The following is a 144,179-nucleotide window of genomic DNA, read 5'->3' as shown; positions in this document are numbered from 1 at the left end:
CACTGTGCAATTTTGAGCAATGAAAGTTTAACTCACAGACGTACATGTATGCAATTTTACGTCTGGGAGTTAATGATAGCCATACACATTAAGGCCAGATTCACACTTACCTGATCCGCAGCGGATTTCATGATACAAATTTGCAGCCAAATCTGCTGCAGATCCCTTGCCTGTTAGTTTCTATGAGAATCCATACTCAGAGCATTAACAGATGCTGCTGCCCTAGGTGCTAAACCTGAAGACGCCCCAATCCTGGGGAGCATGGTTTGGGCCATATGCATGTCTCTACATGTAGAAACATTTTCTGAATTGTGTTTTTCATGGTTTTTAACGGCTTAAAACAGTTTCCACATTAAATTTCCACATTGAATCAATAATTACAGCCATCGGCATATTGTCAGAAGGCATTCTCACCACAGGATTGGTAGATTGGTAGGTAATAGCTCCAAGCGTCGCATTTACCACCGTCACACCAGACCTGACCAATACTGCCAAACTGTGACTGGATAACAACACCAGACCTGAACAATTCCACAATACCCCCCCCCCCCCCCCCCCCCCCCTTCGAAAAGACACCAGATTTACTGGCAAGTCTGAGACTAAAAAAGGTGGGAGACTAAAAAAATAAAAACAAAAAAAAGGTTGTTTCCTTCCCCCTGCTCCCTGGTGCTGCCTCCCTGCAAGGTGCTGCCTTAGGCATCGGACCATGAGTGCCTAGTGGTAAATACGGCCCTGTCCATCCTGCATCGACTATGTATGTGACAGCTCCCTAAGGGTGCGTTCACATGTACAGGATCTGCAGCAGATTTGATGGCGCAGATTTGAAGTTGCAGATTCAATGCAAAGTAACTCTGGGCCATAAAATCTGCTGCAGATCCTGTACGTGTGAACGCACCCTTAACCCCCTGCTGGCTGGAGCATATGTTACCTGCTTCACGCTACGGCTTGCTTCAGGCCTCTCGGCCTCTAGACATCCTGCTCATCCAATCAGTATCTGCGGCGGGGCTGTTAAGGGGGCTGTCACTTACATACTCACAGCGGGATGACAATCCTGCTGCAAGAATGAATTCTTATAGAAACTAACAGGCAAGGGATCAACAAGTCGCCACGAATTCGCAGCATGAAATCCGTTGCGGATCCGGTACATGTGAATCTGGTCTAAATCAAACTTGCCAGATTTTCCAGCATAGGTGATACGTACCTCATTGAAGGGTAAATACTACTTCTTTTCTTTTACTTTTTTGTCTGCTCAATTATTTTTTAGATTACGAGTTGAAGAATACTGTTCCTCTATTAATGATGGTTGCACTGGATAAGGGAAAGCCTGTAAATGTGACAATATCTATATTCCTGCCAGAGTACCTGGAGAATCCACCAAAGCCTTTAAAGTCAACCATTTTCCTTCAGAAGTTTCCAGAAGTATCAATTTATGTGAGGTAAGTATCTAACCAAGACTTCTATACTGAAGGTTGTGTTGTAGCCAATAGGTTCGGCTTTGGATGTACTGTAGGAAATAATTGATATCTGCTGACTGGGCTTCTTTTCAGTAGTTTCATAGGTCTCTACAGGTTGATGATGACTAGTGATAATTTTACCTGATATAAATGATTTGTTCCAGGGTATGTGGATATGTTTATCTTAATATGCCCATATGCAGATAACTGTTTATAATTGGGTTGGGAAAAATTCTTTATCTCCATTACTTCTACTGGACACCAGTTCATTGATCTCATGTACATTGTCTGTTTTGTATAGAACTTTACTAGGACTCCCATTTAAAGGGGCTCAGGAACGCCTCTTTGACTCTTTTTTACTATATAGTAAAATCATTTTTTCTATATTCTGGAGGCACAGATGCATATACGAATGGTATCAGGTATCTTCCTGATCTAACACCTATCTAACAGTTTCAGCAGTTTGCCCGTTACAAAACTTCTCCAGCTCCTTCAAGTTAGATGGTTTGCACTGGTGAACAGCAATCAGAAGTCCGACCACAGATTCTTTATTGGATTAAGGTCTGGGCTTTGACTAGGTCATTCCAATACATTCACATGTTTCCCCTTAAACCACTGGAGTGTAGCTTTAGCAGTATGCTTTGGTTCATTGTCCTGTCAGAAGGTGATCCTCCATCCCAGTTTCAAATCAATGACAGACCCAAGCAGGTTTTACTCAAGAATATCCCTGTATTTAGCACCATCTTCCCCTCGACCTGGATCAGTTTGGTGTTCTTGGGGTGTTAAGATTTGTTGATTTTGCGCCAGACTTAGCATTTACTATACATTGGAGTATAAACAGAGTGCACACATCCACTATGGGGATCGTGATCAATTGCACCCAAACTATTTAAACTAGCATAAATCACAGGAGGGGGTGCACACAAAAATATAAAACCTAACTTTTGAGCCGTTATTTTTTGCGCCACTAATTTTACTTTGCAATGACTGGCTGAATTTGTTCATAAAGCACAGTGCAAAAGCAGGAAAAAATTTAATTGGTGGAATTTAAAAAAAATGCATTTTTTTTATTTGGAGGGTTTTTGTTTTTACGTTGTTCGCCCTGGGGTAAAACTACTGTCTTGTTATATATGTTCCTCAAGTCCTTAAGATTACAACGATATGTAACATGTATAACTTTTATATTATGTGATGGCTTGTAAAAAATTCAAACCATTGTTAACAAATATATGTTCCTTAAAATCACTCCATTCCCAGGCTTATAGCGCTTTTATCCTTTGGTCTGAGTGAGGTGTAATTTTTTGCGCCATGATGTGTTCTTTCTATCGGTACCTTGATTGCACATATGCGACTTTTTGATCGTTTTTTATTACAAATTTTCTGGCTTTGATGCGTCCAAAAATGGACAATTTAGCAATTTGGGATTTTTTTGCGCTAAGCCGTTTACTGTGCGAGATCAGGAATGTGATAAATTAATATTTTGGGCTATTACGCACGCGGCAATACCAAACATGTTAGTTCATTTATTTATTTTTATTTATAACATGGGAAAAGGGGGGTGATTCAAACTTTTATTAGGGGAGGGGGCTTTTTATTAATAAAAACACTTTTTTTTAACACTTATACTAGAAGCCCCCCTGGGGGACTTCTAGTATAAGTACACTGATCTCTCATTGATCTATGCTGTATAGTTATACTGCATAGATCAATGAGATCGGCACTCAATTGCTTTCAGCTTGAAAACAACCATTTGCCGAGTCGGGATCAGCGCCATTACGGCACAGACCCGGGTGAGGACACAGGGATCTCCCAGCTTTTCCTGCACCCGGGGCAAACTTTCTGTTTGGTGGCCCCTCGCCCCATTCTCTTAGATCTGAAAGACACTGTCTCCCTTGTGAAATCCTGCCATTGGCACCTCAATGAGTCGCTCCTTAAGACCCCTCATTTGAGAGAATCCCTTTCTTCCTCACTGATAGCCTATTTTACGGAGAATGTGGACTCTGTTGAATCCCCAGTGATTTTTGTGGGAAGCCCATAAGGCGGTTATGAGGGGGCATTGTATCTCCAAAAGCTCCAAGTTAAAGAAAGACAGGAACCATATGATGGAGAAATTGACTGCTCAGTTGCGAAAGCGAGAAGCTGATTTACTGGCCACCTCCTCACTGCCCTTACTTCGGAAGGTTATAGGCCTTCCGGCGCAAGTGAAGAGCCTGGTCTTACACAAGGTTGAGAAGTTACTTCTCTACACTAGACAAAAATATTATGAGAGAGGCAATATGTTGCCCATACGTTGTTAGCTAAGCAACTCAGGGATCGTACTGAGCAGCAAACTCCTCATGCCCTTAGAGACATGGACACTACTCTGCTTCATGACCCCTCAGACATAGCTGAGAAGTTCCAGGATTACTTTGCCCATCTTTACCATTTGCCTTCCACACTACCTGGCGACTCCGCTGAGCACACAAAGCTCTTTGATGAGTTTCTTGCAGACTGTCACCTTCCCAAATTGCCACAGGAAGCCAAAGAGGAATTGGGAGACATACTCAAACATTTGCCCATACTTGTTCCGAATCTACTTAACCTCTTTAATGTGTTAATGTCGGGGGCCCCCCTCCCTACGTCACTGACACATCCCTACATATCGTTAATCCCCAAACCTGGTAAGGACCCTGCCGACTGTGGTAGTTATCGCCCTATTACCCTCTTGAATGAAGACCTTAAGTTGTTCACCAAGGTTCTTGCCACATGCCTGTCGACATGGCTGCCACAGCTTATTGATAAGGACTAGGTTGCCTTCGTTCCATGTCGACAGGGGGGTGACAACACCAGGAGAGTAATTAATTTGATAGATGCAGTCAATAGGGAGGATGGGTTTGCCCTGTTGCTGGGCCTTGACGTGGAGAAGGCCTTCGACCGCCTGAGTTGGCCATTCATGGTACGGGTTTTTGAAACGTTTGGTGCACAAGGAGCCTTTCTAAGAGAGGTGGGAGGCCTGTACTCCTCTCCCACGGCCTCAATAAAATTCTCTCATGCTATGTTTATACATAATGGCACCAGTCAGGGGTGTCCACTCTCACCATTAATCTTTGTAATGTGCATTGAGCCCCTGGCAGCTGCCATTAGAAATCATCTGGATATCCATGGGGTACAAATTCGCGGGAGGAACAATAAGTTGTCCCTCTTTGTGGACAATGTCTTACTTACATTGACTTCAAATATCACTGGAGAGACACCTCACTTAAATACCTCGGGGTTCTAATTACAAATTCCTATTCCTCCCTCTATACTCATAATTTCCCGAAATTATTTGCGGAAATCCAATCCCTACTGGATAAATGGAATGTATTACCCATTTCTCTACTAGGGAGGGTGGCGGCGGTTAAGATGACTGTCTTACCTAAAATTCTCTATTATTTTGAGACTTTCCCGGTTCAGGTACCTATGAGTACCTTAAAAGCGATCCAAGCTTCCATCCTACGTTTTGTGTGGGCACATAGGCGTCACAAAATCGGTAAAAATATTCTGCAGGCCCCCAAGTCCCTAGGAGGACTAGCTGTTCCTTACTTGGTATTTTATTATTGGGTGGCACATCTCCGTCACATCCCAGTCTGGTCGGCGCCTCTGGCCTACACAAAATGGATGCTGATGGAGAAACTATGGATAGCACCTGTACACTTTAATTCCCTCTTATGGTCCACCTCTGCTACATCTCTCTAGGGACCGGCTTTAGGCCCTATGATCCATCTGAGGCAAATTTGTCGAACTTGCATCAAAAAATTCCCTTTAGTCTTTAACTCAGGGGTGGGGAACCTTTTTCCTGTCGGGGGCCATTTGGAAATTTACTAAATAGTTCGAGGGCCGTACAAAATAACGCTATAAAAAATGAAAATAAACACCGTTAATGTGATGGCTGGAAATGCTTTTCCTTGGCGATGCGTTTTACGTGGGCTGGTACTGATTACAGTCAGGGGTACCGCATGTGGCAGCATTACAGTCATGAGTATGGCATGTGGCAGCATTATATTCAAGGGCAGAGCATGTGGCAGCATTATATACAAGGGCACAGCATGTGGCAGCATTATATTCAAGGGTATGGCATGTGGCAGAATTATATTCAAGGGCACGGCATGTGGCAGCATTATATTCAAGGGCACGGCATGTGGCAGCACTATTTTCAAGGGCACGGCATGTGGCAGCATTATATACAAGGGCATGGCATGTGGCAGCATGATATACAGGGGGCACATGTGGCAGCATTAGCCAGGGCACGGCATGTGGCAGCATGATATACAGGGGGCACATGTGGCAGCATTAGTTAGGGGCACGGCATGTGGCAGCATGATATACAGGGGGCACATGTGGCAGCATTAGTAAGGGGCACGGCATGTGGCAGCATTATATACAGGGGACACATGTGGCAGCATTAGTCAGGGGCACGGCATGTGGCAACATGATATACAGGGGGCACATGTGGCAGCATTAGTCAGGGGCACGGCATGTGGCAGCATGATATACAGGGGGCACATGTGGCAGCATTAGTCAGGGGTACGGCATGTGGCAGCATGATATACAGGGGGCACATGTGGCAGCATTACAGCCAGGGGCACAGAGTAATGCTGCCACATGTGCCTCCTGTATATCATGCTGCCACAGCTGTGCCTTCTGTGATTCCCCCGCACTCCCGCTCCTGATTCTCCCGCTCCTGAGTCCCCCGCACTCCCGCTCCTGATTCTCCCGCTCCTGAGTCCCCCGCACTCCCGCTCCCGATTCTCCCACTCCTGATTCTCTCGCTCCTGAGTCCCATGCTGCTGCACTCCTGTTCCTGAGTCCCCCGCATTCCCGCACCTGATTCCCCCCTAGCTCTCCCCCGGAACCTCCACCTGTCAGACACAGCATGTGGCAGAGGATGGCGGAAGGCCGCTGCGGCATATGCAACCAATAAGTGGGAGTGACAGGGGATGCGGCCTATCGCACGGCGGCCTTGTGCCCGCCCACCTCCACCTCCACCTATCCCTGCTGACTTCTCCACCGCGCTCCTAAGCAGTCAGGGAGCGCGGTGAAGAAGTCAGCAGGGATATTTTACTATTAGCCAGGGGGCCGGAATGATGGACCCCGCGGGCCGGACATTCCCCACCCTGGCTCTAAATGTTCCCCAATGACCTCCTTTCTTTTTTACCCGAGTCTGCCAGATAGTCTTGGCACGCCAATAAGCTGTTTTGATTTGCAGAGATTGTTGATCCTAGAGACCGGACCCTCCTGCCTTATTCTACTCTTGCCACTGACTATGACCTACCTCCCACAGCGCAGTATCAGTACCTCCAGATAAAGCACTTTATGCTTACTCTTTTCTCTATTACTACGGTTTCCCTTCCCACGGACTTTGAGAGGCTGTGTAAAGCGGGGGTCTCTATTAAAGGCCTTATTTCTGACATATACCGCATTTAGAAGAGCCTCCATCCTGACAAAGACGTGAGATACTCTTATATGTCACGTTGGGAGACACTCTTTGGCAGACAACTCCCCCAGTGTGTGTTGTGTGTGATATGGGACAGAGCCGCAAAGACCTCTATATGGACAACCTATAAAGAAAATCAATATAAACTATTGCTGTTCTGGTATCACACACCTGAATTTCTACACGCTATGAATCCGACACTGCCTAATGTCTGCTGGAGATGTCAGGGAGGAGTGGGCTCTCTTCAGCAAATTTACTGGTCTTGCCCCCTAATTACACACTATTGGCTGATGGTGAGGGGCTTGATCAGAAAAGTCGTTGGCATTGAGATCGCATTGGATCCTGTTTTCTACCTTTTTAATGTGCCATCCGTGAAATTGGGGCGCAAGACTATGAAACTGCTGCTTCATATTCTCACGGCAGCACACTGTCTTGATGCTAGGTTCTGGAGGAGGACGGATTCCCCTACACGGGACGACCTCTATGCGCGCATACTAGATGTACGGAATATGGAACAATTGACGGCCATGCTTAATAATAGATAAGATCACTTTAAACAGGTCTGGAATCTGTGGGATGTGTTTTGGGCTGAAAAGAAATCCTCTACCATCAGGACCCCTCGTACTGATCGACCCTTACTGCGCGTGCACCCTTTCTGTAGCTTTTCCTCCTGTGTCTTCGGTCTTGTCTCCCCCCCCCCCCCCTTTTGGTTTGTTTATTTTCTATGTGTTTATTTTTTGCCCACATTATGTCAGGAGTGTACTGGACCGCGTTCTCATTCATTATTGATCCTGACTATTGCCTTTGATTTTACTTATGTAAGATTTTGAACGAGCTTTTATATAGTAAATTTTTTGATGAACGGTTTGTTTTTTCATTCTGTCTGATGTGTAAAATGGCAACATTTTCAATAAAAATACAATAACAAAGAAGCACAAGAGGTTTTTGGGGGTCAGATTATGGGTACAGAGTCGCTTTAAATAATAATGTGGGTTTTTATCCTTCACAGACTATAGCGTATAAGACACAATGCAAAGTGATGCTCAGGTCCCACAACAGTGATGAGGAGATGCTTGCACTGCACGCATGTGAGGTTGTAATGGTGGCTGTCAGCCCTATGAGGGGATTACATGCAGAGTGAGCTCCAGCCTCTGGTCAGTGCAGGATCAGGTTTCTTGTCAATAGACAGAGCGGGGGGGATTTATGAAGGCCAGAGTACAAGTACGCCAGTCTTATATAAGGCCCTGCCCCCTTTTCCCTGGCAGGATTCACTAAGAGGCGCAGGCGTAAGGCGCAGGCGTAAATCATGATAAATGAGTGGCGGGAGGTGGCCATGCCTCCTCCCCGCATCGTCACCCCCCTTCCCAAACTCCCCCAGCCCACCCATTGGGCAAGCGGGGCATACGGCAGGCGTACACCAGGGAGAAAGGGCGAATCTGCACCTTCTCCCTGGCGCACGCATCGGGTGGACCGTTCATAAATGTCCCCCAGCGACTGCAGCCCAATGAAATAGCAGAAAGAATCACTGTGTAAACCTCTCACAGAGCTGCCTCCCGCTATTACACACATATCAGCAGCCTGTATACCTGCTCTCATACACTCTGCCTGGTTTCTGGGCTTTCACAATGGTTAAACAAGAAAGTCCAGTAAGGGAAAAGAGAAGTGAGTGGACTGATCGTGTAGCTGAAGAATCCTCAGCTGAAGAAGCAACCAGGAATAGAACAGAGCGTATGAAGGACAGAGAAGGTGGAGAGAACACTGACCTGACAGCACTGACCGGGCTCCACCTTTGGGGTCCTAATGCTGAATACCGTCAGGACCCTGTGTGGACTGTGGCTGCCTGCAGCACCCAGTAACCTGTGTTGGGGGCTACACAGCAGGGAACACGGGAAGTCATAAGAATCAACAGGTGTCCTCAGTGCCTCCTCACACTGAAAGGCAGAGTTGATATGCTGGGAGCTGGAGGCTCCTTAAAGGTGTTATCCAGCGCTACAAAAACATGGCCACTTTGCTCCAGAGACAGCCCCACTCTTGTCTCCAGCTTGGGTGGGGTTTTGCTGCTCAGTTCCATTGAAGTGAATGGATCTTAATTGCAAACCGCACCTGAACTGGAGACAAGAGTCGTGTTGTCTCTGAAAGGAAGGGACCATGTTTTTGTAGCACCGGTTAACCCCTTTAAACCATGACCTTCTGCACACACAGTGCCTCTCTTTCAGCAGCTTTTAAGGTGATAGGGGGCTGTGTGTGTGCAGACTCTATTCACACAGAACTCTGTCACTTGCCGTTTACAGAAGAACTGTGTATGGAAGGACATTGGCGCTCCCTCCAGCCTTGTGCCCGGGGCAGCTGCCCCCCCTGCCCCCCCCCTTCCTAAAGGAGCAAACCGGTAGAATTGGTACCCCCACCTCCACCATAGGTTTAAGGCTGTGGAAATGCATTTTCACAGCCTTAAAGCTTGTTGAAAGGCTGCTGAGGCTTTCAACAAACTTTTTTTTTTTTTTTTTTTTAAACGAGCACCGAGCACTCTCGAGTAGCCCAATGCTCACTCAAGCACCATGCTTGCCCAAGACTAGATAATCATATCTCGAACATTACAATGGTCTATCTCTTTCTTCCAGGCACCCACAGTGACCACATGGACAAGCCCTTTTAAAAGTCAATAGAGTTTAGATGTTATAGTTGAAAATTAATCATGATGCTGTTTTCAGTATGAAGAAGAAACTAAAATGTTACATATTTAGTATTTACCTTATCTAGGAAATCCTAATGTAACAAGTCTATTATTATTTTCAGATCTTTCGGTGGGTTTGCTTCCCAAGAGGACTACGCTACACACATTAATGCCTTGGCAGCAGAGCTGACAACATTAGGTCTTCCTTTTGATTTTTCCTTCTATGGCTATAACGTCTATGATCCTCCGGACAAACATAGTGACCGTCATAATGAAGTATGGTTCCTTGCAGTCCAGAAGTAACAAGCATTTAGAGAGGGAGATGGAAATCAGGAACTGCGCTGCCAAAACATCACCTACCTTTACTACCAAACTGTGGTTTTGGCCATAGGACAGGTACAGGTGGAGCATGTACAGTAGGCTATACTTCCTGCATGGCCAAAATCTGCAATGCAAAACTGCATCAATTCATGATAAACCATGTAGTTCCTTCTTCACTTCCTGAATAATATGTCTCCCACCTTTACAGGTGTCAATGTAACAAAATAAATTAAATTTGTCATTTCATCTTTTTTTTATTTATTTTTTATTTAAATCCTGTGGAATGATCCAGGAAGAACAGTGGGCAAAAATTGGAATATTAACGTGGTATCAGTATTGGGTAACGATTGTATAATCCAATTTAAGGCTATGTTCACACATCGTAAGACACACGGAACGCCTGGTCTCTGAAAAGATCATCCTGGCCAGTACTGCAGTACCACCTGCATGATCTTTATGGCTGCAGAGTTCTGATGCGGGCGCATTCGTTCGCGCCCGCATCAGAACTCCCCACTGCACACTATGGAGCAAGTGGCCAGAGCCGCTTGATCCAGTGTGCACTGACATGGTTTTCTATGAATATAAGTATTCTAAGAATATAATGGAGAGGACTACATAGATCCCTTCATTTGTGGCTTTCTTTTTCTTTTGTGTTGTGATTACCGTCACCCAATGGCAAGGGTAAAGGAATTATCCAGCAAAAATCTATTTTTTTTCCAAATCAACTGGTTTCAGAACGTTATATAGATTTCTAATTTACTTCAGTTTAAAAAATCTCAATTCTTCCTATACTTATGAGCTTCTGTATGTCGTGCAGGAAAGGTTGTTTTGTATTTAGTCTGACACAGTGCTCTCTGCTGTCTGAGACAGGAACTGAGACAGAACAGGAAAAAAGATTTTTGCTGGATAAACCCCTTTAAGGGATCAGGGTGGTATGGAGGGAAGGGATAAGCATAATGTATAATAATGGTGAAATTTTTGTAAAAGTTTGTGTAGCTTTCTTGAAAAATAAAAATGAAGATTTACTTAAAGGAAATAGATGATTTTTTTTTGTAACTTGCAATTTTGTAACTTGTAATTGCTTGCCCATCAGGCGAGCGGGGGATACAGCAGGCATATACCTGGGAGAAGGGATGAATCTACTGGACAAGAAATAGATGACATTTCACTAGTGATTTTTTGTTGTTGCTGTTGTTGTTGTTTTTTTAGTCTTGAAACCACAATTTATACTATTTATAAAGTAGATTTAAAGGGTTTTGCACAAAAACGAAAAAACAAAGACAAAAATATGGGATACTATAGTTAAGTAATGGAGATCTCAACTGTCTGGCAATATTTAGGGATACATATTAGCCACCATGACCCCCTATCAACACCACTGAACTATGGACCATGATCATTTGTTGATGCAGCTCAGGGCCACCTCTATGACCCTTCAAGTTGCAAAAATAAGGAGGATTTTAAATGTTTAAATCTCCTGTCTATCTAGCAGTGCAGTGGTATGTTCCAGCAGAGGTGTCCACAGCAGCACTAAAAGGAGGAAAATAAAAATAACTAGATTTGCATTTCCAGGGAAATACATAGTGCTTGAAAAGAGCACCCCTTTACCAGTGACTTCCAGAGCGCCCCTTTACCAGTGACTTCCTTTTAAGAGAAACTTTAATCCTGGGTGCCGTCTCTTTAAGAGCGACTTGGGTCGCATCCCTTTAAGAGCAACTTGGCTCCCGTCCCTTTAAGAGCAACATGGGTCCCTTTAGGAGCGACCGGGGTCAATTAAGAGCGACCTGGGTCCCTTCGCTATTAAAGGGACCCAGGTCGCTCATAAAGGGACCAAGGTTGCTCTTAAAGGGACCCATGTTGCTCTTAAAGGGACCAAGGTCGCTCTTAAAGGGACCCAGGTCGCTCTTAAAGGGACCCAGGTCGCTCTTAAAGGGACCCAGGTCGCTCTTAAAGGGACCCAAGTCGCTCTTAAAGAGACCGATTTTGCTCTTAAAGGGACCAATTTAGCTCTTAAAGGGACCCATTTTGCTCTTAAAGGGAGCCAGGTCGCTCTTAAAAGGAACCAGGTCACTCTTAAAGGGACCAAGGTCGCTCTTAAAGGGACCCAGGTCGCTCTTAAAGGGACCAAGGTCGCTCTTAAAGGGACCAAGGTCGCTCTAAAAAGGGACCCAGGTTGCTCTTAAAGGGACCCAGGTCGCTCTTAAAGGGACCCATTTCGCTCTTAAAGGGACCCATTTTGCTCTTAAAGGGAGCCAGGTTGCTCTTAAAGGGAACCAGGTCACTCTTACAGGGACCCAGGTCGCTCTTAAAGGGACCAATTTCACGCTTAACCCCTAGACGACCCTGGACGTAGGGTTACGTCATGGAAGTCTGTCCCCAGACGACCCATGACGTAACCTTACGTCACGGGTGTTATTCCCGCTATGAAGCGCGCTCCGGAGCGGAGCGCGCTTCATAGGAGGTGGGGGCCGGCTGCAGTGAGCAGCCGGGACCTCACCGGCAATGACACGCTGCAGCGATCGCGCTGCCGCGTGTCATTAACCCCTTAAACGCCGCGATCACGGCGCGACCGCGGCGTTTAAGTGTAAGTGACAGGGGGAGTCCCCTGTCACTTACCGATCGGGACCCACGCAGTGTGACTGCGGGGGTCCCGATCGGTATAACGGACTGCTGGAGGTCTCTTACCTGTCTCCATGCGGTCCGATCGGCGCTCTGCTACTCTAAGCCTGCACAGGCAGGCTCAATGAGCAGAGCGCCGATAACACTGATCAATGCTGTGCCTATGGCATAGCATTCATCAGTGTAAAAATCAAACTAATCTATGTACAAGTCCCCCAAAGGGACTTCAAATGTGTAAAAAAAAAAAAGTTAAAAACACTAATACACTACCCCAAAACCCCTCCCCCAATAAAAGTTGAAATCACCCCCCTTTCCCATTATATAAATAAAACATATAAAAATAAATAAATAGATAAACATATAATATACCGTAGTGTGCGTAATTGTCCGATCTATTAAAATATAACAAGTGTCATTGTGACCGGTAAACGGCGTACACGAAAAGAGGGGAAAAAGTGCGCAGATGACCGATTTTATGTTACATTATATATATAAAAAAATTAATAAAAAGTGATCAAAACGTCCGATCTTCACAAATATGGTATTAATAAAAACTAGAGATCATGGCGGAAAAAATGACACCCCATACAGCCCCGTAGGTGAAAAAATAAAACCGTTATAAGCGTCACAATAGTCCCATTTTATTTATAATTAATTGCCAAAAAAAAGGATTTCATTTAAAAAAAATATATAACATTAGAGAATCTGTGTAAACCTGCATATGGTTGTGTTCGGACTGACCTATAGAATAATAGTGTCATGTCGCTGTTACCATATAGTGCATAACGTAGACACAGGAACCCCCCAAACGTTACCATATTGCATTCTTTTTTGCGATTTCATCAATTTATATCTTCATAAATAATATATTTGGAATTCCATCATACATGTTATGGTAAAATGAATGACGCCATTACAAAGTACAACTATTCCTGTAACAAATAAGCCCTTACATGGCCTGTAGATAAAAAACTGAGAGTGCTAGAGCTCTTAGGAGGGGAGGAGGGAAAAACGGAAACACTAAGATCAAAATTTGCGCGGTCCACTGGGTCATTTTGGGCCTGGTCCTCAAAGGGTTAAAGGGACCCATTTCGCTCTTAAAGGGACCCAGGTCGCTCTTAAAGGGACCCAGGTCGCTCTTAAAAGGACCCATTTTGCTCTTAAAGGGACCCAGGTCACTCTTAAATGACCCAGGTCGCTCTTAAAGGGACATATTTCACTCTTAAAGGGACCCAGGTCGCTCTTAAAGGGACCCAGGACGCTCTTAAAGGGACATATTTCGCTCTTAAAGGGACCCAGGTCGCTCTTAAAGGTACCCAGGTCGCTCTTAAAGGGACCCAGGTCGCTCTTAAAGGGACCCAGGTCGCTCTTAAAGGGACCCATTTTGCTCTTAAAGGGACATATTTAGCTCTTAAAGGGACCCAGGTCGCTCTTAAAAGGACCCATTTTGCTCTTAAAGGGACCCATTTTGCTCTTAAAAGGGATATATTTCGTTCTTAAGGGGACCCAGTTCATTCTTAAAGGGACCCATTTGGCTCTTAAAGGGACATATTTCGCTCTTAAAGGGACCCAGGTCGCTCTTAAAGGGACCCATTTCGCTCTCAAAGGGACCCATTTCGCTCTTAAAGGGACCCAGGTCGCTCTTAAAGGGACCCATTTCGCTCTTAAAGGGACCCAGGTCGCTCTTAAAGGGACTCATTTTTGCTCTTAAAGGGACCCAGGTCGCTCTTAAAGGGACCCAGGTTGCTCTTAAAGGGACCAATTTCACGCTTTAAGGGACCCATTTTGCTCTTAAAGGGACCCAGGTCGCTCTTAAAGGGACCCAGGTAGCTCTTAAAAGGACCCATTTTGCTCTTAAAGGGACCCAGGTCGCTCTTAAAGGGACCCAGGTCGCTCTTAAAGGGACCAGGTCACTCTTAAAGGGACCAATTTCACTCTTAAAGGGACCCATTTCGCTCTTAAAGGGACCCAGGTCGCTCTTAAAGGGACCCAGGTCGCTCTTAAAAGGACCATGGGCGCTCTTAAAGGGACCCAGGTCGCTCTTAAGGGGACCCAGGTAGCTCTTAAAGGGACCCAGGGCGCTCTTAAAGAGACCCATTTTGCTCTTAAAGGGACCCAGGTCGCTCTTTAAGGGACCCAGGTCGCTCTTAAGGGGACCCAGGAAGCTCTTAAAGGGACCCAGGGCGCTCTTAAAGGGACCCAGGTCGCTCTTAAAGGGACCCAGGTCGCTCTTAAAGGGACCCAGGTCGCTTTTAAAAGGACCCATTTTTGCTCTTAAAGGGACATATTTCGCTCTTAAAGGGACTTATTTCGCTTTTAAAGGGACATATTTTGCTCTTAAAGAGACCCAGGTCGCTCTTAAAGGGACCCAGGTCGCTCTTAAAGGGACCATGGGCGCTCTTAAAGGGACCCAGGTCGCTCTTAAGGGGACCCAGGTAGCTCTTAAAGGGACCCAGGGCGCTCTTAAAGGGACCCATTTCGCTCTTAAAGGGACCCATTTCGCTCTTTAAGGGACCCAGATCGCACTTAAAAGGACCCAGTTCACTCTTAAAGGGACCCAGATCGCTGTTAAAGGGACCCAGGTCGCTCTTAAAGGGACCAATTTCGCTCTTAAAGGGACCCATTTTGGTCCTAAAGGGACATATTTCGCTCTTAAGGGACCCAGGTCGCTCTTAAAGGGACCCAGGTCACTCTTAAAGGGACCCAGTTCGCTCTTAAAGGGACCCATTTCGCTCTTAAAGGCACCCATTTCGCTCTTAAAGGGACCCAGATCGCACTTAAAGGGACCCATTTTGCTCTTAAAGGGACATATTTCGCTCTTAAGGGGACATATTTTGCTCTTAAAGGGACCCAGGTCGCTCTTAAAGGGACCCATTTTGCTCTTAAAGGGACATATTTCGCTCTTAAAGGGACATATTCTGCTCTTAAAGGGACATATTTTGCTGTTAAAGGGACCCAGGACGCTCTTAAGGGGACCCAGGTAGCTCTTAATGGGACCCAGGTTGCTCTTAATGGGAACCATTTCGCTCTTAAAGGGACCCAGATCACACTTAAAGGGACCCAGTTTGCTCTTAAAGGGAACCAGGTCACTCTTAAAGGGACCCAGGTCGCTCTTAAAGGGACTAATTTCACTCTTAACCTCTTAAGGACCCATGACGTACCGGCACGTCATGGATCACTGTCACTTAAGGACCCATGACGTGCCGGTACGTCAGCCCTTTAAACGGGCGCCGCGGCCGGCCGGGTCCCGATCGGGGGAGATAGCCTGCTATAATACATAGCAGGCCATCTCTCCCTGTCGGCATGGAGGGTTGTTAACCCCCCCCATGCCGACGATCGCCGCTATTGGCTGATAAGCCCATAGCGGCGATCGGAACCTTTCCGGGCCATCGGTGGCCCGATGACCCGGAAAAAAATGGCGGTCGGTGCTGTCCGAGGACGGCACCGACCGCCATTACTGTAAAAAGTAATGGTGGTCACGGTACCACCGTCCCGATCGCCGTGAACGGCCGGCCAGCCGGCCGGCCGTTCACGGCGATCAGAGTCCCCACAAGTAATAAATACCTGCTCCGGACCCCTCAGCTAGGTAGCTGAGGGGTCCGGAGCAGGTATTTGTACATTACTCACCTGTCCCGGGGTCCTGATCGGCGTCTTCCGGGTTCCCGGCGTCCTCTTCATCTTGTCGGGACTTCGGCTTCTTCCGTGAGTCCCGATCGTCTGTTTCCGGCTCCAGCGTCGTCTTTTTTCGTATTTTTCCGGCTCCAGCGTCGTCTATTTTCGGATCTTGCTCTCTGCTGCCCCCTAGCGGCTGATAAGTGTAATACACGTATCAGCCACTACAGGGATGTTCAGAATGTAGTAAAAAAAATTTTTTTTTTCCCAATTTTTTTTTTTTCTATTTTCCGCACCCTATCGCCGCTGAGTGTTGATCAGCATCGCACGAAAGTGCGCTGCTAATCAGCAACTCCTCCTTTTTGGCGTAGGGTGTTTTTTTTTATATCCTACTGCCACGGTCTGCTGATAAGTGCCGAACATAAGTGCGGCATTCATCAGCAACACCATTTTTGGCGTAGGTTTTTTTTGTATACTTACTGTAAAAAACACGTAAAAAAACACTACATTACACCACACTACATTGAATAAAGTTTTACACTACACCACTACATACCCCATATACTAGTCCCCGTATAAAGATGGCCCCTAGGGTATTTTCGGTGTCGGACGCATACGTTATTGCCTCCGACACCAAAACAGCCAGTGAGGATGAATGGGGGGATCCTTCTTTCCTCCATTCATCCTCATCATCCAGTGACGTGTCTGGGAGTAGCGTAGCGTACACTGCCCCCCAGACACGTCTTTTCCGCCAGTACCGTCCCAATAAGAGATGACGGCATGGTGTGAAATTCTACAAACTCTGTGAGAGTACCTCAGGGTACACTTACAGATTTAGGGTACGTGCACACTGCGGAATGGCGAAGGATAACCCTTCGTGCATTCCGCAGCTGGCACCCGCCGGCGGACTGATGCAGGGGCGCGTCTCCGCCCGTGTCATAGACTCTATCCTATGCACGGGCGGATTCCATCATCCGTCATTCCATCAACACGTTGGACGCAGAGCGGAATCCGCCCGTGCATAGAATGGAGTCTACGACACGGACGGAGACGTGTGCCTGCATCAGTCCGCCGGCGGGTGCCAGCTGCGGAATGCACAAAGGGTTATCCTTCGCGATTCCGCAGTGTGCACGTACCCTTAGAGTGTATGTAGGAAGGGACACCCGAATCCAGCCCCCAGATGCCCCCTCCCCCCCCATCCTCGGAGTTAGTGGGGACATCGTCCGGGAACTGATCTTCCCACTGCTGGATAAAGGTTATCACCTGTACAGGGATAACTTTTATACCAGCACCCCCTCTTCCGGTCCCTCGCTGCCCGAGCTACTGTAGCTTGCGGCACGATCTGAACATATCAGAAGTAGTAATAGCGCCCTAATATTTAGCAGCCATGGAGCGGACCCAGCGCTTCTGGATATGAAGGACCCCGTATCGCACCAGGACAACATTTTCCAGGTGACGTCCCCCACACTGGAGAAAGGGAGACCCCAGAAGAAGTGCAGAGTGTGGGGTAACAGGGGGATCAGGAAGGACACCATTTTCCAGTGTGACACCTGTCCTGATCACCCCGGCCTCTGCATACAGGATCGCTCCAAGGCGCACCACACGTCACTGGGGTTCTACATTATCTAAATTCTGTCCCTTATTCCTATTTCAGGGGTCACGTTGATCCAGGGATTATTCTGATCGCCATTATGGAGTCAGGAAGGAATTTTTCCCCTGTGATGAGGCTACTGTCGTCTGCCTCACGAGGGGTTTTTGCCTTCCTCTGGATCAACACAGGTTGAATTTGATGGACACCTGTCATTTTCAACCTTATAAACTAATAATTGGCCTAATACCCCCAAATAAATTAGAATTGTCCCTTTTCCCCAGCTAAGTAGGTATGGCCGCCATTCCCATTAGAGGATGCCATGATGCAATTACAAAACCTCTGTGCGGCCAGGACAGTAGAAACCCCCCACAAGTGACCCCATTCTGGAAACTACACCCCATAAGGAATCTAACAAGTGGGGCAGCGGGTATATGGCCCCCTGGTGACGGCCACATTTGGGACGTGAAAATGAAAAAAATGGTATTTTTTATTTTCACGGCACATGTTCTACACATGTGCCCATCACTAGTGGGGTCCATATGCTCACTGCACCCCTTGTTAGATTCCTTATGGGGTGTAGTTTCCAGAATTGGGTCACTTGTCGGGGGTTTCTACTGTTCTGGCAGCACAGGAGCTTTGCAATTGTGACATGGCCTCCATCCCCCATTCCAGCCTCTAAATGGCGCTCTGTCCCTTTGGTGGCTTGCCCTGTGCCCATATGGCAAATTATGTCCACATGTGGGGTATTTTCGTACTCAGGGGAAACTACCCTACACGTTTTGTGTTCATTTTCTTTTTTAACCCCTTGTGGAAATGGAAAAAAATCAAGGCTAGACCAACATTTAGTGTAATTTTTTTTTAATTTTTACTCTAAATCATTGATCTTGTCTTGATTTTTTCATTTTCACAAGGGGTTAAAAGATAAAAAAAAACACAATGTGTAGAGCAATTTCCCCTGAGTACGGAAATACCGCACATGTGGACATAAAGCGCCATGCGGGTGCAGGGTAAGCCTCCAAAGGGAAGGTGCGCCATTTGAAGGCTGGATTTGGATGGAATGGATTTCGAGGGGCCATGTTGCATTCAAAAGGCCCCTGTGTTGCCAAGACAGTTAAACCCCCCACAAGTGACCCTATTATGGAAACTACACCCCTCAAGGAATGTAACAAGGGGTGTAGTCAGCATATGGACCCCACTGGTGACGGGCACAAATGTGGAACAATGTGGCGTGAAAATGAAATATTAAATTTTTTACACTATAATGTTGGTCTAGCCTTGAATTTATCATTTTCACAAGGGGTTAAAAGAGAAAAAAACACACAAAATGTGTAGAGCAATTTCCCCCGAGTCCGTAAATACCCCACATCTGGACATAAAGCGCCATGTGGGCGCAGGGCAAGCCTCCGAAGGGAAGGAGAGCCATTTGGATTTTAGAGGTTGGATTTGGCTAGAATGGATGATGAACGCCATGTCGCATTTACAGAGCCCTTGTGCTGCCAAAACACTGGAAACCCCCCACAAGTGACCCCATTCTGGAAACTACACCCATCAAGGAATCTAACAAGGGGTGCAGTGAGGATATGGACCCCTGGATGACGGGCACATTTGTGCCATGAAAGTGAAAAAATGAAAATTTTCACTTTCACGTCACATTTTTCCACATTTGTGCCCGTCACCAGTGGGGTCCATATGCTCACTGCACCCCTTGTTAGATTCCTTGAGGGGTGTAGTTTCCAGAATGGGGTCACTTGTGGGGGGTTTCCAGTGTCTTGGCAGCACGAGGGCTCTGTAAATGCGACATGGCCCTTGAAATCCATTCCAGTGAAATCCAGCTTCCAAAAGCCAATTGGCGCTCCTTCCCTTTGGAGGCTCGTCCTGCGCCCGCTTGGCACTTTATGTCCACATGTGGGGTATTTCCGTACTCGGGAGAAACTGTGCTACATGTTTTGTGTTTTTTTTTTCCTTTTATCCCTTTGTGAAAATGAAAAATTGAAGGCTAGAACAACATTTTAGTGTAAAAAATACTTTAGTCTTTTTTCAAGCCATATTGTTTGGAAAATCTGTGAAGCACCTGTGGGGTCCAGATCCTCACCGCACCCCTTGTTACATTCCTTGAGGGGTGTAGTTTTCTAAATGGTGTCCCTTTAGGGGTGTTTTTTAGGTTTTGGCACCCCAGAGCCTCTGCCAACCTGAAGTGGTACAGTCAAAAATGACCAAAAATAACGGAGCCATTGAAATTCACTAGGCGCTCCCTTATATCTGAGGCTTGTGGTTGCGTCAAATAGCGCAATAGGGCCACATATGGGGTATTTCTATAAACTGCAGAAACGGGGCAATCAATATTGGGGTGCATTTCTCTGGTAATAGGTTTATAATTATGAAAAATATTGGATTACAATAAAATCTCTGCACAGAAAATTAAAATTTTCAAATTTCTTACACACTTAGCTTTTATTTCTGTGACTCCCCTAAAGGGTTAAAAAACTTTCTGGATGTGCTTTTGCAGAGTTTGGGGGGTGCAGTTTCTGAAATGGGGTGCTTTGTGAGGCTTTCTAACACACAGTCCCCTCAAATACACTTTAAACCTGAACAGTTCCCTAAAAATATCTGATTTTGAAATTTGACTGAAAATTTGGAAATTTGCTGCTAATGTTTTAAGCTTCCTATTGTCTAAAAATAATGAAATATAGTTTAATAAATGCCGCCAACATAAAGTAGACATGTTGCTAATGCTATTTAATATATAATTTATGTGGTATAACCATTTTCTGTATAAGCAGAAAAGTTTTAAAGTTGGAAAAATGCATTTTTTCACAATTTTTCACGCTATTTTGGGTTTTTTCATAAAGATTCGTTATAAGTATCGACTCCAATTTACAAGAAATGTGAAGTACAATATGTCACGAGAAAACAATCTCAGAATCAGCCGGATAGGTAAAAGCATCCCGAAGTAATTAATGAATAAAGTGACACTGGTCAAATTCATAAAATTTGCTCCGGTCCTTAAGGCCATTTCAGGCCCGGTCCTTAAGGGGTTAAAGGGACCAATTTCACGCTTAAAGGGACCCAGGTCGCTCTTAAAGGGACCCATTTTGCTCTTAAAGGGACATATTTCGCTCTTAAAGGGACCCAGGTCGCTCTTAAAAGGACCCATTTTTGCTCTTAAAGGGGCCCATTTTGCTCTTAAAAGGGATATATTTCGTTCTTAAAGGGACCCAGGTCGCTCTTAAAGGGACCCATTTTGCTCTTAAAGGGACATATTTTGCTCTTAAAGGGACCCAGGTCGCTCTTAAAGGGTCCCATTTCGCTCTTAAAGGGACCCATTTCGCTCTTAAAGGGACCCAGGTCGCTCTTAAAGGGACCCAGGTCGCTCTTAAAGGGACCAATTTCACGCTTAAAGGGACCCATTTCGCTCTTAAAGGGACCCTGGTCGCTCTTAAAGGGACCCAGGTCGCTCTTAAAAGGACCCATTTTGCTCTTAAAGGGACCCAGGTCACTCTTAAATGATCAGGTCGCTCTTAAAGGGACCAATTTCACTCTTAAAAGGACCCATTTCGCTCTTAAAGGGACCCAGGTCGCTCTTAAAAGGACCCATTTTTGCTCTTAAAGGGACATATTTCGCTCTTAAAGGGACCCAGGTCGCTCTTAAAGGGACCCAGGTAACTCTTAAAGGGACCCAGGTCGCTCTTAAAGGGACCCAAGTCGCTCTTAAAGGGACCCATTTTGCTCTTAAAGGGACATATTTCGCTCTTAAAGGGACATATTTTGTTCTTAAAGGGACCCAGGTCGCTTTTAAAGGGACCCAGGTCGCTCTTAAGGGGACCCACGTAGCTCTTAAAGGGACCCAGAGCGCTCTTAAAGGGACCCATTTCGCTCTTTAAGGGACCCAGATCGCACTTAAAGGGACCCAGTTCACTCTTAAAGGGACTTAGATCGCTCTTAAAGGGACCCTGGTCGCTCTAAAAGGGACCAATTTCGCTCTAAAAGGGACCCAGGTCGCTCTTAAGGGGACCAATTTCGCTCTTAAAGGGACCCATTTTGGTCTTAAAGGGACATATTTCGCTCTTAAAGGGACCCAGGTCGCTCTTAAAGGGACCCAGGTCGCTCTTAAAGGGACCCATTTCGCTCTTAAAGGGACCCAGGTCGACCTTAAAGGGACCCAGATCGCACTTAAAGGGACCCATTTTGCTCTTAAAGGGACATATTTTGCTCTTAAAGGGACATATTTTGCTCTTAAAGGGACCCAGGTTGCTCTTAAAGGGACCCATTTTGCTCTTAAAGGGACATATTTTGCTCTTAAAGGGACATATTACGCTCTTAAAGGGACCCAGGTCGCTCTTAAAGGGACATATTTTGCTCTTAAAGGGACCCAGGATGCTCTTAAGGGGACCCAGGTAGCTCTTAATGGGACCCAGGTTGCTCTTAAAGGGACCCATTTTGCTCTTATAGGGACCCAGATGGCACTTAAAGGGACCCAGTTTGCTCTTAAAGGGAACCAGGTCACTCTTAAAGGGACCCATTTTGCTCTTAAAGGGACATATTTCGCTCTTAAAGGGACATATTTTGTTCTTTCTGCCATCAGAAACGCAGACTCCGATGTACTGCACATGAGCTGGATATTCCTGTTGTGCCACATCACCCAAACTCATCAGCGCATGCACAAAAACATCAGAGTGGTAACGGATGCCATCTTGGATCAGGGCATGTCACGGAACTACTAAATAGATATGGGTAAGTAGAAAGGTGTTCCCGATCCAATCAAAGGACACTGATTTCAAATAAGTCGTCTATCGGACTACTCATATTAACTAGACTGGTGTCAATTATCACAAACAGGATCTAGGCGAAGGCACTAAGCCCACATGGACCATAGCTCATCATCTATAGTAAGGTGATAAGGTTAACCCCTTCAGCTGTAAGCTGACTACCCCTACCAGAAGGTTCAACTGAAATCATCCTTGCGGACAATCATGCCAGGAACGGCCGGGTTCAGGACAATCACCCACAAATGTCATGATGGCATAAAATGCACCTAAGTGCATTAATTCAGCATTAACCTTAAAGCAACTCTGTATCCACCACCCCACCCCACCAAACTGCTAGTACCATCTGTTTGATGAGAGTAAATTCTTACTGGTCATGTCTTTTAGAATCCGTCCGATGACTTGGTTAGAGCAAACAAATTTTTTAACCTGTAGCAGTTTAGTCAAACTAGTGTGGCCTAGAGTGTCTGTGCCCAAGGTCTGCGATGCCTCTGCTTTCTTCCTCCCCACGCTCATCATCAGGAATGCCCCTAAGAAGGATTTCTATTCATCACTCATCTAAACTGCACCTGTGTCTACAATCCTCACTCTACAATTAAAGGAGAAGTCCGTCCAAATACTTTTTTTTTTTTAAAGGCAGGGGCAGGCAGGGAGGGGGGGGGGTGCAATGGAAAAAAACTCCCCTCTTCCCTTGCCTCTTTAACACCAGATTGCTGCTATTAGATGCCCACTGGGCTTGGGGAACTCAACCAGAGCCAACTAACTAACTAACTGAAGCAGGGATAACAGCCTTTCGTTTCTGTGTCTATGTATATCTGAATGGATGTTATAAGAGGCCCCACATCAGTCTTGACTAGGATTTCTCTTAAATTGTCTAGGAGGACACCATTGTATATTTTTATGTCAGGATTTCATTTAAATGCTAGCAAACATCTCCTACTCTCTACTCAAGAGCACTGTTCCCCAATTCCAGCCCTCAAGGATCACCACCAAGTCAGGATTGGAGAATATCCCAAAGAACCCCTATGATGATACCTGATGCACCAACTATAATTATGTCACCTGCAAAATACTAAGGAAATCCTCAAAACATGACTTTGTGGTCCTTCAGGACTAGAGTTAGGGAACAATTTTTCAGATGACTGAATCACTAAATCAATAATGTACTTTTTAATATCAAATACATTTATAAGTCCAATTAAAATGGTGCTCAATGGTTGGAATACCCTTTTTAGTCACCTTTGCATTGCATGCTAATTAACTCCCAATGTCTACACAATGCTGTTAATATTAGAAGGTCAACTCAATTACAAGATCATTTAACCACTCATTTTTATTTTTTAACGTACCGTTAAGTAAGAAAAATTTACCTTTTCCAAATAGTATATATAATAATTATACAGCATTTTCTATATAGAAAATCACATAAAAATACTATTAAAATCCTTTGTGAGATTTTAATTCATATCTTTCATTAATAACATTACTAGAAAAGAAATAGATATTTCACTTGCGATTTGCTTAGTTTTTTTTTTTTTCATTTTCTAATCCAATTGAATCCTATTTACTGCATACTATTTATTCTGTACATTTAAAGAGGACCTGTCACCCCCCGTGCCGGGGTGACAGGCACCCTATACTCACCTGATCCCGCCGGGTCCCGCTTCTGGAGATGGTCGGCTGACGGAGATATGAGCGCCCCAAGCCTGGCGCACGCGCTCCTCAGATGAGTCCAACACCCATAGAGAATGACAGGGAAGTCCGACGCTCCGTCATTCTCTATGAGCTTTGGACTCATCTGAGGAGCGCGCGCCGGGCTTCGGGCGCTCATATCTCCGTCAGCCGACCATCTCCAGAAGCGGGACCCGGCAGGATCAGGTGAGTATAGGGTGCTCTAACGGGGGTCGGGAGCCTGTCACCCCGGCATGGGGGGTGACAGGTTCCCTTTAAAGGGATTCTCACAAAGGGGCTTCATAAAAGAAAAAACAAGCGATACTGTAGCTGGATAAAACAGATCTAAACAGTCTGGCTATATTTGAGGTAAAATATTAATTAGGGATGGGTTCATATGAACCTGAACTATCGGCTTCTGACTACCGCTGTCTGCCCGCTCCGTGGAGCGGGTGGATACAACCTTGAGGACCGCCTGGAAAACTGGGATACAGCCATAGGCGTCCTTTTCCCACTGGAATAGACACACTAGCTCACCACATTATTGCACCAGGAGGCACCCCTCTCTCCTTTTGTTTCCTCAGGTGTAAAAATAGAAGAGATAAGAAGATACTTATACTCACGGATGCCTATTCTGGCTCTGAACTGCCTTATGCCCCCTAGTTATGCCCCGTAGTGATCGGTTATCTGGGTGTAGCAGACTTCCAAGGTTTCCCTGCACTGCACAGTAGGATAGGTAGACCTTTTCATGGTAACTTTGTCCTACTGGGGTCAGCAGAGAGCCCTGGTCTGAGTATCAGAGTATGGAAACTGTTTTCCAGAGAAGCCAAACCAAGGATTGATAACAGTGTTTACAGCAGAGAGCCCTGGTCTGAGTATCAGAGTATGGAAACTGTTCTCCAGAGAAGCCTAACCAAGGAGTGATATCAGTGTTCCGGGCGACAGGGTGGAGTAGGTCCATCTCCCCTCCGAGAAGTGAGTAGAATTCTACGCAATATTCCATGCTTTAGAGTCGGTATTAAGAAAAAGAGATCACTCCCTATTTTTCTGACTTTTTATTGCTTTTTTCTCTACCTTTAAAGGGAATGTGTCCTCTGAAAAGTACCTACTGTTTAAAACAAGTTTTATGTTAAATATATTTTTTAAACAATTTTTGGTGATTTTCTTCTAATTTACCATTTTATTATCTGTATTTTAAAATAATCCTGAAATCTTGCAGTTTCCATTCCTTAAAGTCTAAAGACCCTACACAGGGCCTAACGATTAGCTGACAAACAAGCACAGTGCCTTGTGAAGGGTCTGTAAACAAGCACCAATCACAGAGATTGGTGCCTATTTACAGATAGGCTGTCCAATACAAACTTAATACTAAGCTGAGGCTTCCTGTCTTGTCCTTGATGATAAGGAGGAGGCTGCCATAAAGTCATCTGTACAGCATTAGGCTGGGTTCACACTATGTATATTTGAGGCTGTATTTGTGAGGCTGTATAGCAACCAAAACCAGGAGTGGATTGAAAACACAGAAAGGCTCTGTTCACATAATGTTGTAATTGAGTGGATGGCCGTCATTTAATGGCAAATTTTTGCTGTTATTTTAAAACAACGGCTGTTATATTGAAATAATGGCAGTTATTTACCGTTATATGACGGCCATCCACTCAATTTCAACATTGTGTGAACAGAGCCTTTCTGTGTTTTCAATCCACTCCTGGTTTTGGTTGCTATGAGGACCTGACTTGAGGACCAAATACAGCCTGAAATATACGTAGTGTGAACCCAGCCTTAGGGTATGTTCACACTGAGTAAATAAGGCAGAATTCTGCAGGGGGGGACATGTCAATTTTTGATTGGTGAGTGGCGGAGAGCAGAGGCGCATGAGGCATCACATTGACACACTAGGGCTCCGACGCGGAATTCCACCTGATTTACTCAGTGTGAACATACCCTTACAGTGAAAGGTGACACCAGTAGACAGAGAAGACAAATGTTCACAGCTCAGCCTCACCCTCCCTTAAGGTCACATAGTATTCACATAGTCAATGGAACAGCTTCTGTCTTTTGTTGCCTATGTCAATAGAGCTGCTGTAAAGTATCTTTCTAAATGCTGTTAATAACAGCTCAGGCAAGATGGCTGCCCCCATAAAAACTACTGACAGCTGCACTACAAGTCCTAGCCAGCTGCCAAGAGTAGCAAAAAAAGTTTTAAGCCCTTAGAAGGACTTTTGGGTTCTTCGTGGCGGATTCCTGCTTAACCGAACACTAATTCCCTGCCTAACACTCTCCCTGATAGACAGCAGCTCAACCAGCCTGCTATGGACATGTAGCGTTCCCACGTGATGCTACGAGCTCCAAAAGACTCTCCTGCATGATGATTTGCTGAAAAAAAAAGCCACCAAACATGCAGGAAGAGGAAGATGCCATTGTCTCGAGTATCGCGAGATACTCGTCCGAGTACTGAGCACCTTCGAATACCCAAATACCAAAGTAACAAGCTCGTACGAGCATGCTCGCTCATCTCTAATAATAAACAAAAATTATATAAATGTTTTCTAGAACCCAGATGTTAGATGTTCAGTCCGGATGTTTTTAAAAATGAACACCAGATGGCGTACATGTACTATTCTACCATAGTGATAAATGGGTCTCTAAACCATAAGCTGCTCTAGGTATAAATGTGCAACATACTGAGCCGTAGGTCTAACAAAGATGAAGTGACACAGGACACATTTTGGAGACATGTTTGTACTCATGATGAAAGTATAGGAGTGTCAGAAGAAAAATTTTTTAATACTCCTCATGTATGGATAATTATATTTCTGTAATGTCAGATTTTTGTGTATGTGTTCACTGAATTGTAAAGTGCTGCGGAATCTGTTGGTGCTATATAAATAACAACAACAATTATTATTATTATTATTATTATTATTATTATTATTATTATTATTATTATTATTATTATTATATCATTATCATAACTCTTGTATTGTCACTTACTGTGCATGTATGTGGTGTGAAGGGGGCCTTTCCTGCATTCTGATACACATGTATATGACTGTGCTCTCAGGGGCTACAAAAGCTGTAACAAATTCTTGAAATTTAGAATTATCGTTAATTTAAAACATAAATCCCAGTTAAAAACACATGTACACTAAGGACAAGGTGAATAAAAATGTATATATTGAACTCTTGAAAAAAGAAGGACTAAGCATGTTAGAAGGTGAGGTGCAAAGGCATGGAGGAAGTTCATACATCCATATACATCCATTTTTATGCATTGACTTCAAAGACAATTTGTTCAGCTGCTTTGAAGAGGCAATAATTCCTCGGTTGTGTGGTTGATGATGAATACAGAATGTTACACGTCACTGTATGCATATGACTATGCTTGCACTTTACTAATTGAGTGGATTTATGATATGTAGTCATGAGCGAATATGTTCGTAAATGTTCGTGTGTACGTACGAACATGACGCTAATTGTTCGTGTTTGCCGATCACCAACAATTTGTTCAATGATCAGAATGGTTATAACGATCATTTTTGAACATATTCGAACTTGCAAACGTTCACAACTACGTAATTTACGCTTTGCAACTGATATTCTGCACGCATGTGTGTACCTCTAGACAGAAACGTACGCAATCTGTACACAAATGAATGCAAATGAAATGCACCCCATAATCTGTACGCATGGTTTTAGACAGAAACGTATGCTTCTACTGTATGTTCGTTAATTGTTTGTGAATGTGCGTCGAACACGAACCGATCACAATCATTTTTTTTTTATGTTCGTGTTCAGGATCTGAACCGAAAATCGGGATGTTCGCTCATCACTAATGATATGTACTGGCACTTTGTATTTGCTGACTTGCCATTTATTATTGGACCCCATTTCTGTTATACATGTATTTTTGGCCTCAGGGATTTATGTTTATCTATATATTAAATAAAGTATAATTTCCTATTTCAAAGTATGTGCATGATGCTATTATTGCTGACCAGGGGTCTGTAAGTACATTGTAGTTGTTTCTCCTGGGACATAGTATTTTGGTTGCAAGTAGTGATTATTGAATAGTGAGATATTCGAATATTAGATATTCGTACGAATATCCCGTGAATATTCGACAAATATTCGATAAGCGTTCAAATCCCCCAGCTTCCCGTTTCACCCTCCAAATGGTCAAATAGATGTTTTTCACTAATCGAATACTTGTTCCCATAAACTTTAATGGGATCGAATATTCGAATATTCATGGGATCTTCGTACAAATATCGAATATTCGAATATCTCACTATTCACTCATCACTAGTTGCAAGTTAGGATCCATTTACACAGAAAGATTATCTGACAGATAATCTGCCAAAGATTTGAAGCCAAAGCTAGGAATGGATTTGAAAAGAGGAGAAATCTCAGGCTTTCCTTTATGACCTGATCTCTGTTTATAGTCTGCTTCTGGCTTTGGCTCAAATTTTTGGCAGATAATCTGTCAGATAATCTTTCTGTGTAAATGGACCCTTAGTTTTTTATATTGGTTTATACTAGTGATTGCCCTAGTGTATATACTTGTTCTATTAGTATATGTTTATGTCTTCCTTTCCTTGCCATTATCATAGCATTGTAGTATGCATGTTTATTCAGGTATGTGATTTATATATTACACTCTACATTCCAAACATTATAAAGCAGAGATATCTGGGGATATATGTCACTTCTGTTAAACATCCCCTGGATGACTTTCCATTCCTTATTCAAACTTTCCATGTAACATCCTTCGAGCTCTCTGGCTTCCATTCCATGTCCTGCAGTCTATTAATAGGGACATGGCTTTTTAGATAATCACTTCATAAACTCCCAGGGGACATGAAAACAACTTTAGAACTTGCTTTTCTAAAAGTTGAAGTCAACAGAACTGCAGTCTATGACAAAGCTTGGGAATCTCATAGCAGAATGAACTGACATTATAATATAAGAGGACTTGCTGTATAACTAAAAGGGTTTCAGACACTTAAAGAAACGTTATCATACATTCCAATGTACATGTATTAGTTTCTTAAAGGGGTTATCCAGCACTGTAAAAAACATGGCCACTTTCTGTCAGAGACAGCCCCACTCTTGTCTCCAGTTTGGGTGCAAGTTTTGCAACTTAGTTCTATTGAAGTGAATGTAGCTTAATTGCAAACCGCACCCAAACTGGAGACAAGAGTGGTGCTGTCTCTGAAAGAAAGTAGCCATGTTTTTATAGCGCTGGATAACCCCTTTAACAGAGCATGGTAACACAGTACATCCAAAGGCAAAGGCTCAAAACCTGTGTGGATCTGATACTAGTCAATGATGAGTGTACTATTTTTTGTATCTAGAAAAGAAACAAGTAGTTAAATACAACGGTACCCCATATGTGGGCATAAACCACTTTATGGCCACACAGGAGGGGTCAGAAGGAAGGGAGAGCCAATTAGCATTTTGAGTTCAGATTTTGCTGAAGTAGTTTCTGAGCGCCAGGTGTGTTTGCAGAGCCCCTGTAGTGTCCGCAGAAGAGAACCCCCCCCCCAAAAGTCACCCCATTTTGGAAAGTACACCCCTCAAAGAATTCATCTTGGGGTGTGGTGACCATTTTGACCCCACAGGTATTAGAGGAAAGTATTCAAAATAAGACAGTAAAATTGAAAAACTAGAATTTTTCCAATAATATGTTCGTTTAGTTTGAAATTTCATAATTTCACTAGGAACAGGGGAGAAGCTGCATGCCAAAATCTGTAACGCAGGTTCTCCTGAGTAGAATGGTACTGCATATGTGGGCATAAACCACTGTATGGGCACCCAGCCGGGCTCAGAAGGGAAGGAGCGCCAATTAGCATTATCCGTGCAGATTTTTCCGAAGAAGTTTCTGAGCGCCAGGTGCGTTTGCAGCGCCCCTGTAGTGTCAGCAGAATAGAACCCCCCCAAAAGTCACCCCATTTAGGAAAGTACACCCCTCAAAGAACTCATCTTGGGGTGCAGTGAGCGGTTTGACCCCACAGGTATTAGAGGAAAGTATTCAAAATAAGACAGTAAAAATGAAAAACTCAAATTTTTCCAATAATATGTTCGTTTAGTTTAAAATGTCTTAATTTCACGAGGAATGGGAGAAAAAACTTACCCCAAAATCTGTAACGCAGGTTCCTCTGAGTAAAACGGTACCCCATATGTGGGCATAAACCACTGTATGGGCACACAGCAGGGCTCAGAAGGAAGGGAGCGCCAATTTGCTGGAGCAAAACCGCAGCTAGTAATAGTTATTAGAATAGCAGAAGAGCAGTTACTAAAATACAATAAAAAATGAGAAAACAGGTAATGTGGGGTGGTTACGGACAGTCTGGGGTGGTCACGGGCAACCTGGTGAGGTTATGGGCAACCTGGGGTGGTTATGGGCAATCTGCGGTGGTTACAGACAGGTTACAGATTGCGGTGGTTACAGACAATCTGGGGTGGTTACGGGCAACGTGGGGTCGTAACGGGCAACTTGGGGTGGTAACGGGCAACGTGGGGTGGTAACGGGCAACATGGGGTGGTTACGGATAAACTGAAGTGCTTATAGATAATCTGGGATGGGTACCTGTAATTTGGGGTCGTTACAGGCAATCTGGCGTGGTTACGGGCAATCTGGAGAGGGTCACTGCCAATTTGTGGTTGTCGGAAGCAACGTGCGGTGGCCGGAGGCAACGTGCGGTGGCCGGAGGCAACATGCGGTGGTCGGAGGCAACCTGCTGTGGTCGGAGGCAACCTGCTGTGGTCGGAGGCAACGTGCGGTGGTCAGAGGCAATCTGGGGGGAATTACGTGTGATTAGGGGCAACATGGGGTGGTTACAGACAATCTGCGGTGGTTACGGGCAACATGGGGTGGTTACAGACAATCTGGGGTGGTTACGGATAAACTGAAGTTCTTTTGAGTGGTTACGGCAATCTGGTGTGGTTACGGGCAATCTGGAGGGGGTCACTGGCAACGTGTGTGAGTTAGAGGCAACGTGCGGTGGTTAGAGGCAACGTGCGGTGGTTAGAGGCAACGTGCGGTGGTCAGAGGCAACGTGCGGTGGTCAGAGGCAACGTGCAGTGGTTACGTGCAATCTGGGGAGTTAAGGGCAATCGGGGCTGATTACGGACCATCTGGAGGGGGTCACTGGCAATTCTGGGTGGTTACGGTCAACATGTGGTGGTTACAGGCAACGTGCGGTGGTTATGGGCAACGTGCGGTGGTTATGGGTAATATGTGGTGGTTATGGGCAATGTGTGGTGGTTATCGGCAACTTGCGGTTGTTATGGGCAACGTGCGGTGGTTATAGGCAACGTGCGGTGGTTATAGGCAACGTGCGGTGGTTATGGGCAATGTGTGGTGGTTATGGGCAACTTGAGGTGGTTATGGGCAACGTGCGGTGGTTAGAGGCAACATGCGGTGGTTATGGGCAACGTGCGGTGGTTATGGGCAACGTGCTGTGGTTATGGGCAATGTGCGGTGGTTATGGGCAACGTGCGGTGGTTATGGGCAACGTGCGGTGGTTATGGGCAACGTGCGGTGATTACGTGCAATCTGGCGTGATGACGGGCAACCTGGGGCAGAGACGGGCAACCTGCGGTGGTTACGGGCAACCTGCGGTGGTTACGGGTAATCTGGGGGGGTTAGGGGTAATTTGGGAGTAAACTGCAATTATTACTATAATAAAAAGTGTGTGTTATTTTTTTGTATGTTTGTCACTTTTTGTACTTTACACATTCATTTTCACTATATCACTATGATTACTGTTATATTTTCTATCACAGTAATCATAGTTCAGTGACAGAGACCAAATTGGTCTCTGTCACTTTAAATTTTCAGAGTTGGCTGGTTGTGGAGCGCATGCGAACTTCACAACCAGCCAGGACGTCGAGGAGGAAGGAGCTCCAGGATCAGGTAACGTATATGGGGAAGGGGGGGTGACTGGGGGACGGGGGTGACTGGGGGGGTGGGGGGCGACTTGGGGGCGACACTACCACTTTTTGTCCCTTGTCACCAATGATTAATGGTGACAGGGGATAAAAAGTGCTTCTTTGCACTAGGAACAGGCGATCAGCGGTATATAGTATATACCGCGCGATCGCCTGCTCCGGGACCACACGGGGGGGTCCCCGATCACTGCCCCATGCTCTCCGCTACCTCCGGTGGCGGAGAGCATGGGGCTTTGATCATTTATTCATTTCCATCCCTGCGAACAAACATCGTTTGTTCACAGGGATGGGGGCGGCCATCTTGGATGTGATGGCCGCCCGGGGGGAGGGAGCGGGATAGTGATCGCCCACTAGGGGGGCTGATCCGGGGTCTGATTTATACAGCTGTCGGCAGCGCCGGTAATGCCCGGTACCGGCGGATCGCCGCTGTAACGGTAATAGCGGCGATCCGCCGGTATCGGGGGACTGGGGAAGGGGGCCGGGGGACATAATAGAAGTGGCGGCAGGAGGAGGCAACGTTCTGCAGCCTCCTCCCGCCGCCCGATAGCCGGGAGGATACTGAATCTCCCCATAGACACTGCGGTCGCATTGCGCTGCGGTCGCATGGGGTTAACTGCCCGCGGGGAGCGCGGCTCCCCTCCGGGCAGAGGCAGCGGGAGGATGCTGTGTGACTTAGCCTCCTCCCGCTGCCCGATCACCGTTAGGGACAGCGGGGGGAGGCAGGGAAGCCATGATGTTTGGGGAACGTCATGTTGCGGGAACTACTTGTTTTACATGACGTTCCCCAAACGTCATTTTGCAGCAAGGGGTTAAAGACCTATTAGTGGTATACCCTACCCCCAACACCTTAGAAGAAACAATGACTTTGGCGATTAGGGTTGACAGGCGACTCAGAGACAGACATAGGGAGAAAGGAACTTCTGAGTCTTCTAGTTCTCTTCCTGTTATTGACTCTGTTTCTCAGCCTCCTCCTTCTGTTCCTCTGTCACAAGAAGAACCCATGCAGCTTGGAGCCTCAGATGCCAAGACCCGACGAGCCTTCCGTCTGCAACACGACCTCTGCCTATACTGTGGTAAACTCGGTCATCGTGTGAGGTCCTGTCCTGCTAGACCTGACCAGCCGGCTGAAAGACTCCAGCGCCTGAGTGACCATCGAGGGGGTCATTCAGGCGCACAGGTATCCCTTGAACATAAAAACAAATTATTGGTACCTCTCTCACTTTGTTTGGGGCACAATTTGGTCTCGGGTTTTGCTCATGTGGATTCTAGGGCCTCCGCCAATTTCATTAGCTCCGATTTTCGGTCACGTTTAGAGGCATGTCTGCTTTTGCTCAATAATCCGTTAACCATCACTGGTGCAGATTCTACCCCTTTGGCCCGGGGTAGAATCGGCTATGTCACTCCGTATATGAAGGTGCAGGTTGGGTCAATTCTCCAAGAAATGCTTGACTTTTTAGTCATGGACAATTTATCTACTGATGTTGTTCTGGGTTTACCTTGGTTGAGTAAACATAATCCTGTTTTTGATTGGTCCACTCGTGAATTGGTAAAATGGGGATCTGAGTGCTCTCCTCATTGTATTTCGCTGAATGCCGCAGATGTCTTCCCCAAGGAGGGGGAGATCCCGGAGTTTATTTCCGATTTCTCAGATGTATTTGATGAGAAGGCTGTTGATGTGTTGCCACCAGTAGTGGATTATAAGGGGGGCGTTTCGGGCGGCAGCCCGGGGCCCTGAGCTCCTGGGGGGCCCATGACCACCCAAAAAGACTTATACTTTCAGTGGTGTACTGTCTCCTGGCTACACTTCCGCCATGATTTGCAAAAAATCACAGTTTTTTTATGGCAATTTTGCACAAATCAGGACATCATGACATTATCTGTCAGGCTAGTGCTGCCATAGTTACAGTGGGGTGGGGGGGGGGCAGGCTTGGTGAACAGCCTGGGGACTATGGTAAAGTTAATCCGCCCCTGGTTGCCACCTCATTGGCCATATGATTGCTCCATTGATTTGATCCCTGGTACTAAATACCCTAAAGGTAGAATTTTTAATTTGTCTAGGCCTGAGAGGGAGGCTATGCGAGAGTACATTCAGGAAAGTCTCCGCAAAGGTCACATTCGTCCCTCCAGCTCTCCCATGGGTGCAGGGTTCTTTTTTGTTGGTAAAAAGGATGGTGGTCTTAGACCGTGTATTGATTACCGAGAGCTAAATAAGATCACTATCAAAAACCAGCATCCCCTTCCCCTTATTCCAGATCTCTTAAATCAGATTGTGGGTGTTCAGTGGTTCTCCAAGATAGATCTATCAGAATAAGGGAGGTGGATGAGTGGAAGACCGCCTTCAATACCCCTGAGGGACATTTTGAGTATCTGGTGATGCCATTTGGTCTGAGTAATGCCCCTGCAGTATTCCAGCATTTTGTGAATGACATATTCAGGGAACATCTGGGGAAATTCTTGGTGGTGAATTTGGATGATATCCTAATTTTTTCTCCGGATTGGTCTTCCCACGTAAACCATGTTCGCACTGTTATCCATTTGCTTAGAAATAATAACTTGTTTGCCAAACTGTCCAAATGCCAATTCGGAATCCAGAAGGTCTCTTTTCTGGGGTACATAATTTCTCCCAACTCGTTTAGTATGGATCCTGTCAAAAGTGGCAGCCATTGAGAAATGGGAACGTCCCACTAACCTCAAGGCCTTGCAAAGATTCTTGGGATTTGCCAACTATTATAGAAAATTTATTAAGGGATTTTCCATAACTGCTAAACCCCTTACTGACCTGACCAGAAAAGGGTCTGACCTAGATAACTGGACTCCCGAGGCAATAGTCATTTGGACAGTTAAAAAGATGTTTCTCCAAGGCACCAGTGCTCATCCAGCTAGATCTGGAGCAGCCTTTTGTTATTGAAGTTGATGCTTCAGAGGTGGGAGTTGGTGTGGTTCTTTCTCAGGGCTCTGAGAGTCTCACCAACCTCCGACCAATAGCTTACTTCTCCAGGAAATTTTCCCCAGTAGAAGGAAATTATGATATTGGTAACAGGGAATTGCTTGCCATCAAGTGGGCATTTGACGAATTGAGGAATTTCCTTGAAGGAGCTAAACACAAGGTCAGGGTACTAACTGACCACAAAAACTTATTGTACCTTGACAAGGCCAAGCGCCTAACCCCTCGACCGGCGAGGTGGGCGTTGTTCTTTACTCGTTTTGACTTTGTCCAGGTTCTGAAAGTGTCAAAGCTGATGCCCTATCGCAGAGTTTTGATGCCAGTAATGTCCCCAAAGGTGAACTAGAAAATAAACTTGCGCCCAGGGTGGTCCTTGCCATTCTCCAACCTAATCTTGCCACTCAGGTGGTATAGTCTCAGTCCCTTGCGCCTGAAAATACTCTGAAGGGAAAACTCTTTGTACCTACCAATCTCCGGCTTAGAGTCTTGGAGGAAACCCATTGTTCTGTTCTGGCTGGTCACCCGGGAATTGCTGGTACCAAGTATCTCAAGGCAATATTGGTGGCCATCTTGGTCCCAAGATGTAAAATTATTTGTTGAGGCTTGTGAATTCTGTGCTAGGTCCAAGGTCCCTCGTAGGTTACCAGAGGGCCTCCTCCACCCTCTTCCTATACCTAGGAGACCTTGGACCCACCTCGCTATGGACTTCATCACAGATTTGCCATTGTCCAAAGGGAAAACAGTGATCTGGGTGGTGGTGGACAGATTCTCCAAAATGTGCCACCTTATTCCGTTGAAAAAAAATCCCCAATGCTTGTACCTTGGCTACGCTGTTCATAAACCATATCCTAAGGTTACATGGGGTTCCTGAAAATATTGTCTCTGACAGGGGAGTTCAATTTGTAGAGAACTATGTGGTCGTTTGGGGATTTCGTTGTCCTTTTCGTCTGCCTTTCACCCCCCAGTCTAATGGGCAGATGGAGAGGGTAAACCAATCCTTAGAACAATTTCTTAGATGTTTTGTATCGTGTTCTCAGGATAAATGGAAAGAATATTTGCCTCTAGCAGAGTTCGCGCTTAATAATAGAGAGTCAGTCTACCAAAATGTCGCCTTTCTTTTGCAATTATGGGTATAATCCCAAGTATTTGTCGGCTCACTCTCCAGAGTCTGTAAATCCTTTAGCTGAAGTTATCTATCAAAGACTGTGCACAGTCTGGGCCCAGGCTCTTGCGAGCCTGACTAAGGCCCAGAGGTTGTCTAGCATACAAGCTAATAAAAGACGTATATCTGGCCATGAATATCAGGTAGGGGACAAGGTGTGGCTCTCCACGAGAAATCTTAAGCTCAGAGTCCTTTCTGGGAAATTAGCACCCAAATACATTGGTCCTTATCTAATTACAGAAATCATTAATCCTGTGTCATTCCGCCTACAGTTACCCAATAATATGAGGATTCACAATGTCTTTCATAAATCATTGTTAAAAAAAATATATAGTTCCTGTGCTTCCAGCAGTCCTCCCTGCTCCTCTGGTCATCCAAGGTGAGCTGGAGTTTGAAGTGGACCAGATTTTGGACTCTCGCCAAGTTCCAAATTCAGTCCAATATCTTGTCCAGTGGAAAGGATTCGGTCCGGAGGAAAATACTTGGGTTGCCAGAAAGTACATACATGCCTCACGCCTTATCCGGCATTTTTATGCCCGTAACCCCTCTAAGCCTGGTCCTTTCAGTGAGGGTCCAGTGGCCCCTCATAGGAGGGGGGTACTGTTAGGAATATGACTGTGCACTCCTCGGTCCGTGCTGGGCGGTCGAGAAAGCACTGAGTTTTTCTGTGTTTTTTTTTACTCTGTCTGAATTGTGTTGTATTTGCCAGCCACACCTGCTTTTCCTGGCAGACTCCTGGCAGTGCAGGGGTTACTGCTCTGCTTGATCTTCTCAGCTGAACTTGCTGCTGGGATCAGGGCTGGTCCAATCATCTGCTGGACCCATTCTCTGATCCTAGATAAAAAGCCGCAAGTTTCTCCCTTCCCTGCTGACTATTAGAGCTCTCTCGCCTGCTCAGCTCCCTGTTTAGTTACTCTGATCTCTGTATTCCGGACCTTCTGCATCTGACCTCGACTATTCTCCCATTTGCTGTTTTTGTACTTCGCTGCTCGACCGTTGCTGACCTGGTTTGTCTGACACCTCTTGTGTTTTGTTCGTCTGTCCGTGCTTTGTGTGTCGCAACTATTCAGTGTAGGGACCGACTCCGTGATTGTCCGGGCCCTTTAGGGCTGTCCGTGGCAAGTAGGCAGAGTCAGTGGGTGGGGTCTGCTCAGGGCTCACTGTCGGTGTCTTGTCAGACTGCCTTTGCCATAGTGACAATAACAGGAACCTTTCATCTATCTTATGTTGCCGCCACTGAAGGCAACATTTAAAAGTGCTGTCCCCAGAGCAGATAATAATTTCCAGGCATTTCTGCCTGAACACTGCAGAAACAGGTGCCAATCATTAATGGGTGTATGGGGTACATAATATTGGACTCCTCTATTGTGGTGTGGGGCTATATATTGGGCAGAAGTGCTTGGGAACAATAGCCTGCTCTCAGTGGGGGAAACACAATTGCCATAACAGTAAGGCACAACCACATGGGACAGAAAGTGGGGACAAACACAGGTATAAAAGGGCAGAGCAACAAAATACCATGCAGGGGAAAGTGAAGGTTACTCCCAGTTGCCAGTCTTATTATGACATCACATAGGGGTGTAAATGATAGGTCGTCGGCCTGTTAAAGGGAACCTGTCATCAAAAGTATACCTAAACCACAAGTCATTGTGGTGGTCACCATTGGCGTCTGTCCCGCTGCTCTTGGTTGATAGATTTGTCCCTGTACCCAGAGAGGAATTGTAGGGACTTCTCTGAGGACTCATAGTTCAGGCAGAATGAAAGTAATGACAGGTTCCCTTTAAAAAAGGACTGAAAAGGGAAGCATGAATATAGTTAGTTCTGCTTTCCCCACAAGCCTATTTTTGTTTAGTATGTGAGATTGAAGGAAGAAAGACAGTAATACCCAGTGGGACAGAGCTGTTAGAACTAGTGCAAAGGAGAAAATGGAACTGGATTGGTTATTCTGGAAAACTACTCCATATTTACGATGCAACATCTTTATGATAAATTCCCCAATACACTTTAATGACTTCAGAAATAGAACATATGGAAACTGGCAAATATATTTTATTGCAACATTTATTTTTAATTTATTGTTAACTTTTTGACCTGTTGAACCAATATGAACCCACAATTGTGCTACGGCAGCAAAATAACATATTTTAGCATATCGTACAAATAAAAAATGTTAATTTCTTTATTAAAGCCTAAAATGAGTTGAGGCATGTTTCTCTAACATAATATTAGGAGGTTAGATAGAAAAACATGACCCCTTCTACCCTAACCCCATCTCATCCTTTCCCAACCAGTAAGAGAATTTGGTCTCTTATTTGGGCTCTAGTTCTATATTGTAAGATTTGTAAAATCTACATTTAATGGGAACCTATGGGTAGTCACTCTCAGTATGAAAGTCCTGACATTATGGTTTGCTGTTTTCTTTTGGTAGTTTTGCTTGTTTCCTCCTAGAGTTATAGGCATTATTCTGTTTGGTTAAAACGGCCATTTTGAAAATACAATACAATGACAATAGGAAGTGCAGCCATATTGGTTGTGATTTTTGGACTAGCTTCTCAAAAATTCCTACTAATTTATAGCCATTTTACATTTTTTGTGTGTCCTCTTTAACACTTGCTAGCTAAATGGTACTTAAAAGCATCCTGAAATTTAAAGGGAATTAGCAGTATTTTTAAAACACGAGAAGCAATGGTTTATACTTCATTAAAAAAGCATTTTCAATGTAAAACATGAATAAGTCCTGAGTGACAAAGGCCACAGTGACTGATGGTGCATGAGGTTTTATTTTATTAATACTAGTTAATAGTTTTGTCATGTAGTTCTTTGTTCATTAGTTATGCTGTACTGTGTGTCTGGTAGAAGGTTGAATATTGTTGCTACTAGCCAGGGACAGACATAGAAGAGAAATGAATCCCATCACACACATTAAACGTAACCATAATCACCTCCCTGTATTGAGAGAAACTAAGGGCCCTGATACATGGCTCAATGTACGGTTTAAACAAGCACCAGTATCAACGATCACATGGAGACGGCCACACAAATGATCACAGGATCATTCTTGCTGCCCACTACTTCCATCATTTGTCAGCCTCACATCCTCTATTACAAGTTGAGCTGTGCGGTGGACAAGCAGTGTTTTTTTTAGCAGGTACCGATCACTGGCTCTACTACACAGGGTGACGTAGGCCCTTAAAAAGAGTCCCGTTGGTCATTGTTGGGCTGGTATATGTATTCCTTTTTTTAATACACAGACTGCTGTACTACCATGCTGTACTGTGATTTTTTGTAACTGGGGAGACTATGAGTGACACATTCTATTGTATGGTTATGCAGAGACATATAGCACAATGAGAAATCTTCCCGGTGTATACTTCTAAAGCCCCTATTACACGGGGCGACAGAGAAGCAAAGGAGCACTGTCAGCGCCTGTTTGCTCCTCGTTTTCAAGATCGGGTGAGTACAGGGGGGGAGGCGTTGAGAGCTGCGGGGGGGGGGGGGGGGGGCTGTCCGGTTGATCGCAAGATCGTCCAGGCAGCCCATAGAGGATAGCGGTGGTCTCCTGCCGACGCTCCTATTCCATGAAGCGACGGCAGCAGATCGCTGCTATCATTGTCAGTTGTCTTTCGACATGTTCATGTTGGCTAATCGTTGCCTTCTATTACACGGGACGATTATTGGCCAAATACGGCCAATAATCGTTCCATGTAATAGGGCCTTAACATATACTGCAGACACAGTGTAAACTGACCCTAAAATAGGTCACTGATAGATAGGATGCACTGGCTCAATGATATCTCAAGTGTGACTGGTGATAACTGTACTTCAGAATAGATTAAGCAGCTGTGATAAGATAGGGTCGTTCACCGTTACAAAAACATGCCTGCCACACCTGTCCATGGGATGTTGCTGCCATTGTAGATCACTTCCATTGAAGTGAAAGGAGCTGCAATACCAAACGCAACCTGTGTACCAGTGTGGCGCTGTTTTAAAAGCATGCAGCTATGTATATTTTACACCCTGCACAGCTCCGATAACAGTCATAACTGACGTCTTCTTATTTCATGAAACACAAACATGATTTCGGCACATCACATTTATCTAACTGAATGAGAGCTTTGTAACTGGTCCTTTATTATGACGATATTCATCCGTATTGCTTAAAAGGAGATTTAATTCATATCCCTATTGCGTCCAATGTTAACAGATATAAGGTGGCTATTTGGCAGCCTCTTCTGCCTTGTACTTGTGGTAGGTTTCCAGTATTTCTGTAATGATGCTTGGATCCTCCAGTGTGGTTATGTCTCCAAGATCTTCTGTGTTGCCGCCGGCAATTTTTCTTAGCACGCGCCTCATGATTTTTCCTGAACGTGTTTTTGGAAGTCGCTTTACTATCTGGTTAGAGTAAGAGCGCATGTTACAATGGATCACTATACACCATTTTATCATAGAGACTGGAAATATTCCATATTTTTAAGAAAATATAAAATTGCTCTGTATTGTTCTTATTTAAAGTAGTAATAGCATTATCTAGTCTCTCCTTATGGAGATGTAGGAGTGCTGCAGTGGCATAAATAGCCTGTAGACCAGCATAATACGATTTCTAAGATAACTTGAATGTTTTTCTAATCTTGTAAGATTCATTCAGCATAAAAATAGCACTTACCAAGATATGGTCAGGTATGGCGTACTTTGCAATCTTTGTGGCTACTATTGTCTTAAGATCCTCTTTTATTGCCTGTTCAGTGGCCGCAATATCTTCCTTTAATACAACGAAAGCAAATGCAGCTGAAAGAGGCAAAGACAATAGATATTTAAAGGCTCAGGTATGGCCAACATTTGCATGATATTATACATATACTGTATATATATATATATATATATATATATATATATATATATATATATATACAGTAGAATAATATATTCGGTTTGTGTGTGTTTGTGATTTTAATATATCAGATCACCAGTAGTCTCTTTATTAGATAATAGATGTATAGTCAGTAGTCTGCAGCTACATGTGACTTCTTTGACCCACATGGGCCATATGTATTTCTGAACAGACTATGGTGACTGAGTGATTTTATGAGCACTTACTTACTCTTTATTTAAAAGCCAGTAAAAATTAGTTAGTTAATAGAGAGCAGATCAGTGTGTGTTTTGGGCTTTTGGCCCTTAGTCTTTTGCAGAGCTGTTTCTAGGGCCGGGCGAGCCGGGCCACCACACCCCCCGCATCTTCAGGGCTGGCCGGGGATCTGGATTCTAAGTTCCAGATCCCCTGACCAGAGCAACCTTTAGCTGTGCGTAGGCCTTTAAGACGCACGCACAGCTAAAGGAAACAGCGACAGCAAGCCAGGGCAGAGGGGCTTCCTGAGCAGGCAGCTTCTGCATGTAAGGCTGGCTGCCTGAACGGGAAGACAGAAGAAGACGGACTCACCCAGCCAGGGGAGGAGCTGTGAAGAGCAGGGTAAGTAGCTGATGGGGGATAGTGAGGAGAGGTTGGGGGGAATCCCGCACAGAGGGAGCCCCGGACATTTCCTGATAATCCCGCCCCTGTGATAAGCCCCGCCCCCCACAATGATAGGCCCCGATGCTAAAGTTTACAGGTCACCCAGCTTTCCCAGCATCCTGTATGTCAGTGTAATGCAGGTCACCCAGCTCTCCCAGCATCCTGTATGTCAGTTTAATGGAGGTCACCCAGCTCTCCCAGCATCCTGTATGTCAGTGTAATGGAGGTCACCCAGCTCTCCCAGCATCCTGTATTTCAGTGTAATGGAGGTCACCCAGCTCTCCCAGCGTCCTGTATGTCAGTGTAATGGAGGTCACCCAGCTCTCCCAGCATCCTGTATGTCAGTGTAATGGAGGTCTCCCAGTTTTCCCAGCATCCTGTATGTCAGTGTAATTTAGGTCACACAGCTCTCCCAGCATCCTGTATGTCAGTGTAATGGAGGTCTCCCAGCTTTCCCAGCATCCTGTATGTCAGTGTAAAATTGGAGGTCACACAGCTTTCCCAGCATCCTGTATGTCAGTGTAATGGAGGTCACACAGCTCTCCTAGCATACTGTATGTAAGTGTAATGAAGGTCTCCCAGCTTTTCCAGCATCCTGTATGTCAGTGTATAATGGAGGTCACACAGCTTTCACAGCATCCTGTATGTCAGTGTATTGGAGGTTACACAGCTTTCCCAGCATCCTGTATGTCAGTGTTATGGAGGTCACACAGCTTCCAACTGATGTTACAGCACCAAGCAGAATTACTACAGTTTGGGACCTTATAGGTGGGAAAAAGGGAAGAAAGGGAAGGAAGGAAGTTTCTGAAAGTGCGGAGCCTGATATGTTTGTCTGGCAGGTCCTAAAGAGATGAATTGTAGCTGCAAGAAACCATCATGGGGGCTGGGGCTGGATGGAGAGGAAAAGGAAAAATGACATCTCAGGTCAAAGTAGACGTCACCTGTGAGTTACTGAATGATGTTTTTGTATTCAGGAAAACATTATTTGTCAGGGTGCAACACTGCTCTATGCTGTAATACACACAATGCTTCTTATTAGTAACCCCAATATTGATAAAAGCCGGCCTTCCCTCCCCTCCCCTGGGCTGAACTGAGTGAGGGGTGGGGGTGGGGGGCGCTTTTATCAAGATTCGCCCTGTTGCCAAAATGCCCTAGAAACTGCCCTGATCTTTTGGTCTAGTGGTTGTATCCACCTAGTTGTGTTTCTCCTGGCACATCTTTTTTTTGTTTGTATCAAGACTGGAAAGAATGCACCACTTCCTGCAGGACATATATTAGCTGATAGGTATTGGATGGCTGGGCTTTGTTAATAGTAGTAAAATAGTAGTTTTTAATGTTTAAAACATTTTTTTCTTCGGGGTACCCCTTTAAAGCATTGGTATCATACAGCTGTGTGGTTCACTCCCTGGCTTAATGCTGGGTCCAATTTGTAGCATGAGAAGGTCTTCATAGACGTACAATGAAGTCTGTCTCCTGCAATGAGACAGATAAAGCAGTGAGCCAGGCTAAACTCAGTGATCCATGGGGGTCTCAACACCAAGACTGGAACTTCTTGCGGGATGATGCGCCACCAGGAACCAGGAAGCACCAATGATTTTGACAGCTGCAGGTGAGTATATTTTTACATCACCACATCCAAATATTTAATTTTTTTAAATTTCCCAAGCAGCTCCTGGATTGCAGCCCTTGCAGGGCAGTTAGTATTTCTAAAGTCGATTAGGTGACATGGCTTGTCCATGGCTTCCTCCATAGAAGAATTATTTGTAGGGAGAATATCTTGTTATACAGCCTCTGTGCCGCTATGCATGAGCTCTTACATGCCACTCAGCACTGTTTACTTCACCTGTCATTCAATAGTTAAAATTGGAAAGTTGCTTCATAAAAAGTCCCCATGAGCCCCGGCCTAGGTGTCCTGTGTGATCCCAGTTTACTGCCACAATCAGTCATGGTTGACTTTCTAATCACACAATTAAAAGGTGATTGTGAGGCGCTGACTGCCAAGTTCAGCGGAGGCTCGGCAACTGTGATTACTATGTGGCCGGTCTCCAAGACACGGATTAAGGCAGGATGAGGAAACGTAATCAAACTGGAGCTGGAAGATGATCAATCTAATAACCGTTTTATTGATAATGCGCGCCCATTCTTATTAAAATGAATAACCTGTAAAAGACTTTGGTCAGCGCCAGCGCTTATCCTCTGATCTCACTTTACTATATCACTTATTTACTCAGAAAACGGTTAACTTCATTGTTCAGGAGAACTGGATATGGTTATTGAGTATAAAGACTATAGGTCATAGACAAATGGGAAGGCTGCCAATCCTCCACACGAAGGCATTTATTGTATCACTCTCGAAAAGGTTTCCATTTGTATGTAAGAATGGCAATATTAACCCTTGCCTTGACACCTGCTTAAACTCCTTGCTTCACCTCCCAGCACGAACTATAGATAAGAGAGGAGCAAACTTTTCAAAAGTTTAGTTCGGCAGGTTCGCCAAACTTTGAGGCAAAGTTCGAATTCACTTTAAACAAACCACACTAAAACAGCTAGATAAATACTGGTGTTTAGCTGTTTTAGTGCTGTTCTCTACTTACCTGTTTGTGCTCCCCTGGTTTCCTCCTTCTCCTATCTCCAATGTCCCCCACAGCCGCCTTCAGCCTGCTCGGCCAATCACTGACTGAGATAGGACAGTGCTGTGGCCAGTGATTGACTGAGCGAGCTGTCACTTTTGTCTCAAGAGTGACGGTCCACTTAGCCAACCACTGGCCACAGTGCTGTCCCATCTCAGTTAGTCAGTGATTGGCTGAGCAGACTGTCACTCTTATCTCGGGAGTGACAGCCTGACAAGCCAATCACTGACTGACTGGGTCAGGACAATGCATCAGCCTGCAATTGGCTAAGGGGGCTGTCTCTCTTGTCTATAGAGTGACAGCCCACTTGGCCAAGCAATGGCTGCAGCACTGTCCTATCTCAGCCAGTGATTGGTTGAGCGGGCTGGAGGCAGCTAGAGACACAGGAGACCTGTAGGAGGACACCGGGGAAGTGCGAAGAGGTGGTATTTTATTGTGCGGCTGCCATCTTTAAACACTTAGGGCTCTTAAGATTTGTGGGAATCTGTAAATCTCGGAATCTGTGTATCTCGGTTCATAAGATTCTGTTCTCTCGTCTATAGATCTTTAGTACTGTTCCCGATTCGTATTCTGGTGCTGACTGTTTGTACACGGCTGACACTGATTTTGGGATGCCAGGATCCCTAGTTCTTGCCTACACCATAAACCCCTCCAGGGTCTTGACATAAATTGTTATACCATGTTCATGCTAATAAGAGGAAGGGGCAGACAGCATCAGCACACTTATGGCGGACACACTCCAGGCTTGTAAAGGCATCTATACTCAGATACAATGTGGCATACTGCTCATAGCTGAGTAAATTATCCTACACGAGAAACTACCTTCTCACTTTGAAAAACTTTGTTTTTTGGCATGCACACTCAGGCCGGGTTCTCACTACGTATAACACTGGCCATTCTGTGACCTGCATCTGTGTGCGCCTGCATCCCAATTCACCGCTGCACACAATGGAGCGTGCGGCCGGAGCTGCACGCTCCATTGTGTGAACTAACAGGTTTTCTTTTTCGTGCGGCTGGATAAAATGACGGCCAGAGTGTATACGCTCCGGCCGAGATTCCATTCATTGAAATGCAACCTATGTTTTGTATAAATCAAGGCTGTTGTTTCAAATTGCAACAATGGCCGTGATTTATACAAAACATACAAAGTGTGAACATAGCTACATGGGGCGTGGGGCTAAACCGCAATATGAGACACATTCCATGGGCATTGAGATGCTGTATCTGAAATATAAAACAATTTTTCTAATCCTTGATGACCCTTTCATGGTCTGTAAAGTTATAAATAAGAGAGCCCTACACTTTAGAGAAAAGTCGGCCTACTTTGTTCAACTGGTTCAACTGTCTATCTAAAGCTTATGGCGCCCTGCGCATGTAGGGCGCCGGGCATGTAGGGTTTCAACTACCCAACCCTATTGTTATCAGAAAGATAAGTTACCACTAGAGCTGTCTGACTTTCCCCTCCTCTCTTCATTGATAACACATGAACGTTCATCTGGGCCAAGTTTGAGGAGACTGGGAGAGATACTTTCCATGAAGAAAAGCCTCCAGATAAGTAGATGTGATAATTATTTATGACTGCCATTCTTCGGAAGTGGCTTAGCTTATATAACATAGGTACAGTACTTTTATGAGGGTTACTTATTAGCTTAGATAGCCTTCAATGTGGAGTTTCCATGTGTTAGTACCCTGAATGACTTCTTGTATCATGTATCTTGAGTCATGAGAAACTCAATGAACTGTCCTTGAGCTGATTTCAGAGGACGGCGTCGAGCATGTCGCTCTGTACATGTTTTGACTGACGGGATATGACAGATTGATAAGCGGAGTGTTAATCTGACTAGAACATTGAGAAGCTTATGTTTGTCTTCAAGCTTGTCTTTAAAGCTAAGCAATACTTTCTTATAATATAAAAGAATATGAAATTGCCATTGTAGCCAATTGTTTGTTCTACTATATGCAAAAAGAGAATGTTTATTACTATATTGATAATATGAAATTGTCATTTCTTTTTCTTTTTTTTTTTCATTTAAAAAAAAGTAGGAATGTTTTATATGGAGGCCACTAAGATCTTGTGACTTCTTAAAGGGGTTTTCTGAGACTTTTTCTTTATTGGCCTATTCTCAGGATTGGCTTTCAATATGTATTTGGTGGTTTTTTTTTTTTCTAGAGCCGCAGCAGCCACAGAGAAGAACGCAGAGGGCTCCTTAGATTGCGTATAGGCTGTGCTGGGTTACTTAAGATCAACTCTCATTCACTTCAGTGAGAGCTGAGCTGAAGTAACCCAGTACAGCCACTGCAAACGTCACAGCTCTGGCAAACAGCTGATCTTCTCAGCAAAGGGGTTGGTCATCCACTAGATATTAAAGGAGAACTCCGGGCAAAATCTATTTTTTTATGTTATTACATAAGCAAAGTTAGGCAAATTTCTAATATACACTAATTATGGAATTATGGGACAAGCACATATAGTGCTATTTCCCTCAGTTTAGTAGATCAGGCAGCTTCAATTACTCTAAAAAAAAAACATGACGTCACAACCCGGTCTATATACCTGAAGGGTCCAGCAGGGGGCCTGTATACTGTAGGTAGAAATTACATGTAAGGCTGGGTTCACACTACGTTTTTCCTATACGTTCAACGTTTCCATTTTAAATAGTTACTTTTAACAGACAGAAAAACGTAGTCAACACTATTTTTGTGTACATTACAAAAAAGGCATCAATTTTGATCCTTTTTTTTTTATAATGGAAGTCAGTAGAAAAGTGGATGGCACTTTTTTTCATAAAATGTATTTGTTAAACAGATAGGAAAAAAACATGTACTTGCCATGATGGCCAGTTTGCTATGGGGCCCAGCCATTTCTAGTTACGCCCCTGAGTAGACCGTTATGACAGCTACATTTCAATATACTCTCATATATTCACATCCTATTATGCCTTTTTGCACATTAAAACATGCATTCAGCCTTCCCATTCTTTCAAGTGCAATTGACAATCTGCAAAAAATGGAGGCTAAAGTGTTACTCCAATATTGTCTATAGATTGCTTTATCCAATAAAACAAAATGATATTTCATTAGCAAGTGCAAGAGGCACCGCGTTCTGCCTGGGGTTGCTAATCCATTAGATCAGACACAGGGTACATTGTCGGATTTGCCTACTTGTCTTTAGAAGAGGATTCACAGCAGAAATCTAAGGCTGAAACTTAAATTTCTTCAGTGGATGTTTTGGCAAATCTGCATGAGGATTAGCCCCATTCAATGGGACTAATCTGTGTGTAGCTAATCCACATCTCTCCAGTGCTAGATACACAGAAATAGCCTCTCAATATTTCTGTGGTTAGTGTTTATTCTGCAATGTGGACAAATGTTAGCAGGTGAGACGACGAGGATTCAAAAAATACAAAACAGGTTACAGGTTAGTAGCAAATAACAATGACTTACAACCATAGCTTACTGTAAAGGGTTGTCTTATAAATTAACATATAAAAAGTAGAACAATCATGATATTGCACCTTCTCCTTTGATGTCATGGGGAAAACCAATGACAGCCGTTTCTGGAACATCCGGATGTTCATCCTATTAAGTGAACCAGATTAAAAAGATTTATTATCATATCATATAAAACTTTGTTTTGTACTAAAATTGTAGTGAAGAAGTGTTAGGTTATCAGAACTATTACTATCTAACCAGTTCCTGACCATTCTCAATCCCCTGCTCTGCTCAATAGTTGTCACACAGCACTGTACAGAGCAGGGTCTCACCCCTCCTGCGTACTGCATATATATATATATATATATATATATATATATATATATATATACACTACTGTTCAAAAGTTTGGGGTCACCCAAACAATTTTGTGTTTTCCATGAAAAGTCACACTTCTTCACCACCATACGTAGTGCAATGAATAGAAAATAGAGTCAAGACATTGACAAGGTTAGAAATAATGATTTGTATTTGAAATAACATTGTTTTTACATCAAACTTTGCTTTCGTCAAAGAATCCTCCTTTTGCAGCAATTACAGCATTGCACACCTTTGGCATTCTAGCTATTAATCTGTTGAGGTAAATTGCACCCCAAGCTTCTAGAAGCAGCTCCCACAAGTTGGATTGGTTGGATGGGCACTTCTGGCGTACTATACGGTCAAGCTGCTCCCACAACAGCTCAATGGGGTTCAGATCTGGTGACTGCGCTGGCCACTCCATTACCTATGATAGAATACCAGCTGCTGCTTCTGCTGTAAATAGTTCTTGCACAATTTGGAGGTGTGTTTAGGGTCATTGTCCTGTTGTAGGATGAAATTGGCTCCAATCAAGCGCTGTCCACTGGGTATGGCATGACGTTGCAAAATTGAGTGTTAGCCTTCCTTATTCAGAATCTCTTTTACCCTGTCCAAATCTCCCACCTTTACCAGCACCAACCCCAGACCATCACATTACCTCCACCATGCTTAACAGATGGCGTCAGGCATTCTTCCAGCATCTTTTCATTTGTTCTGCGTCTCACAAACGTTCTTCTTTGTGATCCAAACACCTCAAACTTGGATTCATCCGTCCACAACACTTTTTTCTAGTCTTCCTCTGTCCAATGTCTGTGTTCTCTTGCCCATCTTAATCTCTTGCCAGTCTCAGATATGGCTTTTTCTTTGCCACTCTGCCCTGAAGCCCAAAATCCGGCAGCCGCCTCTTCACTGTAGATGTTGACACTGGTGTTTTGCGGGTACTATTTAATGAAGATGCCAGTTGGGGACCTGTGAGGCGTCTGTTTCTCAGACTAGAGACTCTAATGTGCTTATCTTCTTGCTTAGTTGTGCAACACGGCCTCCCACTTCTTTTTCTACTCTGGTTAGAGCCTGTTTGTGCTGTCCCCTGAAGGGAGTAGTACACACCGTTGTAGGAAATCTTCAATTTCTTAGCAATTTCTCGCATGGAATAGCCTTCATTTCTAAGAACAAGAATAGACTGTCGAGTTTCAGATGAAAGTTCTCTTTTCTGGCCATTTTGAGCGTTTAATTGACCCCACAAATGTGATGCTCCAGAAACACAATCTGCTCAAAGGAAGGTCAGTTTTGTAGATTTTGTAACGAGCTAAAGTGTTTTCAGATGTGTGAACACGAGGGTTTTATAATCATCAATTAGCCTTTTGAGCCAATGAGCAAACACATTGTACCATTAGAACACTGGAGTGATAGTTGCTGGAAATGAGCCTCTATACACCTATGTAGATATTGCACCAAAAACCAGACATTTGCAGCTAGAATAGTCATTTACCACATTAGCAATGTATATAGTGTATTTGTTTAACGTTAGGACTAGTTTAAAGTTATCTTCATTGAAAAGTACAGTGCTTTTCCTTCAAAAATAAGGACATTTCAATGTGACCCCAAACTTTTGAACGGTAGTGTATATGTATATATATATATATATATATATATAGTACTCAGGGGCGAGGCTGCCCGTCAAGTTTGCTGTATGCAGCAGCAATCACCGCTTGCTGTACAGTGGCTGATGCACACAGCAATGGTGTCAGGCAGCCTTCCCCTCGGCTACTGTACATAAGAATATACAGTACACAGAGGGAATGGGACACTTCTCTGTATAGCGCTGTGCCCTGCACAAATTTACAGATTTTGGGAGTAGTATTGGGGCCTGTGTCACACCTTACCGCTACCAGTCAATAGAAGTGCATATGTAAAAAACAAAAACTAAACATTTATTTTCATAAAGGAATATTACAAAGTAATTAAACCAATGTATTAGCAAAAAAAATTTAAACATTTTCTACAGGGTACTCCTTTAAAGTGACTGTACCACCAGGCCCAGGCTGAAACACTGAAGGCGGGCCAACCCACCCTTAGTGGGAAGAAACTCCAGCCCTTCCATAACCTGACTCCATTACAATCAATAAAATCCTATCATAGAGGGGCTAGGGTTTCCTCCCACTAAGGGTGGATCGGCCCGCCTCCAGTCCTTCAGCCTGGGCCTCATGGTACAGTCACTTTAAAGGAGTTAGGGCCCTATTCCACCGGACGATTATCGTTCGCATAATCGTTAACGATTAACGATCTCAAACGACCGATATTGCGAAAGATCTGAAAACATTCACTCATTTCCATGTAACGATAATCGTTACTTATGATCGTATTTGCGATCGTTTTATCTTCTCTACTTCTTTGCTATTGCGTTCGTATCTACTGCGAATGACCGAACGATGTCTTATTCAATGCGAATGATTTGCGAACGTTTTGCGAACGTGCAATGATAAAAAGAGGTCCAGGTCTTATAAAGCGATCAACGATTTCTCGTTCGGTCGTTAATCGTTAATTGCATTTCAACCGAACGATTAACGTTTAGATTCGAACGATTTAACGATAATCTGAACGATAATCGTCCGGTGGAATAGGGCCCTTACTCTGTGTTAGAAAAGCATAGCCACTTTCTTCCAGAGACAACCTGACTCTTGTCTCCAGTTTAGGTGCAGTTTGCAATTAAGCTCCATTCACCTCAATGGAACTGAATAGCAAAACCCCGTCCAAGCTAGAGACAAGAGTTGTCCTGTTTCTGAAAGAAAGTGGCCATGTTTTTCTTAGGATATGTTCACACAACGTATGTTTTGTATATATCACTGCTGTTGTTGCAAATTGCAACAACGGCCTGATTTATACAAAACATACGTTGTATTGGAATGAATGGAATCCGGGCCGGAGTGTATACACATAGTATATGCTCCAGCAGGGATTCCATCTGGCCACACGAAAAACTGACATGTCAGTTTTCTGCGGCCACTATTCACTGAATAGCGGCCGTACAAGGCATGTCAGTTAACACAATTGTGTTAACACTCCATTGAGAGCAGTGGTGAATTGGGATGCGAGCTCACACGGGAATCACTTTGAATCATGTTGAATTATTTCCCCACTTTGTCCCCAGACATCTGCCATCATGGGGAGGGTGCCCTACGCATATTAGATGGTCAGCCAATCCTACGGACATTGATCAGCTTGGCTGACCTTAGTGTGTATGGCCTACATTACAAGTTACAGTCATAAAATGTTCTTTTCATAAGATGCTCATTTTTATAATCTGCAAATATCAGTAATCTGCAAGTACCAATTATGTCAGACAATAAGCATGTGATATGTGTGAAACGCGTCCTTGCTACCTTGCATTGGTGAGTGCCCTTGAAATTCTTCTTTTTCATATGGAATTGTGTCAGACAAGTCTGTTGCTATAGAAGACAGACGGTGGTGGTGATGTTTTACTATGTTACATTTCCACCATGATGTCTATTTTAACCCGTATGCCCTAATAACTTCCTACATAACTTCTTTGTATCTTCTTTGCATATCTCCATATATAAAACTTTCCCGCTATCGCTGACCACTGACCTGCTACCACTGACCAAACCACTTGAGTCTCCTATTTTTGGTCTTTTTTTTCTATTTTATCTACAAAAACTATTCACTTATTAATTATAACTTTTATTTATTATAGAATATACATACCAATGCATCTTCAATCTCTGCAGTGCCAAGTCGATGCCCACTGATGTTTATGACGTCATCCATACGACCTGTTATCTGGTAGTGCCCTTCATTTGACCTATGGGCTCCATCACCAGTAAAATAATAGCCTGGAACAGATAGGTAAAATATTATATAATGTGCATGAAGATAATGAATGATACAAGAAAAATATTTATCCTATAAATCCCAGTATGTATGAGGCACTGTAGGTACAGAACTTATATGGGGTAATAATTAACCATCAACATTTCTTATCACTATGGGCCAGTTCAGACAGAGTAAAACTGACGGAATTCTCACGCGCCTCCCCTCTCCTCTTTGACTTTAGAGCGGAGAGGCGCACGTCTCCGCACGAGAATTCCGCCAGTTTTACTCTGTCTGAACTGGCCCCAATATGGATTGTGTCACAACTTTATCGAGCAAAAGCACTATAAACTATTGAGTGGTTATGTACCTAGTTGTTCTCTTTGCTTTTTTGAAGATAATTATGTTGCAAGAAATCAGAATATACTAATCATCATGTTAAAAGCTATAATGATGGGGCACATGGCTGGGTCCTATCTACTGCGCATGCCGGTAAACTGAAAGAATATCTGACAAGTCTTGAAATGTTATAAAACACAAACATTTTTTCCAGGGTGGAGGCTGTATTTCATGAATGACTGTCTGCAGCTTTATCAGTCATTTCTGCCTTACATTCTTATCAATGATGACTGTGCAATTCTCATAAATAACAGAAAAGTGAAATGTAAAGTAGGATACAAGCTCAATGTATTGATCTTCGATAGTAGAGTACGGCTATTACCTGGATATGCCTTGAAATAAGCATCAATAAATCTCTGATGGTCTCCATATATAGTTCTGGCCATACCGGGCCAAGGTTCAGCAATACAGAGTGCACCTGAGACATCACCACCCTCGATAACCTTGCCCTGGTAACAGAAATACATGTTATAACAAGAGTCCCTTATTATGAGTGGCATTAATTTATGACTAGAGATGAGCGAACTGGGTTTGGGTTCGAGTTGATCAATGACTATATCCATGTTTTCCACATAGCCTTAGGGCTTTATCCAACTTCAGCAGCCACCGCTAATCAAATGCCGAAAGTTCGGGTTTGGATGGACTCCAGCATGCTCGAGGTTCGCTCATCTCTATTAATGACCGATCGAGCTCCATGGTTGTATAACTCAAATTCTTTAGCTGTGATGCTAAAGTAGCAAAATGGTTTAATCATATGTAGTATATTGTAGAAATCTACATTTGGACAAGCATCTTTTTTCATCTAGAGACCAACATAGCTGCTGAGAAAACCATCAATTATGATGGAGCCTAGTCCCCAGCGTCCCACACCTTCTTCTAATGCCCAGGATGGCCATGGTTGAGAATGGCTCCTTGACATCTGCTTATGATGTCTGCAGTATTAAGGGAAAGGACCAGGAAATAGAGGGGCAAATAAAAGAACATGTCAGGTATATATGTTATAAAGGGAATTTAGGAATTTGGGGTGATTTTTTTTTCTAATTTTTCATTTTATTATGTGTATTTTGAAATAATCCAGAAATTTTTCTGAAGTTTTCATTCTGTCCACTAAGCCTAAGACAAGGTTCACACACAGTAAAATAAAAGCTAAATATGACTGTAATATTATAAGTGTAATCCAAACCATGCAGACACGATATATGGGTCTCTGCTAACCACCAGATAGAATAGCCCTATAGTCACTAGAATTAATTAAAGCCTGACAAGAGTATTGACTAAATAAGGCTTAAAACATAACTTTTAATAGCTCGCTAAAATCATATCACTAATTATATCCAAAAAGTCATAAGAAAAATTATTCTGACAAACAACTGTGACAACTTACTCCCACGTAAAAACAGAGTATGGTGGATAAAGGGACCTAAAATCAGATGAAACCAAGATGGGGGCGGGAAAAGTGCATTCTGCACTAAGAGGAGATACTCTATCCCTGCCTTTTGGGGTAGTCACCTCCTTAGCAGGGTGGTCCCAACCACGATGGCGGTCCCTACTCTCAAATAAGTGCGCGGGAGAAAACAATAAACACCATGTGTCCCTACAAATATCCCCCCCCCCCCAAAAAAAATGAAATAAACCGTGTACACACCGTGAATTATGTACAATATTGATCAACAGATCCAGTTAAAATGTAAACATTCCTACGCGTTTCCCCCGTCTGTTTGCTACGGGTTCATCAGGGAATCAACAAACAATGATCATTTCTTGCTTAAGGGATGTAAACAGATATTCAATAATGCACCACTACGGGATGAAAAACACAATGGCACCTGCTACACAATAACATGTAGTGTGATTGTCTCTCATATGTAGTTATGATAGTAGAAACACACAGTCAATACCACAATCACATAAGTGGAGACCACAGCAGTATATTTCCTCAAACAGTATAGTTCAAACCACAATGTTTTCTGGATAGGGAAAACAATAAAATGTATATTAGAACCTAAACAAGGGTATATACTAGAACACGGGCCAAAGCATAACAGATATAGAATAACGATATACTCATCTAGATAGAGGCCATTACAGGGTCCAAGGATGAACGTGCCCTGTATACATGTGGAGATGAATCACCACATGGGGTGCCAGATGGACACCCAAACACTGTTCCCGATGTAGGGTATGTTGAGGAAATAAAATCATGTGTGAAAAGATTTAAAGGGAATCAATCAGCCTAATTGGGCTGATATGGTTCCCTGAAGAACTGTATAAAGCTCCTGAGCAGCCAGCGGCACGCACCGGCCATGGTTGAGGCAGGAGCTTTATACCAGAAAAAAAAGAAGTTTTATTACCGGGGGAGCACAGCAGGCAGAGGTGGGGAGGTAGTCATCTGGGCGGCTCCACGCCTGTGTCTAGTCACTGCTCTCAGCCTGTCAGCGCGCTCGGTGGGATGATTGACAGGGAGAGAGGCCAGTAACAGGCCTCTCTTCCTGTCAATCATACCCTCTGGGCCAATTGGGCTGATTGGTTTCCTTTAAAAAAAAAAAAGCCATATTTTGCAAAGCAGGTGGTAAATAATGAGCATGTTTATTATTTGAATGGTTGTTATCATTTACGGCCATTATTCTATATGGTATGTGGACTGACATCCAGTTTCCCATTGACATCAGTGGAGTGTTTTATTATAATAAAAATGCAGCCATTTTTTTTACTTTTACTTTTGGTATTATTTTCCAGTGTGTGAACATAACCTTAATCTAAGCGGAGACTTCCTGTTCTTTCTGTGATGATAAGAAGGAGGCTGCTGGAAAGGGATCTGTACAGCATTACAGAAAAAGATAGCTCCAGTAGATAGAAAATACAACAAAAGAAGCTCACAGCTCGGCCTCCCTCAATCTGTGAGATGACTTCTGGAAAAGTCACAGAGAATGCCAAGCAACCCTTCCCATTCATGTCAATGGGGCAGCTTCTTTTTTTTTTATTGCAGATGTTAATATGACTCACTGTAAAGCATATCTCTTAATGATGTTAAAAACTGTTTAGGCAAGCATTACAGCATTACAGAAAAAGATAGCTCCAGTAGATAGAAAATACAACAAAAGAAGCTCACAGCTCGGCCTCCCTCAATCTGTGAGATGACTTCTGGAAAAGTCACAGAGAATGCCAAGCAACCCTTCCCATTCATGTCAATGGGGCAGCTTCTTTTTTTTTTATTGCAGATGTTAATATGACTCACTGTAAAGCATATCTCTTAATGATGTTAAAAACTGTTTAGGCAAGATGGCTGCCCCAATAATACTACAAAATATACAATGAACAAAAAATCTAATAAAAACAATAAAAAATAATATGTTCCAGTATCTAGTGCTAATCCATAAAAAAAAGTCTATGTGGCACATTCCCCTTAAGGCCCACCACTTACATTTTCATTTAAGAGTGTGGGTCTTATCCCAAAGAAAGGTCTCATAGCCATTGCTGGGATGATCTCAGCATCATGCTCTGAAGGACGAGGGGCAATGCAGATTCCTCCAGTTTCTGTAAAACAGGTTGAACCCATTAGTATTGTAATCTGGAGATGTGGTACATATTGTACAATAAATTATATGTAGAGGACAGTGAGATCCAAAGAGCAACATTGTAGCACAATACACCAACTCTGAGGTCGGTAATTTTCCTGTAACCTTGATTTTTGAGATTTGCTCATAGTTACTTCTAATACTTTGGTTAATTTCCATATGTATTTATGTTACCATACAACTCAAGTATATAATACATGTACTTGAAAGTGGTGCTTGAAAGTTTGTGAACCCTTCAAAATTTCTATATTTAAATATATAGAAATTTTTATATTATTTTTTATATATTTATATAATTTTACTCCTAACCACAGTGGTCTCACAAGTTACAATATTATTTTTTTCTAGGATGACCTTTGTATGTTAAATATATTGTATCTTGAGACCAAATATCTATGGGAAAAACTGGTAAGTGGTTCTGGAGCCCCCAAAATATCAACCCAAAATAAGAAAAAAATAGATTTAAAAAAATCTAAGTCGATAACATGGATAAGTCCTTATATACAACAGTCAGAAAGAACTACTGGAAACTCTAAATGACTTTCTTTGAAGAGGAATGGAGTGTTTTTAGGGTCATGTACAGATCACACAGGGTCCCAGAGAAATCAAATAAAGCAGCGTCACCTGGTGCCCGAAGGAGCAACTCATCCTGGCACAGGTTAAGAGCAGTACAGGACATGTAGTATCACACTGTACTGTAGAGAGGAGATACTAGACACACAGCAGTACAGGACATGTAGTATGACACTATACTGTAGAGAGGAGATACTAGACACACACAGCAGTACAGGACATGTAGTATCACACTATACTGTAAGGAGGAGATACTAGACACACAGCAGTACAGGACATGTAGTATCACATTGTACTGTAGGGAGGAGATACTAGACACACACACGCAGTACAGGAGTACAGGACATGTAGTATCACACTGTACTGTAAAGAGGAGATACTAGACACACACAGCAGTACAGGACATGTAGTATCACACTATACTGTAGGGAGGAGATACTAGACACACACAGGAGTACAGGACATGTAGTATCACACTTTACTGTAGAGAGGAGATACAGGACACACACAGCAGTACAGGGGTACAGGACATGTAGTATCACACTATACTATAGGGAGGAGATACTAGACACACACAGGAGTACAGGACATGTAGTATCACACTTTACTGTAGAGAGGAGATACTAGACACACACAGCAGTACAGGACATGTAGTATCACACTTTACTGTAGAGAGGAGATACTAGACACACACAGCAGTACAGGGGTACAGGACATGTAGTATCACACTATACTATAGGGAGGAGATACTAGACACACACAGGAGTACAGGACATGTAGTATCACACTTTACTGTAGAGAGGAGATACTAGACACACAGCAGTACAGGATATGTACTGGGGGGGGGGATGAAAATCTCTAGTGTGGAAAAAAATCCCTAGACCATACGCAAACATCGGCATACTAAGGTGATGCTAAGCCCTTCTTAAAGATGCTCTATTATAGTCTCTATATGCTCTATATATCCATTTCAAGGGTTGTAAGATCCCATAAGACAGCCATGTGCCTGAGGCTATTGATATAGAATCATCAATGAGAACAAATATGATGTGTGTGTTGAAAATCTTACAGATTGCTAAACATCTTCTGCGGTTCAAGGCTTTGAGTGATACATTCAGGGCTTTGTCTTAGTCACAAATGAAACCACAAATCTCTGAGCCCTTTCATTAAGACAAAAGTAAAAAAAAAAGCCCTGTTACATAGTAAGCAGCCATTTTTAACAATTAACTAAGCCTCGGCAAAGTGAACTCATTTATCCAGAGGAAGAATTATCCTCCGCCTTATCAGTAAAGAAGTAAAGTGAATATATAAAGAGCTTAAGGGCACCAAATTACTTTTATTACTCAGTATTAGGCTATGCTGCCCATTATCTGCGTCCTGAGATTACGCTGTCGGACCACCACAAATCTTAATCATTCTGGATCGAGCTGAATTAGATACATTCAGAGATTTCCGTCTAACTTAATTGGACCCTTAAGAATTTACATTTGGCCAAATAGCCAATATAACTAGAAAGAATATCAAAATGCTATAGAGGTTATAGGTAGGGATGTGATGTTTACAAACAGAATTCATCTGGGATTCACAAGGACCACTTAACAAATTAAAAAGATATTACACAAATCTCTGCAAATTAATTTGACTAAGTACATGCAAATGAGACCCCACTAATTACCGTAACTTAATCGCTTCAAATCTCCTTAAATGAAGCTCAACTGTAATTGGTACAGTAGGTCCCTTGGAAGGCAGCGATGCTTAATACCCACAATGCTTATCCCTCTGCAATGACAATTAACCCCTTCTGGATAAATAGGGTGACATTGCATTATGGGAGGTAAAAGATATCATTAACAAAAAGTAGAGTAATTTCACTGGCAGCATTAGACAATTGCCATAGGTTGCTTTATTACTTGTTTGTTTTGTTTACTGTTTTTAATAAATTAATTCAGATTTAAAACATTTTTGTTATTCTATTGTTTACAATATTATTATATAACAAGTGTAAACAGAAATATTTATTCAGGTTGTGATAACTGTCAGCTATGTAACAATGATCTGGAACTGCTATGGGGTCTTTTAGGTAATATGACCCAACTCCTGTGCAGGAAATGGCATGTATCTGTAGAAAGGAGGGAGCTGGAAGTGAAGTTGTTACAGGGTGCGCACAAGTTACTGGCCATTTATAGCACATTAGTCCTTCTTCAAATACCAGGGCATAGTTGAAATTGCAACCCCTTACATTTTTTTTCATATATCTGAATGCGGCTGGCTTATGGATCCCTGCAATCTCCATTCAGTTGTATGTAACAATTGCATACTTTTTTTTAAACAATCTGCCATTTTTTTTTTAATAAAGACTATGGAGACCCCTTTAAAAAAGCATTTTTTATGCTTGCTTTGTACGTATCATATATGTTTAAAATGACCGTAGGTATTTATTCATGATTTTTCTTACTTTTAAATATACAGCCTTTATAGTTTGTTATATGTGCTCTCCCCTACATATTGCCTTATATATTCTCTCTCTTTCTCTCAGTCTCTTCTGCAGGCGTTGTAGATGTCAGGCAGAGACGTGCACTTTCCATCAGGCAGTCTGGTTCTTTCCTAGGGTCTCCCCATTTTGGTCCATTGTCCTATTTTTTATGAATTAACATTTTGTTTTCCCTTAAATCATCTCTCAATAGGTCTGCTTATTGGGAGTGATAGGTACGTTGGTGTTCAATTATTCTGAGCATCTATGATTAAGGAACAGCCATGTCAAGCTGCCTGGGAATGAAGAGGTTGGGTGATAGCTCTTAGCTGGGCATCACTTTCTATAGAGACCCATAATAACTTGTTACATCCCCAGAGTAAAAAAAATATTAAGAGGCCAGCAAGAGTAAAATGTATAGAAAATACATGTTTCATTTTTATTTGCATTTAAGTATCACAATGTACAATAATCTGCATAGAACTAACTGCACCTCGTGAACCCTGTTCTCAATGCTGAGCCATAATGATATCAAGCTATTATGCACATGGGAAAGTCCATACATTACACCGTATATAACGTGCATACAGTTCAAAGTCATATAACATATCTGGTTATCAGCTATGGTCTCTCCAGTTAGAGCAGACATTGTATTCATGGTTGCTTCTTCATGCATATAGAGAATGTAGAAAACTGTAATATTCCTGACTTATTACAGTGATTCTGTTATTTTAATGGGAGGCAGTGGCGGAACATCTATTAACTATTATTATAACACCACCTCCACTAGAAAACTAAATAGAAGACTAGCTTACCAAGAGACAAGTGGGTCTGCATGTTAGGTCTGGACTGTATCCACCTTAACCACACTGTGAAGCTAAGCCTTAAAGGAATATAAAGTGTTACATTATAATCTCAGCTTTATGGAATCAGTACTCTCTAATGGAAAATTCCAGCCAATATTTGCACAGGCGTGTGAACTTTACAGACAAGTGATAAAGCAACAATTATTATACATGAGGCTTGTGTATGTTAAATATTATCTACATTGTAGTGTTATAGCTTTAGACCAAGGGCAGACACTGAGCGCTAAGTGCCCTGAAGTTGAGGAAAGTATAGGTTCCCCTTAATGTCCAGTGTGCAGAGGTTATCCTAGAATCCTTCCTTTATTTCTTTGTAGTTTAACAGCATTAAGCGATATGCTTTACAACAAGTCCCATGGACATAAACACATAGGGGGAGATTTATCAAAGGGTGTAAAATTTAGATTGCTGCAAACTGCCCACAGGAACCAATCACTGCTCCTCTTTCATTTCACCACAGCTAAAAAGCTGAGCTGTGATTGGTTGCTGTGGGCGGTTTGCACCAGTCTGAATTTTACACTCTTTGATAAATCTGGGCCAAGGTGTATAAGCATGCTCTGTGAACTCTGTGACCTACTGGTGTCACTTTTCACTGTAAGGCTATGTTCACATAGCTGTTCCGTGACCCGGCTGGTCTCTGAAAAGATCATCCTGTTCTGATGTAGGCAGATCCGTGCGTGCCCGCATCAGAACTTTCCACTGCACGCTATGGAGCAAGCGGCGGGATCCGCTCGCTCCATAGTGTGCACTGACATGGGTTTCTGCGGCCGCTATTCAATGAATAGTGGCCGCAGAAAACTGACATGTCAGTTGTTTGCGGCACCGCGAGGGATCCCAGCCGGAGAGTATACTATGTGTATACGCTCCGGCCGGGATCCCATAGACGGCTATGTAATATATATTTCTGTAACAATCACGGCCGTTGTAGAACGGCTGTGATTTCACGAAAATATATAGTGTGTGAACATAGCCTAATGCTGTAGAGATCACTTTCTACTCACCCCTTCCTTATCACTGCATACAGAGCAAGTATCAGCTTAGTTTTACACCTAGTGGTCAGACTGAAAACTGAAGATTTCTGGATTATTTTACGTGGGTCAAAGGGGTAGTGACTCTCCTTGAGGAGAGCCGTCATAAAGACGTGTGGAGACTTACAGACCATTGCTGCTCCACTGACAATTCAGGGAAGAAAGGATATATTTTGCATTTCCTTTCTTCCCTGGATTATTTAGCAAAATAGATAGTAAATTGGAAGAAACACCCACAGATTACAGCTGTAGGCCATGCTTGCGCACCGCATTTGGGTCTCTTTGACAGTTTCAGCCTTCGAACCCCCAGCAATCTCTTTAAGGGAACCTATCAGCCCCCGTGCCAGGGGGAAAGCCCGGCCGACCCCCAGCTATAGACCTTTATACTTACCCCGGGGAACGAAGTCCTGCTCCTGGAGATATCGCCTTCGAAAGCCTGGTGCGCGCGCATCAGAGATGAGTCTGATGCCCATAGAGAATTAATGGAGCCGTCATTCTCTATGAGCGTCGGACTCATCTGTGATGCGCGCGCACCGGGCTTATGACTGCGATATTTTGGCAGCGGGATCGGCCCCAGGAGCGGGACTTCGTTCTCCGGGGTAAGTATAAAGGTCTCTAGCTGGGGGTCGGCCGGACTCTGCCCCGGCAGGGGGGGTGACAGGTTCCCTTTAAGGCCCTATTACATGAAGCAATTAATGGCCGTATTCAGCCGATACTGACCGTTACAGCCGGTAATCATTTTGTGTAATAGAAGACAAAGATCAGCTGACATGCACAATGCTGTTGGATCATTGTCTTTAAACATGAAACAACAACGATGAGGATAGCAGCAATATGCTGGCGTTGCTCTGTGTAATAGGAGTGGCAGCAGACCACCGCTATCCTCTATGGGCTGCCCGATCACACAGGCAGCCCATTCGCAGCTCCCCCCCCCCCACCGTCTCTCTACCAACACATGTAATAGCGCCGGCAGCGAGCAGGGAACGAGAACCAGGCAAGCGATGACCTGACAGGTCGGCGATTGCTTGATCCCTCTCGTTGCCCCGTGTAATATGGGCTTTATTTATGCCCTGTCCTTTGTATACTCTGGATAGGGCATAACTGCCCCAGATGGGAGAACCCATTTAACCCTTTAATGACGGGGCCAATTTTCGTGTTTGCGTTTTCGGTTTTCCCTCCTTGTGTTTAAAAGGCCATAGCACTTGCATTTTTCCACCTAGAAACCCACATGACCCCTTATTTTTTGCGTCACTAATTGTACTTTGCAATGACAGGCTGAATTTTTGCATAAAGTACACTGCAAAACCAGAAAAAAATTCAAAGTGTGGTGAAATTGAAAAAAAAAAAAACAGCATTTCTTTTATTTGGGGGGGATGGTGTATTTACGCCTTTCGCCCTGCGGTAAAACTGACTTGTTGTGCATGTTGCTCAAGTCGTTACTATTAAAACGATATGTAACATGTATAACTTTTATTGTATCTGATGCCCTGTAAAAAATTCAAACCATTGTTAACAAATATATGTCCCTTAAAATCGCTCCCTTCCCATGCTTATACCGCTTTTATCCTTTGGTCTATGGGGCTGTGTCAGGTGTCATTTTTTGCGCCATGATGTGTTCTTTCTATCGGTACCTTGATTGTGCATATATGACTTTTTGATCGCTTTTAATTACATTTTTTCAGGATTTGATGCGACCAAAAATGCGCAATTTTGCACTTTGGGATATTTTTGCGCTGACGGCGTTCACCGTGCGAGATCAGGAATGTGATTAATTAATAGTTCGGGCAATTACGCACGCGGCGATAGCAAACATGTTTATTTATTTATTTACTTTTATTTAAAACCTGGGAAAAGGGGGGTGATTCAAACTTTTATTAGGGGAGGGGGCTTTTTACTAATAACAATAATTTTTTTTTTTTACACATATACTAGAAGCCCCCCTAGGGGACTTCTAGTATATACACTTTGATCTCTCATTGAGATCTTTGCTGTATAGTTATACAGCAAAGATCAATGAGATCGGCACTCGTTTGCTTTCAGCTGCTGCAGCCGAAAACAAACGAGTGCCGAGCCGAGGACGGCGCCATCTTGGACGCGTCCCCGGCCGGCAGCAGACACGGAGATCGCTCCTCCTGGACAACGTCCCGGAGGAGCGATCTCACCCACTAGACACCAGGAAAGTGCTGCATCCGGTAATCGGATGCAGCTGTCATGTTTGACAGCTGCATCTGATTACTGTATTAGCGGGCACGGCGATCGGACCATGCCCGTTAATACCCGTGGTCCCGGGCTACAAGCGGCACTCGGGACCGCCGCGGCCCCGCTCTGAACACCTCTTACGGGCGCATGACGTATGGGTACGTCATGCGTCCTTAAGAGGTTAAAGGGGTGCTCCAGCGTAGGGGCACTTTTTGGGGGGAACCATCCACTTACCTCCCCGGTTCCAGCGGCGGGTCCCGCATCACGGCGCTCCGGTCCCCGGCCGCTTCCGGGTGTCTGACGCCACCCGAGACGCTATGTCTCAGGGCCGCTCAGCCACTCAGTAAAGGAGGCGGGATCCGAGCGGACTTCAAACGGATCCCGCCTCCTTCACTAAGTGGCTGAGCGGACCTGAGACGTCACGTCTCGGGCCCGCGTCAGACACCCGGAAGTGGCCGGGTACCGGGCACCGGAGCGCAGTGATGCGGGACCCGCCGCTAAAACCGGGGAGGTAAGTGGACATCTTTTCTTTCAGCCACCTCCTCCCCGGTCCCCCCAAAAAAGTGCCCCCACGCTGGAGCACCCCTTTAAGGGGTAAATAAAATATTTTATCTTATCATAAAATATGATCATGGGGAGGTGAAGGTTCGAAGGTGGTTTCTCTATGGCCTTGGGCCTGTTAATAGGAAAATGGCATGCGTGCTGTGAGTAAGCTATCTACAATAGTCTGCTTCCCAGAATATGTCTTCTGTAGTATGTAACTGTAAGATATATAATTGGTAGAATGGTTAGAGGTAAAGATTGGATTAAAGGGAGCGTACGATGATCAGTAATACAGCAGTAAATAGGTATTTTATGTGTGTATTCACAGTCTTCATTGTACTTATCACAGTGATTTACCTGTTTGCCACCATGTATCCACAAGGTCGCACCTTCCTTCTCCGACCACATGATAAAACCATTCCCAAGCTTCATGGTTTATTGGTTCGCCCACTAAAAGGACAGAAGGAGATTAGTAAAGTCACTGCTACTTGTTACACACTCTGGGTTAAGAGCAGTGACCTAGCGGAGCAGAACAAGGAGAAACAAGTTCAGAGAGGGCAACTTTTTCCAAAGCATGTGACAACATCACACGGCTCTACTAGGTCCACAGTTATGTTTCTTTAGTGTTTTAAGAATGACAAAAGGAATGTCTGTCCCTTGTTAAGTGTGATATATAACACTACAAACTGTTAGACTCCATTAACCTGCATGGAACTTTCTGATATTTTACTGTCTCGTGAATGGGACAGTATGTAACCAACAGATTTATTCTGTTTCTTTTTCTCTAAAAAAAAAAATTTATACAGTGTGATTTAAGACCTACAGAATATAATATTAACCCCTTCAGGACCGAGGCCATTGGTGCCAGGATGTCTGGGTCAAATTAATACAATGTTCCTCCTCGCCTTCAAAGACACATAGTGCTTTTATTTTTCCACCTACAGGGCTGGTTGCGGTGTCATTTTTTTGCGCCATGACCTCAAGTTTTTTATTAATATTGGTGAAAATTTTTTTTTTTCTGTTATATATTGTTTTTTTTTGTTTACACCGTTCACCTGAGAAGCAAGCAGGAGCGCAGCCAGGTAATGCATTAGCTGGCCAGGCACGGCTTAAATGGAATGGGGCTTTACATACAGTACTCGCATACGGAAATCGTAGCATGAAATCTGCTGCAATCCAGTACATGTGAAGGTACCCTTAGGTTATGTTCACACAACTTAAAATTTCATTAAACATTGGCAGTTTTGCAACCACGCCCGTTATTTTATGAAATTGGTGATCACATTCATCTCATTGGAATCACGGACGGAGTGTATACACTCTGTGTACACTCTGGCCGGGATTCCTTGCAGCCGCCGAAAAAAAATGACGAAATAAGACTGACAGAGCAAACAATGTAAAGTGTGGCTCCGGCCGGACTTTACATTGTCAGCTATGGTGAATTGGGATGCAGGAACACTGGCATGTTCCCGCATCCCAATTCTAGAGAAAGGAGGTTCATGCGGTCTGTACTGCAGAGCTGGTCGGGATGAACTTCACTGACAACAGCCATTCTGTGACACTGCCGTGTCACAGAATGGCTGGTGTCATACTGTGTGTGAAGCAAAAAAAATCAGCTACGCCTGCCAAGTGCAGGCATAGATTTGTAGACCTCAGAGAGCTAAAATCAGAGCACGAAGAAGCATGTGACCAAGCCCCGCCCCCAGTGTCCACCACTGAGCCTGTATATGCCCATGGAGGACACTGAGTGCAGGGCATGGTCACATGCTTCTCCATGTTGGCCATCTTATGGAAAGAATCACCACAGAGCAGGACAGCACAGCCTGGAGGAGGGGAGTCTGATTTTAGCTCTGTGAGGTACACAGGGAACTGCTGTTAGTAAGTTCAGTCAGTACACTGACTAATACTGTGCACTGAACTATTTTATTATAAAATAGCCAACCCCTTTAATAAACATCTCAAGCTTCAATGTCTTCCTGTTGTAAATATCTGAGGACTGTTGTAGGAACATTGTAGTAAGGACCACTGAGTAATAAAGGTGAATGTTCATCCAATGTAAGCAACAATAGTAACAGAATATTTTGGTCATAATTAAACTTTTTTTCCTTTTCATATTAATTTCATTCTACAAAAAGACATCAAATAAAAAGTTTACAGCAGATGGTCCTGGAATAAAGAATCTAACAACATATACAAATGTAGGTTTTAGATTGATCTTCTTCACCTACCTGAGCCCAACATTTTTAAAGATGACCTGTCATATTTCTTTACCCATTCATCTCCATATTTGAGCAGCAGGCGTATTGCAGTTGGCGCACCATAAAACTGATTGATCCGTAACCTTTCAACCGTCTCCCAATAGCGACCTAAGCATCAACAAACTTCTTTATAGAAAATGTCATTAAAATTCTCCACGTTGTATCGTACATCATAACATTTCAGCTCTCTCATAAATAGTATTCTTGTATCTCAGAGCACAATAGTAATAAAAGTCATGTGCACTTTTGGCGGAATGTCACCTATATGTTTACAAAACATAGTAAACTGTGTAACCAATAACCACCTGGAATCCCAAGAACTTTCTTTAAAATGTAATCATTCACCTACTGTACACTACTAAAATGGCAACCATCCAATCTCATGAATTTTGCAAAGTTAATATGCTAAGAAAAAAAAAAAGGCTCCTTGAGCATTATTTTTGTGGATCGATCTGACCTCAACCCCATTAAACACCTTTGGAACCATCTGAAATACTAAAGCCGCTATTACACGGGGCAATTACTCCTCGTTCCCCGCTTGCTGCCGGCCCTGTTACATGCTCTGACAGCGAGCAGGTAGGAGTAAGGGGGCCATGGGGGGCGATTGTTAAATCATCTGGGCAGCCCATAGAAGATAGCGGCGGTCTGCTGTTGCCGCTCCTGTTGCATGGAGAGACGGCAGTAGATCGTTGGCAGGCTGATCGTTTGTGTTTCAGCCTGTTGACAGCCGAATGCGGCAGATCGCTTCATGTAATAGGGCCTTAAGAACCAGATTATTTTTATCCAACCTTCTCCAACCTTTCTTAAGATTGGTGTTTGTCCTACCTTCTTTTTTTGTCCAACCTTCTCTTCCAATAACCATTCGGGGAGCAGAAAATGTATCACCTGTTCAGCCCCCCCTCCCCCAATGCTCCACTTCCACCCTTGGCACATCTTGGTAGTATACCTTCTGAGACTAGAGGGACATGTAACAAATTGCGATTATTGCATGTGGGCATGGTTTCATCCATTACCTGCCCCCTCCTGCCCTGGAAGGCATACTGTACTTCTGAGATGTGCCGAGGACAGACGTAGAGCTGGGGAAAGAACTTTGGTGTACAAGCTCCTGCCATTCATTCATTTACTGTAGATTTAAATTATGTGTAGTACAGTTTTCTTAGGGCTAATACACACGTCTGCAGAAACCTGCCTATGTTGTGTCACTAGCACAAACTTTCAACCTGTATCGGAGCTCCCGACTTCATAATGTCCACTCTGCAGGACACCGTCCATGCACGGACAGGATTTTGGGGACATGTGCGCTAGCCCTTAAAACAACCTGTAATTCCTATCAACAGTGGAAAGTATAGTTAGTATATCACAACATTATAATTAGCTGCATCTAATGACAAATCCAGAGCTATTGCATCAGACTAACTAAACTCTGCTTCATCTGACAGCTGTTCATGTTTTTTTTACCTTGGAGCCCTGCCACATACACATTTTAGATATTCTATCTCCCCTGATTCGGTAACATTAACACTCACATCAGTCAGGCATCTTTCACAGGACAAAGTAATAGTTATATTACAATCCAACATGCTTGATGTTTCTTGTGTAGAAAAGGTTTTCCACAGCTCCTTTAGATAGTGCAAAATTCTTTATTGGTACATATAAGGTGAAATTAAAAACTGGTTAAAATCGCGCCGACGCGTTGCGGAGGCAGCCCTCCTTAATCATGGCAATGTAACCGCTATACACATAAGCCTTATATAATGTGTGGGATGTACCATGTACCACTAACTCCTCCCCCACGAACTCCCCCCTACCCAAAACTCACAAGGGGGTATTCCCCCCACCCCTTCGCCCCATAGTCTCGGGCATTGGCTCCCTACTGGAACCCCTATGCACCTGGCTTGATACTTTGTTACAGCCTTTGGCCACACGTAGCATAGGGTTTATTCGTGACAGTAAGAGCCTTCTTTCTGCCCTGGACAAATTGCCACCCATACAGGATGCCACTTGGCTATCCTGTGATGTGGTGGCACTTTATCCCTCTCTGCCACATGATCTGTCCATCACAGCATTATCTTACCATCTGCACAAATATGGGAATTATAGTAATGCTCTTTGCACGTTTATTTTGGAAGTTACATATTTTTTACTCTCTAACAATTTTTTCCAGTTTGGAGATGCTTTTTTTCTGCAGGTTAGGGGCTGCCCCATGGGGGCTGCTTTCTCACCGTCGCTCGCCAACATCTACATGGCATACTGGGAGGAGGTCGTCCTGTACAACATCCACAACCCATACCGAGGACTCATCCTCTGGTATGGGAGGTACATCGACGACCTCCTCCTAGTATGGGCGGGCGATGCTGAGAGAGCCAAGGATTTCGTTAATTACATTAATGGCAACACATTGAACCTTAAATTTACTTTTCAACACGAGATCCATTCTATTCCTTTCCTAGACGTGTTATTGTCCTGGGAGGGGGGAAAAATCATCAGCACTTTATACAGGAAACCTTCTGCAGGTAACGGCATACTTCATGCTCATAGCAGTCACCCGAAACACGTTACCAGAAATCTCCCTATTGGGGAATTTGTAAGAACAATACGCAACTGCACCAACTTACCGATAGACTACGCAACCGAGGATATAGTGACCACAACATTAATCGAGCACGCAATATTGCCGAGAGCCATGATCGCACATACCATCTTACGGACAGAATTAATAAACAAAAATCTGAACACACTGTGAACGGTAAAGTTCCACTCATTTTTTCTACCCCATTTAGCCCCCAGTTCAAGGACATACAGACTATCATAACTAAATATATACCTATCTTGTACCAAGATACACTGTGTGAACAAGCACTTACAGGGGGGGTCAAATGTGTGGCCAAAAAGGGTCAAACCCTAGGAAATATCTTGTCACCATCCACACTTAAAACTGACCAACAAGCAGGGAGTCACAAGAACTGGCTCAACATGACCGGCTTCTTTAGATGTGCTGCCCCCAGATGCCCAATGTGCACATTTTCACTTAAAACCCATTCTTTTTTGTCACACACTACGGGAAGCTCTTACAACATCAAGAGCTTCATTAATTGTTCCAGCACACACGTAGTATATCTTGCGGAATGTTCTTCTTGCCACGTCCAATATGTGGGGTCCACCATCAGGAAATTGAAGGTTCGATTTTCTGAACACATGCGAGACATTCGCTCTATAACTGTGCCTTGGGGGACCAAATCCATGTCTGGTCTGTCCAGACATTTCCACCAATGCCATATGGGCGACACTAGCACCCTCAAAATAATAGCCATAGAAAAAGTGAATAAACCCCCAAGAGGTGGAGATTGGGCCAAGCTCCTTAGAAAACGGGAAGCATATTGGATCCTAAACCTGGCCACACGTTTTCCCCAGGGCATGAATCTCAAAACGGATTTGTTTTATATTTTCTGATTTTCAGACATTAATAGTGATTATAGTCATCTTCCCCTATTTTCCCCTTTTCTCGTTCTTACTTAAATGTTTATTTATTTTTAGTCACTCTCATCCTTGTTGTCCTTTCCATAGTACAACGTTACGGATTGTTATATATCTGCCTCTGTTATTACATATCAATTATATATATGCTACTGAATATTGACTTTTTATCATGCAGTTATACCTTTTCCGTTGTTGATCCGTGAGGCGTTCCTCTCCACTCCTCCCTCTCCCCCCCTCCTTTCCCCCCTCCCCCCCCTCCCTCCCCTTTCCCTTTTCCCTTCCCCCCTCCTTTCGTGGGGGAGGAGTTAGTGGTACATGGTACATCCCACACATTATATAAGGCTTATGTGTATAGCGGTTACATTGCCATGATTAAGGAGGGCTGCCTCCGCAACGCGTCGGCGCGATTTTAACCAGTTTTTAATTTCACCTTATATGTACCAATAAAGAATTTTGCAATCTAAAGGAGCTGTGGAAAACCTTTTCTACGTTGGATCTGCATATACGGGACACGGCCCGCATCTATATCCACGTGCTCCTCTTCATTCCTGGAGACTCGTGTATCTGCATGCACCTCTATTCAGCTGGGGTGAGCTGATCTCTATGTGTGTGTTTCTTGATGTTTCTTGGTTAACCCCAGTTAATTGTTAAAGGGGTACTCCAGCGAAAATCTTTTTCTTTCAAATCAACTGGTTTCAGAAAGTTATATAGATTTATAAATGACTTCTATTTCAAAATTTCCAATGTTTCAGTACTTATCAGCTGCTGTATGTCCTGCAGGAAGTGGTGTATTATTTCCAGTCTTACACAGTGTTCTCTGCTGCCACCTCTGTCCTTGTCAGGAACTGCCCAGAGCAGTAGCAAATCCCCATCCTGATATGGACAGAGGTGGCAGGTGGTGACCACTGTTTCAGCTGCAGGACATACAGCAGCTGATAAGTATGGGAAGACTGGAGATTTTTAAATAGAGGTTACAAATCTATATAACTTTCTGAAATGCTACATTTTAATGAAGTAAAGGTAGTCCTATGCAGTGTCGGACTGGGCCACCGGGGGACCGGGGATTTCCCCGGTGGGCCCCGAGCAGGAGTAGGCCCCGCCCCCCAGTCAAAGGACTCAGGGCTGGAGACCACATCAATGTGGTCTCCACCCAGTAAGCCCAGCGGGGCCCCCCGTGCTCCTGGGGGGCCCACTCAGCCGCCGACTGCCGCCCCTCACCCTTTTAACTGGAAGCGATCGCTTCCAGTTAAATGTGGCAGTCTTCCGATTGACAGCGCAAGAAGCCATAGGCTTCCCGCGCTGTCAATCACTCTTGGGACCGCAAGCAGCTTCTTGCTTGCGGTCCCAAGAGTGATTGACAGCGCGGGAAGCCTAAGGCTTCTTGCGCTGTCAATCGGAAGCGTACCTCCGCAACCCCTGACAGATGCGCAGCTCCTGGTCCCGGGCAGCTCCGTCACCACTGAGCTCTGTGTGCGATGCGGCAGCTGGGACTTCCGGTACACGCAGCGCATACCGGAAGTCCCAGCCACTGCGGCGCGCACAGAGCTCAGTGGTGACGGAGCTGCCCGGGACCAGGAGCTTCTCGTCTGTCGGGGAAGAGAGAAGAAGAGGCCCGCGACCGACGGGGGAGCGTGGTGACAGGTGAGTTGGGTTTTGTTTTGTTTTTTTTTATCATAGGGGGACATCACTGGGGGCTATAGAGGGGGGGGGGGATGGACATCACTGGGGGCTATAGGGGGGGGGATGGACATCACTGGGGGCTATAGGGGGGGGGGATGGACATCACTGGGGGCTATAGGGGGGGGGATGGACAGCACGGGGGGCTATAGGGGGGGGGGATGGACATCACTGGGGGCTATAAGGGGGGGGGATGGACATCACTGGGGGCTATAAGGGGGGGGATGGACATCACTGGGGGCTATAGGGGGGGGGGATGGACATCACTGGGGGCTATAAGGGGGGGGGATGGACATCACTGGGGGCTATAAGGGGGGGGGATGGACATCACTGGGGGCTATAAGGGGGGGATGGACATCACTGGGGGCTATAGGGGGGGGATGGACATCACTGGGGGCTATAGGGGGGGATGGACATCACTGGGGGCTATAGGGGGGGATGGACATCACTGGGGGCTATAGGGGGGATGGACATCACTGGGGGCTATAGGGGGGGGATGGACATCACTGGGGGCTATAAGGGGGGGGATGGACATCACTGGGGGCTATAGGGGGGGATGGACATCACTGGGGGCTATAGGGGGGGATGGACATCACTGGGGGCTATAGGGGGGGATGGACATCACTGGGGGCTATAGTGGGGGGATGGACATCACTGGGGGCTATAGGGGGGGGGGATGGACATCACTGGGGGCTATAGGGGGGGGGATGGACATCACTGGGGGCTATAGGGGGGGATGGACATCACTGGGGGCTATAGGGGGGGGGGATGGACATCACTGGGGGCTATAGGGGGGGGGATGGACATCACTGGGGGCTATAGGGGGGGATGGACATCACTGGGGGCTATAGGGGGGGGGATGGACATCACTGGGGGCTATAGGGGGGGGGATGGACATCACTGGGGGCTATAGGGGGGGGGATGGACATCACTGGGGGCTATAAGGGGGGGGGATGGACATCACTGGGGGCTATAGGGGGGGATGGACATCACTGGGGGCTATAGGGGGGATGGACATCACTGGGGGCTATAGGGGGGGGATGGACATCACTGGGGGCTATAGGGGGGGATGGACATCACTGGGGGCTATAGGGGGGGATGGACATCACTGGGGGCTATAGGGGGGGATGGACATCACTGGGGGCTATAGGGGAGGATGGACATCACTGGGGGCTATAGTAGGGGGATGGACATCACTGGGGGCTATAGGGGGGGGGGATGGACATCACTGGGGGCTATAGGGGGGGGGATGGACATCACTGGGGGCTATAGGGGGGGGATGGACATCACTGGGGGCTATAGGGGGGGGGATGGACATCACTGGGGGCTATAGGGGGGGGATGGACATCACTGGGGGCTATAGGGGGGGATGGACATCACTGGGGGCTATAGGGGGGGGGATGGACATCACTGGGGGCTATAGGGGGGGGGATGGACATCACTGGGGGCTATAGGGGGGGGGATGGACATCACTGGGGGCTATAGGGGGGGGATGGACATCACTGGGGGCTATGGGGGGGATGGACATCACTGGGGGCTATAGGGGGGGGATGGACATCACTGGGGGCTATAGAGGGGGATGGACATCACTGGGGGCTATAGGGGGGGGATGGACATCACTGGGGGCTATAGGGGGGGGGGTGGACATCACTGGGGGCTATAGGGGGGGGGGGGATGGACATCACTGGGGGCTATAGGGGGGGGGATGGACATCACTGGGGGCTATAGGGGGGGGATGGACATCCCTGGGGGCTATAGGGGGGGGGGATGGACATCACTGGGGGCTATAGGGGGGGGGATGGACATCACTGGGGGCTATAGGGGGGGGATGGACATCACTGGGGGCTATAGGGGGGGATGGACATCACTGGGGGCTATAGGGGGGGGATGGACATCACTGGGGGCTATAGGGGGGGGATAGACATCACTGGGGGCTATGGGGGGGGATGGACATCACTGGGGGCTAAAGGGGGGGGGGATGGACATCACTGGGGGCTATAGGGGGGGAGGATGGACATCACTGGGGGCTATAGGGGGGGGATGGACATCACTGGGGGCTATAGGGGGGTGGTGGACATCACTGGGGGCTATAGGGGGGGGGGTGGACATCACTGGGGGCTATAGGGGGGGATGGACATCACTGGGGGCTATGGAGGGGGGATGGACATCACTGGGGGCTATAGGAGGGGATGGACATCACTGGGGGCTATAGGGGGGATGGACATCACTGGGGGCTATAGGGGGGGATGGACATCACTGGGGGCTATAGGGGGATGGACAATATAAGGGGGGCTATAGGGGGAATGGCCAGCATGAGGGGGCTATAGGGGGGATGGACAATATAAGGGGGGCTATAGGGGGGAATGGCCAGCATGAGGGGGGCTATAGGGGGGATGGCCAGCATAAGGGGCACTACGGGGTTATGGACAGCATGAGCGGGGCTACAGGGGTTATGGACAGCATGAGGGGGGCTACGGGGGGATGGACAGCATGAGGGGGGCTACGGGGGGATGGACAGCATGAGGGGGCTATAGGGGGGTGGACAGCATGAGGGGGGCTACGGGGGGATGGACAGCATGGGGGGCTATAGGGGGGTGGACAGCATGAGGGGGGCTACGGGGGGATGGACAGCATGAGGGGGGCTACAGGGGGGATGGACAGCATGAGGGGGGCTAGGGGGTTATGGACAGCATGAGGGGGGCTACATGGGGGATGGACAGCACTGGGGGCTATAGGGGGGTGGACAACATAAGGGGGGCTATAGGGGGTGGAAAACATAAGAGGGCTATATGGGGGGGGAATGGACAACATAAGGGGGCTATAGGGGGATGGACAACATAAGGGGGCTATAGGGGGATAGACAAGATAAGGGGGCTATAGGGGGATGGACAACATAAGGGGGCTATAGGGGGATGGACAACATAAGGGGGCTATAGGGGGATGGACAACATGAGGGGGCTATAGGAGGGAATGGACAACATGAGGAGGCTATATGGGGGGAATAGACAACTTGAGGGGGCTATCTATATTGAAGAAGGACAACATGGAGGGGCTATATATATGGGGATGGACAACATAAGGGGGTCTACCTATATGGGACATGGACAACACTGGGGGCCATCTATATGGAGGACTGAACAAAGGACCATCTATAAAGTGTCTACACAGAGGGGACCATATACTATAAGGGATATATATTTTATATATATATATATATATATATATTTATATATATATATACATACACACACATACATAGAGTCGGGGCTACCCGCTAAATGTGGGTGTAAAGGGGCCAATTCAGATGTGCAGTTAGTATAGAGATGAGGATGGTGACAGAGTGAGGAGCCTAATATTGTTTGTCTGGCAGATTCTGTGGATTCGTGGCTCGGAGAAGTTCTCATAATGGCCCAGGACAGATGGAGAAGAACAAGAAGAAGAGGGAAGAACTCTGATTAGAGAAGACGTCCCCTGTGAGTCACCTGATATAACTGCACTGTAATGTATATGGTGTATAGAGCCTGTGTAGAGCTGCGTCCACCTCTATATGACTGGATGAGGTGATAGTGATCTATGTACGGAGGATTATTCAGTAGCAGCGATGGTGTTAGTCAGTATGTGGTGGTGTTAGTCAGTATGTGGTGGTGTTAGTCAGTATGTGGCGTTGTTAGTCAGTATATGGTGGTATTAGTCAGTAGATGGTGGTATTAGTCAGTATGTGGCGTTGTTAGTCAGTATATGGTGGTATTAGTCAGTAGATGGTGGTATTAGTCAGTATGTGGTGGTATTTGTCACTTGTAATCCGGTACTGTGTTTTATTGGTCTCAGTATACTGGATTTGGTCAGTAACAATATGGTAGTGATGGTTGTGGTGTGGTGTAATATTTCCCCCTTGTATTCTGGTATTATTGGTATACAGGATTTGGTCAGTAACAGTATGGCGGTAATATGTATGATGATAATAATTCCCCCTTGTATACTGGTATTATTGGTAATATCACTCTCAGTATACAGGATCTGGTCAGTAATAGTATGGCAGTAATATGTGTGGGGATATTTGCTCTTTATATACTGGTGCTATTGGTAGCATACAGTAGTATACAGTGTTATCATGCAAAGAAAATTGTCTTATAGCCCAATTACACCGGCCAATTATCGGTAACAAGCGCTCCTAGGAAGCCCCATGTAAAAGTGCCAGAGATCAGCTGACAAGCGAGCAAATGGCCGATAGTCGGCTGATTTGATCTTTTGTGCGGCTGTAAAAATCGTTGTTGGCCGCACATCTCTATATAATCCTGCCCTGCTGATTAGCAATCGTTTGCAGCCCTACACTGCCCCATATCACGCCGTGTTACTGGACCCTTATTAATGTTACCATAGATAAGTATGGTGGCAGAAGGGTGGGCCCCAAGAATGATTTCCCCTGGTGGGCCCAAGGACTCCAGTCCGACACTGCTGACCTCTATCAGGATAAGGTGTCTACATAGCTAAAAGACTATAGCTACTGATGTATGCATAAGAGAACTTTTATATAATGTGATTATTGGCCTAACGGGATGTATAGTCAACAGTAATGCAAGTGAGGTCAATGACTGTACATGGCCAGGGCCACAAGTGCGACAGCTTGTTTATTTGGCCCTAACCACACAGTGATTGACCCAATCTCTTACCTGGATCTGGATAAGTAGGAGTGCTCTCAAACAGGACTGTGGTGGCTCCATTACAGAGTGGTCCATAGACAACATAGCTGTGCCCAGTAATCCAGCCAATGTCAGCAACACATCCGAACACATCTCCTTGTTGGTAGTCAAATACGTACTATACGGACAGAAGGGTAGACATCACTGATATTAAGCCATCTAATATTATAGAATCAAACAATGCACATACTGACATTATCAATGTGTCTCCCTCCATGTATATATCGTACTTACCTTGTGCGTTAGGGATGCATATAGCAAATACCCAGCCTGTGTGTGCACAACTCCTTTTGGCTTTCCAGTGCTGCCAGACGTATACAGCATAAATAACATGTCCTCGCTGTCCATAGCTTCTGGGGGGCAGACTGGGTCTGCTCGGGCCATTTCCTGGGGAAACATGTACAAAATCATATGTGCAAATTTGGTAACTGAGACTGGGTTCACACACAAAGGTATTGAAAGAGACAGCTCTACCAATATGTCTGCTTTACCAAAATCTACATTATTACAGGAACTCTGAGTTCTCATTCCTTCTTTACGCCACCTGGAAATGTATGAATTATTGACAATTGGGTGTGTGCCTTAGCCTTGTCAATAAGGTGTGTCCTTACAAACTCTGACTTTGTGTCACAGTGATCAGGGATTGTTAGGCTATGTTCACACAACATAAAAAAAAAACGTCCGTTATTGCCGCAATTTAATTGACTTTGACCGCAAATTTGAATAATGTACCAACAGCCTCCCCTGCACTGACAGGAGGCCAGACAGCTAAATGACGTCTGTCACTTTAAAATCAAAATGGCGGACATCATTTTAAACAGAGCTGAAAAAACATTGTGTGAAGGGGGCGTGTGTAGGGGCACTACTGGTGGAAAATTAAATATTAACACCTAGTTGTCATTTTATCAAACATTTCCAGGAAGAATAACAGAGGAAAATAATGTTCCAGTATAGTTATGTTATGGGAAGACACATATTCATTAATGCATACAAGTCAGGAGAGCTGGTCCTATTTAAAGACTAGAACCAAGATGGCACAGTAAAAAGTACACTGATATATACAAATACTATATTAGCAACACTAAAGTTAATCTAAATTTAATGATGTTTTTTTCAGACAGTGAAAGAAAAATTGCTAGAAGAGGGAACCAAGTTGACTTTAAATTGTCAGTGCATTATACTTAATAAAATTGGTACACCTAGCTGACGAAAGGTGTGTCGCCTGAAACAGCCGTCCCAGATTGCGTCCTGCCCCCCTCCTTCCTACCTCCCCGCTTGTCGGTTATGGAATAAATGCCAAGCTGCATCTACCGGGTAAGTGCTGGTTCATTTTCTACATTTACTCTCATACTTAATAATATGCCTCAGCAGAACCTATTTTGGGGTAAAATGAGTTTCATATAAATTTCTTTATATAAGTTCCCAATACTTTGTAACGTATATTTATGTGCTGCAAAGCTATATGAAGCATACTGCAGCTGCTGCGGAAGAAGCTTTGCCTTCTAGAGAAAGAGGAAGCTCTACTTGTCCTAAAGAAGTCCTAAAACGACATAAACATAAAATGAAATCCGATGTCACTATAAGGTTTTATAAATTATGAAAAGTTTTCTTTTGCTCAATTAATATACCGCCGGGACTAAACTGGTTGAAGATCAAAAAGACCTTTAGGGGCAGAATCTGGTCCCATTTCATATACCATTATATGCTCAGCATCTCTATTGATTGTCCTGATCAGAATATGTGCACCAGATTACATAGTACAGGTACACTTGTATAAGACGTACTTCGTCCAGAGGTATGTCAAGATTACCCATGTGGACTTTGTTGTCCGTCCTCTGAGCAACAAAGACATGTTTAATTGACGGACAGCTCTTGACAGCTTCATCCACCGTCTTCTTTAGCTCTGTGACTCGTCCGCCTCTCAGTCCTTGGTTGAAAGTGATGACAGCTTTGCAGTTAGCTATTGAAATAAAGAGAAGACAAGTCATGCTGCCGCACGTCTTGTAGACACGTGTGATCCTAAAGTAAAGTACTTTAAAAAAACAAGGAAAATTCTGCAATAACAGCCTGCCCAAAATTGTCAGCTTTTAAAGTTACCATTCCACCAGCTTCACTCTCTTACATGCCATATTGGTACAGTAGATGAAAATTATTGATGGAAAGATAGATAAATGGATGGATAATGTGGAACAGGGCAGAAATTATGAAAAAGATCTAATATCATACAGGGGCAGGTGATCTAAATCTTCACCAAAACTCAACCATATGTATAATAATTGATACACCGTAGAAAATAGATCCGATCCCTAAAGCAACCAACCAAGCAACAGCTTATTTAGATGTAAGGAATAATCCTGTGCATTGGACCGCTATAACAGAACTTGGTTACCCTGGCAGGAAGGGAGAGAATGAAGGCAGATAATTTGTAAAAGTGTTAGTGTGTTCTGGTTCTTTTTTTTTTTTTTTTTTTTCCTTTTGGTTCTCTCGCACCGCAGCCCTGGGGGGAAAAGGGGCGGGGGTGTTTTTTTTTTTTTTTTTCTTGAGTGGGTTGAATGTATATTTGTGCATGTACTATCTCTGACGGATGATATGTAATGTCATTGTATGTATTCATGTGAAGATATATTGTCAAATATTATATTTTTAAAAAATTTCAAATAAATAAAAATCATGTGCATTGGAGTTTATAGATGAGACCTGGTTCACATAAGAGACTGCACAGTAGCTGAAAGCTAGACTAGAATTACTCTGCATTGCCTGATATGATGACAGAACAAATTCATGAACCTAAATAGAACCTTGACTAATCGGCCATGAACTTGAGAAAGTATGTAAGAAAGCACAGCCAAGCGTTACACTGTCATATTTACAGGACTTAATATATGACATGCTCATTTACATTTCGTTCATAGACATAGCAGTCTGACATTCTATCTGACAATTCCTGTCTTATTCTACTCAGGCGTTTTCACTAGCATAGTATTAAACTCTTCTTTAAGTGAATGTATCAACGGTACATCGCTATTTTTTTTTCTACATGAATAGACCGGTGCCTGTGCGGGGATGCTAGTGCCACAGTCTTTTTTTGAACCATAACCCGATTCCTGCTCATGGAGCTGGTCTATTACTAAGTACCGGCTGGGCATGAAGCACTGGAGGCTGGGCCGCCGGCTGCCAGTGTGACAAAACCCCCTCCCCTCTGTAATGTGGCTCCATTGATTCTAAAGGAGCCGCATCACAGAGGGGAAGGTAGATCATCCCATTGGGGGCCGACGGGCCCGCCTCCAGTCCTTCACGCCCAGCCCATACTCGGTAATAGACTGGCACCATGCACAAGAACCGGGTCGCAGTTCAAAAAATGGACCGTGGCACTGGCATCCTGGCGCCTGCACCGGCCTAGTCATGTAGAGAACAAAAAACTGATAAACCGGTGGTACATTCGCTTTAAAACTTTCAATTTGTCCTTAAAAACCATTAACAAGTCACCAACAACATAATAGAGACCCGTATTACAATTTTCATATTACCTTGAACTTGACTCCTATGCCCTACCGCAAGCGTGATCATCAATTTGTACATTCACTAAGTTTTAAGCCGGTCATGAGCATAAAATAATTGTCAGCCAAATGATGATTTAGGAAAACAATTACATATTCCTCATTAATGAGCAACTTAATTCTGAGGATCAGGGAGGGATGAGCAGCTGCTAGACACATCTGGTGCTGGTTATCAGAAAGACAATAGAGCTGGATGGCAAACATCTAATTTGTGTGATTTAAGCACAAGTGGGATTTGGCTGGTTCAGCCCGGTTCCACCGATCCAAAACGACAACAGCTGGAGGGCTGAAAACTCCCCATCCCTACTTTACTAGATCCCACCAAGAACATTCAATGGGTAACCTTTCATGTCTGCTGAGGTAATACAAAATTAGAGCTGAATACTTACTACTTACAATCATTAATTCGTCCAGCCAAGGATTCAGCACTGAAACCAGCAAAGACAACAGTGTGAACGGCTCCGATCCTTGCACAAGCCAGCATGGATGCCACAGCCAAAGGTGAGACAGGCATGTAGATGGCCACTCTATCGCCTTTCTTCACTCCATATTTCTTCAATGTGTTGGCAATTCGGCATGTGGTGTCAAGAAGCTCTCTGTAAGGGAATAAAGACAATTAAAATGTACCCTAAAAACTCTACAATTGACGTATTTTACAGAAAAAGTGTGAAATATTAAGCAATCCTATAAGAAAGAATTTGAATTATAATGGTGCCATTCCGCATCCCTAGTGTTGGTCAAAGATCTACATAGAGTGGCTTTCCCTGTGTTACACCCAGTGCATACATACATTACACTGAGAGCCAATTTATACACGCGTACTGAGATATACATGTACTGTAAATGCAAACCCTAGTGTAGGGCTGGGCGATTAATCGAATTAATTCGATTAATCGCCCAGACAGTTAGAATCGATTTGATTTTTTGTGAAAATCGTAAATTCGATTTTCACAAAAAATCATTGCGGGCGGCGCGGTAAAGTGTCGGGTCCGGAGAGAGTTGCAGGACGGCGCGGTGAGGTGCAGGGCCGGCGGTCAGGAGAGATGTGGTATCGGCGGCTCCAGCCTCTTCACAGAGCCGCGGCTGACCTCTCCCGCCCCTTACACGTTAGTGCCGCGCTGAGCTGCGTCCCGCTCTCTTCCTGTCACACGTGCAGGTCCTGTTCTGTGGAGGAGGCGGCAGGGATCGCAGCAGAAGGAGAGAACGTCGCTGCCCGCTGTACAGCTCCAGGACCCGCAGCGACGTTCTCTCCTTCTGCTGCGATCCCTGCCGCCTCCTCCACAGAACGGGACCTGCACGTGTGACAGGAAGAGAGCGGGACGCAGCTCAGCGCGGCACTAACGTGTAAGGGGCGGGAGAGGTCAGCCGCGGCTCTGTGAAGAGGCTGGAGCCGCCGGTACCACATCTCTCCTGACCGCCGGCCCTGCACCTCACCGCGCAGTCCTGACACTTTACCACGCCTGCCTAGTCCCCCTCAGCTGCCCCATACCCCCTCAGTGTCCCCTCAGCTGCCCCATACCCCCTCAGTGTCCCCTCAGCTGCCCCATACCCCCTCAGTGTCCCCTCAGCTGCCCCATACCCCCTCAGCTGCCCCATACCCCCTCAGTGTCCCCTCAGCTGCCCCATACCCCTGAGTGACCCCCAGCCGGCTTCATATCCCTCAGTGACCCCCAGCCTGCCCCATACCCCTCAGTGACCCCCAGCCTGCCCCATACCCCTCAGTGACCCCCAGCCTGCCCCATACCCCTCAGTGACCCCCAGCCTGCCTCATACCCCTCAGTGACCCCCAGCCTGCCCCATACCCCTCAGTGTCCCCTCAGCTGCCCCATACCCCTCAGTGACCCCCAGCCGGCCGCATACCCCTCAGTGACCCCCAGCCTGCCTCATACCCCTCAGTGACCCCCAGCCTGCCCCATACCCCTCAGTGACCCCCAGCCTGCCCCATACCCCTCAGTGACCCCCAGCCTGCCTCATACCCCTCAGTGACCCCCAGCCTGCCCCATACCCCTCAGTGTCCCCTCAGCTGCCCCATACCCCTCAGTGACCCCCAGCCTGCCTCATACCCCTCAGTGACCCCCAGCCTGCCTCATACCCCTCAGTGACCCCCAGCCTGCCCCATACCCCTCAGTGTCCCCTCAGCTGCCCCATACCCCTCAGTGACCCCCAGCCTGCCCCATACCCCTCAGTGACCCCCAGCCTGCCTCATACCCCTCAGTGACCCCCAGCCTGCCTCATACCCCTCAGTGACCCCCAGCCTGCCTCATACCCCTCAGTGACCCCCAGCCTGCCCCATACCCCTCAGTGACCCCCAGCCTGCCCCATACCCCTCAGTGACCCCCAGCCTGCCTCATACCCCTCAGTGACCCCCAGCCTGCCCCATACCCCTCAGTGTCCCCTCAGCTGCCCCATACCCCTCAGTGACCCCCAGCCTGCCTCATACCCCTCAGTGACCCCCAGCCTGCCTCATACCCCTCAGTGACCCCCAGCCTGCCTCATACCCCTCAGTGACCCCCAGCCTGCCCCATACCCCTCAGTGACCCCCAGCCTGCCTCATACCCCTCAGTGACCCCCAGCCTGCCTCATACCCCTTAGTGACCCCCAGCCTGCCCCATACCCCTCAGTGACCCTTAGCCTGCTTCATACCCCTCAGTGACCCCCAGCCTGCCCCATACCCCTCAGTGTCCCCTCAGCTGCCCCATACCCCTCAGTGACCCCCAGCCTGCCCCATACCCCTCAGTGACCCCCAGCCTGCCTCATACCCCTCAGTGACCCCCAGCCTGCCTCATACCCCTCAGTGACCCCCAGCCTGCCTCATACCCCTCAGTGACCCCCAGCCTGCCCCATACCCCTCAGTGACCCCCAGCCTGCCTCATACCCCTCAGTGACCCCCAGCCTGCCTCATACCCCTCAGTGACCCCCAGCCTGCCCCATACCCCTCAGTGACCCTTAGCCTGCTTCATACCCCTCAGTGACCCCCAGCCTGCCTCATACCCCTCAGTGACCCCCAGCCTGCCCCATACCCACTCAGTGACCCCCAGTCCACCCCATACCCCCTCAGTAGTACTACTACACCCATCATCTATACCCGTACTACTACCACACTCCTCATCTTTACCTGTACTATTACACCCCTTATCCACTATACCCTCACTACTACTCCCTACCTAGATGAAGGCACAAAGAAGATCGCCTATACTATATGGGGGCACAGAGTACATAGGGCACATATTTGGGAAAACTACTTATATGGGGCACACAATGTGTTTGTCTACTACATGGGGGCACAGGAGGAGCACTGTTACACTGGGAAACAATATAGTTGTCTCAAACGTCAATAAAATCGTATCTGATGCTGCAGGGAGAAAAATGTCCTATTTATTTAGCAAAAACAAAAAAATCGAGATTTAAATCGAGAATCGTCCAAAATTTTTTAAAAATCGATATTTTATTTTTTGGCCATATCGCCCAGCCCTACCCTAGTGATATGACATTAACATTTTAGGATTGGTGTAGAGATGAGCGCGACTCGACCATGTTCAATTCCAGTCATTAGGGATTTGATTAACAATGGCTAAAGAAGTTTCATGCAGCCCCATGGAGTCTGGGAAAACCTGAATACAGCCTAAGACTATGTTCACACACCACACTTTTTATGAAAACAACAGCCGTTCTTTTCATAATGCAATGCTTTGCATTGAAGTCAATGTATTGACACAACAGCCATTGTTTGTCTACGGCCGCCGAAAAAATGTTTATCCAATTTACTGTCCGCTGTTGTCCATAGACGTAGGTCGTTGTTTATACGCAGTGGGAACATAGCTTATAGCTGTATCCATGTTTTCCAGGCAGACTTAGGGCTGCATCCAACTTCTTCAGCCATCAAACGCAGAACGATCGCACTTGAGTTGTGCTCACCTCTACTCTATATCCTAACATGGTGTACTCAGCCTAATGGCTGTAATAGCAGATGGCTGTCCATTATGAGCACCGATTAAGTCAATCAGCGCATGTGTAGAGAGTCCCTTAGATGGGTTCAATAAGCAATGGTGAAGCTTCTCCTGAACAATCAGTTGGATAGCTCGGGCAGCCGGTTACCTTCATCATTGTTGGCAGCACATATTCCATTTATATTGGGTTACGTGCTGCTGATGAACAATGATCTCCAATTCCAACAATCAACTGACAAGTCATCATATTTTTCCATTAGCTGATCATGGGACAATTATTGGCCAGTCTGACACAAACTTAAGCTATGTTCCCACATTGTCTTTTTTAAGCGAAAAAAACGTCCATTGTCTAACAGCGGTGGTTAATAAAGATCATGATCATTATTTTCGGTCGCCATTATAAATTAACGGCCATTATTTTACCTAAAAATATATAATGGCAACATAGCCTCCCAGTCTTTCTTATTATAGCCTTATGGTATTTCTTAACTTCATTGATCACATATTTTCTTTCTTGATCAATACTGGGTTTGCCGTATTGGTCTGTTACTGTATTTGTCTGTTTTTATCTATACAGCTAAAGGGTGGATAAGCTAACTGCATAATAATACTTTTACTAGTGTGTAGAGCAACCTGTAACCAGGTACACATTTGACTTTATGTGATGTTTTATTGCTATAGGAATGCCTATTATTTTTAACTCTGTGATCGTGAATAGCACCTACCTTGTCCCAACATTACAGTCAGATTAATAATACAAGGCTAAATAATATGACACAACCTTTGTTTATTAAGTAATATTGTAAGTAAGTTTACTAAGTAATGACATGGCCTGTATGAACATCATAGAGTGGGCATCCCCTTCTACAGTGAATAGCTGATGACTAAGCATTCAGGGAAGTTTTCTTATAGTTTTCTGGACAGCTGTCCTTGATATTAGCAAAAAATTGCACATGTGTTAGGCTGCGCTTACACTGTCACAGTTGTGTTTCCTTGTTTACATAATTAGAACCTAATTGAATATGTGAGCTCTGCAATTTTGTCTAAATTGACGCTCTGGGATCTGCCATGTGATCAGCATTACCAGGCTTCATCAGATCATTTATGAAAAGTAAAACACCTGTGATGAAGCCTGGTTATGCAAATTACCTGGCAACACACAGATTTAGACAAATTTAGACAAAATTGAATAGCTCACATAATCTTATGGTGCGTTTACACAGAAAGATTATCGTTCGAATTTTTGCAATAACAATCGCATTTGAGCGATAATTGGTTTGTGTAAACACAGCAAACGATCAAGCGACGGGCGGAAAAAATAGTTCATTGCGATCTTTCAAAATGTTCTTAAATCGTCGTTGGTCGTTCGCTAAAAATTCGCAGATGGCTTCGTGTAAACAGTCTTTAAAAGATCCACCCTATGTGTAAGATGGCCTTAAGCGATCTTAAAAACGATCGCAATAACGATTTTTTGAATAATTATTCTAACGATTTACTTGTCTAAATGCTGATCGTTATAAAAACCAAATTGTTGCTTCAAAATTAAACGATTGGGCGAATTATCTCTTCGTGTTAACGGACCATAATAGGTTCTAATTATGTAAACAAAAAAACACCACATAACTGCTAGATAAGAGCAAGGTACTATCAATCATTGCGCAGGAAAACCCTCCTGATTTATAAGTCCAGAATGATAAAGGGTTCAAGTCAGTGAATTACAAATTTAAGAGTTTTTTTTCTACCATAAAACTATATATGAACCTGATTCATGGATAAATGACTAATGTCTCATTGTATGTAGCTGTATGTTGTATATCAACACATGTAGGTAATCTTAATGGACTACTGCTTCCAGCAGGCACTGTTGTCCGGTTACCACCAATCCATAGCCTCCTAGTCCTTGCTCATCTCCCCTGCTGTACATCTTCTCCTGTCCCTGCTGATCCTGGCTCTGCCTGTAGGGTGCGCACACACCCCTTTGCTGTTTCTTATTGATCCAGGACACACACCTGAACCTGGCCTAGTACTAGAAATTTAGGGTAGCCACATCTAAGTAATCTTTCTGTCCACGTTTGCTATTATAAAGATTATTGTACACATATACATACTAATGGCTACTAATCAGATCACAGTTACCATTTTTCCAAGATAAGTTGTAAAATAAAATTAGTGGCCTGACTGACCACTGTGGGCGGCACCACCAGTTTTCCTTTGGGCCAGTATGTGAATGCAGAATTGTTCTTATTCAATTGACACCATAATAAGAGGACTTAGGCCAGTAATGAATATCACTCCAAGGCCTAGAATTATATTAGACACATACCCTGACATCTAAAGAAGGGTCTGTATATAAATATACTGTGTGCATCATCAGAGACTCTTTCCCATAGTTTCTAGGAACAGACCTTCTATTCTTGGCCTAATGACTACCTAAGTACAGAGGATTATTAGAACTCTGCAGTAATACAAAGACCTGCGGAGCAGCTATTATTGTAACGTATTTCAGTGTTGTGAAGGCCTTTATGCTGTTACATATGACTAGAGATGAGCGAGTAGTGAAATATTCGACTTTCGAGAATTTGAATCAAATAGGCACCGAGATTTGACTATTCAAACAAATATTCAATTCCATTATAGTCTATGGGAAAAAAATTCTCGACACTTGGAAATCCAAATTCGACCACTGGAGGTCACCAAGTCCCCCATGAAACCTCTCTAAACGATGCGGACACCTCCGGAATGACACTGTGACATCAGGGGAGCATGCCTGGGTGCACCCAACACCCCAAAATCGCAGTAAAATGCCACTCTCCGCAGTTGCGAATGAAAAATATTTGCGAACGCTTTACAAATGTTTAAGGCAATGTTCACACATTTCCTTCGTATTTCTTGCGCAGTGTTACATACATGATTCCAATGTGCGCCCGTAGAGTGTCACGTTATTCACGCGTATCACGCATCATGTTGTACGAACGTTACTTTATCAGTATGGATGACGTGCCTTTTACTAGGCTACTGGAACAATAGCTACACGTGCCTTTTACTGGGCTACTAGAACAATAGATATCACGTGCCTTTTACTGGGCAACTGGCACAATAGGTATCACGTGCCTTTTACTGGGCAACTGGCACAATAGGTATCACATGCCTTTCACTGGGCAACTGGCACAATAGGTATCACGTGCCTTTTACTGGGCTACTGGCACAATAGGTATTACTAGTCTTTTACTGGGCAACTGGCACAATAGGTATCACGTGCCTTTTACTGGGCAACTGGCACAATAGGTATAATGTTTACGTGCCCTTAGTGGGCTAAACCAGGGACACTATAAGTCACTTACACACAGGGTACTGGAATGAATACACCTGCTGATGCTGCTGTTATATCATCTATGTCTTAGCACTGAGAAGTGCTTTGGATTCAGAGATGACTTTTTCACTGAATATTAACCCTGAAAAGGACTTTTGGGTTCAGTAGTAATCCTGCCTGAACAAAACGCTACTAAAACATATCTCTCCCGGCTCCAAGATCTTTCCCTGGCTAGGTTAAAAGCGCATCTGCGGTCGAGAGGCGGAAGTCAATTATTAAATATTCAAGGTCATGTGGTTCAGCCACTCAATGAGGGTAGACGCGTTTTCGCGCTGCGTGCTACTCCCAGGGTCCCTCACGGCTTCCCTGCATGAAGATTGGATTAAAAAAAGCGCCAACTGCGATGGGAGGGCTTTCGAATGTTTCCCGCGTATTCCTCACACTGCTCAATTGAATTAGAATCTTTCGAATACAGCAGTATTCGATCGAATACCATCTCGATCAAATTGTATTCGCTCATCTCTACATATGACGCATAACATATTTTTGACTTTTTTTCCATCCATAAGGAAACTAAAAGAAATGGTCCCTCTATTTTAATATTTTGCATAATCCTTTGCTGCCTCACAGCAACAACTCGCAGTTATCTGAAACCATTCATGAAATTCATTTTATGTTATCAAATAATATTTCACTACAATCTCAAATACAAACGATAGCTTTGTCCCCTCTCCATATGTTCCGGAATCATCACAAAGCACCTAGCTGAGGCTATCAGTGCCACCATCACCCCTCATTCTTCTCTATGTTGTATTATCAAGGTGTTTTTTGGGGCGTATAAAATGGATGTGTGCAGGGTAGAATTCTGATAGCAGTTGTCATACAGACTTCTTTCCACAAGCTTCTTATCTCTTATATGACTCTGCACACCTCAGTATTATTGATCCATGTTGTACAGCTCTTTAGTAAAGAATCCAAAGATACAAACTGGCCTTTAAAATATATAATCCATGACAATAAAACTATGGCAAGAGTTCATTGCCTTACTAGGTTCCATACAGAAGTGCACAAAGTGCCTATGACTATGGAACAAGGATTTAAAGGGGTTATCAACCGTAGAGTGAAAAAATGTAATGCTAGCTGGTCTTACTCACCTAAGTATTTAAAGCTGTCTCCTGTTTTTCTAGCTCCTGCCATTCCGATCTATAACCAAGATAGGAAACTACATTTCCCATCATGCATCTCCCTGATTGGTCCATTTGCGTACTCGCCCCCTTAGCTTTCTTTCCTGCTCACTGCTGTCATTACTATTGCACCATAAAAACGGGACTGTTTTTTTCACTGATTTTGCATCACATCATCCCAGTATGTATTCCATACTAGCTGATGATGTAGCAGAGCTGACGCACGCATGGTGTAGCTATGTGTTGCATAACAGGCATCTGTTTACCGGGGGATGGGGAGCATAGTGCAGGTTTAGATTTCTGCTTGCTGACTTTGAATGAGAACATTCTAGTTCTAACCAGACTCTAAGAACATCTATAACACTTATAATATGCAGAGCTGAGTCACAAAGACTGCTACATATGAATACATTCACTGACAGCAAGCAGAAAGAGAACTATAACTTTTCATATTAGAGAAACCTAGGCTCAGGGACACATGTAAGTCTATGGGAGCAGTACAGGTGCATGGAGATGAAGCAGATAATGTCTCCAGGGGGTTCGGGTTACCAAGTCTATAGACAGCTAACCCAGCCCCCAGAGAAGACATCATATGTCCTGTGACTACAAAGGGAGGGGGGAAGAGGGAGCTGAGCGTGATCAGAGTGGATCCAGAGCAGAGGACTTTAGACATCCAGAGCGGAAAAGAATGTGGAAAAAAGGGAAAGGGTGCAAGATTGGTATACATGTATATTAGACATAGGGTGGTATTGGGAAGGTGAATTGTTTAGAATATTGTTTTTGTTACCCGGATAACCTCTTTAAGGTGTATGAGCCAAGTTGGTACATACCATAGAGAAAGACGATGTGGCTCCAATATGGACTTTGGACAGAGGGGGCCCAGCACTAGCTGGTACCATTCCTTTTGCTACTGATAAGAAACTGCAAGAAAATGAACAAATGAAGAGATGGAGGTATTGATATAAGATTTTGTACAGTATGGGGAAAACAAACACAAGTCTTTTCTGTCCTTGGGGGAGGGGGTTAATATAAAATGCCATAATAGAAGACACATTTCCATCTTTACTATGGGTCCCCTTCTATGTACTCCATTGGTATCAGCCCATAGGGTGAAATCCTTATCCAATTCCAATAGGCAATGTCCTGAACATTTATTGGCTGCGGCTTGCTCAGCATTGACAGTGAAGTAGTACATCAGAGCTGAGCTGAGCTGAGTCATTTCAGAGTGGAAATTAGCTACCTAAATTATTCATCACATCATAAGGGTGGTCCTGAGTGTTACTGATCGTTGATCATAATTGTCTAGTCATGAAATGTACATGGAAAACAAGTTTTGAATGACCCACATTGTATCTGCTTGTTGTGGGCTTGGACTATTTTATGTAAATGTTATTAGGTATGTTACATACTGTTTATACACTACATTCTTGTGGCACTCACAAAACATGACCTTGCTGTATTTAAACACACAGTAACTTTCTTCCTCCTAGATAACTATGCGAGATTACAGTCAGGGGTTGAGAACCTGTGAATGAGGTTGTAAAAAAGTCATTTAATATTTGACTTTTTTATGTTCTTTATAAGCCGAATTTACAAACTACTTAAATTCTAGCAATATGTAGTGTTACAATTTACAAGTTTACAATTGCTACAGGTTACAAAAAAATAATATTGCTTTGGTAGAGCTGAGACCTAATGTATGGCCAGTGAGTTGAATATCTTTTGCAGTTTATTAGCATATATTATGAACTGTGAATTGAATCTTTTTTTTTTTTTTTTTTGCACTTTAGCAGATATTACCGACACCCATTTGATACTTGGAACTCTCCAGATCTGAATATTTCTTAGAAAAATCTGTTTCCTGAAACCCTCTGTGCACTTTGTGCTGACATTGTATATGTACTGTACAGAGCCATCTCTGTTTAGAAATTTGCCTAAGGGAAATGAAAGGTAAAGTTGGCAGGACAAGTCTAATCCAGCTTTATGCTGTGTATAGACAGAAACCATTGGTTTCAGCCTTAGATATATAATAAGATTTGCACATTTAATATACTACTACAGTACAAATAAGAATATGTACTATGGTGCTTTAAAGTTCATGAGCCCTTCCGAATTTTCTTTACTTCTTGATGAATTTGACCTAAAACTACTTACAAAAACTGAATTAAGCTATGTTCACATAGGGTAAAAGACCAGCCGTTCCGTGACCCGGTCGGGTCACGGAACGGCTGGTCTCTGAAAAGATCATCCCGGCCAGTACGGCAGGGTTCTGATGCAGGCGCATCTCTGCACGCCTGCATCAGAACTCCCCACAGCACACTATGGAGCATGCGGCCGGAGCCACTCGCTTCATAGTGTGCACTGACAGGGTTTTCTGCGGCCGCTATTCAATGAATAGCGGCCACAAAAAATTGACATGACAGTTGTTTGCGGCTCCGCGAGGGATCCCGGCCGGAGTGAATACTATGTGTATACGCTCCGGCTGGGATCCCATAGGCAGCAATGGAAGGTATATTTTCGTAATAATCACGGCCGTTGTACATTAAGCCTACGGAATCAGCGCCAAGATGTCAATTCTTTGAGAGTAGAGAGGTTCAGAGAGAGTAGGCGCACGAGCCCTCACATTCCAACTGATAGAAGGCAGGATTTGGCGCAGATTCCGTAGTGTGAACGGGCCTAAGAAAGATAATTAGGGTCAAGACAGGCCTTGTTTTCTTCATAATCACACCAATATCAGTGAACAGGCAAAGGGTAAAAAAATATGAAGGACCCGTGTGATTGCTGGTGGGGGGGAAACAAGTCCTGGGTCAATTATGTATGAACCTTACATAATATTAAGTACCACCTCCTTTAATGTTATAGCCTTTACAAACACACTTGGTTCTAAAACATGATAATCACTTGCATTCAAGTGTCAGGCATTCTTTCCTACACAAGCTCTTGTTGCTAAGAGGAGCACATGCCCCCTGACACTGGAAACTTGGCACCGACTTCTGCTTTTCAAAATAGTTTCACAGCTTTTGTTCTCAGGCTCAGCAGGGAAATCTGAATCAGCTATTGAACGCAACAGAACAATTTATCACGGCATAGGAGCTTTTCTTACTTACACTCCTTTACCTCAAGCGGTATGAAAGTTCAAAGGTTACAGGTGCCCGAGGTTATCCTTTCTAGACTAGAATTTTTTTTTTCCTAATCATTTATTTTTCTTATTAAATTTCTTTTTTTTGTCAATTATGTGTCTTGTCTTGCTGTGAGCTTCAGCTATTGTAAATAGATGTCTTATCTATATACTGCTGTCACTTTTAACTGTAATCCTGACTGTGATGATAAGGAGGACACTGTAGAAAAGTGGTCTGTACAGAATAGGAAGTTTCCGTTTAGTTTTAAGGCCCTATTTGGCCTTAGTGATTAGTGATTATCAGCCGTATTTGGCCAATTATTGGACGTTTCGGCCATGACCGCTTTGTGTAATAATAGACAACGATCAGCCAATATGCACCATGGGGCTTTAGTCCTAAGGTCCCCATACACCTCAGTCTTTAGGCGGCCAACCTGTTGCTCACAGCAATTGCAACGTCAATCTAGGGTGTATGGAGCAGTCCCGAATAACCACTGATAGATGATGTCAGTGGTGATAGGGGTTGGGCCTGATGGAAAATCATGGCCGACCCCTTTGTTTCAGGAGAGATGCAGCAAGAGCCTTCTTGCTATGGCTTACCCCTCCTCTCCCCATAGAGAACACAAGAATGCTCAGCCATGCCGAACGTTCCAATGTATGGGGACGATGGGAGAGAACTGACGCACTCGTCTGTCAGTTAAAAAGGTGTATGTATAAATCAAACCACAATTGCAAGTGCCAATCTCAGTGATTGACACTTGTTTACAGAGCTTTTACGAGGCTCGATCAATCATGTGGCCCGGCCACAGATATGATCACTAGATCATTTGGGTTGCCATATGTGGTAATTCAAACATAGGTAGATGTGTGGCCAACGACTAGTGATGAGCGAATAGTGAGATATTCGAATATTCGATATTCGTAGGAATATCCCGCGAATATTCGAATATTCGATCGAATATATTCTATCGAATATTCGATCCCATTAAAGTCTATGGGAACAAGTATTCGATTAGTGAAAACATCTATTTGACCATTTGGAGGGTAAAACCGGAAGCTGGGGGATTTGAACGCTTATCGAATATTTATCGATATTAGTATCGATATTAGTACGAATATTGAATATTCGAATATCTCATTATTCGATCAAATATCTATTCCATCGAATAGTATTTGCTCATCACTACCAACGACTAATGGTTTTTCAGCATGTGTATGAATGAGTGTATAGGCTTATTCAATCAAAAATCAAAAAGTGCCCTAAATGGTCAGAAATAAGAAAGTCAGGATTTCAGGGTTATTTTAAAATATAGATAGTAAAATGGAAAATTAGAAAAAAACATCAAAAATTCTTAAAAATATTTTTAACATAATCATCTCGAAAATACAATGCAGGAATGGAGCAGCTGTTGCTGTATTTTCTGTGGGAGCTAAGATATATAGTTAATTGCTTTACTCTATTCTGATGGAAAAGTGGGGACCACATTCTTAAGATCAAGAGAAGTCTCAGCAGTCAGACTCATATACTAATAGCCCTATTTCACGGAGCGATTATCGTTCATAGACTCGCTCCAACGACCGCTCGTTAACGAGCACTTAACGATTTTTTTAAGCGAACGATCAGCGTAAACTTTTCTGCTCTCTGACACTCCACTTACCCAACCTCCCCCCCCCCCCCCCCCCCCCGGCCCGTCCACGCAAGTAACTTCTGCAGATGAGGGGGGAGGGAGCATGTTGCAGGCAGTGAACAATTGCTTCCTGATGTTACCAATGTCACTGCAGCATTGGTCAGTTCTTGGACATTGCATGCGGGCGTGATTTCCTTCGCACATAATGCCTGCAGCACCTGCAACATGCTCCCGCCCTCCTCTTTTCTGCAAAAGTAACATGCACGGACGGGCAGGAGGAGGAAGTGGAGCAGCCAGAGAGCAGAAAAGGTAGGACCTTTCTTGCTCTCCGGATATCCCCTTTAACTAGTGATCACCATTGAACTGTGTGCAATCTTGTAGACTGCAGCTGTCACTCAGTAGTTAAAATCAGTAGCTATTATGTAGATAAGATTTTTTCACGACAGGTGACAGAACGGCTTGAGGACAAGATGTCATAGAAATCTGAGTTTCAGCATTTACATAAAATTTTCCTTTGAACTGTGAGAATTTCTTTACAAATCTGCAATTACATAACATGTCAAGTCATTTGTAAAGAAAACAGTTCAATCCCATCTGATCCCATCAAGTTTGTTCATGCCAAACAGCTCGGGTTTGTTAATATTTTAGATCTAGAATAAGATCTTAAAGGCTATAGACACTATGTGGGAGATATATCAAAATGGTGTAAAGTGAAACAGGCTCAGTTGCCCCTAGCAACCAATCAGATTCCACCTTTCATTTTTACAAGAGTCTGTGAGGAATGAAAAGTGGAATCTGATTGGTTGCTAGGGGCAACTGAGCCAGTTTCACTTTACACCATGATAAATTACAGGTCCTAGGTTTTTGCAAATGCATAGACCATGGAATCCATTGTCTTATACACTGGCTCATAGACTATAATGAGTCTGATACTGTTTGCAGTCGAGGTTATGTAAAAGAGGCCTAAGAGATAACAGCGGTGAGTTGGTTTTGAAAACCTTGGACAGCAACTCTCTCAGGCTGGACAATAAAAGGAGAGTTCACAAAGGGCAGTTTTGCAGCTTGCAGTAGAAAATCACATAGGCTATTTAATAGTATAGAGAGAAAGCAGAGTTCACAAAGCAAGATTGTAGAAGAGACATGGATAAAAAGTTTGCACGATAATAAGGAAAACGCAAGAATTAAAAAAATATATACTTTTTGGGTTCCAGTATACAAGAAGGACATGAGGAGCTGGTTCAAAGGCAAGTAACCAGATAAATTGGATAGGTGGACTATAATACCCAGAATGGTTATTAAAATTAGGGATGTTTTGTTTAGAAAAAAGAGGGCCAAGGGGTGACCTAACAGCTATGTATAAATATATCAGGGGCAGTGCTGGGATCTCTTCCATGATCTATTTGTAAGCAAGACTGTATCAATAACAAAGGGGGCACTTCTATGCTTACAGGAAAAACACTTTCTATAAGGAAGGTTGTACTTCCCTTTCTGCCAGTATTGGCATTATGACTGTAACAGGACCTTTGCATCTATATTTTATGTGACTTCTTGTCCTGCAAGAAGTGATATTCTTTCCAGTCTGGAGAGCAGGAGAGGTTTTGTATGGGGATTTGCTCCTGCTCTGGACAATTCCTGACAGACAGAGATGGCAGCAGAGAGCACTGTGTCAGACAGGAGAAAATCCACCACTTCCTGCAGGACATACAACAGCTGATAAGTACTGGAAGACTTAACATTTCTTAATAGAAGTAAATTACACATTTTTGGCACTTTCTGGCTCCAGCTGATTTGAAAGAATTATTATTTTTTTTAATGAAAAAGCCCTTTAATCAAGTTGGGGCTACAGGGAACATGACAAACATGTATACTTAGCCATTATGAATACGGGGCAGGCAAGTATACCCCTGCAGTGTGCGTATTTTTTTTCACTGTGATCACTGACTATGGGGCTGATTTTGCTTTAATAGCTTTAGGACTACATTTGAGCACACAGCATCTAGGCAATAAAGTACAGTACTTTGGAGATTTTGCTGGAGGATTAGGTATAGCATTAGGTTTTGGTTGATTGTCAGAAGAGGATACAACATTCATTACTTGACTTTCAAGTCATGTCATGTCAAAGCCATATAACCTGACCGTGCTATAAAGATATGTAGCCATAGGCAATACATCAGATGACCTGACTAGGTCAAAATTGTAAATCATTTTAAGTAAGAGTTCTTCATCAAGTGCATGCAAAGGTCACAGAAGTCTAAAAGACATCATAGGAACAAAGGGGTTAAATTTCTCCTTGAGGAGAGCATCATAGAGATGTGTAGAGATTTATAGGCCATCCATGCTCAACTGGGAGCATGAAGGAAGGATGTGCAAAGCAATTCTCATACCATGTTAACAAAGTAGCTTTAAAGGGGTTATTCAGCTAAAAGCTTTTTCTTTAAAAAAAACTGATATCAGAAAGTAATTTAGATTTGTAATTTACTTCTATTAAAAAATCTCAAGTCTTCCCATACTTACCAGCTGCTGTATGTCATGCAGGAAATGTTTTATTTTTAGTCAGACACACCACTCTCTGCTGACATCTCTGGCCGAGACAGGAACTCTGTCTCAATTTTCTATGAATCCCCATAGAAAACCTCTCCTGCTCTGGACAGTTCCTTTCTCGGCCAGAGATGTCAGCAGAGAGCAGTGTGTCAGACTGAAAATAAAACATTTCCTGCATGACATACAGAGGCTGATAAGTATGGGAAGACTTGAGATTTTTTAATAGAAGTAAATTACAAATCTATATAACTTTCTGACACCAGTTGATTTGAAAGAAAAAGCTTTTAGCTGGACAACTCCTTTAAAGTCTGCATCTAACCACAACTAATAGTCTTAAGAAATGACTGGGAAGGTCTGCCAAGCCAGATTCTTTCTCTACAGAAGGAAAGACAACTTCTCAGTCATGTTTCAAAACTACTAGTCAGAGAAACTGACTTTAAGAGAAAGCTACATTGAAAAGAGTGTATGAGCTGCTTTCCATACCCTTTCTTCCCTGGAAGACTTCAGGACGGCTGAACATCACATAACCATATGAGAAAACACAACTGTCTATGACATTCATGTCTTTATTTGCTATGTTCATTTGTTGACATTTCTAACAGGTGATAGTTACCAAACCGGTTCATGAAAAGATGGTTGTTCTGCCCAGTACGTTGTGGCACAATATGCCCTGCACTGGATGAGAGAGATATCTGGCTCATAGATGGCATTTGTTACTGTCTCATACGCAAAAGTTCTCTCAGCTCAGATCTACCAGAAGCTTAATGAAAATCTTTGGATGCCAAGGTACACTAAATCCCCTTTAAGAGAACCACTCAAAATTGCATTGAAAAGTGGGGGCAATGTTCTTAGAGAAAATGGAAACTATGCATAATGTATGATGGGCTAAGCTTCATCACATAGAATCTGGTCTGCATAAGGAGATGGTCTAATCGAAGAGGTGGTCTATGTGAGAAGTTTCACTCTATATAACATATACTGACTACTGTAGCTAGATAATGGACTGGACAAGCTCTTCACAACCTATATGAAATGTAATGGCGATTTATGAATAAATGAATGGGTTTTATGCTTCTTCAATGAAGAGATTTTGCGAGAATATTAAAAAATGGTATGGAAATTAGATGGAGTTCAGCTGTTTTTTCCCCTTATGGTCCCTATAAAAAAAAAATATACAAACTGTCCACCATACCACACCGTAGATTATACAAGATGTGCAAAGCTGCTGGTTGTCCACCATACTCATCGTCTATATATAAGATGTAGAATGCGGCTACTTGTCCAACACACTCATTGGGGGAGATTTATCAAACATGGTATAAAGTGAAACTGGTTCAGTTGCCCCTAGCAACCAATCAGATTCCACCTTACATTCCTCACAGACTCTTTGGAAAATGAAAGGTGGAATCTGATTGGTCTCCCATTGTCTCTATATAAGATGTGGAAAGCTGCTGCTTGTCCACGATACTCATCCTCTATATATAAGATGTAGAATGCTGCTGCTTGTCCACCATACCCATCCTCTATATATAAGATGTAGAATGCTGCTGCTTGTCCACGATACTCATCCTCTATATATAAGATGTAGAATGCTGCTGCTTGTCCACCATACCCATCCTCTATATATAAGATGTAGAATGCTGCTGCTTGTCCACCATACCCATCCTCTATATATAAGATGGAGAATGCTGCTGCTTGTCCACCATACTCATCCTCTATATATAAGATGTAGAATGCTGCTACTTCTCCACCATACCCATCCTCTATATATAAGATGTAGAATGCTGCTGCTTCTACACCTTACTCATCCTCTATATATAAGATGTAGAATGGTGCTACTTCTCCACCATACCCATCCTCTATATATAAGATGTAGAATGCTGCTGCTTGTCCACCATACCCATCCTCTATATATAAGATGGAGAATGGTGCTACTTCTCCACCATACCCATCCTCTATATATAAGATGTAGAATGGTGCTACTTCTCCACCATACCCATCCTCTATATATAAGATGTAGAATGCTGCTGCTTGTCCACCATACTCATCCTCTATATATAAGATGTAGAATGCTGCTACTTCTCCACCATACCCATCCTCTATATATAAGATGTAGAATGCTGCTGCTTCTACACCTTACTCATCCTCTATATATAAGATGTAGAATGCTGCTGCTTGTCCACCATACCCATCCTCTATATATAAGATGTAGAATGCTGCTGCTTGTTCACCATACTAATCCTCTATATAGAAGATGTAGAATGCTGCTGCTTGTCCACCATACCCATCCTCTATATATAAGATGTAGAATGCTGCTGCTTGTCCACCATACCCATCCTCTATTTATAAAATGTAGAATGCTGCTGCTTGTCCTCCATACTCATCCTCTATATATAAGATGTAGAATGCTGCTGCTTGTCCACCATACCCATCCTCTATATATAAGATCTAGAATGCTGCTGCTTGTCCACCATACCCATCCTCTATATATAAGATGTAGAATGCTGCTGCTTGTCCACCATACTCATCGTCTATATATAAGATGTAGAATGCTGCTACTTCTCCACCATACCCATCCTCTATATATAAGATGTAGAATGCTGCTGCTTGTCCACCATACCCATCCTCTATATATAAGATGTAGAATGCTGCTGCTTGTCCACCATACTCATCCTCTATATATAAGATGTAGAATGCTGCTGCTTGTCCACCATACCCATCCTCTATATATAAGATGTAGAATGCTGCTGCTTGTCCACCATACCCATCCTCTATATATAGGATGTAGAATGCTGCTGCTTGTCCACCATACCCATCCTCTATATATAAGATGTAGAATGCTGCTGCTTGTCCATAATACCCATCCTCTATATATAAGATGTAGAATGCTGCTACTTCTCCACCATACCCATCCTCTATATATAAGATGTAGAATGCTGCTACTTCTCCACCATACCCATCCTCTATATATAAGATGTAGAATGCTGCTGCTTGTCCACCATACCCATCCTCTATATATAAGATGTAGAATGCTGCTGCTTGTCCACCATACCCATCCTCTATATATAAGATGTAGAATGCTGCTGCTTGTCCACCATACCCATCCTCTATATATAAGATGTAGAATGCTGCTGCTTGTCCACCATACCCATCCTCTATATATAAGATGTAGAATGCTGCTGCTTCTCCACCATACCCATCCTCTATATATAAGATGTAGAATGCTGCTACTTCTCCACCATACTCATCGTCTATATATAAGATGTAGAATGCTGCTACTTCTCCACCATACCCATCCTCTATATATAAGATGTAGAATGCTGCTGCTTGTCCACGATACTGATAGGCTGTTTATAAGAAAGTTGTTTTTTTCTTTCTTCTTTTTGCTGAACGCAATGCTTACAGTGCCAAACCTCCACCCAGTGCTGCATCTGCTCAATTCACACTGATACGAAGCTGCGTTCTATTGATAACATCCATGCTGCTATTTCAGTCTAATGGCAAATTCTTTAGTGAGATGTATAAGGTTATAAAACTCTGCAACCTTGGAAGAATAGCTTATGTTTCTGTACACAGGTATTCATGATCTGTCAAATCTTTGGCTTCAACCAAGGAACCAGCACTAAACATCAGATCCGCACTGGGGATATAATGGTGCCGTGTTTACAGATATCGCCCAGTGATCCATGGTAGTGCCGCTTTTACATAGTCGCACAAAACATTTTTGCATCTGGTGTTCAAATCGAGGGTTGTTTAGACCACTGGATCCATGTGAACACAACCTAACCTTATCATAAGTGTCTATTATAGTCCCTTTGGTTTGAAGACTGAAACATCATGTGAGTAGAAGAAACCTTAAAAAGCTCAAAAGCCAATTGTAACTAAGAAAACATATGAGAGGTACATGAGATCAAATAAAGATGTAGACCATCCACTCTGACCAGCAAGAATGGACAACAATCAGAGGTGACCTTGTCATCCACAGTATTGACATGACAATAGAAGTCAATACCATTAGATGCTGATTTGAGACCCATCACTTATTGCCAGTATCAGTTCTTTCTGGATGGTTCACCAAGAACTACATAATAAGAATTACATTTAAGTGTATATATACTATTATACTGTAATGATGATATTCCACATGTTGCATGCGGTTAAAGTGGATATGTTTCATATAGATGGTTTATTATATAGATATAAAGGTGAAGACTGCTTTAAAGAGAAGAACTCAAGAAGAACCAGATGGATACTGTTAGGTGGTTGACGGAAAAAAAAAAAAGAAACATAAAATGCTGCGTAAATATGTATCCTACCTGTATGTGACCTTGACATGTGTCCCTGGTTCATCCCGTTCCCAGATTAGTGCAACTCTTTCTGGACACTGATGGACATGCTTGTCTAGGCAGTTCACTAAAGGGGGAAAAAGGGGTTATTTTAGAAATGTACAAATGTATTTATATGTATATATATATATATATATATATATATATATATATATATATATATAGCCATACATGTCTAATGTTCAAGGTTTTCTATGATAAATTACCATGGGAGGTTTATTGACACAAATTTTTACAATATAGTATTTTTGCTTTTATTTATCTTGACATGAAATTAGCTTTTCAATGAATATTAAAGGGGTAGTTCAATAAAAAAGAAAGTCTTTCCAATCAACTGGTGCCAGAAAGAGCCAGCAATTTGTAATTTACTTCTATTAAAAAAAATATTGTCTTCCAGTACTTATCAGCTGCTGTATGTCCTACATATGGCATCCTGTGGCACATTAGCACAAAGATGTTGCAGATGGGTCTGTAGATCCTGCACACTTGTAGGTTGCTAAAGCTGGCATCCCAGCTGGTCCCATAAAAGGTTAACTGTTGATAATTCTGGCAACTGGGCAGGCCAAGGAAGTATTGGAATCCATCAAAAACATTCCTGGGAAACCCTTGCCGTGTGGACGAGTATGCCAGTTGGAAGCCCTGCCATGAAAGGCAACACATATGCACAGGATGTCCTGCACATATTGCTAAACTAGGGAGTGACTGGCTCATATGTGATGCCCTTTTATATAATCACACAAAGGTTGGTCTGGGCAGATACAGGGGTATATAATGAAGGTGCCGTCTGTGTCTAGATGATGGGCAAGGAAACTGTAGGACCGCACATTCTTCAAACAATTGTCTCTACTGGTAATCTACTGGGCTGTCCAGACGCTGGTCACCATGTGTATGTGCCCTCCCGTAACCACTGCTTCCAACACCTCCCAACTGCTTGGTGAGAACAGCCTAGATGGTGGGCAATTCATCTAAATGTCCATCTTGTCTCTCTCCTGTTCAATAATAAGTCCCCTCTCAAACTCTGTAAACTTTAAGTACATTATAAAGGCAGTAAACATCTAGGGGTACTCAAAAATAGCCCCCAAGAGGCTTTTTATAGGGCAGCAGGGGAAGCACTGTTACGCCCTCTTGTTGAAAGACCCTGCGTCTAATCAGACCACATCTGCAATCATTTACGCATCTGCCTGAGACATATAGGCCCTATTACACAGTGCAAATTTCTGTCAAAGCATGCAGATATCACCCCTCGTAAAAGAGCCACTGGTCAGCCGACAAACAACCAAACACTCGCTCCTCGGCTGATCGCTTACTTTACACTTTACTTTCCAAAAATATTCTGCCATTGGCGTCACATCTCTCTATGTTACCATGATGGCTGATCAAAGGAAAAGACTGCAGGAACAATCTTAATGATTTTCGTGCAGCCTTAGCCGCCAAGCACAACAGTATCGACTAAAGTGAATGGCCTTCATCTGTGTCTTTTTGGGTCTCACGAAAATGGAACTTGCTGCAATTGCATATCTCAGTTTAGTCGACCTTATGACATAGTTTCAAAGTATTTCAGTATGTAAGGCTAATGGGGGGCCAGCATAGATTATAGGTACAGGATGAATTTTTGCATATTTGTATTTGGGTTCTAATAGGATTGGCAGGTCCCCTACGCCTCACTCCTGGTTGCTTCCATAAGCTGCTTGTTGTTGGCATATTGCATTCCACAATGCCTGCTGAGGTCTGGAACGGGTCATGTTGTTGTTCTAGCAGGCAGCCTGTTTAGCAATGACAGCCTAACCAAATGCCAATCAGGCGAGACACTGGAAAACAGCCAATGCAATGTTAGGTAATTGAAGAACCCAAACCGAGACCATCAATTTTAGGAATTCAAAAACAGAAAACTTCAACAAATTCTTCAGTGCAATTTCCTTTGACAACAGGAAAGACTAACGATTTTTAGAGTTCCTTTTCCAGGTAGATCCAAAAATAGTTATGCACAAGACCATCACTGCAAAAACCATCATCATTTCAGACTTTGCTAGGAACTAGTCAGTTTATACGCAATGAGACAAGTATCCTAATCCTAGTAAATTTGTCTCTATGTGACGATAAGATGATAAGAAATGGGGGTAAAAATGGAAGGATCCCTTAAAGGGAACCTGTCACCCCCCGGGACGGAGATATCCTTGTCTGAAGCCCGGCGTGCGCTGCTGAGATGAGTCCGACGCCCATAGAGAATGAATGGAGCCGTCATTCTCTATGGGAGTTGGACTGACCCCAGCAGCGCGCGCGCTGGGCTGCAGACAAGAATATCTCCGTCCCGGGACCGGCTCAAGGAGCGGGACTTGGCCAAATGGGATAAGTATAAGGGGCTCTAGCTGGGGATCGGGCGGCCTTCACCCCTGCACGGGGAAGGGGGGGGGGGAGAGGTTCCCTTTAATACTAAGGAATCATAATACAATTGCTTCACATTTTATCAGTTCACATAACTGTTTAGATACATGAGTGTAGATCTAAGTGTTACGCTAAAGATTTCCATAATGTACAGTATTTCAGCACATTTAACATAAGCATAGCTACTAGGCTAGCTGGTACAAGAGTATGTACCCATCAGGTGAGTAGACCAGTCTTCAGTGTAAAGGGGTCATCCCACTATTAAGACTTTTTCCCTATTGACAGAAAAGTATAGTGGTTGAGGGTCCAACTGTTGGAACCCTCCATGATCTTAAGGACAGGGTCCAAAGTCTACCATCAAAACGGAGTATTAGTCATGGGCGTGCGCTGCCTCTCATATCATTGTCTGTGAGAGCTGCCAGAGTTAACCAAGTGATTGGAACTCTTTTTTTTTTAAGATCACAGGGGTCTCATCAGTGGAAAGAGAAAAGTCTTAATAGTGGGACAACTCTTTAAAGGAGTCACAGAGGTAAGAGGTAATTAAATGGGCTTTGCCCCAGCCACTCACTGTGCAGGAAATGACAGTAGGTAGAATGGGACCTTACAAGTTGTACTATAGGAGCCCATGGTTACTTGATCTCCTTCTCTTTGACTTATGTAACACAATAACCTGAACGTTTCTACACTAACTTCTGTAAAGTATCTTTAGTGCTGAAGGGAAATACAATGTGGAATAGTCTAGATTCTGAACGCAGGAGCTAAGGTAATATTTACCTAGATTAAATTTTTATTAGATGCTTTATCAGAGCTATGCCAGATCTATACAGGAACAATACAAAAGAATGAACACAGTATCAGGCACGGTTGTCACCAACATGTGCACTATACAATAGATGTCCATGAACTATTGAAGCCATAACTTTAACTACATTTAGATTGATGTTATTCAAACTCATATCTTTCTCCTCCACAGATTCCAAGTCAACGAACTATAGTTTTAGTAGGTTATTTCCAATCTCTACCTTGTGCAGGTCTCTGGCACACCTCACTCTTTGGCTCTTCTTTACAGTAGATAAGTAAGATTGAAAGGAATCGCCATCACGGACATCTTACACAGAGGTACCAAGATCATTTGGGCACTGTCAAATTTATCATACTGTCAGCACCTTGGGTCAGGTCCGAGTGCTGGCTGATTCCCTATAAGGCCTACAATTTGTGTGGCACTTTACATAGCTTGTCATCACTCAGATCGGTCCCTGCCCCACTCACCGTCTATCTTCAAAGCACTAACTTTATTCAGCCTTCTGCCCTTGGTGTATGTTTCATAATCTAGCCCTAGCAGAAAGCCCAGCCTTTGTTCAGGTTAAAAGCAAACTACTTCCATGCCCTGCTCCTATTCCTTCTCTCACATATGGGACTCCCCTTCCCACCAGAGGGATGATCCCAATACAGTTTAAGGCTATGTTCACACTACGTATATGTCCGGCCGCATATTTTCGCGGCTGGACATATACGTGTTAAACTCCGGCCGGGGATTTACGCAATTTGCGGCCGGCTACGTACGGACTGCGAAATTACGCCCGTAGTCTACTTACGCTTCCCGAGCACCCTACGTAGCGATCTGACAGCGGTCTTTTACTTGGAAATCTTCGCCTAGCCCCGGACACCCCACAGAACCTTTTGGATCAGCAAAGAAAAGTGGAAAAATGAAGAAATCGCCACTACATACGGGACCACATGTTACGCGGTCTGGTTCATTTTTTACGGCGCCGCGTACGATCCGGGCGTAAGTTCGTACGTAGTGTGAACTGTGCAGCCGTAGATCGTATACTTTCCATTGTACTCAAACTACGTAAATCTCCGGCCGCTTATTCACGGAAAGCGCTACGTCTGGAGACTTACGTAGTGTGAACATAGCCTTACCCTTATCCTGTACATCAGAAAAAGATTTCCTTTACCCCTCAATGCCAAGGGAGCTTGCTCTGCCTCTGCTGTTAGCTCCGGAGCTGCGCTCCTTCATATCAGCTGCAGTCTTTGTGCCCTTGCAGGTCTAACACGTTGTAAAGGAGGCATTGATAGACAGGGAACAGACAACAAAACATCACATGGGATGCTGTCCAATTTAAAGGGACTGTATTAACCCCCCTTATCATTTGAATGGGTAGTAATTCTGTAAGTTCTCTGGCAAGGGGATTCTAAAGCCTTTACCTATGTGCTCTAGTTTGTGATTATTTTTATGCCTATTACTAATTAACTGCAACAAGTCTTTGCCCAAAGGAGAATACCAGTGACAATGGTGACGCAATTCTCCACAATGTGGTGACTTAGCAACACCAGTAACAATGCGTGTGGTAACTGTAAACACAAAGATAAAAATAGGGGTATCTTGAGGATACTGATACAAACCTTGGACATATACAGCAATGCTGAGAAGATCCCTTCCAGGAATGCACATAATATGAAACCTATGAAAAATAGTCTCTGCTGCGCCCACACAATCCTGACAATGCCACCTATTCATTTCTTCTGATGTTAGTTTATTGTTATAAATGCTCAACCCTAAAATACCACAGGCCTATTCTATGTGTTTTAGGTTATATTAACATGTATGAAACTGGAGATGAGCGAACTTTGAAAAAGTTTGGTTTGGCAGGTACGACGAAATTTAACTCCTTAAGGATCGGGCCAATTTCCATTTTTGCGCTTTTGTTTTTTCCTCTTTGTGCTTAAAAGGCCATAGCACTTGCATTTTTTCACCTAGAGACCCAGATGAGCCCTTATTTTTTGCGCCACTAATTGTACTATGCAATGACAGGCTTAATTGTTGCATAAAGTATGCTGCTAAACCAGAAAAAAAAATTAATGTGTGGTGAAATACTGAGTTGTTATACATGTTCCTGAAGTTAGTACGATTACAACGATATGTAACTTGTATAACTTTTATTTTATTTGATGGCTTTTAAAAAAAATTAAAACCTTTTTAAAACAAAATAAATGTTCCTTAAAATTGCTCTATGACCATGTTGCTGCAGCCGAGAGCAATACATTGCTGAGCTGGGATCAGCGCCATTACGAGGCAGACCCCCGGCCGAGACAGATGCAGGGATCGCTCCTCCGCAAACGTGCCCTTGGTCGTTAAGGGGTTAACCCGCTCGCTACTGCCGCGTGTAATCGCGGTGGCAGTGAGCGGGGAACAAGGAGCAAACGAGCACTGACAGTCGCCCCGTGTAATAGTCAGTCACATCCCAGAGCAGATCATTTTCCTGAGACAGGTTACATCTCTGGGGCAGACTATATAGGTGCAAAAGTTGTCTCATGATAGAGGAGCATGTAGGGGTCAGGAAACAGGGGTCAAGCTATTCATTTTCAATATACAGTGGTACCTCGGTTCTCGAACTTAATTGGTTCCGGAAGGCAGTTTGAGAACCAAGCAGTTTGAAAACCAAGCAGTGCCTTCCCATAGGAAATAATGTAAATGTGATTAATTGGTTGCAGCAGCCACCAATAATTACCTACAATACTCATTTATTACACTGATAAGTGCTCAGTATAATCACTACAGTACAGTACAGAACAGCACTATACTGTACAGGACATTAAACATAAGAAATGTTCATCAGAACCAGCAATTATAGTACAGTAGTCACCAACTCCTCACCCATCCTTTACTGTATAGCGCCCCCCCCCCCAATCCAAGCACTGTAATGTATGGGAGATGGTGGTGCACTGCCTGTACTACTACTGCACTGTATATGCACTCCAGCAGTCTTATACAGCACTGTACTGTATGTGAAGCCTCACCACTGCTTAACTCGCCAGGTACAACCCACCATCCACGCTCGCAAAAACGTTCGGAAAACGAGCAAAGTTCGAATTCCAAACACTACTTCTGGGTAAATTTTCGTTCGAATACCAAGCAGTTCGAGTTCCAAAGCGTTCGAAAACCAAGGTATTACTGTAATCATAATGCTTGTATAGCGCCAACTCCACAGCACTTTACATACTTTGTCAATTTTGGTCCAATTCGGAGTACCCAGAGGAAACCTACGCAAACACACAAACTCTTTGCAGTGGTGGGATTAGAACCCAGGACCCCAGTGCTGATAGATTACAGTGCTAACCACTGAGCCACCATGCTGCCAAATTAAGAATGTCATTCATGGATACAGACACAAGTAAAAAAGGAAAAGTGAGAGCCGAAGAAAATTTGCATAGGAATACGACAAATGTACTTCGTAAACCCAGTGTGTCAAGTCTTTTTTATGCATAGCAGACCCCAAAACTACAGTAATCAGTTTAAAAGACGCTGATTCCAGATCTGTCATTTTTATCTTTCCCCTCCAATTCTACTGCTGTAAGCTGCAGACAGGACATGCTGATGCACGGAGAGGACTTCTAAGATAAGCAATTTAATGGAAAGGACCCTAAAGGCTTTTTTACATTGACCGATGCTTAGGAGCAAGCGAGCGCCAACCATCATGGTGAAAGACAAGGATCAGCCATCATCGAGCATGTTTTTAACAGGAGCTATTACAACAAGCAATTATCAGCCGTAATGGCCAATAATCTGCCAAATACGAGCCTTAAGAGTCCTTGTTTTGCAGGCTTAGGCCAGGTTTACACTATGTGAAACTCCAGCCGTTGTGTGACTCGGCCGAGTCACAGAACGGCCAGTGTCGGTGAAGATCACCTCAACCGTTATGTGCACCCGCATCCCAATTCACCGCCGCACACAATGAGCCGCACTCTCCATTTTGGGACCTGTCAGGCTTGTGCGGCTCCTATTCAATGAATAGTGGCTGCACAAAACTGACATGTCAGTTTTTCGTGCGATCACTAGGGATCCCGGCCGGAATGTATACTGTGTGTATACATTCCAACCAGGATTGGCTCTGACTGCAGTACAACGCAACTTTTGTATTAATCACAGGCGTTGTTGCAAATCGGTAACAACGGCCGTGATTAATACACCAGTTATGTTGTGTGAACATAGCCTTACAGAAGTGAGTAGAAAGGTAAAGATGACTATAAGATGCTGCTTCTTAATCAAAGGTCCTTTTACATAAACTGATATGGGGCGGCGCAAGGAAGCAAGCTAGTGCCCATCAGTGAGATCAGCACCTGTTTGCAGTACCTTCAGAAGTTCAGATTAACCACAAAGAACCGCAGTATCGTTCGTGCAGCCATTTAAATATATTGCTGCTCTTCTCCTGTTTACTCAGAAATCAAGGCACAATCCAGTGATCATTCATGTGGCCTTGTCTGTATAATGGTCAATAGCCAGGTAATAGGCTTGTCAAATGAGCACTAAACTACTAGTATGGGATTGTAGTCTCACTATGTAATACCACCTTAAAAAAACTGCAAAAACTAAGCATGCTATTTAGTGCATAAAAATATACCACGTCCCATCGGGAGGCGCAGAAGGCACAGCGTGACTACCACACCCAGCCAGGCCCCCTCACATGGACAGATTTGCATAAAGCACAAAAACAGATGATAGACAATAAACTCCACGCGCACCGTGCCAGCAGCCAGTAATCTTGCATCACTGTTCACACCACTAGTACATGCTGTGTGTTTCCAAACTCTCTGCTTCACACATAGGATTTACATCCATGAAAGGAACATATCATCGGGATTTGATTTATGATGGCAATATAGTTGTTATTTTGTCCCAGAAGTCCTTGTTTATATCTATGTGTCATTCACCTAACATTGCTGCAGGCGTCACACATACATTACACTCCCAACATGTGACACCCGCAGAAGTTTCTCAGGAATTAGTTTTTTTTTTCACGACTTCAGACACGCCCACTCTTTTACAGTCTCGACCAATCAGCTGCAAGATCTGAGCCCATCCCTATCCTCTGAGAGCAGCACAAGTCTCACTATTATGCAAGCCAAGACACACGCAAGACACCTTTAACCCATTCATCTCCTGCGAATATATCAGATTGCCATCCCTGATGAACAAACAATATCCAGACTTGTTTTATTTAGAAAAATATAAAACAATAATAATCTTGCAGCTCTGCTAATAGATATGAAATAAGGGTGCATTGCTACGTCAGACGGTTAATGCATAAACTGTGTCGAATACGGAACAAAGCTGCAGAAAGTGAAACTTTGTAGTTGCTATGAACTAAGCGGCTGCAGACACAATAGGCTTCGTGGTTAAACACAACTTATGTTGTCGATATATTCCATATGGGAACATAGTTGGAGGTTATTGCAAAAATCCTAGTCTAACTGTATAGTTCTGAACATTACAGTTATGAGTATAACTAATAAACGTTATATAATAGACTCCCATTAGAACGCTATTTAACTCTTTCCTGTAAAGAGCCCATAGAGGGAACACTGTTTCTGTTACATTCTGCAGCTATTATGTCACTTACTATATTGCCCAAGCTCTATTGTATACTTTCATCATTACCCTATACGACATTAATCTGGGTATAACACTCACCGGATACATTCAGCTGTCCACCAAGAAACCATCTCACCCGGCCTTGGGTGAAGTCACAATCTTTAACTGTCTGGTGTGGTTTGACCCAAATCAGCCTCTCCCTTGCAAGAATACCCCAAAATGTTTCAGGGTCTTCATGTGAGAATTGCAGGAGATCCTGAAAGGTTTGTACACCCGGTAGGGCGGTTGATTCTGGCATATATGAATGAACATCCCATTGGGGTCCTGGGGTGGGGTAAGATGGTTGCACCTTCTGTTTCTGGTATGAGGCACAGTATCTCGCCCCAAGTCTTCTCCAGGGACAAATTCTTGAAGGTCCCTGTTGCTTGGTAAGCATTTGGTGCAAAAGTAGTCTGCTTGTTAGATTTGCTGCCATGGTGATTACATACGAGTTATAAAGGTGTATTAAAGAAGCGCCGTAACATCAGGAGCAGAGGGGATCCAAAAGTTGCAACAGGTTTCCCAGATGGAAAAGTTTCTGTTCTGATGATAACTGCAACTGCAAAACCATCTGCTGTGGCTGTGCTGATAGAGTTACACTGGCCAAGAGCTCCTCCTTATTTCATATCCAGGAAATGTAAATGAAACTTTTTCTGCAACTCTATTGCAGTTCATTGCCCCTGGTATAATCCATGTTCAAATGGCACACATTGTGGAGAGTCCTTTGAGTTATTCTGGCAGGCTGGTGTTCTTTATTCCCGCCATCCTAGTGGCTTTTTGTTATCTGAAGGCAGATGGCTTATTGGCAGTTTTCTTTATCACAGCTTCCTGATCTGGAGTCAAGATCTGCCTGCCGTCAGCACGGGGCCACAATGCAGTTTAGTGATAAAGCGATAAAGCAATATATGACCAAATCTATGAAAAAGCGAAATAATTTTTTGTGAATTTATTGTTCCATTTTATTAGAAAATAGGATTATTATTTTGACAACTGATTTTAATTTTACAGGTCGCACAGAGTCGAGGTGACTTCATGGCGTCTTCCCCGTACTTATGGACTAGATGTAAAGGAGAAGTCCGGCAAAAAGTATTGTATTGCCCTCTCCCCCCCCCCCCCCCCCCCCCACCCCAAAAGTTATACAAATCCCCTATGGTCTCAGCGATTTTCTGGGTTCTACAACTACCAAACATTGCAGTGACTGCTCTCCAGTGTCTCGCCTGATTGGCATTTGGTTAGGCTGTCATTGCTAAACAGGCTGCCTGCTAGAACAACAACATGACCCATTCCAGACCTTAGCAGGCATTGTGGAATGCAATATGCCAACAACAAGCAGCTTATGGAAGCAACCAGGAGCAAGACCTAGGAGACCTGCCAATGCTATTAGAACCCAAATAAAAATATACAAAAATTAAAGGAGAAGTCCGGTGAAAATCTTTATTAAAGTATTGTATTCCCCCCAAAAGTTATACAAATCACCAATATACACTTATTACGGGAAATGCATATAAAGTGCTTTTTTTCCCTGCACTTACTACTGCATCAAGGCTTCACTTCCTGGATAAAATGGTGATGTCACGACCCAACTCCCAGAGCTGTGGGGGTGCGGCTGCTGGAGAGGATGATGGCAGAGGGATGCTCAGTGTCCCTCCAGTGCCCTGTGTCCCTCAGTGTCCCCCTGCCATCATCCTCTCCAGCAGCCACAGCCCGCACAGCTCTGGGAGTCGGGTCGTGACATCACCATTTTATCCAGGAAGTGAAGCCATGATGTAGTAGTAAGTGCAGGGAAAAAGCACTTTACAAGCATTTCCTGTAATAAGTGTATATTGGTGATTTGTATAACTTTTGGGGGGCAACACAATACTTTCATAAAATTTTTCGCCTGCTTAACACAAGAAATGGGGCGACGCCTTAATAAAATCCATTAGTCACCAGGCCCAGAAGGTGTGTGTTAATAAGCTGTCTGGCCCCGCCCTCCCCCTTCCCGAAAGTTAAATAAAGTATACAAACCAAAACACTCTTGACCCTGTCCTCTTCTCCCGGGCACCATCTTGGGTCGATGTCATTACAGCAGGGGGCAGTCCTGGTCTCCTTCCTCTTCACTGTCTTCCTCAGCAGTGAATGGGAGATGAAAAGGCTGCTGGTGCATATACGCACCAGCAGCCTTTTCATTGGCTGAAGTGCATCACATGGCTTTCAGATTGCTCAGCCCTGATTGGCTGAGCTTGCTGGAAGCCATGTGATGCGTTCCAGCCAATGAAAAGGCTGCCGGTGAGCATGTGCACCAGCAGCCTTTTCTCTCCCATTCACTGCACCCGGAGAAGCTGAAGGCTTGGGCAGAGAAATGACACATGCAGTTTAATGTGGATAAATGTAAGGTTAAGCATTTGGGCTGTAGAAATATTAAGTGCAGTTATGTGCTAAATAATAAAACACTGGGTAAAACTACTTCAGGAAAGCACCTGGGGGTATTGGTGGACAGTAAACTCAACTTTAGTGATCAGTGCCAGGCAGCGGCTGTCGAGGCTAATAAAATAATGGGGTGCATCAAAAGAGGTATACTAAAGATAAGAACATAGTTTTGCCTCTTTATAAATCACTGGTCAGACCACATATGGGATACTGTGTAGAGTTTGGGCACAGGTATATAAAAAGCACACAGCTGAACTGGAGTGGGTGCAGAGGAGGGCGACAAAGGTCATTAAGGGAATGGGTGGGTTACAGTACCAGGACAGGTTATCAAGCTTGTGGTTGTTACTGCTAGAAAAAAAAGACGTCTTAGGGGCGATCTGATCACAATGTACAAATATATAAATGGACAGTACAGAGATCTTTGTAGTGATCTTTTTACTCCTAGGTCTGTAACCATGACAAGGGGGCATCCTCTACGTCTAGAGGAAATAAGATTTCATCATCAGCATCGACGCGGGTTCTTTACTGTACGAGCGGTAAGACTGTGGAACTCTCTGCCACATGATGTTGTCATGGCCGATTCATTAAATAAGTTCAAGGGAGGCCTGGATGCTTTTCTTAAAAAATATATTTCAAGTTATAGGCATTAGATTTCTGGTGATATGTTGATCCAGGGATTATTCTGTTGGAGTTGCAGAAAAGAACCAAACAAGAAACTTAAATTAATACAGTAATTAGTCAAAAATTGTGCAGTATGTTTATAGAGGAAGGAAATACAGGGCTGGAATCCCCTTTAGGCCCATGCATATCTGAGGTCATCCAGGAACCTTTGCCTGCTCCTCAAGCTCAAGGCTGGACTATACATCAGGCAGGGGGAGTTACTACAGAAGTCTCCATATAATATTTCTTGTCATGTGATGTGGGTCTACAAATGTTGTTATTGTTGTGTTTATATGCAGAAGTGGTGGGGTTTTAGTGTCAATATGACCTAAACACTTTGGATGTAAATTTAATACTAGGGAAATGCTTAAACACAGCAGCTGAATGATGCACATACAATAACCTGTACATGATGTAATAGAAATGCACTACTACATGTAAAAAGGTTAACATGGTAAAATAAGGTTAAGATGTAAAATAATAATGACTGTCACGAGTGGCAGGTGAAGATAAGACACTAGACAGTGGGCCCTAACTCTGACCCCACCCACTGTCACCTGCCTACTTGCCTCGGTCGACCCTAGGCGGTCGCGGACAACCACGAAGACAATCCCTATGCTGTATACGTGCAGAACATAAAACGCAGACAGACAGACAAACACAAAGCGGGAAGTCAACTAGCCGAGTCAGTAACCAAACGAGCAACGCAGTACAAAATCGGAACCAAACGGAGAGTCAGGGGACAGGCAAAAAGGTCAGAATCCGGGCAAGTCGAAATGAGAAAGGATAGGACAGAATACAAGGGACTGGGGAGCTGGGATCAGAAACAACTAATAGCCAGCGATAACCTGCTGGCTACACTGAAACTTTATACTGGACCGGGAGCCCGGACCAAAGGCTGATTGGTCCGGCCTCCTGAGTCCAGCCTCACTGCAGCTGGTGCACTGCAGGCTGAGCGGCCGGGCGACCTGTCACTCAGCCTGAGTGCAAAACACATCAGCTGCGTGCCGGCCGGCCAGCTGATGGTCACGTGACCCCACGGCGTCCCCGGTTGCTAGGGACGCCGTCGGGTCTCCGTGACGTCACTCGGCTCCGGCGGGCGGAGCAGCGGCGCGCTCCCGAGCCGACAGCCGGAGCCGAGCTGGAAGGAGACGCCGCTGGAGCCGGACAAGGTAAGTTCCTTACATTACCCCCTCCCTTATGAGGGGCCTCAGGACCCTTAGTAACAGGACCTGGTCTAGACGGGTTGTGCAAATGATATTGCCGAATGAGACGTGGTGCATGCATATCCCTACTTGCTACCCAAGTGCGCTCCTCTGGGCCAAATCCTCTCCAATGAACCAGATACTGTAAAGAACTCTGAACTCGGCGAGAATCCAGAATCCTCTCCACCTCATATTCAAGTTCACCCTGAATAATCAAAGGAGCAGGGGGAGCAGACGGTAACACGGGATTAATATATTTCTTTAACAGAGACTTATGGAAGACATCGTGAATTTTTAGACTCTTAGGCAACAGTAACTTAAACGAAACTGAGTTGACGACTTTTACTATGGCATAAGGACCAATATATTTAGGAGAAAGTTTAACAGATGGTGTTTTCAATCTCAAGTTTTTAGTAGAGAGCCATACCTTGTCACCTACCCTGTACTCAGGGCCAGATATACGTCTTTTGTCTGATTGTTTCTTACAATTTTCTTGGGCTTTAACCAGGTTCTGAAGAGCCTGGGCCCAAACTGTGCACAGTTTTCTGTAGATTTTTTCAGCGGATGGATTAATGGACTCGGCCGCATGTACAGAAGAACAACGAGGATTAAACCCAAAATTACAAAAAAATGGTGACATTTTGAGAGACTGACTTTCACGATTATTTAGGGCAAACTCTGCCAAAGACAAGTATTCTCTCCATTTCTCCTGTGACCCTGCAACAAAACATCTCAAGAACTGCTCCAGTGACTGGTTAACCCTTTCCGTCTGACCATTGGACTGCAGATGGAAAGCTGAAGAAAAGGACAAGGATATGCCCAGGCGACCACAAAACTCCCTCCAGAATTTAGACACAAATTGTACTCCCCTGTCAGAAACAATATTCTCTGGTACACCATGTAAACGTAAGATATGATTAATAAAAAGAGAAGCCAAGGTACGAGCATTAGGAAGCTTGCTGAGAGGAATTAAATGGCACATCTTAGAGAACCTATCAACCACCACCCAAATCACAGTTTTACCCTTAGAGGGTGGTAAATCAGTTATGAAGTCCATTGAGATGTGGGTCCAAGGTCTAGCAGGTACCGGTAGGGGTTGGAGAAGTCCCTCGGGTAATCTGCGAGGAACCTTGGACCTGGCGCAAATCTCACAAGCCTCCACAAACAGCTTAGTATCTCTGACCCAAGATGGCCACCAATAATGACGAGATAACAAATACTTAGTACCAGCAATACCTGGATGACCTGCCAAAACTGAACAATGTGTTTCTTCCAGAACTCTCAAACGAAGATTTGGGGGAACAAATAGTTTGTTCTCCGGGGTATTTCTAGGCGCCATAGATTGAGACTGGACAACTTGGGCAGCCAGATCGGGCTGCAGTATAGCCACCACCAACCCCGGAGATAAGATGGTTTCAGACTCCTTTATGGGGACTTCATTGACGTTGAAACTACGAGATAAAGCATCTGCCCTTACATTTTTGGAACCCGGTCTGAAGGTGATTTCAAAGTTAAACCGTGTGAAAAAGAGTGCCCATCTGGCCTGTCGTGGAGTAAGACGCTTAGCTTTATCTAAATAAACAAGGTTTTTGTGGTCGGTTAAAACCTTAACTTTGTGTTTAGCCCCCTCTAGAAAGTGCCTCCATTCATCGAACGCCCACTTAATGGCAAGGAGTTCCCTATTGCCTATATCATAGTTGCATTCTGCTTTGGAGAACTTTCTAGAGAAATAGGCAATGGGTCGGAGATTGGTGAGAGTTTCAGGACCCTGTGAAAGAACAGCCCCCACCCCTACCTCTGAGGCATCCACCTCGACAATAAAAGGTTGCTCAAAGTCAGGTTGAATCAACACCGGAGCTACAGAAAAACATCTTTTAAGTTTGTCAAATGCCAGAATGGCTTCAGGAGTCCAGTTATCCACATCAGCTCCCTTTCTGGTAAGATCTGTTAAGGGCTTAGCAATCACTGAGAACCCCTTAATAAATTTTCTGTAATAGTTAGCAAATCCCAAAAATCTCTGTAAAGCTTTAAGATTCCTTGGGCGCTCCCACTTGGCAATGGCCGTCACCTTAAGGGGATCCATCCCAAAAGAACTAGGGGTGATTTTATATCCCAAAAAAGAGACCTCCTGAACACCAAACTGGCACTTTGACAACTTAGCAAATAAATGGTTAAGTCTAAGGAGTTCCATAACCTTACGAACATGACCAACATGCGAAGACCAATCTGGAGAGAAAATCAGGATATCATCCAGGTATACCACTAAAAAACGTCCCAGGTAGTCGCGAAAAACATCGTTAACAAAACGTTGAAAAACTGCAGGTGCATTACACAACCCGAAGGGCATGACAAGGTATTCGAAGTGTCCTTCGGGGGTATTGAAGGCAGTTTTCCATTCATCGCCCTCCTTTATACGAATCAAATTATAGGCCCCCCGGAGGTCAATTTTGGAGAACCACCGGGCCCCCACAATCTGATCAAACAAATTAGGAATCAGAGGGAGAGGATGTTGATTTTTAATCGTGATTTTATTTAATTCCCGATAGTCAATGCAAGGGCGTAGGCCACCATCCTTTTTACCCACAAAGAAAAACCCAGCACCAAGGGGAGAACAGGAAGGACGGATGTGACCCTTATGTAAACTCTCTTTAACATAATCACGCATAGCCTCTCTCTCTGGTTTAGACAAGTTAAAAATGCGTCCTTTCGGGTACTTGGATTCAGGAACTAAATCAATAGCACAATCGTATGGACGATGAGGGGGTAGCTCGTCCACCGATTTTTCATCAAAGACATCAAGAAAATCAGATAGAAACTCAGGGAGCTCTCCTTCTAACGAAGAACATTCAGTTAAATTCAAAGCAATACAATGGGCGGCACAACCTGGTCCCCATTGGACAAGTTCTCTGTTTACCCAATCAAACACAGGGTTATGTTGGGTCAACCATGGTAAACCCAAAATAACATCAGAGGACAAATTGTCCATAACCAAAAAATCCAGACACTCAGAATGGATCGACCCCACTTTCACTTCGAGAGGAGGAGTAATATATTTTACTCTTCCTTGGGCCAATGGGGTAAAATCCGCCCCCGTGATACTCAGTGGGCATTTAAGCTGAAGCGGGCATACCCCCAGACCGGACCAAAACCCGGAATTAATAAAATTAGCGGATGCCCCTGAGTCAACATGGGCAAACCCCGAGATACATCTCTCGCCCAAGCATAGCGAGATGGGAACCATCAATTTATTCTTATCGAGTGGTACCTGTGCGCCTGAGTGACCCCCTCGATAGTCACTCAGGCGCTGGAGTTTTCCGACGATGTTCCAGGCCTGGAGGTACATTCCCGAACCCGGTGTCCAGCTTTGCCGCAGTATAAGCAAAGATTATGCTGCATCCGATGGGCTCGTCTAGTTCTTGCATCGGTGGCGCCAATTTGCATAGGTTCCTCCGGTGGTGGCAGCAGGGAAGAGGGGTTTTTAGGAAAAGACACAAGAGAGGAGGAGGTACTACAGGGTTCAGAGGTGCACTTCTCCCTTGTCTCGCATCCGGCGGTCTACCCTAATGGCTAACGTCATGGTCTCTTCTAACGTTTCAGGGGGAGGATAAGCTATTAACAGGTCCTTCAACTGTCAGAGAGACCCACCCGGAACTGGTAACGCAGAGCAGAGTCGTTCCAACCCGATGGGATACACCACTGGCGGAACTCTGCGCAATAATCTTCAACTGGTCTTTTCCCCTGTTTTAGGGACGTCAATTGTCGCTCGGCCACTGCAGTCCTGTCAGGGTCATCGTACAATAGTCCCAAGGCCGAAAAGAAAAAGTCCACAGAAGTTAGTTCTATGGCGTTAGGAGGGAGAGAGAATGCCCACTCTTGTGGGGGACCCTGCAGGAGGGACATGATTATTCCCACTCATTGGGCCTCATCCCCTGACGAACGGGGACGCAGTCGAAAAAACAACCGACACCCTTCTCTGAAGGTTCGAAAACTCTTTCTATCCCCCTTAAATTTTTCCGGGAGTTGTACAGGCGGTTCAGGGGGAGAGGGCGTGGTCATTGTAACCTGTCGAGGAGCAGCCTCCTGCTCTTGAACCCGTTCAGCGAGATTCTGAACCAATGTGTTCAGATTCTGCATCTGTTCCACTAGCGCCTTCATAGGATCCATGATAAAAAATCCTTGGCACACGTCACACAATATTTTTGGGCTGGCTATTCTGTCACGAGTGGCAGGTGAAGATAAGACACTAGACAGTGGGCCCTAACTCTGACCCCACCCACTGTCACCTGCCTACTTGCCTCGGTCGACCCTAGGCGGTCGCGGACAACCACGAAGACAATCCCTATGCTGTATACGTGCAGAACATAAAACGCAGACAGACAGACAAACACAAAGCGGGAAGTCAACTAGCCGAGTCAGTAACCAAACGAGCAACGCAGTACAAAATCGGAACCAAACGGAGAGTCAGGGGACAGGCAAAAAGGTCAGAATCCGGGCAAGTCGAAATGAGAAAGGATAGGACAGAATACAAGGGACTGGGGAGCTGGGATCAGAAACAACTAATAGCCAGCGATAACCTGCTGGCTACACTGAAACTTTATACTGGACCAGGAGCCCGGACCAAAGGCTGATTGGTCCGGCCTCCTGAGTCCAGCCTCACTGCAGCTGGTGCACTGCAGGCTGAGCGGCGGGGCGACCTGTCACTCAGCCTGAGTGCAAAACACATCAGCTGCGTGCCGGCCGGCCAACTGACGGTCACGTGACCCCACGGCGTCCCCGGTTGCTAGGGACGCCGTCGGGTCTCCGTGACGTCACTCGGCTCCGGCGGGTGGAGCAGCGGCGCGCTCCCGAGCCGACAGCCGAAGCCGAGCTGGAAGGAGACGCCGCTGGAGCCGGACAAGGTAAGTTCCTTACAGACTAAGTAAAAGCATGATAACAAAGTCATTTGTGAAAGCTAACATAAAGCATAACAGGAGGGCAGTCCTTGTTTAAAGAGATATCAGTGCAATTATAATTACATATTAACAAGTTACACAATAGTCAGGTGAGCGGCAGTATAATGTATGTCCATAGTTTTGGTCAGAGATGTGGGAATCACTCTGAAATTTGTCTTGCAAAGTTCGTGAATCACATACAAACAAATTTTTTATAAAACAGCTGTTGCAGTGTCAAGTAGGAAAATGTCAATTTTTAAAAAATGTCAATCAGTCTGTCAACCATTCAGTTTCCACCATAGACAGTAGTGGACGTTGGTGGATCAGCGGCATAATATCAATGTTCTCCCAGGACAGCAGTGGACATTGGTAAATGAGCACCCTGCAAGCTATTAAGATGGACACTGTGTTCACTATGACTCTCTATAATGCACACCCAGCACCCAGTGACGGTATAACGAACTACAATCACCCAGTTACTTGGTATACTGGACAATGGCTTCACTGCTCCCACAGTAAACCACCCACACTCCACCCTCCTCTCCTCTCTGTCCCTATTTCTCCTCATTTCTCTCCCTGTTCTAACTGCCTGCTGCAACCTACTCTCCACTATACACAGCCGACTGGCCGCCTCCAGGAAGCCAATCACCTTATATAGAGAGGGAGGGGGAGGTGCTGACATCACAGTGGGGTTTTCAACTGATTGGATGGGTGAAAGGGATTATGGATAATCCCTTTTTCCCGCCAAAAGACAGTTCTGTTAGCTAACATGTGTGGCCGCCATTGGCAGTACGGTGGCTCAGTGGTTTAGCACTTGCAGCACTGGGGTCCTGGGTTCAAATCCCACCAAGGGCAACATCTGTAAAGAGTTTGCATGTTCTCTCTGTGTTTGTGTGGGTTTCCTCCGGGTACTCCGGTTTCCTCCCACACCCAAAACATACAGATAGGCAAATTTAGATTGTGAGCCCTATTAGGGACAGGGAACAATAATTGGCAAAAACTATGTAAAGTGCTGCGGAATCTGTGTGCGCTATACAAATTAAAGCATTGTTATTAATTATCTACAAAGTGAATTTAATGCCCAATTCGCTGTGAATCGGAATTTGTCAGATTTGCTTCGCTCATCTCTAGTTTTGGTGATTGTTAGTCACAGTTACTCTAAAGAGAGTTTTCTGTACATTACAGTGCTAATCTGCAGCTAATTTGTGACAAGCACATATATGCTCGAAGCCCATCTAGGTAACAGGTTTCAGGTAGCACATTGGTGTGTTATTGGCTGTTTTTAATGAATGTAATAAAAATGCAAGTTTTACCTGAGTGCTGGATCCAGCTATTGATTTCTAGATATCACCACACACCCAGTGGATCCAGGCACTGGGCTGCTGTTGGAGGTGAGCTGGGAATTTTTCTTTTATATGATAATCTACAGTGCCTGCATAACCATTTAGCACAGCCCTAAGAATGTTTACAAGTGTTCACATTAGGGTGCTAGTCACAGTGCTCCCAGGTGTGTTAGCCATAACACCCCTATACCAATGCCTGTAACAGGGTTCACAAACCAGAGCTATGCCACAGTGGTTACCTGATAAGATACCCATGAAACAATGCTCCATCAGTGCTCTATGGCCATAATGATACCACCATATGTTATCTGCTCCCTCAGTACCTACTAGTGCCATAAATACAGTACAGTACAGTAAGGCTGCAGTCACACATCCCGTAAAATTGTCCATTTACGCGATCCGTGCTACAACCCCCACTGTGATCTTCACCGCGAACAAAATAGTGTGGATCATGCCACGGAACCCCTCCCCACCGCCCGGCAGCCGAGATGACAGGAGGGCATAATGTGCGCTCCTGTCATCGGATGGGTAACGGAATGGCTGGTCTCAGAAAAGATCATCCCGGCCAGTACTGCAGTACCGGCTGGATTATCTTTAGCACCGCTGAACTCGGATGCGGCGCATCTGTGCGCGCCCGCATCCAAATTCGCCACTGAACTCAATGTAGCGTGCAGCCGCATGCTCCATTGTGTGAACTGACAGGGTTTTCTGTAGCTGCTATTCAATAAATAGCGGCCGCAGAAAACTGACATGTCAGTTTCTCGCGGCACCACTAGGGCTAGGGGCAACTGAGCCAGTTTCACTTTACACCATGTTTGATAAATCTCCCCCATGTGTATTCCCTCAGCCTTCAGCACAACGTAAGTTCCGTACTAATCACGGCCATTGCAACAACGGCCATGACTACTACGGAACTTACGTTGTGTGAACATAGCCTTATGTTGCATTCTAGACTACATAATACTTAGTTACTTAATCTCATGCAACAATAACATAATAAAACTAATATACAATATGACAAGTCTCTGTGACCTCATTGTTTCATTGCCTGGACTTATCACATGGATTGCACAGTGTAATTACTTTATAGCCTTCTAGATAAATTGTATGTCTTTCCTATGTATTACTCTTTGTCCTTGTTTGCCGAACCATGAAAGTATGACATGGAATAGACCACAAAAAAAAAGAAATGCAATAATGGGGTTTTCCAGGACTATAACATTGATAGTAGTATTAAATTGCTGTGGGTCCAAGTTTCGATCAGCTCACATTTGAGTTTTTGTACTTTCATGGAGAACACAAAGCAGTGAATGCTGGTGCAAAGGAAATTCACATCAAAGTGTGAGATGCTCTACAAGATATCAAGTGGTTAAGAAAGGCCATTTTTTATTAGTCAGGTCTCTTAACCCGTTAGGGACCAAGCCTATTTGAGCCTTAATGACCAGGCTCATTTTTCAAAATCTGACCTGTCTCACTTTATGCGCTTATAGCTCAGTGATGCTTTAACATATGCTAGCGATTCTGAGATTGTTTTTTTGTAACACATGGTACTTTATATTAGTGGTAAAATTTGGTCACTATCTTTTGTGTTTTTTGTGAAAAACATAAAAATATCATGAAAAATTAGAAAAATTTGCACTTTACAAACTTTGAAATTCTCTGCTTCTAAGAAAAGAAAGTTGTATCACATAAATTATTTACTAGGTCACATTACCAATATGTCCTCTTTATTCTGGCATAATTCGTAAACATATTTTACTTTTCTTGGGTGTTACGGGGCTTAGAAATGTATCAGCAAATTACCAATTTTTCATGAAATTTCCAAAACTGATTTTTTTTAGGGACCAATTCTTTTTTGAAGTGTGTTTAGGAGGCTTGTATACTTGAAACCCCCATAAATGACCCAATTTTGGAAACTAGACACCTTAAAGAATTAATCTAGAGGTATAATGAGCATTTTAACCCTACAGGGGCTGGAGGAAAGTATTCACAATTAGGCCGGAAAAAAATGGAAAATAGAAATTTTTAAATAATATGTTCGTTCAGATTAAAGTATCTCATTTTCACAAGCAACAGGAGAGAAAAAGCACCCCAAAATTTGTAACGCAGGTTCTCCTGAGTACAATGGTACCCCATATGGGGGCGTAAACCACTGTATGGGCACACAGCGTGGCTCAGAAGGGAAGGAGCGCCAATTAGCATTTTCAGTGCAGATTTTGCTGTACAAGTTTTCAGGCGCCAGGTGCGTTTGCAGAGCCCCTGTAGTGCCAGGGAAGTGAAACCCCCCCAAAAGTCAGCCCATTTTGGAAAGATAACCCCTCAAAGAATACATCTTAGGGTGTGGTGAGCATTTTGATCCCACAGGTATTAGAGGAAAGTATTCAAAATTAGACAGTAAAAATGAAAAACTAGAATTTTTCCAATAATATGTTTGTTTAGTTTGAAATTTCTCAACTTTACAAGGGAAGGGAGAGAAAGTGCACCCCAAAATCTGTAACGCAGGTTCTCCTGAGTACAACGGTAGCCCATATGTGAGCATAAACCACTGTATGGGCACACAGCGGGGCTCAGAAGGGAAGGAGCGCCAATTAGCATTTGCAGTATAGATTTTTCTGAAGAAGTTTCTGAGCGCCAGGTGCGTTTGCAGAGCCCCTGTAGTGTCCGCAGAAGAGAAACCCCCCAAAAGTCACCCCATTTTGGAAAGGGCTCCCCTCAAAGAAGTCATCTTGGGGTGTGGTGACCATTTTGACCCCACAGGTATTAGAGGAAAGGATTCAAAATTAGACAGTAAAAATGAAAAAAAATGAATTTTTTCAATAATATGTTTGTTTAGTTTGAAATTTCTCAATTTCACGAGAAACAGGAGAGAAAATGCACTGCAAAATTTGTAAAGCAGGTTCTCCTGAGTACAACGGTACCTCATATGTGGGCATAAACCACTGTATGGGCACGCAGCAGGGCTCAGAAGGGAAGGAGCGTCATTTTGCTGGTGCAAAACCGCAGCTAGTATCGGTTATTAGAATAGTGCAGGTGCTAAAATATATATTTTTTTAAAATGAGATTACAGGTAATGTGGGGTAATGACGGGCAACCTGGGAGTGTTTACTTGCTATCTGGGGTGTTTATGGGCAATCTGGGGTGGTACGAGCAGTCTGTGGCAATCTGGGGTGTTTATGGGCAATCTGGGGGTGTTTACTGGCTATCTGGGGGTGTTTACCGGCTATCTGGGGGTGTTTACTGGCTATCTGGGGTGGTGACGGGCAATCTGGGGCAGTTACAGGTAAACTGGAGTGGTTGTGAATAATCTGGGGTGGTTAGAGGTAATCTGGGGTGGTTACAGGTAATCTGGGGTGGTTACAGGTAATGCGGAGTGGTTACAGATAATGCGGAGTGGTTACATGTAATCTGGGGTGGTTACAGGTAATGCGAGGTGGTTACAGGTAATGCGAGGTGGTTACAGGTAATGCGAGGTGGTTACAGGTAATCCGGGGCACTTGACTTTTTATCCTGTTACCAATGATTTTTGGTGACGGGACAAAAAGTGCCGGAAGCATTTGGAACAAGTGATCAGTGGTATATAGTATATACCGCTGATCACTTGTGCCAGGACCACACCGGCTAGTCCCTGATCATTGCCCCATGCTCTCCGCCACCTCTGGTGGTGGAGAGAATGAGAGTTTGATCTTTTTTTAAGGGTACAAACACACTTGTCGTATCCGCAGCGAGTTTCTGGCTGCGTATTCGCAGTGAGACTCGCTGAGGATCCCGGCCATGTGTACTCAGTGGCAGACAAAGTCGCAGCAGAGATGTACATCCCTGCTGCGAGTTTGTCCGCAGCTCGCCCTGTTAACTCCCCGGCCGACGGAGACTATACATCACCTGATCCCGGCTACGGGGCTCCCGACGTCTTCACTGCCCATTCAGGCAATCAGTGCTGCGGTGGGGCAGCGCACTGATTGGCTGAGCGGGACGTGCCTGGAATCAGTGAAGGACCAGGTGATGTATAGTTGGGACCAGGTAATGTATAGTCTCCGGCGGCCGGGGGGTTAACAGATCAGCCTTTGGACAAACTCGCAGCAGGGATGTACATCCCTGCTGCGACTTTGTCTGCCATTGAGTACACAGGGCCGGGATCCTCAGCGAGTCTCGCTGTGAATATGCAGCGAGAAACTCGCTGCAGATACGGCAAGTGTGTTTGTACCCTAAGGAATTACTCACTGTGAGCACTAAGGTTATTCCGGGGGGGACAGGGGGGGGGGACATTCATCTCCTCTCACTGTGGATTAACGGTGAGAGGAGATGAAAGCATGCAGTGCCCGTTACCGGTGGCTGCCGTTATACTGGTAATAACGGCGATCGCCGGTGCGGGGACTGGCCGGGACTGAGCCCACACTCTGCCCCAACTTCTCAGCGACCTTTGGTAGCTAAGAGGAGGGGGCTGCGGGCATTACCGGCACCGCTGCACTATTCTGCACCATCGCCATAAAGAGCTGATAGCAGCAGAATAGAGCCCATTAGTGATTGACGTAAAAATTCATATCGGCGGTCACTAATAACATAATACATGTATTTTCTGGGTCACTACGGTTACGGCGATACCACATTTGTGTAGGTTTTTTTTAACTATTACCACTTTGGCGCAATAGAAACTATCTTCCTAGCCAAAACCCACAAAAACTGTCGCCACATTGCAAGATCCATATCGTTCTGATCTTTTGCGCGACAGAACTGGTTTTGGGCTTATTTTATGCAGGAAGATCTGTAGTTTCTATTGATACCAAGTTTTATATGTATATGACTTTTTGATCTCTTTTATGATGTATTTTCTAAAGCAGATTGATAAAATACTGCTATTCTGGTACTGTTTTTTTATTTATTTTTTTACAGCGTGTGTCGTGCGATATAATTATTGATATCGTTTTATAGATTGGGTCGTTACGGACGTAGCAATACCAAATATGTATGGGATTTGTGTTTTTGATCACTTTTATGTAATGTTTTATAGTGTATGGGGAATGTAATGCATTTTTATTATGGGGGAGGGGGGGCTGGGTGGATTGTGTTTGGTGCACTTTTTTTTTACTTTTTTACACTAGTGTACATTACTGTACACTAGTGTAAGACTTAGATCACAGTATACAATACACTGTACTGCTTCTGCAGTACAGTGTATTGTGTCATGTGACCATCCTGCTGACAGGCAGTAGCACAGCCACCCCTGTCAGCAGGATGGCTTATCCATGGTAATGAAGGCCCCCGGAGTTACCATGGAGACGTCGGAGGGACCGGACGACGACGCGGGACCTCCGATCACGTAAGTGGACCTGCGGCGCCGTCCGGTACACACCGGAACCTGTTAGATGCCGCTGTCATGCTTTGACAGCGGCATTTAACGGGTTAAACTGCCCGGAGCGGAGAATTTTCCGGTAATTTATTCCGATGCGCCCGTCGTTAAAAGGCGTACGCATCGGAATAAAGCCCATTAGTGGCCGCCGTGAAAAGGCAGCATGGCGGTCACTAAGGGGTTAATAAGAACACATTTCCTTCTACTAGTCACTAAGGCTCCATTCACATGGAGTAAAACTGGTGGAATTCCGCCAGCCTCCATGTCATAATTGCAGTCTATAGGAGGCTCGCGCACCACCTCTCTCCGCGCTGAAGAATGGACATGTGGAGAGACGCAGAGAGAGGAGGCGCGAGAGCCTCCTATAGACTGCAATTATGACATGGCACGGCAATTATGGCAGTTTTACTCCGTGTGAATGGAGCCTTAAGGTCCTTTAACTGATATACAGCTGTGGTGGGTGCAGGTCAGGGCCGCTTTAACCAGAGGGCACATGGTGCACGTGCACCGGGCCCACTGGTTAAAGGGGCCCCCCCCGAGCAGGCCGGCCGTTGCTGTGTGCGACCAGTGCGGTCGCACAGGGCTCCGGCCGCCAGCCTGTCAGGGGGGAGCGCCATGGATGGGTAATCTACTTACCCCTCCATGGCGCCCCCTGCAGGGCCCCCCCGTCCGCCGCTGCTGCGGCGCTTCAGCAGCAGCGATACTGACAGAGAGAGAGCCATTGGCTCCCTCCCTGTCAGTCACTCTTGTGGCCGCACTTCCTGCGGTCACAAGAGGCCGCACTCTCCCTCTAGCGCCCGACGTCACTGGAGCGTCGGCGCGAGGGTAAGGGGAGTGCAGCCTCTTGTGACTGCAGGACGGGCGGCCACAAGAGGGAAGAGAAGAGGAACGCGTGGACCTAGGTGAGTAACAGTGTTTGTTTTTTTCAATATTATATGGGAGGGGGAGCGCATATGCTATTGGGGAGCACAGGGGGCTATATACTATGGGGGGGGCGGCTATATACTATGGGGGAGCTATATACTATGGGAGGGGCGGCTATATACTATGGGGGAGCACAGGGGAGCTATATACTATGGGGGAGCACAGGGGGCTATATACTATGGGGGAGCACAGGGGGCTATATACTATGGGGGAGCACAGGGGAGCTATATACTATGGGGGGGCGGCTATATACTATTGGGGAGCACAGGGAAGCTATATACTATGGGGGATTATATACTATTGGGGAGCACAGGGGAGCTATGTACTATGGGGGGGGTGGCTATATACTATGGGGGAGCACAGGGGAGCTATATACTATGGGGGGGCGGCTATATACTATTGGGGAGCACAGGGAAGCTATATACTATGGGGGGTTATATACTATTGGGGAGCACAGGGGAGCTATGTACTATGGGGGGGGCGGCTATATACTATGGGGGAGCACAGGGGAGCTATATACTATGGGGGGGCGGCTATATACTATAGGGGAGCACAGGGGAGCTATATACTATGGGGGAGCACAGGGGAGCTATATATTATGGGGGGTTATATACTATTGGGGACCACAGGGGAGCTATGTACTATGGAGGGGCGGCTATATACTATGGGGGAGCACAGGGGAGCTATGTACTATGGGGGGCGGCTATATACTATGGTGGAGCACAGGGGAGCTATATACTATGGGGGAGCACAGGGGAGCTTTATACTATGGGGGAGCACAGGGGAGCTATATACTATGGGGGAGCACAGGGGCTATATACTATGGGGGAGCACAGGGGAGCTATGTACTATGGGGGGCGGCTATATACTATGGGGGAGCACAGGGGAGCTATATACTATGGGGGAGCACAGGGGAGCTTTATACTATGGGGGAGCACAGGGGAGCTATATACTATGGGGAAGCACAGGGGATATATACTATGGGGGAGCACAGGGGGCTTTATACTATGGGGGAGCACAGGGGAGCTATATACTATGGGGGAGCACAGGGGAGCTATGTACTATGGGATGCAGCTATATACTATGGGGGAGCACAGGGGAGCTATATACTATGGGGGAGCACAGGGGAGCTTTATACTATGGGGGAGCACAGGGGAGCTATGTACTATGGGGGGCGGCTATATACTATGGGGGAGCACAGGGGAGCTATATACTATGGGGGAGCACAGGGGAGCTTTATACTATGGGGGAGCACAGGGGAGCTATATACTATGGGGAAGCACAGGGGATATATACTATGGGGGAGCACAGGGGGCTTTATACTATGGGGGAGCACAGGGGAGCTATATACTATGGGGGAGCACAGTGGGGCTATATACTATAGGGGAGCACAGGGGAGCTATATACTATTGGGGAGCACAGGGGAGCTATATACTATTGGGGAGCACAGGGGAGCTATATACTATTGGGGAGCACAGGGGTCTATATACTATTGGGGAGCACAGGGGTCTATATACTATGGGGGAGAGCACAGTGGGGCTATATACTGTTGGGGAGAGCACAGGGGGGCTATATACTATTGGGGAGAGCACAGGGGGGCTATATACTATTGGGGAGAGCACAGGGGGGCTATATACTATGGGGGGAGCACAGGTGAGCTATATACTATGGGGGAGCACCGGGGGCTATATACAATGGGGGAGCGCACAGGAGGGCTGTATATAACTGGAGGAGCACATGAGGGTCTATATACTACAGGGACACCTTAAAACTATGGAGGCACAGAGGGGTGTAACTATGTAAGGGTACGGAGGGGTGTAACTACTATATAGGGTTACAGGGGACCTAACTACTGTATGTGTTGGAGCCTAAAATATTTCTCTGACAGATTCTGTGATTCTCTGTAATATGTAATCACTGTATGGTGGAAATAGTGTTATAAGGTAACTACTGTATGTATTGGGGCTCTTGATACAGTGTGGGGGCAAATTCAGTACATTATACAATGTGCCGAAAGGGAAGGGGGGGCCCACTCTTGAGGGCTGTGCACTGGGCCCACCAATGTATTAAAACGGCCCTGGTGCAGGTGTGAGTCAAGAGGACTGGTGTTGTTGTTTCAGCTCAGCCAAAAATGGTATTGTCGTGACGCCAGTGCTTGTCTAGCACACAGGTGTGATGTTGGTAGATCAGAAGTACATGGTACACATAAAACATTAACCAAAACCTTCCTCTGCTGTGCAATACATATAAATAGAAAATACTGACATCTAGTGGTGAAACTTCAAACTATTTAATCAACACTGTTAACCTGAGGAGGAAGTTTTTTGAGAGGTGCACAGGACAGACAAAAACACCTGTGGGGGGGGATACCATACAGCTCTTTATCATCATCATCATCATCACTGTGACCAATGCAGATCACCTCTTGATTCACCACTAAATATCACTTTTATCCCATGCTCCACACTGGCTTCTCCTTAGCCTGCTGTAACCTTGTTCTCTTCTGTTTGGGTGTTAAAGGGGTACTCCAGCGAAAATCTTTTTCTTTCAAATCAACTGGTTTTAGAAAGTTATATAGATTTGTAATTTATTTCTATTCAAAGTCTCAAGTCCTCCCATACTTATCAGCTGCTCTATGTCACAGTGCTCTCTGCTGCCACCTCTGTCTGAGACAGGAATTTTCCAGAGCAACAGAAAATCCACATAAAAAACCTCTCCTGCTCTGGACAGTTCCTGTCTCGGACAGAGATGTCAGCAGAGAGCACTGTGTTAGACTGGAAACACCATTTCCTGCAGGACATACAGCAGCTGGTAGCATGGGAATACTTGAGATTTTTGAATAGAAGTAAATTACAAATCTATATAACTTTCTGAAACCAGTTGATTTAAAAGAAAAAGATTTTTGCTGGAGTAACAAATATGGAGAAAAGTCCCATGCACTCGTTTGACAGGATTCTGGCGTGGATGAGTACATCTAGGCCATTTATATTCCTTTCCATTGTTTCATCTGGCACCACCTTTTGTTTCCATTAGCCAAGTTCACAGTCTAGTACTGTCTGTAAAGATGTTTACTTTTCCCTGCAGATAAATTAGATTTATTAAATTTGTGCAATTATTTGAAAATTATTTGAAAAGAATTGAAAATTACAAGGAGACTTCACCATTTTTTCCCTCAACATTGAGTGACTCCATAATTTCTTACCTTAATCTGGAAATTTCATTACATTCATTACAGTAATTTCCTTTTGATATGTTTAATGGATGTTTAATGGAGCCACAATGTTCAGCTAGCCATAGAATGTATCCATCATGCTAGCCATAGTCCGGGTTCACACGCTGTATGACACCGGCCGTTCTGTAACCTGGCCGTGTCACAGAATGGCTGGTGTCAGTGAAATTCATCCCAGCCGATGAACCGGCCGGATGAACTACATTTCTGTTCAATTGTGATGCGGGTGCATTCGGGTCCGCCCGCATCCCAATTCACCATAGCAGACAATGGAAAGTGTGGCCAGAGCCGCACTTTCTATTGTGAGAGCTGTCAGTGTTGTGCAGCCGCCTTTCAATGAATAGTGGCCACAAAAAAAATGACGTCAGTTTTTTGTGCGGTCGCTAGGAATCCCGGCCAGAGTGCATACACTCCGGACGGGATTTTCTCTGACTTTAATGCAATGTATCTTTTCTATTGATCACAGATGCTGTTGCAATTTGCAACAACGGCCTTGATTAATAGGAAAAATACGTTGTGTGAACATAGCCATAGGCTGTATCATGTTTTCCATGGCTCCCAAGGGCTCCATCCAACTTCTTCAGCCACAGTTAATAAAATGCAGAATGTTCTGGTTTGGACAAACCCAAGCGTGAACAAGTTTTTCTCTCTATCTCTATTAGCCACTAATCCATAATACTGCTCACCTGTTGGTCTTCTCCATAATGGTAAATTTTGCCTATTTGTGTTTAAAGGTAAAGAAAACAACAGGAAAAGGATAAAGGACTGCATTACTGATGCAATGACCCATAACTAACAGAGTCACAGATACAAAAGCTTCTCGTTCTAGCAGCTCACTGGGCCCGTCTCCACTTCGAAAAGTGCTTCAAAGAAAATGAAAGTTCATTGTTACTGGAGACAATAAAGAGTGTTGAACTAAAACTAAGTTAAAACTTTTTTTAAAATGATACTACCATATAAAATGGACATTTTCTATAAACAAAAAGATGTTAAAAAGTAAACCATTCTTTATCACTAGTTGTTCTGTTTTAATGCTACATCACCATTTTTCTCTATTGTTTGGAAGGATACAACCCCTCCATTTCAGTTTGTATTCTTACTTTTATAATATTTGTATATACAATTGGTGCATTTACCCTTGACTTGTCAAAGTTGCTGGCTGCAATCGGACAGCTTAAGTTTTCCTTCTTGAATCAACGCATGAAGCTTAATTGAAATCCCTTAGGCCGTCATTGAGTGTGTCTGTAGGATATTGGTCGGAAACAGCTCAAAATAGTTCAAGGCATTATTAAGATCAAGGGATGTACGGAGAGATCACGTCCATTAAAGTGAACCCTTCTTCAAGTCTATCTGGGTTAAAGACTTTAGACCACTAAAAGCCTCGATGATCACAGGATTAGCTACAAGCATTTGTTTATTTTCTCACTCCAGTGATTAAAAAACTTACTTTTGCTTATCCTTCTGTTAGGAAGTGATTGTGATTTCCATTAAAATATTTGGGTCTTTAGATAACTCGCAGAAAACTTAAAGTGATTCTGTATCCACCGGCCCGCTCCCAAATCGCTGCTACCGTCTGTTTGATGACAGTAAGTCCTTCTCAGTTGTCCGGTTGTGTCTTTTAAAATGCTCCGGTGCTTTGGTTAGGGTAAAAAAATGATAATTTAAAGGGGTATTCCAGGGAAAATTGATAAATTGGTAATGGAAAGGGTTAACCAAGGTTAACCCTTTCCTAATATACTTACCTGTCCTTTATTGCTCCCCCAAGGAGATCTGCGGTCCGGCCACGTGATCTTCCAGATTACGACTCGTGGATCCTCTTCTTCCGGTTCGGTGACGTCACCATACCCGGCCGGCGTGTGGCTCTCTGTCTTATTAGCGGCAGAGCACTGAACCCTGACTGGCTTGGTAGCGTGCAGCCAATCAGGGTTTAGTGTTCTGCCTCTCCACACACACCAGTTACATCTGCAGGGTCGGCGTCAGCACGTCATTGTGAGGGGTCCCTGCGGGGTGCCATCCGACATCACTCTGCAGGACACCCCTCCCCCCCCCCCCCCCCCCCCGTGTCAGCGATGCCGACCTGAGTCCCAGGAGGGGAAGGGATACGGCGGGCGGCATCGCTGACACGGAGGGGGGGGGGGGAGGTCCTGCAGAGTGATGTCGGATGTCACACAACAGCACCCTGCAGGGACCCCTCACAGTGACCGGCCCCCCTCCCTGAGTAATCATTGTGATCCCCCCGGCCCCCCTCCCTGTGTTATCATTGTGATCCCCCTGGCCCCCCTCCCTGTGTAATCATTCATATACACAGATCACTCACCCCCGGTGTAAGCAGGCTGCAGCGGCGCTGGACCCGATCTCGGCGCCTTTTTCAAGCAGCTATCCTCAGCTGACAGGCGCTGTGTGTGAGGCAGGAGAGATTTCTTCCTTGCTCTGTACACAGCACCTGTCAGCTGAGGATAGCTGCTTGAAAAAGGCGCCGAGATCGGGTCCAGCGCCGCTGCAGCCTGCTTACACCGGGGGTGAGTGATCTGTGTATATGAATGATTACACAGGGAGGGGGGCCAGGGGGATCACAATGATAACACAGGGAGGGGGGCCGGGGGGATCACAATGATTACTCAGGGAGGGGGGCCGGTCACTGTGAGGGGTCCCTGCAGGGTGCTGTTGTGTGACATCCGACATCACTCTGCAGGACCTCCCCCCCCCTCCGTGTCAGCGATGCCGCCCGCCGTATCCCTTCCCCTCCTGGGACTCAGGTCGGCATTGCTGACACGGGGGGGGGGGGGGGAGGGGTGTCCTGCAGAGTGATGTCGGATGGCACCCCGCAGGGACCCCTCACAATGACGTGCTGACGCCGACCCTGCAGATGTAACTGGTGTGTGTGGAGAGGCAGAACACTAAACCCTGATTGGCTACACGCTACCAAGCCAGTCAGGGTTCAGTGCTCTGCCGCTAATAAGACAGAGAGCCACACGCCGGCCGGGTATGGTGACGTCACCGAACCGGAAGAAGAAGAGGATCCACGAGTCGTAAACTGGAAGATCACGTGGCCGGACCACAGATCTCCTTGGGGGAGCAATAAAGGACAGGTAAGTATATTAGGTTAACCCTTTCCATTACCAATTTATCAATTTTCCCTGGAATACCCCTTTAATCTGCATCAGCCAAGTCAATGAGGTGCGTCAGGGCATTGCAGGCAAGGGCACAGACACTCTAGGCCACGCCTCATTGACTCAGCTGCTGCAGGTTAAAAGTTTTTTTTTTTACCCTAACCAAAGCTCTGGGGTATTTTAAAAGACACGACTGGGAAGGATTTTGAGATGTGATCAAATGGACAGTACCAGTGGTTTGAGGTGTTGACAAAACTACATTGAAAATTGTCCTATAAATATATTAAAGGGGTTGTCCAGTGAAAATCTCAAGCCTTCCCATACTTATTAGCTGCAGTATGTCCTACAGGAAATGTTTTATTTTCAGTCTAACACAGTGCTCTGTGCTGACATCTCTGGCCGAGACAGGAACTGTCCAGAGCAGGAGAGTTTTTCTATGGGGATTCATAGAAAACCGAGACAAAGTTCCTGTCTTGGCCAGGGATGTCAGCAGAGAGCACTGTGTCAGACTGAAAATAGAACATTTACTGTAGGACATTTAGCAGCTGATAAGTGAGGGAAAGATTTTTTAATAGAAGTAAATTACAAATCTATATAACTTTTTGACACTAGTTGATTTGAATGAAAAAGATTTTCACTGGACAACCCCTTTAAATGCTACTGATGTAAAAAAAAAATTACTAATACTACACTTCTTTCTTTATTAGATTACCATCTTGGTTAGGGCATTGTTTGTTTCTATTAAACTTATAATGTGAGGAAAATACATAAAAGCTTTATCGTCTTCCTCTCTTGTGCCTTCTTTTTCCCCCACAGTAGGCTGTGTCCATTGGAATGTATATCTTCTTTCCTCCCCAGGGTCTGATATCCTCCAGGTATTCCCTAGGTGATGGCCTAACTTTCATGATGTAAAAGGCCTTACTTTTTCAACCCTCCTCTTACCTCTTCACGCTAACTAGACTTCCTATCTTTAAGGGTAAAGATACTGAGCTAGACATGCTTTTCATTTCTATGCTGTTGCATAAAGGTGTATTCCAGTATTCTAATGTCTTTTACGTTTTTCTAGGGCACAGTAATAATATAAAATAAAAGATACTCGCCTACCTATCTCCCCTGCAGCTCAGATTTTACCACTTTCCATTTATTGCCACTTCCAAAACAAGCATTCTCAGAAGAACCTGCCTGCTCAACCAATCACTGAATGCAACAGTGTCCCACCTCAACCAGTTATTGGCTGAAAGGGCAGGTCCTGTTGTAATGGCTTATCTTGGAAGTGGCAACAAATGGTGAAGCTTAGGGAAATGAAAGACACTGGAATGGATATTCTGGGGATTGGTGAAGACCACCCTTTATTTTTTATTTAAACTATGCCAGCAGCAAATAAAAAAGAAATTAGGCTTTCAGAATACTCATTTAAGAGTTAAAGGGATATTCCCATCTTGACTAATATAGATAAACTTGTAAGGCTCGTCAGGTTAAATATTTTTGCAGCTACATTTATTTATAAAAGTTGCCCCCTCCTGCTGATATGCTGCTCTTTCCTTCTTATTGTTGACTAGGTCTAGGTTACCGACCACCACTCTGCTCTAAAAACATTGGTCTGGTTGGTGTGTATATAGCTATAGTACACGGCTCAAAAAAATAAAAGGAACACTCAAATAACACATCCTAGATGTGAATTGATGAAATTAAATATTCTCATTGAATACTTTGTTCCGTACAAAGTTGAATGTGCTGACAGCAAAATCACACAAACATCATCAAGGGACTGGATTTTAGTCACACACAAAATTAAAGTGGATAGACCACTAAAGCCTGATGGTGCAACATGACGTTGGTGGTGGAGCGAGACATGATGCCCCAGATGTGCTCAATCAGATTCAGGTGTGCGGGACGGGCGGTCCAGTCCATAGCCTCAATGCCTTCATCTTGCAGGAACTGCTGACACACTCCAGCCACATGAGGTCTAGCATTGTCCTGCATTAGGAGGAACCCAGGGCCAACCGCACCAGCAGATGGTCTCACAAGAGGTCTGAGGATCACATCTCGGTACCTAATGGCAGTCAGGCTACCTCTGGTGAGCACATGGAGGGCTACACCCTTACTGACCCACTGCCAAACCGGTCATGCTGAAGGATATTGTAGGCAGCAGATCGCTCTCCACGGTGTCTCCAGACTCTGTCACTTATGCTCAGTGTGAACCTGCTTTCATCTTTGAAGAGCACAGGGCGCCCATGGCGAATTTGCCAATCCTAATGCTCTCTGGCAAATGCCAAGCAATATTGGGCTGTGAGCACAACCCCCATCTGTGGACGTCAGGCCCTCATACCATCCTCATGGATGCAGACACATGCACCTTTATAGACTGCTGGAGGTCATTTTGCAGGGCTCTGGCAGTGCTCCTCCTGTTCCTCCTTGCCCAGCGGTAGCGGTCCTGCTGCTGGGTTTTTTCCCTCCTACGGCTTTCTCCGCTTCTCCTGGTGTAATGGCCTGCCTCCTGGTAGCGCCCCCAGCCTCTGGACACTACGCTGACAGACACCTTTTTTTCCCTCCTACGGCCTCCTCCACGTCTCCTGGTGTACTGGCCTGTCTCCTGGTAGCGCCTCCAAACTCTGGACACTACACTGACAGACACCTTCTTGCCACAGCTCGCTTTCATGTGAAATCCTAGACGAGCTGCACTACATCAGCAACTTCTGTGGGCTGTAGAGTCCGTCTCATGCTACCCAAGTGTGAAAGCACCACCAACATTCAAAAGTAACCCTAACATCAGCCAGTAAGCATAGGTACTGAGAAGTGATTAGCCTGTAGTGTTTTGCCACTTGAATTTTGTTGTGTGACTCAAAATCCAGGCCACCATTGGTTACTAAATTTGATTTTCATTGATGATTTTTGTTTTATTTTGTTGTCAGCACATTCAACTTTGTACAGAACAAAGTATTCAATGAGAATATTTCATTTATTCAGATCTAGGATGTGTTATTTGAGTGTTCCTTTAATTTTGAGCAGTGCATATATACACTATTGGGGGGGGGTATGTATCATTAGAATTTGTTTTTGCTCTTGTGCACTGTTTCCTTACTGCACAAAAATCTCGGGTCAAAGCAGAATGGTGGTTGGTAACCTAGAAAAGAAGCTGTCAACAATGGGAGGGAAAGATACTGAATCCAGCAGTTTTTTTTTCCCTCAAAGAAATGTTTGCATTACACATTCATCTACAAATTGTCTGTCAACCTAGATTTATCCATCAGACAAGATAGAGTCCAGTGACAATATAGCCTTACATTAATGAACTTTAACATGACGCACATGATGACTTAAAGCGACTCTGTACCCACAATCTGCCCCTCCCCAAACCACTTGTACCTTCAGATAGCCGCTTTTAATCCAAGATCTGTCCTGGGGTCTGTTCGGCAGGTGATGCAGTTATTGTCCTAAAAAACTACTTTTAAAACTGCAGCCCCGTGCCCAACGGGCGTGGCTTAGAATATCTGTGCCCTAACTTTGCACCACCCCTCCGTACCTCCTCCCCACCCTCTTCACCATTAACAATGCCACTGGCAGGATAGTTCCTATTCCTCTGCAGTGAAAACTGCACAGGTGCCTTAATAATTCAGCCCATGTGCAGTGTTCACTGTCACGGCCGCGGCGGCATCCCGTGTTCCGGGCCACCGCCGCAACCTCCTCCTGCCCCATGCAGCCGCCGGGGTCCTTGTGCAGGGACCCGGCGCTGCTGCTAGTTCGGCCCCTGGGGGCGCCTCACCTTCCTCCACTCCTGTCTCTCACTGTGCCGGCCGGCGCGCGCGTCCCCGCCTCCTAGGGCGCGTGCGCGCCGGCTGTCTGAGATTTAAAGGGGCAGTGCGCTCCTAATTGGTCCACATGTCAATCACTCCCCTATAAGTTCCAGCTCTGCCCCCTTCCAGGGGTTTGAGCCTCTACATGCTTCCCATAGCGTTTGGCCCAGCTCCCTGTAGTTCCTGACCTTAGTCCTTGTCCCTTGTTCCTGTCTTCAGTCCTTGTCCCTAGTCCTTGCCCGCTGCATTCCCATTGTTCCTGAGTCCTGTCCGCCACCTGCGAGCACATCTACAGTCCTCTGCCTGCACTATCTCCTGCCTACTGCTCCTGCCACACCTCGCCTGCCATCACTAGAAACCAAGCCAGGGATAGCGACCTGGGGGTCGCCTGCCGCAGCCAGTCCATCTTGCCTTGCGGCGGGCTCTGGTGAAAACCAGCGGCCCCTTAGACTCCGCTCCCTGGTGAGGTTAGTGCCATCGCTAGTGATGGTCCAGTGGATCCACTACTCCAGGCGTTACATTCACACAGGTGATGAATAGTAAAAAATGTGCCTGGAGCATTCCTCATGATAAAGAGGGTGGGGAGGAGGGACAAAGAGGTTGTGCCAGCCTAATGCACAGACACTCTAAGCCACGGCCTTTTGGCACAGGGCTGAATGTTTAAAAGTAGTTTTTTAGTACAACAACTGCATCACCTGCCGAACAGACCCCAGGACAGATCTTGGATTCAAAGCAGCTATCCGAAGGTACAAGCTGTTTGGGGTGGGCCGATTGTGGGCACAGAGTCGCTTTAAGGGCCTTTTACACAGGCTTATTATCATGCAAAAAATTGTTAAATCGCTCAAATTGTATGCAATAATCTTCTGGTGTAAACGTGGCAACGCTCAAACGACAGACCTCAAAATCATCATTAATCGTTCTTTAGTCTTTTAGGGTAAACACTTATTGTTCACATTATCTAGATACAAACGCAACTACAATCACTCACAGTATATATACGAACGCAATTACGATCGCATTAACTTTTCATAGGGATTTATCTTCTCGTCTAAATGCCTATTGTTTAAAAGAAAAAAAATCATCGCTTGCCATTCGCTAAAGAAAAAAGGTTTATCTGTATGTGTGACCCTTAGACTTGTAATGAACTCAAATGTGTCTGAGGCAATGAGGACGGTTGTATGCATTACAGGCTTTAGCACTTGGTATTATTTATTGCTATATCTGCTGTAAGTCTTACTTTAAGAGTTAATATCAAATAAAGGACGCATTATTTAAGCACATGGCACAGGATCTGCATCGTTTTGATTCGTCTTACTGCCTAACATGTGCAGCCAGCAGATGGTCCAAACATGTTCCAGAGCAGAGAGTGACTGTGCTGCAAAACCTCAAACCGCACACATGCGAAAGAGGAAAGAAACACATAGTTTTACTTTTTTGTGTTCATGCTGCTGTTTGTGGCCTTGGGCTTTTGTAGCCTACTGAACCTATTGCTACATAACTTGAGTATGTGTTGCAACTCAGTGTTTTATCTTCACAGTATTTATACATTATAAAAAAAAATACTTAAAAGGTTTCTCTGGAGACTAAAAAAAAACCTTATACATTGCTTTTATAAAGTTATATTACTTTTTTAATATAACTTTATTAAAATAAGAGTGTAGGGGGAGATTTATCAAACATGGTGTAAAGTGAAACTGGCTGAGTTGCCCCTAGCAACCAATCAGATTCATCTTTTCATTCCTCACAGACTCTTTGGAAAATGAAAGGTGGAATCTGATTGGTTGCTAGGGGCAACTGAGCCAGTTTCACTTTACACCATGTTTGATAAATCTCCCACATACTTTTTAATTTACATATACACTTCCATTACCAGCAGAAGTATGGAGCAATATGAACTGAGCTGCTGTGCTGTTTGTTTGTTTGTTTTTTGCTATCGCTGCTCGCTGTGCTAGAACCCAGCCTCCACAAAGCATAAAAGTATCAATACCTCCATTAGTAAAAAAAAAAAAGACATAATAGATGAATACTGGCTACTTGCTCTAACTTATGATTTACTAGCATATGGGCAATTTTGGTGGAAATTCTCTTCAATTAAATCTTATACCTTCCAACAATTTAAAATGAATGCGAAAAACTGGGCTAGATCTTTAAATTAAATTAAATGTAGTAAACTTAGTATGGTGAGTGGTAAAATAAAAAATTCGTAGATTCGGCAAAGGCAGACATCAGTTTGTAATATTATGGGTGTAATAACTCCTATAGCTTTAGCTCCCCCTAGTGAGTTAAATGATACACTAATCACTTTACTTCAAAGGGAGAATGACTTAAACTTCCTATACACCTTCAATTACATTAGTTTGGCTGATATTTATCTCTCCTGTCCTCCATATCTACATAAAGGTTTAACATGGCCAAACATTCATTTGTTCTCTATGGGGAGGAGTAATGCTGCGTTTAAACTGAACAATTATCGTTCAAATTTTCGCAATAACGATCACATTTGAGCAATAATTGTTTCATGTTAACACAGCAAACGATCAAGCGACGAGCGAGAAATGGTTCATTTTGATCTTTCAACATGTTCTTAAATCGTCGTTTGTCGTTCGCTAAAAATTTGCAGATCGCATCATGTAAACAGTCTTTCAAAGATTCCCCCTATGTGAAAGATGGGCTAAAGAGATCTTAAAAAACGATCGCAATAACGATTTTTCTTAGGAATTTTCTAACGATTTATTGGTCTAAACGCTGATCATTATAAAAAAAAACAAAACGTTGCTTCAAAATCGTTAAACGATCGATTTGGCAAATTATCGTTTCGTGTAAACACAGCATTAGCTTCAAATGTTTGGCTCAAATTGGCTGAATGATTATTATAATAGGCAAATATTACATCCTGCCCACAGTTCTGGAATATAGCCGGCCTTCACATAGATTTCTGGAACATAGACATCTGTTAGAACTGAATCAGGAACACAATGCTTTACACTAGCATTACAGTCCAGTGGCAGATTACTAGATGTCAGATCTGTATAGGGTTCAAGTGCAAAAGTATAAGGGGTGAGAGTATAAAAGAGAAGCATCCCAAGCATCTTTAGATACTGGAAAAACAATCCGTCATATTAAAAATGAATTGCAGTAGACACAGGTCCAGCTGCCTGTGGTCTTGTTCACTTCATCAGAACTGTTTGTGGAGCTCAGAGGTGGATCACCTATCCCCATGTCATACACCATACTGTTGTTACGCTCATGTCAGGTATACTCAGTGTCAGACTTATCCACAAGAGGACCAGAGGATCCCTAGCTTTAGAACCTGCACTGCCATGTCTTTTCTCATTGGTTCTTCATTGTTGGGCCCCCAGGATCATTTCTTCTGGTGGGCCCCAGATACCCTAGTCCGACACTGGGTATACTCAGATATAATATGGGTCCACACGTTTCTATACGGGGCATATAACCACTCTGCACCACTCCATGCATGACACCTTAAACTTTTCTCCAAAGCAAGGCAGTAAAGTGAAGCATGCACAAAACTACCCCTAGAGGGCGCACTGTACCATCTATTGCAAAGCTATTCCAGTATGTTATAGTAATCTCACCATCCAAAGCAGCTTAATAAGATGAGATAAAATGCTTGAACAAAATAGTACAGAGATATTCAATAAAGAAGAAAACAAATAACTCTTAAATATTCTTCTAAAGGACTGTTCCCTAATGTCCTATCTATTAGAATGGCAGAATATGACATGGCCTTATTATACCGTTACGTTATTATAACAGCATTAGTTACTTTGCATGTTGGAAATGTAATATACTGATATAAATTAAAGTTTTATTGTTTTCTCTTAGCAGACATTTGATGCATACATCATCAGTATTTTCTACTACATTACATGGTGGAATGGATGTAAAATATAGATGGGTGTTATAAATATTATTATAAATCCTTTCGTCCCAAGAATAAATAAAACACTTGCAGTAACATGGTTCTATACAAATATACAGGGTAAGCCATGATGGTGTGCAGAACTTCTTAAAGGGGTACTCCGGTAAAAAGAAAGTTATAAAGATTTGTGAGTTACTTCTATTTAAAAATCTGAAGCCTTACAGTACTTATCAGCTACTGCATGTCCTGCAGGAAGTGATTTATTCTTTCCAGTCTGACACAGTGCTCTCTGCTGCCAACTCTGTCCATGTCAGGAATCATCCATAGCTGGATGGGGTTTTGTTATTGCTCTGGACAGTTCTTGTCATGGACAGAGGTGGAAGCAGAGAGCACTGTGTCAGACTGGAAAGAATACACCACTTCCCGCAGGACATACAGCAACTTATAAGTACTGGAATACTAGAGAGGTAATTTACAAATCTATATAACTTTTTGCCATCAGTTCATTTAAAAACATTTTTTTCCGGAGTACCCCTTTAACCCCTTAATGACGGATGACGTATACTTACGCCATCTTGCCGCTAAGGGAGTTCAGAGGGGGGCAGCGCTATGACCCCGCTCTGAACTGCCGCAATCCTGACTGCTATCTGTAGACCGGGACTGCAGCTATTAGCGGGCGCAACCAATTGCCATTAAATGTAGCTGTCAAACATGACAGCTGCATTTAAAAGTCCTCTATGGGCCATTCCCTGGGGTCTAGTGGATGGAACACAATGCGATCGCGTAGGGGGATCCCTTCTGCTTACTGGCCCGGGACTCAGCGTTGGAATGATGCTGATCCCGGCTCGGTATTCAATTGATCTTGTCTGCAGCAGACCAGACCAATAGAGCACCGATGAGAGATCAGTGTGAATATATTAGAAGTCCCCTAATAAAAAAAAGTGTTTTTATTAATTTAAAAAAAAAACTCCCCTAATTAAAGTCTGAGTCAAACCCCTTTTCCCATTATTAATAAAAATAAAATAATAAGTAAACATATTTTGTATTGCTGCATGCGTAATTGCCCGAACTATTAAATTATCCACACGGTAAACAGTGTAAGCACAAAAACCACCAAAGTGCAAAATTGTGCATTTTTGGTTGCATCATATCCAGAAAAATTGCCATAAAAAGGGATCAAAAAGTCGCATATACGCTTTCCGATAGAAAGTACAGATCCAGATCATGGAGCATAAAATGAATTCTCACACAGCCCCATAAACCAAAGGATTAAAGTGCTATAAGACTGGGAATGGAGCAATTTAACCCCTATAAATAAGGCCAGATTAAGTGTTTTCATGGTACTGAGCTGCTCTTTTTCCCTGAAAACCCTGGGGGAGATTTATCAAACTGGTGTAAAGTAGAATTGTCCCAGTTGCCCCTAGCAACCAATCAGATTCCACTTTTCCTTCTTCACTGATTCATTGGAAAATGAAAGTTGGAATCTGATTGGTTGCTAGGGGCAACTGGGACAATTCTACTTTTACACCAGATTGATAAATTTCCCCTCCTCTTTCTCTATTTACAGCTTGTCCTGCCACCCTTCCCCTGCCGCACTCACAAACTATTGCTTTATCAATGCTGCATAAAACCATACAATGCCTAAACTGTGTGCACATAGAAATGTCAATCAGATTCCAAACAAAACTAAGAGTTCCTTCACATATTCCTACACATTACACAACTATTTATATACATTCCCCACATATTCACACACATTACACACTCATCTATTCACATTGCACGCATAATTATACACATTATACTCACATCCATTTACATGACACAAACCCATATAGTTACAGAAACGTCTCCTGCAAATCCCCCAAGTCCCAATATTGGAGAGAGGCCGTGGTGAGACTTTGCAGACTTCTTCACCCTTCATCTTTTCTTCATCCTGACTGAGCTGCTGATTTGATAAAGTTACAACAGCTGTAAGGCTGTAATGACCCCCCCACCACCACCATCAAGCTTTCCATTTTTCTGCCTTATCATAAAAGGTGGATGGAATGGCAGATTTATTTAGAGTGCCTAACCTTATTAACTTAAAGAGGTATTCAAGGAAAAATTTACTTTTCCTCTAGCCTGAGCATAGGGGAAATGTAGGAGATTGCGGGGGGGGGGGGGGGGGGGGGTCCTACCTCTGTACCCCCCACTGATCGCTGTATCGGGCCCTGCCGGCTCTGTACGGCCTGTCACTCACGGCTCTATTCATTCCTATGGAGCCAACCGGTACTCTTTCAGTGCACTCGGCTCTTTCCATCGCTCCATAGGAATGTATAGAGTCTTAGGTTACGCCCCATACCTGTGGGTCTATTCATAACAGAGCTGGTGGGTCCCGATACAGAGATTGGCGGGGGGCACAGATCGGTGGGGACCCTTGCAATCTAATACTTTTCTCTTATCCTGGGATTCTTTGCAGTATCTACCATTCAGACTAGAAGTAAGGGTCCTATTCCATCGGACGAGCAGGACCCGATCAACGTCGTAAACGAGTACCGTTCTGTTAGATCGGCGCTCGTTTACTGGGCCTATTCCACGGCCCTGATGATTGTGAAACAAGGGCTGCAGGAACATTGTTACCGATGTCCTTGCAGCCCTTACTTCATACATTACCTGTCCGGGCGCAGGTCTTCTTCTCCCGGTCTCGCGAGCCACAGCAGCTTCAGAGCGGGGCTGTCTGAACTGACAGACTGCTCTGCCAATCACTGTCCGCGGCGGTCCCGGCCAGTGATTGACTTAGTGGTCTGTCAGTTCAGACAGCCCCGCTCTGAAGCCATGCTGCTGCGCGGGACCGAGAGAAGAAGACCTGCGGCCCGGACAGGTAATGTATGGTTCTGCTGAAATCATCAGTCGCCGCCGCACACCGCTATTCAACTGTAGCGATGCGCTGGTGGCAAACGATGATTTTAGGTCTGAACCCCGAATGGGGCCGATTATCGCTCCTGTGTAATAGGCCCCTAACACAGTAGGGTTGAACCTGAGGGTTCCAAACAAAGCCTCTGATGATAGTGTGAGCAGGGCCTAAGCTGCAGTAAGGACTCATTCACATGGGTAAAATAATGCATGGATTTTGATGCAGAAATTCTGAACTCTTAAAAGCTATCTCAATGTATATGTGGAAAAACCTCTATCCCTGACCCACACGGTTCTGCTTTAGTGATCCCATTAAAATCAATAGCAACTTTAATAAAATCTGAACTCAAAATCCACATCAAAATCAGCACCAAAATTTACACCGTTGGATTGAGGTGGTATTTTTAGTGTCGGTTTTTCCTCTATGAACAAGCACTGTCACCAATGTCAATTTTGTGCTTCCCTAATATATGGTTCACCAAAATATCAAGCTTCATACATTTTCCTTACCAAATTGACACCCTGTATAAGGGGGGGGGGGAATAAACAAAATGTACATTTATTACAGCATTCATAGTGTACACCATTACGTTACCATGAAATTACTCGTGAATGACTCAGCCCTCTAATAGGTAATATATGGAGAACAACTGTAGCGTCAGCAGCCCTATGTAAACACAATTAGTGGCCATAAATTACGGCTGTTTGTGTCCTATGTAAGTGAAGAAGGCTAAAAGCAGATGGGTCAGCTTATTAACATGCAGGTCATGCTTGGAGCTGTTTTGGGATCTATTCCAAATGGGAATTACCCAGATTTCAATTAATAAATCTTTTGTCCTTTATTCATTTACAAGTTGGCCGGCGGATTCTGCTGGAAAGGTTTCAGGGCTCCTGTATTGTACTGTCAGTCTAATTACACATTGCTTTCCCCCGGATAACAGGGCACTGTGTGGCTGGTTTTCATGGAACTTTTCTAATAATCGCATAGATAAACTTAAAGGGGCTTTATACTAATATGCAATGCTACTAGACAGGCGGGAATCGGGGAGGGGAGGAAACTTTCTAGTATACAGTACCCCCTGTCCTGAGTTTGCCTCTGAGCTAAGGTTGTGGTGCCCATAGACAGCTGTGTAACACAGAAGCTGTGCTATAAGGGTCCTGGCATAGAGATCCTGCCAGTGATAATTCTGCATGAGCAGATGGCACGTGATTTGTCATACAGTTACCACTAGTACTACCTGGTTTAGACACCTAATTCAGAAACTGTACCATGTTAGGGTTGTGCCATAACTGTACATTGAGTCACACCTGAACGTGGGCAGTGGGGCTAAACTGGGAATTTACCAGCACTAAACATGATGTTATGAGAAGGGAATCAAAAGACCAAAGGGGACACCATACTAGGTATGTAGCAACAGTATCAAGGATATGAGGATAGGTTCCTCGCTCCCTATGTTCTAGTCTGCCTTTTACTTTATTCTTGGTTCTTGATACTATGTTACATTCTGTATGTTTGCACCTTAACCCTTTAAGGACAGAGCAAATTTCGATTTTTGCGTTTTCGGTTTTTCCTCCTTGTGCATAAAAGGTCATAGCACTTGCATTTTTCCACCTAGAAACCCACATGAGCCCTTATTTTTTGCGTCACTAATTGTACTTTGCAATGACAGGCTGAATTTTTGCATAAAGTACACTGCGAAACCAGAAAAAAATTCAAAGTGTGGTGAAATTGAAAAAAAAAACGCATTTTGTTTATTTGGGGGAAATGTGTTTTTACGCCATTCGCCCTGGGGTAAAACTGACTTGTTATATATGTTCCTCAAGTCGTTACGATTAAAACGATATGTAACATGAATAACTTATATTGTATCGGATGGCCTGTAAAAAATTTAAACCATTGTCAACAAATATACAACACTTAAAACCGCTCCATTCCCAGGCTTATAGCGCTTTTATCCTTTGGTCTATGGGGCTGTGTCAGGTATCATTTTTTTGCGCCATGACATGTTCTTTCTATCGGTACCATGATTGCGCATATACGACTTTTTGATCGCTTTTTATTACAATTTTTCTGGATTTGATGCGACCAAAAATGCGCAATTTTGCACTTTGGGATTTTTTTGCGCTGACGCCATTTACCGTGCGAGATCAGGAATGTGATTAAATAATAGTTTGGGCGATTACGCATGCGGCGATAGCAAACATGTTTATTTATTTATTTATTTACTTTTATTTATAACCTGGGAAAAGGGGGGTGATTCAGACTTTTATTAGGGGAGGGGGATTTTTACTA

At 44.3% G+C, this 144,179-nt stretch overlaps 1 protein-coding gene and 1 long non-coding RNA gene across 2 annotated transcripts; one reads left to right on the top strand and one right to left on the bottom strand.

Moving 5' to 3' along the window:
* Positions 1 to 38,250: 38,250 nt before the first annotated feature.
* Positions 38,251 to 108,915, bottom strand: ACSS1 (acyl-CoA synthetase short chain family member 1). The gene is made up of 14 exons (XM_069955384.1): positions 108,220 to 108,915; positions 99,336 to 99,432; positions 79,688 to 79,887; positions 77,519 to 77,694; positions 75,969 to 76,121; positions 75,705 to 75,852; positions 65,851 to 65,988; positions 63,980 to 64,072; positions 55,793 to 55,905; positions 52,694 to 52,820; positions 51,868 to 51,995; positions 47,871 to 47,934; positions 40,883 to 41,004; positions 38,251 to 40,611 (listed from the first exon to the last, which is right to left on the bottom strand). Exons 1-14 carry the CDS (start codon positions 108,593 to 108,595, stop codon positions 40,435 to 40,437), a joined length of 2,112 nt encoding a protein of 703 aa, XP_069811485.1. The 5' UTR covers positions 108,596 to 108,915; the 3' UTR covers positions 38,251 to 40,434.
* Positions 108,916 to 123,957: 15,042 nt separating this feature from the next.
* LOC138774477 (uncharacterized) lies at positions 123,958 to 129,125 on the top strand. The gene is made up of 2 exons (XR_011360324.1): positions 123,958 to 124,021; positions 128,939 to 129,125. It is a non-coding gene; the product is annotated as an uncharacterized lncRNA (long non-coding RNA).
* The last annotated feature ends 15,054 nt before the right edge of the window (positions 129,126 to 144,179 follow it).

The sequence above is a fragment of the Dendropsophus ebraccatus genome, chromosome 15 (assembly GCF_027789765.1).
Source record: "Dendropsophus ebraccatus isolate aDenEbr1 chromosome 15, aDenEbr1.pat, whole genome shotgun sequence".
NCBI classification, from domain to species: domain Eukaryota; kingdom Metazoa; phylum Chordata; class Amphibia; order Anura; family Hylidae; genus Dendropsophus; species Dendropsophus ebraccatus.
The sequence above is the reverse complement of the archived record's forward strand: the minus strand, read 5'-3'. Positions and strand labels throughout refer to the sequence as shown.

Excerpts from the sequence above, each read along its gene's own strand:
- ACSS1 (XM_069955384.1), bottom strand. The coding sequence starts at position 108,595 with ATGGCAGCAAATCTAACAAGCAGACTACTTTTGCACCAAATGCTTACC. Across the intron at positions 76,122-77,518 it reads TTGACATACCTCTGGACGAA|GAAATGGCCCGAGCAGACCC; the intron begins GTACGTCTTATA and ends ATGTTTCCCCAG. Across the intron at positions 52,821-55,792 it reads CCACACTCTTAAATGAAAAT|GGCAAGGTTATCGAGGGTGG; the intron begins GTAAGTGGTGGG and ends TTCTGTTACCAG.